Raw genomic sequence first — 144,179 nt, 5'->3', positions numbered from 1 at the left:
GAGAGTGAGAGTGTGCTGGACAAACCGTACGCAGCTGAATTAATTTGTAACTGTGCCAGTTGGCAGGGGAACCTGTTATATAGGAAAAGAGAAAGTGGTGGTTCTCACTTTGAGGAAGATAATTAACATAAAACCTTAATAGTTTTTCTCTTCTTCACTAAGAATCATTGTGTTTTTCTTAATTAATGTAGAAACTATAAATCGATCTCTCGTCCTGACTCACATGAGTACCTTTCTGGCTTAAGAGAACCCGACTGCCCTCTCTCTCTCTCTCTCTCTCTCTCTCTGCTCGTTCTGCTCAGATAAGTAATCACTGGCTTGGAGGGATCTGACAGCACATTAAAAAGATGCTGTGAAAACACGAGCCCACACATTCAGCCTTTGCAACCCTGCTCACCTACCCACTCCACTGTACAGCGGTTGACTTGACAAAGATTGAATCCCCACGGGGCCGTATGAACCCCATTTATTCGCTCTCTCACTTCCATGTACTGAGTCAAGAGGGTGGCTCGCCATTAGCCGGGACTGTTTACCCTACTTTCTCTGCAGTCGTGCCATCTGCATGAGCTCTGCAGGTTGCATAAGGCCTGGCAGATATGACACCTCCACAAAACCTGTTCGCTTTTATCCTTTGTTTCAGTCTGCTCCTTCCAAGATTGTGCATCCCTTCTCATTCCCTCTGCTGTCTGTTCGTGATTCCACATTCTTCACCAATTGCCTTCTCACAATGTCTTTCTCTTCACCTACGGTACATCTCTACTGTTATGTACGCTGCTCCTCTCCTTCTGTCATCCCTAACAGCTGACAAGCCAGACCATGCCTGGTGGTGACACTTCACCCACGCCGACCTGAGCCAGCTCACTCATCCATGTGGGAGCCAGGGCCAGGGCCAAGGCCAGGGCTTTGGTTGGGGTGGGATGAGGGGGTTGGGGGTGTCTGTTTTAGGCCAGCAAGATGGCCCTAGTCACCATAATCATTCATTGCCTGCTGGTCCTTCTGTCCTCAGCCTCCTTTCACTCCTCCTGCTTTTTTGTCCTCCTCATGTCAGGGCCACACGGCACGCGTATCAGCTGAGCCCAGGATGGTCAGAGTCAACAGGGTCAGGTGGCAGACGCCTGGTTAATTCTCCTGAGGCAGCAAAAAGCTCGCATCAGCTCATGCAAACGGACTCTGAAATGCACAGATAGAGGCAAATACAGTTGCTTTCACACAGATACACATGCACAAAAAAAAGAGTGCAGAGCATGATATTATCGGACAGGGCTAAATTGTTGGGAGGGGGTTGATGGGGGGTGGAGGGGGGTCTCTCAGACAAACTGATAGATCAGCATTAAGTAGGAGGAGGGGAAGATTATAAACACATGACCAGATGGAGGGAGAGATACCCTATTATTTACATCCTTCTTTCCCTCATCCCTGTCTCCTCTCCTGTGTTTGTGTCCCTCATGCATATATACCTTTACATTATTCAGTAGGTTATAATGAGAGCAACTGATGTGGGGGTTAAAAGAGTGGTAGCTGTGCGGTTTAGACAGCAGAAGGTGGGCCACAGGTGTACAAGCCGGAGACTTATTCTTCTGTTTGACCTCTCATTATCACCCCCAAGTCCTAATTTATTATTATTCTATGTCCTCGGGTGTTTAGGGAGCGATGTGGCATGTCTGTCTACCTCAGTCTGTTTGCTGCATATTTTCTGAATAAATTATTCTATATTTTTTATCTGTTATTGTCAGCTCATCTGTTTGCCTCTTTTGTGCTTTATTTATTTGTGTTCTGTCTTTTTCCCCTTTCCAAAATCTCATTTCTCCTTTCTGCAGCGTTTCTTTATGAATAACATGGCTTGTAGTTGCTCTGATGCATTAAAACTCCACAAACATCACTCATCTCTTCACCACTTTTGATTGAAGTCGTTTCAAAACCCCACGGTCACATCTGCATGTGTTTCCCTGTCTTCATCTCAATCTGTTTGTCTTTTCTTTTTCTTTTTTTTTTTTTTTGTCTACGATCAGTTCATCTATCTATTCACCAGCCTGCTCTGGACAGTGAGAGGTCTGGTCTGTTGTTACAGAGGAACAGGTGGGGCAGGCTAACAGTCAGCACAGACTTGACTCACACACACACACACATACACACACACAGACACACACACACACACACACATGCAAGCTGCAGGGAGGCAGGCAGTCAGCCACTCAGACAGTGGCCCATATGGTAGACCTCTGGAGCTGTTGCCCTTAGCAGAGTAGGGGAGGGATTGATGGAGGATGCAGGGACGACTGGAGGATGGCAGGAGTGGGAGCAAGCAGAGGGATGTGGGGGGAGGTTGAAATTAATCAGCAGGCCACCCCAACTGTCCACTGTCTTTGGGGAGTTGAGACATGCATTTATGTAGCTGATTGAACAAGGGGTGTGAGGACAGTGGGAGCTCTAGTGTTTGATTGTGTGTCCCAAACATCCTAAATACTGTATTTACACAAGCTAATGAAAATATTGTCTTAATACTAATTTGAGCAATTTTTTATCTTATACTTATTTTATGTTGTGATAGAGGAAAAAATCATACCTACCTGGCCATGTTTATAAAATGTACTTAATAAATTGTGCACTTACATCCTTTTGGAACATCAGAACTGTACTAAACTACACTACTTTATTAGGTGTTTACTTTCCACTAGTGCATTCTTGCAATTATTAATATTTACTCAGCACAACATAACTTCATGCCTTTATGTTTAGTGTCACCTAGCACTGTGCAGGACTTTATCATTTTCAATGTCGTAAAACAAACATCTGTAGCCTTTGGCTACACACTGCACAAGGGTCTGGCATGACACAATGCATATGAGGTTAACATCCTGATGTGAACCGTACTGCAGTTCACAATATCCATTTCCACATGGAGGCAGGCAGGACACAAGAGAAACGAAGGGTTATGAATCCCACAGCGTTTAACCAGGATAGATGTAAACACATTATAGTAGCCTCAAAACCAAACGTCATTATTTTTTCCTAGACGAATTCTACTTGAGCAGAGCAATAAACTAGAAGCAAAGAAGGAATTCACTTATAGACATTACTGTACATTTGTGTTCATACACCATTACTTGACTACATCAACTCCAAATATGCTTTTTTTTATGACGCCATCTTTTCTTTGTGTGAGAGATCTTTACAAATCCTGTTGTTCCCCTCAATGAAGCTTTGAAAATATATGAAGGCCTGGTACTGTGAGAGATTGGCCGGCCACCTGGCACTCACACGACAAAGGAAAAGACTGACAGATGTATAGACAGGAGGTCAGATGGTCTAACACTTTGTTATAATGCTAAACATCATTAGGTAGATGCACTGCTTAAGTCAAGCCCCTATTCATTGTTACGGAGCTATTTATATGTGTTATTCAATGCATGTGCTAAATAGTGCATGCGAGTGTTTGGTCTGGACAAAAAGCGGTACAACAGCGAGGATAGGTAAAAGATTAAAGGGACACATTCAGTTGTTGGTTTAATCAGCTGAATACATCAAGTGTTCAGCACAATTTCACAAAGTCTTGAATGTTTTTACCAAACGTTTTGTTTAAAACTCTACAACAAACAGACTTGGACCTGAAATCTATGTGCAGAACTGTTTACGCTCAATATTCAATGCCTTACTACTGAACATATGGTTGGATATGAACTTAATAACTCTGGTGCATTTAATCCTTTGTCATCATCTAGCAGCACGGATTGATGACACAGAAATTATATCTTTAATCTTATGCTCAAGAGATTGATTTTTTTTTTTCAATCGTCCTTGAAATTTATTTATTATAGTTACATTCATTTGTACCCCAACCATTGCTTTTATCCATGGGTGTGAGCTCCTTTTGCAGCAGCTAACTTCAACTACATCATCTTGAAGGGGTTTTAGTCCATTACTCCCTACAGAACAGTTTCAACTCTGGGACTGATTGGACTACCTGCTTCAGAGCAATGAGTCAGAGAGTTTGACTTGGTCATTACATTCTGCTTTAAATGGTTTAGTACAATAACCTTTATATTTAGAGGGGATAAGGTTTGTATATGCTGGACTGCAGTGTTTGGTCATTGACATATATATCAGACTTTCATAGTGAAGACCAACCCATTGACAGAGACACCAGACACTAATTTCCCCCGTCAATCAATTAATAATCCTCAAGGCCCATATATTTCACATAGCTCAAATATTTAAAAGTGGGTAAATTAATAAATAATCTGTGAAACAGTGTAACCCTTTATCTAGTTTTAGGACTTGATGAGATTTTATGTCATAGTTAAGCAGAAACATAAAAACACAACTGTTACAGGGCTTAAAAACGCTCAACTGTATATTGTTGTTGTTATAAATGTATTATTGTTCAGCCTCAAATTGATTTAATTTAATTAATTTATTTTTTGTGCACTTTTTTTATATATATATTGCAATAATCTAATAATGTTACTAAGTGTGTTTGAAACCAAGGTAGGAAATATATTTCTTAAAATATTCATACATTTAGCTTTGCACTAAACCATTTAAATGTATGTCTGTCTTGTAATTAATCCATTTCATCACTAGAGGGCGACAGGTGATTAGGAACCAAAGACGTTTGTGTTGAGCATAATAATCAGTTTCCTATTAGTAAATTATATTGAATGAAAGCACGACATTCAGTTTTGGGAAAATGAACTTAATAATCAGTATATACCAAAGTAAAACATGATCGAATCATAAATGAATGCAGCGCTTTAGATACAGGCAGTCTATGCTTAGCTGAGTTTATGTCACAAGGGTTTTATTAACAGATTATTGTCATCTGTAAACAAGAAGTTTGGGCTGAGAGCAATTTTCACTGAATGTGTCAAGCTTGTTTTCATTAAGGGAGCAATTGCCCCTCACCGGCCCACCCAGAAGAGAATGTTTTCTAAAATTGGGGTGCTGGAACTCCTTTGCTATTTCACCTGCTGTGAAGCAGATGCAACGCAGGCTGCCACACACACAGCTGAAGGGGCTGGCAGATTGCTTGCAGATGCAATAGAAACGTGGACTGCTTCATCAGCTTGTTTCAGTGACTCACGCATGTTCTTAATGTCTACTCTGCACAATTAAGTGCACCTCTGCTGAGTCACCAAGCCAGTGCTGTACTTATCCATGTTGAGTTGGAGTCGAGACCAAACGGCTTGGTCATTGCTTTATAGCGTTGAAATCATAGCACATTACAAAGTATCCGACAGCATTTTGATGGTTTCTATATTGTTTTAAACATAGGTTATGGAAAGGAACATGAAAAGGTACAATAGAGTTGGTTCAAAGGGGAAAATTTCAATTCTTTTTTAAATTTCTACCAGATTTATCTGGGTACCACAAGCGGGAACACAGATGAGAGCCAACAGCAAACCTCTTGGCATTTATTACACATGCTTTGTCTCTTTAAGTCTTTCTCATCACTTTTGGAAGTTGGTGGTTTGATCTCTGGGTACAGATTCAGCTTTATCAATACTCATTTAATGCCCACTGAAGGGGGAGTCTGTGTCTTATTGTCCTTTATAGTTTTCTTTTTACTAAAACATCTTGCCGCTTATTGATCACTGGGTTTATTTTCTACAAGCAGATTAGCTGCTACGGTCCAAACTTGTCTTAAAGATAAAATTAGCCTGGAAGTTTTTTTTTTTTTTTTTTTCTTTGATGGTGGAAACTAAATCTAGATTATACATTATACTTTTTTTAAGATGACAGATTTTAGAATAACATCAATAGACATCTTCAGAGTTCAAGCTGACTGCGGTTCATGGATTTCATGCTTGATGTGAGTAGTGTTTGTGAACTTGGTGGGAGCACTATGGGTGAATCTTCTTCATGACACAGGGTCTGTGTGTAGTCGCTGCGACTCTGGCTCAGTTGGGCACTTTGCAAATTAGATCTTTGCTGTAATCTGCTGCGTTCAATGCACTAGAAATAAATATGTAAATGAATCAAAAATCATGTGTGACTCAAGCGCACGTAGTCCATTAATGGACGGACTCCACATGAAGCTCTTTGAACTTTAAGAGTGTGTGTGTGTGTGTGTGTGTGTGTGTCAGCGCCACTGGCATCACACCACCCTCAATTAACTTTGCCTCTTACTAGTGGATAAACCTCTTTGGGGGCGGAAAAAGTCGAGAGAGAAGAGAAATGTGTGTGTGTGTGTGTGTGTGTGTGTGTGTGCCCCCTTCCCCAGCCCTCCGCCCCCCTATCTCTTTACAGGACTGCCAGCCCGTCTAGAGTTATTCCAGGAATGCGTTGAACATGGCTGCCGCGATGAAGGCGCAGAAAACGGGACTGCTGGAACTTCGAGTGACCGTGGATCGATGGATCCGGGTGTTGGCCACACTTACCGAGGACACGCTCACCGTGAATCCCGGGGAGAGTGCCGAAGAGCCCGCAAAGCCCAACCCGACCCCGGCTGGTGCTATAAACGGAGACCCCCCGAACCTCAGTTCGTCCCCGGTCCCGGAAACCATCACCAACGTGAAGCGCACCGTGCGAGTGACCAAGCAAGATGTTGGAGGACTCGGAATCAGCATCAAAGGTAAGATCTGTTTAAAGAAACGACAGAAACGATCATGACAGACAACTTTATAAACGACGGAGTCACTGAACACAAGTTTTCAGTGGGAGTTTCAGCAGCTTCAGGCGGCGACGCAGAGAAAACAGCCGTCGACTTGCGTCCTAACAAAAATCCCTCTAATGTGCCATGAATTCCACTTTCCCCCTGCGTGTTGTCAAAACACATTCTTCCTCGTATTGTAACACATTTAAGGCTGTTGTTAGCACAGGAAACAAAACTGACAGCTGTGATTATCTCCAAGCTGTGCGTCTCCTCGACATGTCCGAGCCCCACCGTCTCCAAGGTTGGCGATTAGTTAACATCGTGGAGGAGTTTGAGAGTTTGTCCTCACAGAAGCAGCCACACGTTTGATTTCGTTAAGGTCTAGGGATTTGTGGTTTGAAAAAGTTCTCCTGGATAAAATCAGTGCATGTTTCTTCACAGGAAACTTGAGTTTGATGTGTTTCTGGGTCAAATGGAGAAAACTTGCTTCTGACAGCTTCACAAAAACATATCAAGTGTTGTCAACTTTGTTTTCTTTGACTTATTTTTTTAAAAAGAATGTGATTGAAAGCTATGTCTGTGTGGACACAGGAGTAAATCCATAACTTTTTTCATACAATAGTTGTCTAAAAGATCTGAAAGTCTGCAATTGAATGAACAAACGCCTGAGATGTGCACAGACCCCCCGCTGCTGCACATCAAGGTAACACCAGTGTTACTCCACAAAAAAAAAAAAGGTTGTGGCCCCTCTTTATCTTTCAAGACAGGTTTACATACCTGAGCTGTGTACTGATAACCTTTACCTTGTCCTGTTTCCTCGACTTGCGGCAACAGGCTCCTATCTCAGCGGTGATCTCAGAGTGATGTAGACTGAGAGGGTTGAGCATTTGGAAACTATGTAAATACAGAACAGAAAACTACTGTGGTTTGATAGATTCAAACCCACATCATCGTCTCTACTTATAATTCTTGCTACTTTATGAGGCCCTTTGCATCTTTATATCACTTCATATTAATTTTCCTGTCGTCCACGCTACATGGTGAAGTTGGGATCTTTCTTTGTCACTCACTCTTGGTTGGGACTGATGCACAATCACTGGATCACCTGGATTCAGACGTGTGTGTGTGTGTGTGCAGCATGTGTGTGAGCACTGTGTTTGAACTTAATTGCATGTGAGTAAACTCACCTCCTGACTGCCTTCACTGACAACTTATCACCTGGCCACAGGGCTCATTTGATGGATAGCTGTGCCCTCGCATCATTGTCCTGTTGCGAAGACCGCTTGGCATTATAGCTGCTGGTGACATGTTCAACAACAAAGCCAGTGCTTAATGACATAAATGCAATGTCCATCTCAGTGGAAATGGACGCTTTGAAAATCCGACAGCATGTTATTAACAAAACAACATCGTAGTTGGCGCCCTGCTGGCTTGACATTGGCGTGATGATGGTTGTTCAACAACAGCAAAGGAGAGTGACAGGAAGACAGAAGGAGAGCGGCACAGAGAGCAAGCCATAGGTGAAACTGGGCGAAAGAGGTCAAGGATTAGAATAGTGTGTCAATGAAACAGTCTGGAGCAAATGAAAGATCAGGGAAAGGTTGTTGTGGGCTAGCTGACACCACATTGTGAACAGCTGAGAGGAGCAGCCCACAGTAGGCTGTTGTCATTGGCCAGGGATGAAAGCTATGTGGCTGGGAGTGGAGTACTCCACTAGTGTTAATTTTAGGGAGCCCACCCCAGCTTGCAGAGAAGCATGGATGCAGTCAACCTTTACTCTCACATGTCTAAATTTAAGATGAGAGACTTGGAGGCCAGGCTCCACGTCTGTAGACAGGAGGGCTGTGCTTCTGCAGTCGAGCAGCTACATGGGCGTGAGCTTGGTTGGCTTAGTGTGCCGCAGTGAAAGTGATGCTGATTTAGAGTTTGACATTAAGCAAATGATGAACAGTGTCACAGTGACATTGTCTTTTTTTGTCCCGATGTGTTCTAACCCACTTATATATACTGATAATGTCACATTTCTTTTGGGGGTGGGGGGGGTGTCATTGTCTTCAGTTATGTTGTCACAGACCCGCTCACATCCTCACATATTTTTGTCAGTCATCTAGGCTCAGATGCACTATTATGTAACAACTCTATTATTAAAATCTATTATTCTCTCCTTGTGTGGCTCTGCTCGTTCATCAGGAATATGTAGCTGCATTAATTAGAAGTCTTGTGCTAAATCTGCTTCCTGTTGTTTGTTTCGGCGCTCATTAGCATTGCATGCATCGCAGCAGATGAAGTATGATGAAGTGCTGATCGTGCTGAATTCTTTGAAAGCTGCATTATCACAGCAAACACATTGTTAGCACAAAATTACCTAATTAGGTACATGTCACTTTTGTATAAACCAATAACATTAATTTACCTGTCATGGGTAGCTCCCGGTGGCTCCACCCCACCTTCAGCGCTGCCACCCACCTGTCAGCTGAGTGACAGGCTGCCAGCTGGAGGGTGCTAAAGTGTGTTTGGCATGAAAAGTTGAAGGAAGGAAGGTGGGGAGGATTAAGGGTTAGAAAGGGGTGGGAGTGGCCGACATATTGACAGTAGCTTTTCCTACATGATGTCAAGAATGTTTATTCAGTAGTCTTCATGAAATGAATTTAAGACTGGAAATAAATAGTGTGAAGAAATATATAAAGATGGAAAATAGGTACTGCGTGTTGCCACTTGCCGACTGTCACTTCCTTGGTTCACAAAGGTCAGACTTAAGAGTGCAGTTGTTGAACGTAGAAGGTGAAAAAGACATTTCAACCACTCCTTACAGCAAAGTCATTTTGTCTTCTTATCAATTCAGATGACTACTTACTGCGCAAACGTGCCTACATCCTGTGGTGATGATGCCAAGTCGACACCGATGTCACCACCATCCTGTAGCAAACACTCTATTAGTTGGGTTTCCGTACTTGGAATAATAGCATGTCACGTTTAATGAGGCTGAAAGGTCACTGACCATATCGTGCCCTGGCTGTCATGTTGAAGTCCACAAGATCTTACATCCACTCTGCATCAGTGAGTTTTCAGTTCAGATTATTTTGTTCTTGGATCAACCATCCAGCAGCAGTGTGATATGTACGGCATTCTAGTTTTTGACGTTGTTTTCCAATTTTGAAAATGTTCAGTGTTCAATTTAGTGCAAATCAGAATGCATTTATTTACTTTAAAAAAAGGATAGTTAATGTTGCGTTCTGCCTCACAGACTCACTAGTCAGTAAGTGCAGGATGCCAAGTTTTAATGCTGTAAAACCTACATACAATACAGATAATACAAATTGAAAGTCAGCAGTCTGTATACTATTAGTAGTATTGTAGTGCAGAGAGTGGCGAGTATAGAGCGAAGTCATTTGCTAGAGCTTTTATGGTCGTGCACATTGAGGGAAAAGGTAACCTGAAGGTTAAAGAAGCAACTTGTGACTGGTGGGTATTCAAATGTAATCCTCAAACCAGCTGGGGGGCTGAGTAAGCATTACACTGATATACGCTACCCTAACATGTTTCTGTGTTAATTACTGATACTGATCAATGCCTTGCTAAAAAGTATAGAAACACTAGAACAAACTCAACACAGCATTGTACTTTACTTACCTACCACAGTAGCTTAAACTATAAGCAATGGTCCACAGATGATATTTTAGCTTTGGTCTGCTAGGAGTGGGGGTAGAATAGTTTAATAGGGTGGTTTTCAGTAACTTGGGTCCTGAGTGGAAACTGTTCTGTCCCAGTTGAGACATGAATTGAATCATATGGAGACACACCAAGGACATTTGTTCATAGTCTTGGCTTGCAGCGTTGTGGCCAACACCCTGGTCATAGTGTTTGGTTCTTGTGTGACTATGTCAACGCAAAACAGTCAAAAGAACTTGTGACTTCATCTTTTCAGAGTGTTGAGCACTGGCTAAACCTGCGTCTGTGAGGTAGAGTGGAACTGTGAGCTGTCTTCTGTTCAGGGTATATGTTGAATATGAATATATGAATTTCTGACTTTCTTGTAAACAAACAAAAAGTACATTTACATTCAGTGATACTCACAAGACCAAAACAGCAGGATAGTGTCGAGCCCGTATATTATGTCACCCGCGTGCACATTTGTGCATGTGCATCATCCTACGTGTGACAGCACAAGGACAAAGCAATAAAAAAAAAAAACAGCTCCATGGAACGATTAGAGGTCAGAACCCCATAGGTTACAGTTAACTCTTGGTCAACATGACTCTGATTATTCTTTTCTCTCTGACAGTCACAGTTACACTTTGCCTCACAGATGCATGCACACTTCTGATGTTAACATTACCATGTACTGTTTAATTGCACTGTACAGAACCTTACATGGTCTGTAGAATGGGGACTTCTGCAAGTCGTGCCTACTTCTGTATCATCTTTTAAAACAGTTCTTCATTATAGTAAAGGTTTAACACAAGTTGACAGTTTTCAGATTCTGACATACATCGATGAAGGCTCTTTCTCACCTAATCTCTACTGAAATTTCTGTCAACACTTCATGATTCAGAAAGTGAGTTAGTGCAGGGCATCGCCTCACTAATACTCAGTCATGCAGTAAACATCTATCTGATGCCACAGTGCGGTCAAGTAGCTGGTAAATCCCCCTTTCTTAAACTTGATTGGCATAGTGGTTGTCGTGCATAGTAAAAGCTGGTGCTTTTTATTAAGACCACTAGGATGTGGGAAGGAGGAGACGGTACATGAGATAAATCCCAAGAAATCACCCAAAGGAAACAACCTTTGAAAGATGTATTTAAAATTAATTAAATGTAATCCTCTTTCAGATAATTTCTCACTAGCCTAAAGGCCAGAGTCCAGCTGCCAGCTGACGTTAATGACGATATTTCTCATGAAGAGTGGAAGCCCATAGCAAGAGGCAGATCCATCAGCTTTTTAGCTGACCTTCATTTAACGAGTGCAAGAAAGGGAGGGAGTGCAAGAGATAGGAAAGTTAGAGCATGATGGCACTCAGTGCTGTCGGTCTCTGTCCTCATATGCTCTTTCACTTTAGTTCTGGCGACTGAAGTTAGCTTAAATGCTCAACTATGAGGAGTACAGTGGTTGAAATCAAAATGAGTGTCGCATGAAGGCCGTTACATGTGACACTTTGAAACAAAATGATCCTGAAGCAACATTTATAAAGATTTTTCCCTCTTGTCGTGCAGGTGGGAAGGAAAACAAAATGCCAATCCTCATCTCCAAAATCTTTAAGGGCCTCGCTGCTGACCAGACTGAGGCTCTTTATGTGGGTGATGCCATACTGTTCGTCAATGGTTATGACTTACGCGACGCCACGCACGATGAGGCTGTGCAAGCTCTGAAGAAAACTGGCAAAGAAGTCATCCTTGAAGGTAAGATGTTTTTCATTTCTGCTAGATGCAGTGTTTCCTTCATTCCCTTTATTTTGCAGTTCTGTAGAGTGACATGAGACTACAAGACACAGTTGCAAATTATGCCATAACTACTGAGTCTCCATTGCATGATAAAGAATCACTTCATACATATCAATATATTCAATATATTCAAAACAGTATAATCCTCCGAGCAGACAGAATACAATTCCAGCTCTACTACACAGCTGCAGTAAATATATACTGTAGATGGAAATGATGGGAAGTTTTGAGACCTTGATGTAGTTTGATTTTAGTTTCTCCTGCACTTTTTGTTATTTTTTCTTCAAAGAGCCACATATGATAAGCCGAGAGAGACGATTCGTTAAATCAAAACTTTGATCATTGTTCCACGGAAACATCCAAATAATGAGTTGAACTGAAAGAGCAAAAGAAAACCAAAGAAGAATATTGTTGTGTCTCACACCTCTGATCGTCCCAGCATGCTAATAAACTGTGTTCAAACACTTCTGACACTGATAGACTCTTAAAAGTTCATGTCAGAACGGAGAACTGTAGAGAGCTTATGGGGTAAGACCTGCTGTGCATAGGAATGCCTGCAGTGGAGTCAGCAGGTGTTTTTCTTCCCTCTAACTCATCCACATTACCTTTAAGAGCCAATATAATATATAATATATGTGTGTCTCTCTGTCCTTTCCTGTTTCATTCGAACAGTTGTTTGTTGGGTGCGTTTGTGCATGCATATCAATGTTACCATGAAGCATCGCTCCACTGGTAACTGCGAAATTTAGAATCTGAGATGTGATCTTCAGAACCAAGGAAACGTATTAAAAACAATCTTTCCTCTTGCTAACTGGTTGCATCACAGGAATTTTGCACAGACACACACACAAAAAAAAAAAATCTCCCACCAAGCTGACTTCAAGCAACTGGCTTGAACTGTGAATCTTATTTGGTACAAAAGCACGGAGCGTCAAAACACAATGGTTTTTGATGTTTCATACTGGGTGTGCTTTCATCAGAAATTGTGAAACTTGACACATTTTATGTTTTGCTTTTATTGTTGTTTTGTCCTGATCAGTATGGTCTCCAGATTATGTGTTTTGAGAGAGAATTCACCCAAAGAGGAACTAAGTTATGTTTATTGGTGTGATTTGAACAGACGCCTCAGACCCAGGTGCTTACGATGTTTGAATGATTCCAGGTAATAAGCTACAGGAAATAAGAGTTTGGTGCATGAAACATTACAAAAACCTTCTGTTAGAGGAACATGGAAGTCAGAGTTGCCAGTTCTTCATATGACAGCTTTTGACTGGGCTAACTTTCACAGTGCTCTAGCGTAAGAACGTTCAGTCAGTGGAGCAGATACAGCTGGAGCTACAGCCGAGGGAAATCATTGCAAATCCCGCTCCTGCCTTACTTGTCCATAGTCAGGCAGAAAAGTGTTGCTATCAGACATCTCAACCAGTGCCGCTCTGTGATCCGTCATCTCAGGAATCATTTCATGGGTTCCTCTCTACCCCCCACCCCCTTTCAACCCAGAGGACTTGATAAAAGAGTGAGGAGACGAAAGAGGCTTGAAGGCTCACTGAGGGGAGATGGGTGTGTGAGTGTGTGTATCTGAGTGACTGTGTAATTTTTGATGTGTTGCCATTCCTTCGCTTGTGTTTGTGTGTGTCTGTCTGACCTGGAGATGGCAGGACTGCGGGATGCATATCAGTAGCAAGAAGCTCTGGAGCATTTTGAGGGAATAGAGGAAATAAAGAATGAAGGTTTCTGTTCAACTATTGAGGGCGTTGAGTTCTCCAGCTGCAGTTTTTTGGATGCTGAATGTATTTCAAGACAATTTGTGCCTCATAAAAATACTTGTGAATACATATGACACGAAGTTCAAATACAATGTTTATTTCAGTTTTGGCATTTTATCAAGATACAGAGAAACACAGTCAGTCAGAAACGAACCCCTTCTTGGCACCACTGCAGTGTTAAAGGTCAGGGTAACAGCCTTTCTTAGATGTGCACAGTAACAAACAAGCCACCACTGTTCTGCTCAAGGCAGTTTTCATCACTCTGTGAAATTCATAACATAGACGGCCTTGACTGAGATCAAGGAGAAACTGCCTCCCATCACATTAAAATATCTGGAATATGTGAACAATAGCACTTGAATCTGTCAGATAAGTATTTTCTCAACATGTAAGGGAGCTACATTAGAAGCCTGGTTGGCATTAGGGACTTTTTTTTAACTCTATTAGAAATCAAGTAAGGAATAATTTGTAATAGTTTACTCAGATTAATTTTAAATGTAATTGTTGCTGCAGCACACACAAGGTATTAAAGCTGAGCTCTGCCTCATACCTGCAGCAGTATAATCACAGCAGTACTGCAGATTTCTATCAGTGTGTGTACTGACTAAAAGGTTGTCTTTAAAGTGTCTTGGTGCATGAGATTAGGACCAGAATTGTGTTTAATAAGGGTTGAGAGTCTTTAAATGCAAGTGGCAGAGCTAGAAATAGTTTTTCCATTGTTCAGTTTAGAGATTTTTAATAAAAATTATTTTAACATCCTATATAGTTCCTTAGCAGCCATCAACAAAGAGAGGGGTCAGGGCAGCTCCCAGGTGTAAGTGTGAATTTATATTTGCAAAAACTCACCATAAATAGGAATTTGTGTATAGTCAGTCTGTCAGTCTATCGGAAGACAGCCACAGCCTTCGCATGTGTCCCCAGAAGGATGCCCTCTGTTGCGCCTTAGATCAAACTGGTGATGGAATAATCAAAGTGTGTGTGAGAAAGGAACAGTAAACACACAAGAGGGTCAGATAAATATAATAAACCAGATGAAACCATAAAACCACAGCTGCCTTTATTTCCTCCCAGCGACATTTACAGCCTGACTATGTGCGTTTGCGTAGGGGTGTGCAAGCACATGTGCTGTGTCCATAAGTGTGTTTGTGTGTGTGTTTTAATAGAAAGCAATGTCCTGCATCTTAAAGTGTGTCTGTGTGTGTGTAAAAGTGAAAAGAGAAAGGAAGAGGATGGAGAAGAGCGGTGCATAGGTCAGCCTCGAATTTTCCAGTAACACCTGAATGTGCCTTTATAATGGCGTCTTTGAGTTTCTGTCACAATAAATGGGGTGATCTAAATGTCAGGTCTATGAAGGGTGTAGTGTGAACCCATCATGAAACAGTTGGGTGTAACTTTAAGGAGTGAAAATCAACAAATATGAAATAAGTAAGAAATTAGGATGCAAGATAAAGAGACTATATCCTGAAGGGACTGGATGAGCAGCAAAGCGCTGGTCTGTGAACTGCCCCACTGCCTTCGAGCCTATTTTAATTTGGATTCTATTTTCACCCAAAAAGCATCCATCATTGACACTTGCAAGGCATGAAAGGGTACATTCCACCACTGCATGAAGAAACCATGGAGCTAGGAAACCATGTGTGTCTGTGCAGGAAAGAAAGGGTTGGGAGTAAGGCTAGTTCGGTGGTAAAGCTGTTCCCCGGGCAACCGTGGTCTGACATAAAAGCACACACATGCACAAAGTAGGTATTCACCCGCATTCTGTGTGTGTGTAAAGTGGGGAAGAAGGATAAGTCGGCAGCAGAGGACAGGTCAGGCCACAGAGACAAGTGTGAATGTGGGGAGGCAGATAGTGTGTGTGTGTGAGTGTGTGTGCGCATGTACAGAGGACAGACGTTTGTCAGGGTGTGTGTAGTATGTAGAAAAAATCATCAAGTAATATTAGTCTTTACATCAGCAATATTTACTACTTCCACTAACCCAGTGAGCCAGGTCCAGGCTCCGTGTGATCCACAGTCAGTGAGCTACGGAGCATGTGAGGCCTATTCCGAAACCCATGACGTTAATGAGTGACTCTGTAAACGCTGTAGCACAACAACCCCATTAATGTACCAGTTAGGATTACTGGTGGCATACCTGACCTTGACGTTTTGAGCTTAAAGGTATGGTGTGTTTGTAGTAAACTGGTTTTGATTACACACTACATCTGAACGCTCAAAAAAAAAACCTGCCATTGTAGAGAGGGACAATATGTTCAGTCAAATGGGGACAGTGTTGCCCTCTCAGAATGTTATCGGTGGTATTGCACTAATTTGTGTGGAAGTAGTGGAACTAGTATGCAAAGAATAAAAGCATGTTAATTTGTTTATTAAATATTCTGAATCGGGCACTTGACATGTAAAGCTGATCAGGGGCTAAATGTCTTCAGAATGCAAAATATACTATGACTTTGTACATTAATGAAGGTATAGGCAATTGATCTGATTTGCACAGTGCAGTACTGATTGCTGATCTTACATTTCTGAAATATTAGAACAATATTGTACATATCATAATAATTTGATGTATTATTATAACGTATTGTGAACAGTCTTGGCTTGAAGGTCTTGTTCCTTGTATTCATGTCCGTTTTTATACTTGGCAATGGTGTGAGTTTGTCATCCTGAGTTTCAGCAGAATTTACTTGGCTGTCCAGAGGGACATCATTTTCTGAGTGTCCATGGGAATGTGTGCGTGTACAAGAGAGAATGAGGGGCAGAGTGAGGGAAGGACACTGTGCTCTGCCAAGACATTTCTGAACACTGCTGGTTCTGTCTTCCCTGTCCTTTTCATTAAAGTAGTTGTGCTCAGACCCAGTGTGCACACACATGGATTAAGTGGGCTTAGTTATGGAAGCTATATGGTTCCTGTCTTCCCTTGTCTAAAACTTTTTTTAAGCAGGGGGCATACGTGTTTTGGACATGTGCTGTCTGCTGTATCAAGTCTCGTGATTTCTGTCAGCTGGGCTGTTTGCCAATGTTTAAGCATCAGATAATGTTTGATTTTTTTTTTTCCAGTGTGAATGTCACAATCAAATTAAAGCCAAATTAAGATAAAAGCAGTGTTTACATGTGATTCTCTCAGGCAGATTAGTACTTTTAGCACTTTGCAAAACAGGGAAGTAAAATATTAAATGGGCTCACAAATGTGATCACTGTTATGTTCAGAATGTGCTGCTTGATATAAACCTTGTTTTAAAGTGTGTTCAAAGTTAATGCTTTAATTTTGAAGTTCCTCTTTTTACATTGACGTGCGACAGGTGATGCAAATCAAACAGGGTAAGTGGCACAGACACAGATGTAGATCACACAGAGAGGCCGTTCAGAAGCAGTTCAGCAAGCACACATCACTACAAGTCCTTCTTTAAACTGAATACTTTCACCCCCATAATGTTAATCTTACTGATTTTTAATTTGTGACTTGATACTGTGCCGCTGCCTATAATGTAGACATCACCGAAAGCTTTGTTGTGCAACGAATCGAGCCTCTCTATCTGATCTGCTTCTATTTTTAGTTGATTGCTCATTGATTTGAATCACCTGCTCTATCCACTATATAGGTCACCTAAAACACCTTGTCGGGTTTCTTTATCCTTAACAAAACAGTATGTGTTGAAACACAGACGTGCCTCATCAAAAGTAAAGATTTAATCAGTCATGGCTGTGCAGGCTTTTCCTTTATCTGATGGTTAGCTGTACATCAGCACCTTTTTACAATATGTGTGCAGTTTTTGTTTTTAGTCACTGTGGTTCCTCAATATCACATTCTAGGGACCAATAGATAACTATGAGAGGAAAACTCTGAGTCACCGTGTTGTCTGAGTACTGAGTGCTACTAATATGAGGTCCCAGTGAACACTGATTGCACTTTTCTATACATTAATAAATGTGACTACGAATAATTTCCTCTACATCTAAGTGCATTGATTCTCGCTTTTAAAACTGTCAGAATGGGAAACATTCAATATGCACAAGCAGGGCTGTGTTTCACAAGTGTAAAGTGTCTGGGATGGGCTTAGATTTGGAGAGCTTCATTTGTGCCTGTGGAGAGTGTTAGCTGTAGGATGCTTTGTCAGCAATCTCAACAAGAGCTAACCTCAAACCTAATCTCTCTGACACACACGCGCACCGCCTGTGTTTCTCCCTGAATCTAAACCTCTTTCTGACTGCATAGATACTCTTTTACTTTTGGTTATATACTATAGGTAGTCCATTAAAGATCATCATAATATTAAAACAAATATTGTTGGAATATTAATACAGGGACGAACAGCGCAGCCCTCCAGAAGGGTGAAGAGTGCAGACGTGCAACTTGAATTACACTTTGCTTTGAGGGCTAAAACTCATTTTCTATCTACAAATCAGCCTTTTCAAGGACGTATATGAATATAAGTTCTCCAAAGAAGATACATACCATACAGTCTTTTTATGCTAGGCCTGAAGCAATACATACCCCCGTCCTATATTTCGGCATCGATTAAAGTCTGGTTAACTGAGTGATTTATGAAATATGATGACTTTAGGCACTTCAGGGTTTAGAGCTCCTTACTGGCACACAGCATGCTGCTGGGTCAAACTGTGCACCATTCAGTCCGTTCAGTTTCTGTTACTGAAGCAATTTACTGTATGTCTCAGTCCGGTGTCTCAGTTCACTATTCATACACTTATAATTTTGCACACTTGCATGCTACTTTTACTTTTCCTGCTAGAACCAGAGGATGGCCCATGTCCCCAGCCAGGCAGGCAGTCGGGGATGCAAGTGAGATTTTCTTAATTTACAGTTTCCATCTGGAAATTCTCAGGTGGGTGCCCAGTCAGAAGTGAGAGTTAGTGTTCCTGTGTTTTTAATGTGTTCATCTGGTGGGCGGCAGTGGCCAAAGCAGCAGCAAACGGCAGCAGCACACAGCACGGCACCGTGGTTTAGAGTGTTCCTCCAAGTAGCTTTTTTTATTTGAAAGTATTCGGAAATATAAAGATGTGTTTTACTGGGAGAGAAAAGCGATTTTCACATGTACTATTATTCTTTGTCCTAATCTGTCAGTATTTCTTTTGTAAATTACTGTTCGGGATTAAGGATTTTTTCCAAAGATCGCTCAGACAGCTTGTTATGCTGGAGTGATGCTCACTGGTGTGTCTTTTACCACAGTGGATTAGCTTGTTGTCTTTGCCCCATTGCTTGCCTTGCTGAAATTGATTATAGTGAAAAGTCTTTTCAAACGTGCCTGGTCGTATCTCTTTCACAATGTTGCTGTGCTATCTGTGAGATTAAACAACTTCTGTAAGTGGAAGAGTCCAATATTCCAGTGTGGACCTTATCAGATCAGATAAGGAGGGTTTACTGATGAGCCTGTGCAAAATTAAGTTTCTCAAGTATATATTTTTTTAAAGTGATACTTTTTGTGATGTGTTAGGGAAGTTATTAATGCCTGGACTCAATCAGTGTTCATACCGGAGCTGTGTGGATGATTTGAGGAACATTTAAGCAAGCTGAATCACATCATAACTGCCTACACTTATCTACAGTTGTGCCAAAGACATGAATGTACTTCATCACCTAATTAAAACCTTCTGGCTCCTGCACATGTGACAGAATAATTATTACTTTAAAAATAAACCTTTCCCCTGTGGCGTGAATGAATCCCTCACCCTACATCTCTCTAGCTTCTTGCTACCTATTGGATCTTTGTTCTCAGTGCTTAATTTGCCTTATATTAGTTTTTAACACTTAAGAGGTACATTTGAGATGCACCGATGCACGCACAGTGCTATGATGTATAGTCCATGTAGCATGAGTTAATTGAGGGACAATATGAAATTCAGTTTAGTGGCTGTTCTTTCAGTTCAGTGATCCAGGGTAAAATCATTTAGAGAGAAAACATCTTTTTTCTTGTATTATTCTTTCGTGTGAGATGAGTGAAGTTGTTTGGGAAACCGAGGAACGAGTGAGCAGTCATGAATACTCATTCATTCCTGGAAAGTAATGTGGAAAGAAATGCTGTGATTTAGCTGCCTGTACATTTTCCAGTGTGCCGTGGCAGACAGAAAAATGGCTGGAAAGTCTTTCCTCTGCTTACATTTCCACCACTGCACGTTTGATGCCAACGCACATAAATGGACTTGGACATTCACATGTGAAAATTAAATGTAACTTCATATTAAAGAGGCTGCATTTCTTTCATTGTGGTTAGATATACTTTTTTTCACTAGAGAACTAGATAACATGATGTGGTTTCCTGTTTTTCCCTTAAAAAAAGAACCTTTAGGATCCATACCCAGAGTGTGTGTATGTATATACCCAGAATCAGAATCTGGGTCAAGTTGTTGTGTTGAAAATATTTTTTAGTTTTATTGTGGTTTACTTTGTTTAGGTTTGGGTCTTCTCAGGACATGAAGGTGCATGTTGTTATTGACAATGCTTCTGGCAATGATAAATACCCCCACCTTCCCATCTGGAGCTCCAGTTCTCTAAAGTAAACACTCAAGTGTAGCTATCTCTCAGAAAAGTCTCTAACATTTCTACTTTTCTTGCTGCAGACTTTCTGTGCTTTATTCTAAGCCAAGTTATTTAGAAAGTTATGGCACATTTACAGTATCTGTGGATATATGGCTAGTCTTGCTCTTCTGTAGCATCTGTCCATATGTGTGATAAACGTAACAGAATATGGCACATCAACATAGTCGCTGTGTGTGTGTGTGTGTTTTACTGTAGCTGTTTTTGTCCTGTGTCTCTCCTGTATCCCTGTGAAACCTCTAACTCTCTGCACACAAAGCTTGGTTACTTTTCCTTCAGAGCTACTGGTCTGTAAGGACATTGTGCTTAGACCGGTAGCGAGAATGGATTAACCCACAAAATAGCATAGCTTTATTAAAGCACAACTCTCCCTCAGGCCCTTTCTCCCTCTGTGAACCCCACAGCCCTGAGCTGGTGCCCCTGGAAAAAGGGGTGGCCCCATCTTTGTGCCAATCTCTCACTTTATTACAGGCTTCAGCTCCACTGAACCATCTCATAGTATTGTGCAGAATCTGCATGTTGAGGGATGGGGGTAGTAGACACTGGAGGGTCTGTGCAAAAATGAGTTAATACATATTTACATAAACACACAAATAAAAAGAATAAACGAGCTAATGAGCTTTTCAGCTTTTCTGGAAACTGCTGACCAACCAACCTTCTCTTACGTGTTTACTTGTACCAATGAATTTTTGAAATGGCTATTTTCATATGTACTAACACTTGCACACAATCTTATCACTACACCATCCAGATTTCCTTAAAAGGCCAATGCTATTTAAAACCATGAGGCATATAGTATGTTCAATGTCTGTTATCAATGGCAGTAAACTGTAAACTTACAGCGAGTGAGTCTTTTGAATCACCGAGCACATATACGTATACCGTTTTCTTCTATTTCAGGGAGGAAACTGATTTCCAAAAAAGGAAAGTAAAGTCAAAACGTCTGAAGTCTAACTTCTATTTCACCCTGTTCTTGTCCTCTGCCAGATCCTGTTCACGTTTCCTTCACATTCACTTTGTTGAATTAGGATAATTAACTCTCCTGACACACTATGCAAAGTAATCAAATCTGTGCTTTGGCACTCTGTGAATTAGTAAAGTAAAGTCTGATTCAGTGCGCTGTGCTCTGACCTCTCTCGCTCCCTCAGCCTCTCTCATACCTTACACCCCGAGGCTGGCATTTATCCATGGTTTTAATAAGTTGTACTGCGAGAATGTTGAATTTATCCAATCAGAACAGGGTTGATCTTCTTCAGCTGACTGATGCTGGTGGGAACAAACCACAAGCGACACTGGGGATGCATAAACCCAATATTGATTTATGGAGCATGAGCTGACAGAGATCACTAAATAGAAGAATGGCCGTACATATCATTGCATGTTGTATCCCACTTTATCTGCCAACACAACTCTGTTTGCATGAAATCTATAAACTAGAACTGGCACCTTCTAATATTCAGCACACAATCCACATGTCAGCTCTCGCAAAACAAGTTAAATTGGTCACAAGTGGTCTCAGTAACTTTTTTCCCCCCTCTTGACCTCATTGTACTGAATGGAAACAGCTAGCGTTCTTCGTATTTTGCACAGTTATTTATGCTGTTTGGTCCCAAGACATCTTTTATCGGTGGTGGTGTTACATTGGGACATTCTTTGCCTGACATGGTTCACAAAGCCAACAGCATGCTTCAGAGGTTGCTGACTGGCCAGTGACATTCCAGCTGCTCCCACAGTAACCAGTGGTGCGTGGAGGAGGGGCTGGCATTTAACTTTAGAGCACTGTGTAGTGTAAGTAGTGCAAGCAACCATTTTTTTTTTTTTTTTTTTTTGAGGAAGTTAATGACTGCCAAAGACAACAACCTGCTATTTTCTTATGTTGTGTATGGATAGAGACATAGACATGTGATCATGCATGATCAACATAATTGCAAGGATTGACTGAGCACAGTTTTAAACTTCAGATTTTCCGGGGAAACTGGAAAAGGAAGAGTTTTAACACAGTAAATGGTGTCAAAAGTGAATTGACTGAAAATGCCTGGTCAGGATTTGTGAGGTTCAATGTAAAGACTTGAGCAGGGGAAGCTTAGTGGATTCTGAAGAAGCAAAGAAACTCCTCATACACACGCATGCACACACTACAAAAGTAGTTTCACTAGCTGCCAGAGAAGCTAAAGTAATAACAGTGCCATCTCAGCTAATTTTAGCTCTGTATTGAATGTGCCGCCACTGGTGTTCATGGCAACACTTCTGAGTTTAGCTGTTTGTTGGGTTATTCTGTATTGCCCGTCTCACTTTTTCTCCTCTTCTCTTACTCTCAGTCTTCATTTTCTTCCTGTGTCTCTCTTTTTATGATGTTCGTATCTTTCCTCCTCCCTCTTCCATTCCCCGTCTCTCCCTTCCTCTTGCTCTCTCCCTCTTTCTCCTCTCCTTTTTATTCACCACTCAGTTTGAAAGCTATCTCATCCGATTTGTTGTACGGGGCCACAGCTAATGCCTGGCATTTCTAATCTGGGTAAGATGAATGCAGTCATTTCTACATAGCTTTTTGGAAAATTGTAAATCCTTTTTACAAAGTAAAATGTACTTATGCCTGTTAAAATTGGTGTTTTGTCACTGATTATAACTGTACTGTAGTTTGTGCGGCATGAAACAGACATAAACTCAGTCTTACATAATCACGAGTAATGATCACTAAGAATAGAACTCTTGTTTACGTTCCAGACCCATACTTATGCTCTTTCTACCAACTTTCTGTCAATCTAATCCACCCCCATCCTTAGCCTCAGTCCATAAACATACCCATCACTGTGATCGATCAGTATGGTAGCAGGTAGGGATATGTATGATTAATATATCGTAAATTAATTTACATTAATATTTAATTCAATAAAATAATTGACGTGTTGAAGGTTGGGGGTTGCTGGGTAATGCTAAGGTCTATGTCATGGCTTATCTGCCTAGAGTCAGTTGTGCAGCTGCTGCGAAAAACACTGACAGAAAGTTTAAAAACTGCAGTTTAATGCAGAGTGCAGGATCGGAGACCAGGGATTTGATTAAAGGACACCAACAGGAATGAAATTAACCGGGGCTGACTTCCTGAAGGCAATTAACCACAGAGGTGCCACAGGTATGTTGGAATAACTGAGACAAAACCAACTCACAAATTACCATCGAAGACATAACTGAGTGGCAGCACAGTCCTCAGTGTGGTTACATGTTAATGAAGTCTGCAGCATAAAGTCGTTAAGATGCCATGAAGTTATGGTCTGGCAGCTGTCCGATTAAACTAGCTCTGTGAGGCTTTATTAGCAGAGGCTGGGAGCTGAGTGTCAGTCAGCAGAGAGCATTTAGGACCTATATGTGACTGTGACATTATTGTGAGCATTTGAAGCGTCGCAGGACTTCCATATGAAACGGTAACATCAGTAGTCATTTTCAATATGTTTTTCATTCTCAGTCTTGTGGCCCTAACCTGCAATATTGAGATTGACCACATCAATTTTGAATAGCCTTGGTCCAGCAACAAGGAAGCAGTTGGTTACCCCAATGGTGCAAACATCAGTGGGTTGGCACAGGAACAAATGGGCAGAATCTCATTACCATGAAACATTACATGTGCAAGTTGATAACGGCTTCAAAGCCGTAGCTGGTGCATATTAGTTGATACATATTCCCAGTCTACATATTCCCAGTACATTTAGTTATGTCTACAGATACAGGACACTTTTTTTCTTGGTGCATTGTGCTGATTTAGAAACCCAACTAGCACTCCAGTTCTGTGTTAAAGACCTGAGCTTGGGTAAAAAAATGTAATTCCAGTACGAATAAGATACTTTTGATTTGAAACAAAAACAAGACAAATCTTTTCCTGTTATTATCCATCTTTTTTCATCTATGCCGTAGAAACACAAATAGCCTTAATATAATTTCTCTAAGTATTCGGCAAAACCAGGTCGAATCATAACATTTTGGACCCATTACTTTGTATGTTTATGTCAAACTGACACCAACACTTGTAAATGTGCATCCCAGGAAGCTGTCCCAATACACCCTATATGAAGAGGACACTGTTAAAGCAGCAAAGATGGAGGGATTGGGAGTGAGAGAGAGTGAGGCAGTATGTGAGGTTTGAAGTTATTGTCTTCATTGTTTCTTTATAGATTTCAGAAAATTTTCTGATGACAGAATTGTAGTTTTGAAATACTAAAACAATCCACTTCCTAAAACTGAAAAGGAATTGACCTCATTTCTGAAAAGAGGGAGAGAGTCATTTGAGACATAAGAATAAAGAGTTGAAAAGAGAGAGATGCTTGCAACTGAACTGAAGCCCCTCTATGCTTAGTAGTTTTCAGCATTTAGGTCATGTCCTTTTTCACAACATAACCCCTCATGTACTTTAATACCTAAAAACTCAGTCTGTTTTAAAATGTTGGCAACATGTTCAGAAAATATCCTGAGACATGTTTCTCCATAAAAGGTTTTTTCGCTGCAGTTTGCATGCTTGGACCACACAACAGAATTTTGCCGAACTCTTCCTGTGCTCTTGAAGCAACAGTTCACACTGAAAACATACTTGTATATTATTGTGAAGAAGGGCTGGTGGATGGTTTAATGCTGTCCCTCTGCACAAAGCATGAGATTATATAAGAACTGTCTCCACCCCTGCTCATCATGTGCAGTGCTTCTTCTCATGGGTTAGTAGCCAGTTGTGTGAATGCTGACGAAGTCAACGTGAAACCTTTTCCACAAAGACATCTATACATGTGTGGATGAAAAAATAAGTGGGGAAAATATCTGGCAGGATCTTTACAGTGAATGAGGAGTAGATGTGCTCGGTCTTCTCAAACACTCTCCAGACTGAGCCTTCTATAACTTCACACCTTTTGTTTTATCAGCAAGTCACTGAAGAATAAAAATCAGAATTGCAAGTGGGCTGTATTGAGATATAATAGAAAGGGACACCACACTGATTCATTGTTCAATGTTAACTAATTCACTGTATGACTGACTTGCTGACTGGGACTCTACAGTACTTTGGGAATAGTGGAAGCCCCCTCTATCACTCCTGTTGTCCTGCGCTGTGACCCCTCTACTTGCGCTCTGAGTACACACCTCTTGTACTGTGCAAGAAGAGCACTTCACACTCCCCCAGTGAAACCAGAGCTCTGCCTTCAGCCTTCAGCCTCATGCCTTGCCATGTCCTCTGGGCTATTTTTACTCCAGCAGTGGATAGCTCTGCCAAATCCATACCCCGGCCTACTGGACTGGAGCTGAGGCCATGTGTTTATGTGTGTGAAGTGTGGGTGGGTGTGTGTGTGTAGGTGTATGCGCTTACATAGGTGTGTGAGTGGTAAAATCGCTTTGGAAAAGAGTCACAGAGCACACAGAATAGGCTGTAATCACAATTAATTTAGCACCAGTTTGGACTCACTGGACCCCACTAAAGACATGAAATTATGGGGGCACCATGGCTTGAGGGTCACAACGCTTTTTTTGAGTCTTAGCATAGACCTTTGTTGCCTATTTCTCTTCTTCGTTTCCATCGTATCCAATGTTGTTGCACAGTATAACAAAGCCTGCAAACAGCCAGTTTTAGTTTATTTGAATTCAGGGCCACACGGATACTGGGTATGGTTTGGTTAGCAACAAAATAAAATAACAAAGGACAAAATGAGTCTCAAACTTAAGAGGTAGAATTTATATAAATATGAAGTACTAGATACAATACAATATACCAAATAGATTTGGTATATTTTTGTTGAGTGAGGATATAAACAAACCTTTTGAGAATTATTTTATAAATTACGATACAATACAGTGTGCTCATTGGAGGGGGAAAAAAATTTCAGTACAAAACATGGTGCAATTAGACAATTGAATAGTGCAATTTATAGGTTGACACAGCACATTACATGAATACACAGTAAAAAAAAATCAGTATACAAGCTAAAACAAAACTTATGCAGATTGTAAATCTAATATGAAATTTTTAAGGTGTTTAGAATTTGGGTCGTGAGTTCCCCAACTCCAGCTGTGCTTGTTCACCCATGCCACAGTGTCGGTACACAGCTGGAGAAAATCACATCCACTCTCTGCCTCCAGCTGGTGCTCATGATATGCAGCAAAAATAACAATAGCAACAATAATAAACTACAAGTGAGCTGTAGTTTTATCATTATTATTTTTAGTAAATCGTGTTGTCAGGACATTTTTGTAACGATAGAATATGTAATTCAAGTGGTTATGTTAGAAAAATGTTTTCTCTTCACAGAAGTGCATGATGGCATCTGTATAATAACTGAGGAATCAGCTAAGTGACAGAATTTACAGATGGATTCCTGCATCTTTTTGAAGCAGCTCTCAAGTGCTGTGACACTTTTCAACCCATAACCCCGAATCCACACGCTTCACATTTCACTTATCACTCGTCTCTTGCTGCTCTGTCCTCTTGTCTGCCGTTCGTTTTTTATCTGCACTAATTCTCTCGCGCTCTCTCCCTCTGCTTCAGTGAAGTACATCAAGGAGATGTCAGCCTTCTTCAAGAGCTCTGGGTCCCCTGGGGCCGCCCTCCCGTGGGATTCTCCCCCCTCGACACCTCAGAGGGCCACCGAGCTCTCCCCTGCTGAGGTAAAGGAGCCCCGCAGTATTCCGCTGAAGATGTGTCAGGTGTCACGAAAACAGTGCCCCCCGGACACAGAAAACAGGTACTGCACGTGACAGTTAATCTAGCTGACAGATCCCAGCATGAAAATAACAAAATGCTTTAGAGGGAATAGTGTAAGAGCCCATCTCGCTCACATATTCTCTTTGTTAATATCTGAAACTACCTCATCACCCTCCAGCTCTTCTTTTGTTGTGATGTGTCTTTTATTTCTCTAACTGCCCCGTTTTTTTTTCTCCCCACTTACTTGATGTCTTCCTGCTTTCTTCTCCTCTCATATCTTCTGCCAGATATTTCGAAGTGATTTCGTCCAATAGAAAGAACTCTGTTTTCCTGCGGGCAAAAGATCCAGCCATGGCCCAGTCCTGGTACAATGCCATACAGGCTGGGGCAGCCAGCCTTTTACCGCGGGTGAAGGAGGAGATGAAGAGCATGCAGCCTGGCATGGAGGTCAAACATCTGGGCTGGATTACAGAGCAGGTACATGAGAAAACAGGCACACTGTACATGGTGAATACAGAACAGACGGAGTTCAGTGTCTATGAAGATTCTTTGTCATCCAGGTGACGATATCTGGATGTTGAGTCACTGCAACTGGACCTTTTTAGTCATTATTGTGATTTGTTCTGTTTGCCATGGAGCTAAAAACAGTTTTCCCATACAGCATCATGTGATATACACTACATTTACAAATGTACCATGCATGATAATTGTGCATGTAAAGCCGTTTTTCACTCCTGTTATATAAATGTGCAGGTGACTCAGGGTCCAGAGAAGCCCGTACTGGCTGTATTGACTGACAGAGACCTGCTCTTGTATTCGTCCTTGCCCGAAAGCAAAGAGAGCCTCAGCAGTCCCATCAAGAGTCACCCACTCATCACTACCAGGTTCATATGAACTGAATTGTCTTTACGTGCCATCACTCTGTTTTCTTCCTTATTTACTAAAACACAGTTGTCTAATGTAACACATTAGCTTATTTTAGTCAAGTCAGTGTCCAAATCCTTCTTCCTATATCTGGACTATTGGACATTTTGCCGCACACCATCACTTTAACTTTAGTGAAACCAGAATTCTCTCATGTACACTTTCACCTCTTTGCAGTCGAAACGTGTATATTTTCCGACTCTTAATTACTTTTTTGCTCACTCGTATTCTTGTCATACTTCCCTTCGCCTTTAGACTGGTTCACTCTGGCCCAGGAAAAACTTCTCCTCTCCTTGATTCTGAGCTGTCATTTGGCCTGCGTTCAGGCACCAAGCAAGGCGTGGAGACCCATGTGTTCAGAGTGGATTCTGCCAAGGAGCTGTCCACCTGGACTCATCTGCTGGTGGAGGGATGCCACAGTGCCGCTGAGCTCGTCAAGGAGGTCACCACGGGTACAGATACAGAGATTCTATAACTTCCATTTCTCTTTTAATGCTTGCGGCGCACTTCCTCCACCTACAGTGGAAAAAATTCACATTTTATTTTAAGTATGTTGTTGTTGAAGATGGCACAACCAGTTCACTTCAAGGTTTTACTCCCACTAGGGTCACCCCATGAAAAAAAAAAAAGTATCTGTTGATGGTACTGCATGCTGCTTTTGATGAATTCAGTAAATGTTCTCTAATCACCATTGTGTTGTGTGTTTATAGTACACAAGAGGATTCTGGGATGCGAGCTATGCAAATCCATGTTGCAGTGGTTGCCTCTAATTGTAGTTCAGCATAACTTCCTCAGAGCTTATGTTGAAAATTATTAACTAAACAATAAATAATATTCTTGCACTAACATTTTAACTAGCTAACTTTCATGTAGGCACGTGGTTGTTTCCTTATATTACTTCTTTTATCACCCCAATTTAGTCTGTTAAGGGAGAAGCCATGATCTAATATGAATAGAGATTAGTGCCACAAAGAATTCAGTGCAGACCTTCTTCCACTCAAACTGACTGACAGGTCTTTTACACTGACAATTAATAGACAAGTAAATCATGGTTGTCTGTACTTTTGGACATCGTTGAAGGTTAGTTTTTTGTTTTCAAAAGTAATACAGTGCTTATATTATCTCTTTGGATAAGATCAAAAATGCAACATGGTGGTTCTTCTTCATGTGTGTCATCTCCTCAGATTGTTTGCATCTAACAATCATTGCTTTAGCATGTGGTTTCTATTCTGTAGACACATGCAAACATTCCAGGACATTATAGCAGCCTGTCTTGCAGCACAGGACGGCTCTTGATTTGATGATTTATTGTTCTTTAAACAATGATTTAGTGACTGTACTCTCCTGCAATATGTCCTTAATCTCTGCTGATTTATTCTGGCTCAAAGTTTATAAAAGTTTTTAATTAGGATTGTATAGTTTTGTGTACTTTTTTTTTTTTTTTTAAAGAAGTGCTTGAGAAGAGTAAAGTACAAAAAGTATACAACATCCCCAATAGTTTTACTTCAATGACTGTATTCAGTAAACAGTTCTGGAAACTTGGCAAGCTTGACTTGTGAGACAGTCACCAGTTTATAGATACTGCTTTGTGTTATTAAACGTATACAATGCCCTCTGCTGGTACTGTGAGGTAATGCAAAAACATTTTGTAGTACTGTAGTTTTAACTGGTTTAATCTTAGCACCACAATTAGGATGATTGCTCCAATAAATTAAGATTTAGCTCCGTTTATCTTTTCTTGTCAATAAGTATTAACAGAATTTTTTTTATTCCTTTTTTTTCCTCTCAGTGCATTAAGGTGTCACATTTATAGGATACAGCCAAGAATTCTGGGCTCTGTGTCAATGTTATAACACTAAGCTCACGCAGGAAATATGTAGTATAAATCTCTCTGTGTAACCCCTGTTTCTTTCTTTCAATCATGGCAGCCTGCAGTTGGAATGGGAAGGAGTGCACCCTGGGAGTGCACATCGATGACGGTTTCACGCTATTCACTGAAGAGATGGGCGTCAGGAAAAGTATTCTCCTCCAGCAACCCTTTGAGCGCCTAAGAATGTCTTCAGACGATGGAGTTCGCATGATGTTCCTTGACTTCGGGGGCCCAGAGGCTGAAATTGTAAGTTGCTTAGTCATCCTCGTTATGTTTATTTAATTTATTTGTTTATTTTTTATTACCATCACACATTTGAGCTGTTATATTGAATGTTCACTAGAATTGTTGCTATCAAACATGACATCTGGTGAAAGAGAGAAACGGCTTAAACTGATTTACACAGCAAAGGGAAACGTTGGTGTGGTACACCTTGCTGTTAAAGTCGCACTGTACAAGTAACAGAAAGCAACTGGTTAATGGGAAATGCAGTCAGCACCTTTTGTCTTGTATGTTTTAAATAAACAAATGAATCACAATTATCCTGACAAAATAACTTTAACACAAGGCCCCGGACACCACAGCTTTAAATATCATCCACTTAGAGACCTATAACTGAGTTCTACTTTGATTTTAATGGTTAAACAACAGACCAATATAAAGAAAAGACGTGCACCCACACTGTGATACAAAACTAATTTCCTTTCTTCTGGCTTTTCTTCTCTTTTTCTATTCCTTCTCTTCTGTTCTCTCTCTTTTCTTTCAGCAACTGGACCTCCACTGTTGCCCCAAGACCATAGTGTTCATCATCCACTCGTTCCTGTCTGCTAAAGTGAAGCGACTTGGCCTCCTGGCATGATAATGGTCGGCAATAGGAATATTCAATCACATAAACAGCCCAGATGACTCTGAAACACTAGAGGATGGAGGCCCAGGAAGATATGCTGACTAACCCCTTGTTTTCAGTCTTCCTAGGTCTCTAAAAAGATTACTTCTGGTCAGGCACCTGCTGGTTATTCTCGTGGAATAAACTGCAACACCGATGGACCTTTGTTGAACTTGTATTTGTAAAGAGAGGTTTTGACATATATGACATATGTCAAATCTCTCACAGTAGGACACTTCTAGATGTCAAACTGTGTGATTATGACAGCCTGCAGCATTACGTTTCTAAGCTTGAAGTCTCAACCATTATAGTTAGTTTTTTTTTTTCTCTCCCCATTGTTTTGTTTTGTTTCATGAGTCACAGCAAGCCTTTGTCACAAGCATCCTTTCATCCTTCAATCTTGGCTTTATGTGCTGTGAGCAATCATTATAGAAGTTATTTCATAAATGTCCTGATTGATGTTGGACAAACACCTCATTTATAAAGGCTTCTTCAGTGGAGTGACAGGATGACGTGACTGATCACTACATACTACATGATCAGTCGTCTGTACTCAACAAAGTACAGAACACAACTATAATGGCACAGTATGTTGCTTAAGCTGCTTTTATGCTGACTTGTTTTCATATAAGAAGCTTTTTTTTTTTTTTTTAAGATGACGTCCAAATGTTGAATCAAATATATTTTTCATTGGAGCTGACTTTATTTCTTCTCTAACTCACTGTGTTTATCAGTGAGCTCAAAATTAAGACATGACTAGCAGAGTTATGATATTACAAAAGATTTTGTTTATTGCATTTTGCTTAACTTCTAAATAAGATAAAAGCTTTCTAACAAATTTCCTAACAAAAAAGACACATACGCTGAATCTAGGCTCAGTCTGTCAGACTGTATGACTCTACAGTGAAATTTAATTTCAGTCCATGTTAAGTTTAAGAGAAATTATTGCCTCATAATTATTTCTTGATGGACAATAAACAGTTTGCTGGTCCAGCTAAGACGCTTCTCCTGTGTGGAGAAGCTGTTAAAGGAACATTTAGAGATTAGCTTCTAAATAAATCTATTTCACAGGCATATATTTTATATTATAGATATAGACGAACAGACTTCAGCAGAAGACTTTGACTGTTATTTTTTTCCCAGCATTTAATTGTGTTAATTACCAGATGGACAATGTTAAGTTGTTTAACATCACATTAAGTGTTTTTCTTTCACTTTGTGTAAACTGAACATCCACTTCTTGGGGACTTCACTCTATGTTCGACACTAAACAAACTAGTATTAATATATATTTAAACACTAAAACGTGTTTGCTTTCAAGAATAAAATGTATTGTATATTCTTATTTAAACAAAGGTGTGCCTTGAAGGGTTGGTTGTATATAAACCTGTAATAAACTTTGTTAACTTTTATTTTCTACTTTGAATGCGCTTTATTGACACATTATAACCATCTGTCTTAAGATTTCATTATTTCAATTTGCTTTACTAAAGACTAAATATGATCTTTACATTTAACTTGGGCTGCAAAATATCCAATTCCAAAATAGTTTTAGATACTCACAGTTTAATGGTTAAAACTGCATAAATATATATTTTATATGCTCTATAGGTCTATTAATTGCATATTTAGCTATTTAGCCTAGATGTTTCAAAACTACTTTTCAAACCAAGGTAGGCAGCTGGTTTATGTGAAAAGCACTGACAAACCCACTGTGCACTACCTGCTCAGCATCGGTCGACAAGCAAACAAGCAGGAGTTGGTGGTAGCCACTGCAACAAGTTTCTCTTGCAGGAGTTGGTAGAAAATAAATAAAACAAGTGCCAGTTCTGGATTTAAAATAATCTGAAATGAATCGGTGTTTCCTTTTTGCTGGATGTGTGAATAGGCTTGTTACCATCAACTTATCAGTGCTGTCATCAGTGTTGTGTTGTGCAGCTTGATCCACAGCCCCCGAATGAACAAGAACCACTCGTCCAGGTTTAAAGGTTTTGGTGTAAATCTACACACAGTAAAGAATCCCCAACAAAATAGTGTATTTTGAAGGATTGTTTGCCAGTATCTGTTCACCTGGAGTAAAGAAAATCAGTCAATTAGGTTAAAGGTTGTCCAGGTTAGGTGATATCTGTCTACATATATGAACTCTGTCACTGCTCATTTATTCTGCAAATGGAAACAAAGACATGCATTACATGGAGTGAAATGACTGTACCTGTAGTGACCCCAATTCCATGTGGAAAAAAGGATTTACAGCTGTGAATGAAAATGTATAGACATGCTTCTTATATATTTAACTGTCCAGGTCTTAAACTCTGACAGTCTTGTAAAGTCCTTTTTAAGTCAGCCCTAACACACTTCATATCCAGCTGCAAGTTTTAATATCACATTTCTTGGTCTTTAACAAGCTGTTCCACTGAGCTGTTTGACACAGCAGCTGTAGCCTTCAACCGGTCTTTATTTAACAGTCCCAGTTGGTGTTCTGACAGTTTTATGAAGTCTGGACAGATCTGTAAAATGGGGCCGAGCAAGGATGATGATGATGAGATGCTTAAATCAGCGGGGTCTGTGATGGAGACAGTTAGGCCTGCTGCTAGCCATTGTAAAAAGGAACAAGCAAACAGTTCCCTCTTATATGCTTTTACAGCCATAAGGCAGTGTTATCAGTGAGGCGCAGATGCTGCTTGTTACCAAGTGAAGTGTGAGTCTGTGTGTGTGTGTGTGTGCGTGCATGTGCATACGCTCGTTGCTTGTGTGTTCCTGCACAACAAATGGAAGCGGGAGAGTCTAGCAATAAACTAAGTTGTATATCAGCCTATCAAATCAGAATAGAGTGTTGACATTTGATCATATCACCCTTCCCACCCCCCCATCCCTCTTTCAACTCTAGGCCCCTCTTGTTGAGATGTTGCCATGGTAACGGCGGGGAACTCTCAGATTGGCCGCGTCCATCTCTTCCTCTGAACTATGGTTTTTGCTGCCGAAATTGCCAATCAGCCTCTCAGATCCGCTGGAGAGGAGGAGGAGATTGTGTGAATATATTTTGATTAACTAAAATGGAAGGGCACTTAGGAGGGAGAGGGTAGGGGAGAAAATTGTCAGAAAATATGATGTTAGTAAGGGAAAGGGCTGAGGGAAAAACGTTGCACTAGATAGAGCACGCTGCAATCCTATTGTTTGTGTCGAAGCCTGGAAAGCAAACATTACGGCAAACAAAGAGAAGGAACACTGACTCTAAATAAGACTGAATAAGCACTTTAACATTTTGCCGGTCATCACGGTCTTTGTTTGAATTTCTACAATAACAAGGTGTGTAAAAAGAATAAAAAAGGCCAGAGGCAAGAGTTAAGACTTCCCTCTTCCTCTACATGATGAGACTGTTCAGAGCAGACACACAAAATGTTCATTCATTAATTTCTATAAATGCATGTTTCATATCGATCTGCAGTTTACAACTTGTTATGACATAACCATAAGGTCAGAGTTTTCCAAATCAAAATAAAATCATAATAAACCAGATTATTATTTGAATCATCAAAACCCCTGCACTCCAACTGCTACATGTAGTCACTGCTGTGGCTTATTAAACTGCAACAGATTAAAATCCTATTTCCATATGTCCCTTTGGCATCATTTTTACACTCTATTACTCTATAAGAGCTTCATCAAATGAGAATCACTTTTGTAAAATGGCCAAGAACTACTGGTGGTGATGATCAAATCACTAGCACCTCTTCTTACAGTGCTCATTGTGTTTACTGTCTCATCACTTCCTGCATAAATCAATCAAAAATAATCTCTCTTATAATCATCATTAAGGTGTGAATCCTGTCCTGGGGTCTGATTAAATCATCACAGATCAGCAGGCGTACTTCAAAATGCTGTGCACCACCAAAAGATCAGGTGTGGTTGTGAATGCACATTATCTCATCAAACTGGAAAATCTACAAGACCATTTATTAAACTCCTGTGTGCACCGGAGATTTATGCTAGTTCTAGACTGAACTGAACCTTTATCTTGACTGTATAGAAACTAGCTACTTAACTATTTTAAATTCCTAAGTTTTAGTAAAATTAGGGCTAGACTCAATTCATCCACTTCTCACTCACCTATTTATCCACAATCACACATACTATAATATCAATATATAATATCAACAATCAGGTTACCTTGCAGATATGTTTTATAAATAGGATTTCACTGAATCTGTCTTGTCTTTAAAGCTACAATATGCAACTTTTGAGAATCAGCGTAGCATTAAACTCAAAATCAGTCCACTTTATCAGCCTATGCTATTCTTTAATACACTATGCCCAGCATCTCTCAGCAAATGAGTATATTTCTACTAAATAAAATGAGAAAAAAATGATATACTGCAGCTTTAATAACCTGTTTAGATTTATTGTGAGCTTTGTTTGTGAGCATGCACCATTAAATGCCTTGTCAAGGGCCTTCTTTGCACTATATGCTGCAGTGTGTGTCACAGCAGGCAGATGGCAGTGGAGTATTGAAAGGGAGAGACAATGAGGTCCTGCAGCTTTTTGTGTACTGTCAGAGACAGTAGGGGTCTCTGTCTCTCCATACAGAAAAATCATAAAAAGTACATGGTGTTCAGTGGGGGAGAGGCAGAGAGAGAGAGAGAGAGAGAGCACTTAAGCTTTGATTGGTCCTGACCTAATTCAGAACAGGACATCCCACAATATTCAATACTCTATTTCTTGTTTTCGCTCTCTCTCCCCTATCTTTTTCCCCCCTCTTAACACAAAAGGACTAGAGAGAGGAAAGAGGCCAAGAGATTAATACTAAGGCTTGAGCAGAGCAATTCATATTCCAATTGGAAGAGCATTTTATCTATTTTCTCACACTCATTCATTGTGCTCTTCTTCCTGAGAGGCATTCGAATCAAAGGGGACTCAACAGGAATCAAACAGGACTTTCGAGGAACTGTACAGTGCCGACAACAATTAGTCTAGGTAGAACGTTTCAACCTTGCACACAATCCAAGGGAAACAACCACGCAATCACTTTCACATCAACTCCTCAATAACCATGTCAAATATGTACAGAGGAATGGGGTGAGGCTAAAGCTGAAGCCTGTGTCATTGGAAAGTCATTCATCCACGCTTAATCAATCTAGGTTGTTTGATTCAATTCAGACTGCCTCCGAGGCAGAAGAAGAGAGGAGAGAAATGCAGAAAATGAGACTTGAACTGAGCTGACTCTTTCTAACTTCGACAAGGCTTCTCTCTGTCGCTTGTCTCCTTCATATTCCCCCATTTTTCTCTCTTTCGCTCCATCATTCTTGCATCCTCCTCCTAGAGGCAGGAATTATAGGTACTCATTTCATGCTAAGGCATAGCTTGGATGTCTTTTTTTCAGTCACCAGTATTTTTTTTAATATTGTTATTACTACAGTATGTCTTAAAGACCAGGTTAGGGTTATTAAATATGCCAAAGCGAATTGTATTTTCGCTCAAGTAAGCTCCTTGGAAATATTCCATCAGGGCACCCTTTTATTCTTTCCAAATGTAGTTATGAATTTTAAAGTAGACTTGTATTACTGGAGGAGAGAGGTGTGTGATCAGAATATTGAGCAAAGCCCAGATTGGAATTCCTTGTTCTTGGAGCATTGAAGGAGAGACTGTAGCTGTCAACGGGAGGGGTTAAAAAATAAACAAGTGACAATAAGGGTTAATGTTCTCTGCTGGTGATGACAAGCAAACTTTGTTTTTTTCTCTTTATCTGGGATAATGGGGATTAGCTGCATTGTTTTTAGCGGTGTTAAATCAAAACATTGCACAAAATTAGTGTATAATACAATTGTTAAGTAGTAAATTGTACTAAACACATTGGCTCTGTCAGATTAAAACCACACATTTTCATTGCTGCTCATGCTTTCCGGAGTAAAAACACCTTTTTTTTTCCATAACAACACAATCATATAGACTTTCTGATCCAACACCACCAAACCCCCCTGTCCTGTCTTCATTTTTGGTATTCATGAGCATATGCTCCAGCGTGAAGTCCCCTGTCAATAAATATGCACAGTCTTAATTGTTCCCATCATAATTAGACTACAGTTCTGTTCTTTTTGGCTCAGGTATATGTTAAAGCTCTTTCTTTTGTCTGCGGTTTGGCACCTCTGATGATTTCCATGACAATCATTTGAGTGAGCGAGGAAGCGAGAAAAGGGGAGAGAGGGAGAGAGAGAGAGAGAAAGGAGGTGAGAAACAGTTGCTGGAATAAAGCCCCATCTCAATCTGAATAGCTTATTAATAGAGCTGATCCCAGGCAAACAGATGGCAGCTGCCAAAAACAAACAGAAATCACAGAAATGAAAACCCTAATTCAATTAGGTGGGAAGCATTCCTCACTGCAGCAGTTATTGAGCAGTTTCCATTAATTTGATAATCAATTTTGTATTAAGTATTAAGAAATGTATTAAAAAGTGCTTTTTCCTGAATGTTCTCCTGGGTTTATTATCTGAGGCCGACAAGCAGAGAAAGAAGAGGCCGCGAGCTGCATGAATGTGGGTGTGAGAAGAAAACAGGATTTAAATCATTACTAGCTCACGGTTAACAAATGCAATGAAAGTTACTAATGAATGATTGAATTGCAGTGGTTACAATATGAATTTATGTCTCAATCTATTAGTGAGTTTGTTTATCATCTGTTCACAGTCTTGCAGCAACAAAAGGTTTTGCAAGAAAAGGAATAGAAAGATCAATGGTGCGAGTGTATCTTCACAGAGGGACTGTTTCGGGGCTGCCCAGTCTTGAGACGGGTGCAGACAGCAAATTCTCAGAAATGCTGCTTGCATTTTGCTAAACATTACATGCATTTTGCTAAACCCTACTTGCATTTTGCTAAACGCTACTTGCATTTTTAGCGTAGCAAGCAGCATGGCTCTGAACATGACAGTGTCTGTGGGTCCACCACTTTGATGCAGACTGAAATACATCAATTGGAAGGACTGCAATAAAATTATTTATGGACAATAAGAGTCCTCCGAAGACTGCTATAATTCACTGACGTCTCCCCTCCCTGACATTTTTTACTTTTCGTGAAACAAGTTGACAGCTGATGTATTTCCTAAAGGTTTTGTTCACACAGTCACGGTGTCTGGAGGTTGAATCCTAATTGTCATTGTGGTCTTGTTAACGTCTCAGCTCAGCCACTACAAGTAATGGTGTAGTGGCTGCAAATATTCAGTATTTCCTGTTTCTCGTGCATACTTAAAGACGTTGAAGTCTCTCAAAACTTTCCTTGCTTCGCACTGCACTTGAACTTCTGACCTTTCTCACTCTTAGGTACAGCACTGCAGTTTCAACAGCTGCTGCCCATCTCAATGGCAAGATAGCTCATCACTTCAGATCTTCACCTCAGTCGGAAAAAAGTAAAATGCTTTCATCTGGGAACAAATATTTATTTGTAAAACCCACACACTGTGGCCTTCATCATGGTTTGTGTAGCAGAACTTGGAACTCCCTGCGAATCGTGTAGCCGAGAATGATCCTTTGAATTGAATCCCAAGTTAGAATTCAATCCACATTTCTCCCCTGCTTCAAGCTTTTTAAGTCAATTTCTCTAAAACCAGGGAGGCTGATTGAAAACACTTTAGAGTGATAGAAAGTATTATTACTTAGAGGAGAGACAGAGAGGGAGAAAGCTCAAGAAAGAGAAAGAAAATATTCTGGTGTATTTGATTCTAATGAATGCAGATACAACTACAAAAATAAATGTCCCTTGGGAAGAATGAAAAAGTTTGTCACACAGACATAAATAGAGAGTGAGAGGGTTTAAAGATGGAGCGATATATTGAATGTGAAGTATGAAAATTGCAATCATGCACAAAGCATTCTGGATTCTGCAGGTACGTAAACACTGTAATTGATAAAGGAGGGAAAAAATGCTCTAGCATCGCATATCATGTGTCAGACACAATGGAGCTCACAGCGGCTGAACAAGACAATCTTGTCCTCACTCTAATGTCCTTTGAGTTAGTACAGAAAGAATTCACAGTTGTCATGTTTTACTTAAAAAAAAACACACACACACACACCAAAAATATGACAAATCTTCACATAGAAATAGGAACAGAACCACTGACATTTTCACGTGCTTCATTCCACCTACTAAACAAAGCCTCAGAAAATGACTTCTACCATATCAGCTTTATACAATACAACAAATTCTACAATTTATACAACATAGGAGTAAATTTACACATATTCACATTTACTTTGGCATATTGAATACAAGTGGAACTGTTTAAAGTGGAACAGAAAGGTCAGGGACAGATCAGGTTCGCACTCTTTCATTTGCACTGACCCCAGAAGGATACACACACACAGTCGTGTTCCCACTGAATAGTTTCCAACGTTTTGCGTTTGATGATTATGTGACTATGAGAGTGATGATAAAATAGGGAGTAAGCCGCTAAAATATACTGTGAAGTTACATTTACTGTATGTTGGCAACGCGTGTTCCACAGCTTGGTTGCTATGGTGCTGGTTTTAAGAACATGGACCTCTTTCACCAACCAAATGCTAGGACTGTCTATTATACAACATGCCAACATGTTGCACTATATTCAATTGAATCCTTTCCCAATCTCATCTTCAAGCCTATTTAAATAGTGTTACATGCCATGTGCATGACAGAGCCGAATACCAAACTGCCTGAGTAACTATATTGTATTTTCATAACAAGCCTTTAATCCCAAACATCTGGACTAGAACCTTATTACACTAACACAAGCATTTCTCTCAAACACTCTCTCCAACATGCAATTATTGGAGGATCCAAGGTGCAAAATGTGTGGGCGATATTGCTCAAATAGAGCAGCTGCGGTGTTTAACAAACATCTGATATGACTGTGTATGGCTGGTCCCATGTTTGTGGCTCAAGTGAGAAGATCTGGGCCATAAAGAGACCTGACTTTCACATACAACTGCATGGGGTGATGAGAAAATAGTTATGCTTATGGTTCTCAATCTGACTCATCCCCACCTCAAGTCAAGACTTCAGAAATGCTGAAATGGAGAAAATGTGAAGCACCATTATTTTACCTCTTAGTCATTGAGCACTGTGGGTTCTTCTACAGGGATGTGGTCTCCTGTCCTTTAAAGCCCACAGCCAAATGAGAGAGAGAGAAATGAAACAAGTCTCTCATTTCAGCCACCATTTGTCTAATGCTCTAAGCCACGATTTCCATGTATCAATTGATTGATCCAAGAACAAAGGATCAGTTCAAAATTTGAATATCATCCTATAATCAAATCACTTCCTGATGAGCAAAATAATTTGTTGCTGGATACGTCTGAAACATCAGGTTCATTTAACCCCATTTAATTTGCATCTTATAATACTCAGTATTCAATATCCACACTCTTTTACCTCTGTTTTGAGTCTCCACCAGTTTGTCTGAGTCTCCTTGCTGAATGCCCCTCTGTGTTCACCAGCTGCTAGCACATGTAGTATAATTTTATAGATTTTTCCACGTAGGTTTTACAGAAACCAGCTGCCTGCTGAACATAAAACCATGAAAGAGGTGAGTGTGAAACTAAACTATGAAGCCATAAACTGGAAATCAAAACAATGAGCTGCAAGAAGCTTTAGCTGGGAAGACCGGAGACTGGTATTCATTTTCTGTGATCTGTTTTGACTTGGGTTGGGAAAACATCATAGCGTTTGTTAAATAATAAAATGTATTTTCACTGAAGATTATAATGCTGCCTTTGTTTTTGTACCATTCACCCGATTGTTTAAATGTTTAACTGTGATCCAAGGCACCTTTTTAACAAAATAGCTGTGTTGCTATGGACACAAGGTGTCAGTGACAATATCACTTTTCTTGTGACCCTGTAGTATGAGAGACAAAGCTGCCAAATTGATACTGAGACATTCAAATTTGGTTTAATCTAGTCATAGAGAGAAATTCTTCATCACCTGATGTTTCATAATGAGTCTCGGGGGGAATTCTGATTTTGAACCCCACTTCTTTCAAAAAGAGTGAGTTTTTTTTTTTTTTTACAGAAAAACAAAAAACAAAACAAAACAAAAAGGAAAGAAGTTGATTAAATTCGGCTCCGCCCAACGGTCGTCACAGCTGACATGGCATGTATACAGGATTACGTAAATATCTACAGGTGTGAAACCACAAGCGTGTTTTGTGCCTTACCTGTTACATCCTATTTGTTACACTTTGCCACAATCTGTTTGTGTCAGTTGCAAAGTTATGAATGTGTAAGCTGTCAAATAATTGTAGTTGGTTCCTATTATCTATACAAAACGTAACTGTGATGAAATGGTCAATAACTTGTTTGTAAATGATGCTAAATAAGAAGTACTGGAGAGTACAAATTGTTTTTGTAACTATTTATAGTTGATGTATTGTTCACAGATTCTGCAGACAATATTGTGTTTTCTTTAGGTACTATTCTGTGCAGTACAGTCAGCATAAAAAAGAAACCTTAACTGATTCTGAACACAAAGCGAAACCCATTTCTTGTTAAAACCACCCACATTTCCTGCTGTTTGTTGCTCCACCGCAGCACCAGAGCTGCAACTGAAACGTTTTGCCTGAATGCTAGACCGGCTCGGCGTTTTTGGTGTTCAGCGTGTTCACGAGCCTGTAGTTGAAAGTTAGTGCTGACCTTCTCGCCTGCATCAGTTTAAACTCACAGGACGGAGAGGCACCAGCTAGCTAGATTTGTCATGTGGTCACATTAGCCATATTTATTTTCACACTGATGTAAAAACCAGCGAAGGTGTGCTGTTCCCCCGTAACAGTGAGCAAATTAGTTGCATTTTTAAGGAAATAAAAGGCGCTTTAGAAGGTAGATCTCACAAGCCTGTTGATGATCAATATTTTCCACCGTTGGCTGAACAAGTCCACAAACGAACAGCTCACACGCTGAGGTTGACCTCATATTCATCTACATCTACAAACATGCTCTACCTGTTCTACATGCATAGTTGTATTTTTAATAATCATTTGCACACGTAAATAAACAACAGACTACCTAAATAATAAATAACCTGGTAGCCATGCACTCAGTTTAAAACACTGAAAGCCTCTTAGCTGGCCTTTGCTTTGCTGTGTTATTGGGTCCAGTATTCTCTTAATTAAACCTCAATTAAATAATTTTGTTAAAACTCCAGAAAAAAAGAACATGTGTTTTACTTGTTAAATCTAACACCTATTCACCACATCCAAAATGAACAGGACTGAGATCAATTATTTAATGAGGTATGTTAGCTGAACTTACAAATTAAGTAAAAAAAATTAAAAAGAAACAGATGACCAACTTATTTTAATGAATTTTTCACACTGTGTGTTCAGGATTAAACAGTGAATTAGAGTGAATTTGTGTCTCTTGTATTTTGTTGTGCTCTAAATGGATACCATACCGACCTTGTCTTTCTCAACCTTTGCTATTATATCATCCATTTTGTTGCTGCAGTGGTCTTTTCACACCTATGGAAACCAACACGTCCACTGCATTCACCTCTTCTCAATGGCATCCTCCACTATAAATTGTAGCTTTTCATTCTCTATTGGCCTCATGACTTTGACATTGAGACGAGGAATGAGATTAAAGGCTCTGACAGAAGTGTCAAATTGATACTGTCTTCTCGCAGTATTTACTACAGTATTACTACAGACAATGACTGTCGGCACCGATGGGGACAGCAGAGAGAATATGTAGTAAAGAAAAAGCTTCTTTGTAAAGAATAATAAGGAAGAAATTGACTATTGTTTCCATCTATGCACAAATATACAGAGGCAACACTTAAAGACAGAAAAACACACAAACACACGGCTGTATGTGCACGAAAGGCAGGGCTGTGTGGCTGCACCCAAAACCTCTTTTATCTGGCATAATGCATTAAGAATGTATGACTGTGATTTTCACATAATGTGTGTCATATCACAAAGTGGCAGGTTTTCCAATTGTCCAATAATGATCTATTTGCCAATTCAATACTTTTGAATAAGAAACGGCACGTAGACGTAAAAATGAATAAAACATTGAAGGGAAAGATCGTGACAGTTCTGTTTCAATCTCTCCTTCCCTGTCTCAGAAAGTCTCTAAAAAGACTTATGTGCAATTGGGGTAAAATCAGCACTTGGACGGTTGCCTGAATTTGTGTGCACATTGCATTTCTCTGTTCTCTTTATCTCACACTAGACGCCTACGATGCACCACTTTCACAAGCAAAGCAAACGTCTTCTCGCATCTGCTCTCTTGTTTGTTAAGATAGTTTACTGGCAATATCCATGCTGGCTGGTGTACACTGTATCCATGGCTAATTAGCTAACGCCATTGGAGCCCTGAGCTAAATATAAATATAGGATACAAATGTGACCCTCTTAAGTGCAAATACACTGTAAGGTACAGTAAGTTGGGGGTGTTAGTGGATCTTTAAAACAACCATTATCATGTCTTTAAAAAAAAAAGTGTGATCATCTCATTAGAGAAATGGACAAAAATGAGACAAAAAGTCTGCAGGGAAATTAATAGACATCAGGCATTTTCACCTTTAAACTTTTTTTTATTATGCAGGTTTGAAATAAAAGAAGCATTGTGACACAAACAGATGCTGCTGGCAAGGAAAGAAAGGAGCAGCATCCCAAATGTAAAAAATAAGGAAATAATCACTGCTGTGGTCATAATCAATTTTATCAAACCAAAAGAAAAAAAAAGAAAACAAAACAAAAAACAAACATTAAAATAAGAATAAAAATACACCTTCATTTTAAGAAGCAAAAGTGATGTAATTTCTTTCATAAATAAGAAAACCTGTCAAATGGCTAATGGGCAACTAGCGAAAACAATATATTGATAACCATTTAAAATATTTATCATTACTGGCTTTACAAATAAAATAGGTACAATTGGCAGGTTGTTTTACACAACTTAAAATGCTATAGTTCTGTAACAACTAAAACTGAAATGATGCTACAGTAAAGAGATAAAAACAGATGTCTTTGTCAGCAAAATGCGTTTCTGTTAATCACACAAATGTTAAAAAGAGGAGATCAAAACAATCAAACACCAACTACAAACTTATAAAATTCACTGTAATGTGGATGTGATGGCTCCATTCACATAATTCATTACTTCACTTCTGCATGTCGAGGAGACAAAACTGACATTATGGTCAGACAAAATAAGAACAGGGAGGGGGGGGGGGGCATTTTGAGGCAATATCTTTTTTTTTTTTTTCTTGTTGTTTTTCATCTGCAACATTATATCTCATTTTATCTCGCAGCGTTTCTTTCTCTCTTTTCCATCTCTTTCCTCTCTATCTCTCGCCTGGCTCTTTCCATTTAATGATCTGCAGGACACATATTGTGTATTCAGTTTTGGATTGAACTTTATTGGAAAAAAACACACCAGTGAGCACAGATTTAATGCAAGAAAGAGAGTGTGAAATACTCCTCTAAAATCCAGCTGCACAAGGCTGTTAAAATTCACAAGAAAGACTCGACACTCTCAACACTGAAACACTCTTGCACATCAGTGTGTCTTCGTGCACATACACACGTCATGAATGGGGTACATTCTAACGTCCAGACATACACACATGCTTGCGCGCCCACACACACACACAAAATGACTTACATGTAATATTAAAGAAGAAACAAATCTATCTGGACTTCCAATTCCCAATTTGATCCCATAAAAGTGATATTTACAATCACACTGTGACAGCTCAGCAGACCTCAACAGGTCTTTAATATTAAAAAAAGATTCTTGTTGTTTTGTTTCTCTTCCCCACCCAAGCTTTTTGTATTAATTTGCAGGCCCTTAAGCAAAGCTACCATAACATCAAGGCCTGCTCTGAACCTACTAGAAGTTAATATTTCTCTACAGTACAGGGCCCAATGCTTATTGGCAAAAAAAACAGAGGAACACTTTTGCAAGCCAGAAATAAATAAAACAGGAACAACAATAACAAAAAAGGAGAACATACAAAAGGAAATCAAAATAATTAAAGAAGAGGAAGAGTATTTTTTTCTTCTCGTTCTAATTAAAGCTGGATGGGGTCCCTGAGGGGACTTTCATGGTGACATAGAAGAGGAGTGCTCAACAGCCTAGCCTGTCTCAAAGAGGGCACAGACATACAACTCAGAGTGAGTACGAGGGGGAGCAAGAGGGGGCTTTATAAGTGCTTGGCAAATTTAAACAGCAAGGGAACTGCTAATACATTAAGTGGTACAGACAGTAGTCATCTAGTCAAAAAACTCTGGTCACAAATTCTTCTAGGAACTGAGAGAAATAATAGTTACACTGACAGGGGAAGGTGGTGGTGTCTGGGGTGTGGAATGTGTTTATTTGTATGTACTAGCATGTAATCGTATGTTACATGTGCATTGTATGTATGTGTGTGCATCAGAAGAGGGTCGAGGGGATGCGGGTGGGGAAGGATAGGGAGGGGTGAAAGTAGACTCCTCGGTGTCATGTTTGTCGACAGAGTATGATCTTCAGTTTCAGGTGAGGTAGAGTGGCTTGTCCCTGCCTATCATGCTGCCACTGGAGAAAAAGAACAAAGACATAGGTTAGAAAAGCACAAAGGAAGTTACAAAGAAAAACACAGCTGTAAATATAACATGGACGAGGACAGAGGAACACAACAATAGGAAGCATACATACAGTGCATATCCTTAATTGCAAATTTTATAAATTTCCAAATTGCCACAATTTAAGGCAAATCACCTCTTTCCCTAGCTTATGCTTTAGCCTAAGCGAACCCTGTTAATAAATGAAACCTTTCATAGCGCTTTAGCATGATGAGTAAAGTAGACTGTCTCTTCCAGTGCTGCCGGGCTCCACAGCCTGCCAAACAGTTTAGTATAATAACAGTCAAAACTTATGTTAGGAACATCTGCTTTTTACTGCTGTCTGACAAACACATGACAAGCTCTATTATCTCACCATTACCTCCCCAGCTGTCTCCCATGTCTCACTGGAACAAAGCTGACAATTTTCAACATTTACACTGAAAAAAAAGCAGCAGAACGACAGTATTTGCTTTTTTCTAAGGGAGTTCTAGTCTAAGAGTTACATATGACTATATCTTTCTGATAAATCCAACCTGAACATATGTAGTAAAATTAAAAAGGATTATGGAGTCTTGACATTTTGAGTTTTCACTATACATTTTGACTTGTACTGAGGGTAAATCCAGTTAGCTCAGCTCAGTTAATTTATCTCCTTTCCTAATGACATTCTAGCCGATGTGATTTGATGGTTCAAATAGGTAAAGGTTAGTAAGGAAAAGAGACTGTGAGAAGCAAATCAAACAGTCTTGTCTGTTTCCACTGACCTGCAGTGGTTGCCACACTCCCGATTGCAGTATTCACTGTCCCAGTCATGGCTCTGAGCCACTCCAGGGCCTGGACCTGGGCCAGGGGCTCCTGGAGACTGGGATCCCCCAATGCTCTTCTGATACTCTGATGCAGTAGAGTGGAGGTGGGGAAAACCCTGCAATAAGAAAAAAGAAAATTCAGTTACAATCTTAAAGCATAAAAATTCCCAAGCAGAAAATGTTTCTCAGTTTGTTACTGTACCTGCTGCCCAGGAGGTGGGGAGTGAAGCGAGGCCTGGAGCCCCATCTGGTGAGAAATGATTGGCTGGGACTGGACCTGCTGCATGCGGATAGGCTGGTTGAGGAGCGAGCTCTGGTGCAGGGAGAGCTGCTGGTGGGGGTGAAGGGGTGGGCTGATCTGGAAGGAAGAAGGGGGAGAGGCACTAATGCTGGGCAGCATCTGCGATTGGCTGAGCGTCTGCGATAAGGTGTGGCGTGGGGCATGTCCTGCGTAGCTCTGCAGGTCAGCGAGAGGGAAGGCCCCAGGCCCCAGGTAGGGCGACGACGGCTGGGGGGGAGGTGGCACACTGTACAGGGGTGGGTTGGCTGGCATCATATGTGGGGAGGCCTGGCTCGTTTGGGCAGATTTTGTCTCCACTGGGTCATTATATGTCTACAGGGAAGAGAAAAGGAAAATGGAAACCAATACGTTCAACCTTAAAGCAACTTTGATCATGTGTTTCTTTAGGTACGATTATAGTGCACATTGTGCAGTGGTTTACCACTACATTGAGTGGTTTACATAATCTGCTTTAAATTTGCTGATTATTTTGTGGCACAAATTAGCTGCAACAGTTTTGCAATGCTATCCCCAGAATCAGTGTGACCAGTTTCACTATGAGTATGCATGCAGCAGATGATGGAGCTGATGGTCTCTAAATGACAAAACTGCCCCATAATTCTTTGCGCCTCCTCATTCCCACTGAGACAACCCTGTCACGGGAAGTTTTCAAAACAATATGCCAATGAAGCAAAAGAGAGGCAGCAGCTGTCAGTGACAAATTCAAAGACAATTATATAAATAACTTGATGAAATAAATTGAAAAGTGACACAGCTCATCCAATGAGCTTTATTTGATGTGGAAAATATGTTTGTAAATGATAATATATAATTTATTCTACATGTTAAGCTGAGTGTTACTACTACGAACTATTCATTATCTATTAACTTATAGTATGTTTATCTGCTGTTACATTCTTTTCTTCTTTATCTGGGAGACTCAACACAGATGCAACGCACATTTATTCTGCGATTTTTCCCTCTCGCCTTCTTTCAAGGAGTGATGTGTGTATGAAATACATCCAGTGTTTCTCATTAGCTGTCAGACTAGCTGGAGTGATGTGTGGTCGTCTGCTATTTAGTAATGGCTCACATTCATCCCACTGAACCCCTGAACTAATCAATGGACCGGCATGTAGAGATGGATAAAGCAAACTGACAGACACATTTGCAGGGTCAAGTGAAAAATGAAAAAGTGAAGAAATGGAGTGAAGGGGGAGCGAAAGAGAGCGATTATGGATGTGATTTGTTGCACCTAATTTATTTTAAGGGGAAATATAAGTATAATATATGAAATGTATGGATGGATTCATCAGGGGAAATTTATGATCAGTATATATGTTAAAAGATTGAAGCATTTATGAAATCGGCGAAACTTACAACATAGTACGGCTTTTTAAATTCACGTTCTTTACTTGGAGGCTTTCAATTGGAATGAATCCAACAGAAGTGCCATTACGTACAGTGGGTAGCAATCTAACTCCAGTTTTTTCTTCTTCACCAAACAAACCAACTTGCAACACAAAACAAAAAGGCAACAGGTGCACGGTGAAGATGTGAATCCTTCAAATGATCCTCCAATTAGCTCCAATTCCACCCGCCCCAATTCGCTTTCAAAAGACTCCTTCATTGGTAATTAAAAAAAAAGAGAGTCATGTTGAATCATGAGTTTCAGCCCTGCATTCAGATTGGCTGGTCCTGAATGAGTGGAGGGGGGTGGAGGGCGGGGGTGTCGCAGGTTTATTTTTGTTAGTCAGTTTTTTGACTGGCAATCTACCAACATATAGTATCAATCAAGCCTCTGTATAGGAGCTCTGACATGAATGTCTAATTGCACCAAAGACAAGAGATGAGAATAGTCTTTTTAGTTGAAAGTATGCCACAGTGAAGAGGCTGATGAATTAACCATTCATGCTTTAATCAAGGTGCTTGTTTTCGGCCCATGAGCATGAGAGGAAGTGTGGTGCTGCGCGGAGGGGAGGAAGGAGGTCGGGAGGAGGAGGGGGGAAGAGGAGGAGCTCGGTATATGCTAATGCGTTCGGGGTTGTGTTTGAAAAAAACAATGCAGAAACAGAGAAATGAAATGCGATGCAGTAAAACAGCCCTCTGCAAGGAGAAGTTGGAGCTTTTGAAAAAACTGGATTGTACCGTGGGATTTTTACTTAATGTTCTGGGCTAAACCTGGACTAACCCGTAACAAAGGCAGAGCACTAGGTGTGAGTAAACATCAGCCAACACATTAGTGGCCCATCAGGGTGGACAGAAAGACCAAGAACATAACATATTAGAAGTAACGTCCACTTCTGCTCTTATACGTGCACTCTCTTACTTTTCAATTCTCCCCAGGTTGCAAATCGGGCATGTTTGAGTCCTGATTTTCACTGTTCTCCTCTGAGCACACACACACACACACACACACACACACACACACATACGAAGGCATACACACATATGCACAAACATACTAACCCCTCAGTGCAGCAAGTGGACCCTTTCCTTGGAATACGAGTGAGAGGAATTCTCTGTCTAATTTATCATCCTTTATATCGTAGCTGACCCATGTATATCAAAGATGTGACCCCTGTGGTTACCTTGGAAACCAGACTGGCTCTGTAGGCGGCCAGGGCTTTCAGGTAGTCCTTCTTAGCAGCCTCTGTTTTCCTCTTGTAGCTCTGCAGGAGCAAGCACAACAACAACAACGATTGATTACAAGGTGATGCCAAAGGCTAAAATGACCCTGTAGTCCACACTGACTGATGTGGATGAGATTTTGGAAGTCATGGTGTGATTGTGTGACCCGGCAGTGTGCTCTGTGATGAAAAACATATCAAATGCATTCATTGCACAGCTATCAAGTCAAGGAGATTTGCCCACCTTACTCGATGTTGCTGTGTTCGAATCATTTCTTCAAAATACCCAAAAGGAAATGCTTGAAACCTCGTTCGCAATAATGCAGCTCGAAATATGATAGAGCTAAATGAGGAGTGAGAAGCTGTTTGTCATTTTTGTGTACTGCGTTTTAGTCTCCTCCTTTATTGAGACTGTTGCTCATCTCTTAATCAGAGCTGATGTCCCAGCAAATCATTCAGACGTGGAAGAAAAAATAAATAAATAAAAAATCAAAACAGCATTAGCAAAGAGGCAATCTCAAGCCTTCTGAATGAACCTCAAATGATGCGTTAAGACAGGGAATTCAAGTTAATGTCATCACATGTCACTCACAGGCTCTTTATAGCTGCCACAACCTTTTTGATGCAAGAAAAACAAGTCGCAAAAAGTCCACCCTTAAATCGATGAGGAAAACTCAGATCTCAGCTTCTCTCTGGAGCATTTTAATATGAAGGAGTGTGTGTGTGTGTGTGTGTTTGTGTGTGTGTGTGTGTGTGTGTTTGTGCGTGTGTAAATGCGGCGGGTAATTACTGATCCTTAGTAAGAGACTGTCTGTGGCTCTGTGGACGGGGTCATTTCTTTCAAAGAGGTGAGGTAGAATAACCATTAAGCATTCATGTGGTGCCAAATGCACATAGGCAGGCAGCCGCTAACACATACAGTCAATAAACAAACAGACATACACAGAGAACTGCAAACAACCCGGGATGAAGACGGATACAATCTCTTGCTCAAACAGCTGATGTTTATCCTCTCACTCACCCCTATTTACATTATTATTATTATTTCCCTTTCATGATACACACTCAGATATTTCGGGAGCACGGCTGGATTGAATTAGTGGTGGTAAACTCCTAAATACAAGAATAAACTAAAACTAAAAATACAAACAATCATTCCTATTATGAAATGTGAAAATAGTGACAACCTTATCCCTCACCCCTTAAATATTGATGGAGCCATGGCTGCTCTTTAATGAACCCTAAACTCCCAGCAGCTTTAATTTCAAATTAATTTAACACAGCTAATGATTCGCGCAACGACAGATACTTTTAAATAAATTACCATGCCTAAGGATGTCTAATTATTCCAAAGTGAGTGGATTCATTAGCAATTGAAGCCGTCAGAGGCTGCAGGTCAGTATGAATTAAAAATAACAAAGCTGGAAGGGGAGAGCATATGCCTCCATCGTAATCTTGACACAGAGGTGTCCCGCCTGAATTAGCCCCTAATTGTACCTTAATGAAATGTTCTTGTTTGATAACCAGTTAATTACAGGAGACAATAACTCCGCACCCTGCTGACACTGAAGGGAGTGATTACCCCTATGACCGAAAGACTAAGGGGCCAGTGAGAGGAGAAGAGGAAGCAAATGAGGAAATATATGGAGATGATAATGATGAGAGAAGTTAAACGGAAGGTAGTAGAGTTCAGAGGAGGAGGAGGGGAGAGGAGGATATTGTTGGACAGCTACTAAAATATAGCTTATATGAGGAGTGTAATGTCAAAACATGCTGTTTAAATAAAACGTGTTTGTTTCCTTCTATCTCTGACCCTTCACCGTCACACAGCTCCAATACAGCCCTCAATTAGATAAAGTCTTTCCTCCCTCCTCCCCCACTGTTGTAAAAGCTTAAAATTGATCTTAATCTTAAATAACAAAAACAAGAAACATTTTTTTTTTGTGTGTGTGTGTGTTTCTGGGGCAGCTTTAACAAGCAGTCACCTTGAGGAATAACACAGCACAAATAATGCATTGATCTCACACTATAAAGCACAGGCCTTTGGGAATTAAAAAAAAAGAAAAGAAAAAAGAAAAACTGTATAGTGTGCACGCTACGAAAACATCTTAATAAAAAAGAAAATATGAACATAAACATGAATTTAAAAAAAGGGGGGACTTTGTTCTGCCAAGCTCAAGGACAGCACTGGAGAATACACAACAAGACGAGCAAAGTGGGGAAAAATGCACACTGAGGCTCAACAAAAAGAATCGCTAAAAGAACACAAATGACAACAATGAAACTTCTGATTGTTTCTTCAATAAAGTACAGTAATAAAAGACGCCGCCTTTACCGCATCTATGTGAATTCAGCTGCATGGCGTGTTTGAGGAGTGCCATAGGTAATTGGAAACAGGGGCCACGTTCTAGTTAAAACAAAGCTGTGTGTAGGGGAAAGGTTGTGTTTACATTCTGGTGCTCCTGCATGGCTCCAGAGGGTCTGACTGTGACATTATAGAACACACCTCATTGGTCCTATAGACATGATATGACAGCTAGTGTTGGGGGGAAAAAGAAAAGGAATGGCAACAGTATATACATCAATATAACAAGAAGAGAAGTAGAAATTGAGGCTATATATTCAGCATTTTTTCAGCCTTTAAGCTCTTGCATGTATTTTAAATGCATTTTCCTGAGACTGTATAGTTTAGCAGTGTTGGATACAGTATATGATGTTACATTAAACCAAAGACCGAGCTGTTAATGTCTTTAGACTTAAATAACTAAGAACACAAAAGAGCTGAATTGACTGCATTCTGTAAATACACGGTTATCAAGTTTATCCATTTGTTGTGCTGGAATAAGTGACAGTGCTAGTCACACAGAATAATTAGAGCAATCACAGTGTTATTGCCCAGACAGGGTACTACATTTCATTCCATAATGACACCATTACCTCAAGTTAATTATGTGTCTTGCGAGGTGACACGTTTGATTAAACACATGAATGCACAAACAAATCAAAAAATTAGCAGTGGAATGGCATAATAAGTGGGTACATTTTAATGGAGGAATTGCCCTTTTGTTAGTCTGTCTCGTTTCCCAGGTAAAAACTGTGGAGGAGAAATTAATTTACACAAAGAGAGAGCTAGAGAGAGACTAAGAGAGAGAGAAATCTAAGGTGAAAAAGAAGCCAGGACACGAAAGGGTTAAGAAGCACAAACAATAACATTTCAGGAGCAGATGTCCTTGAGGCAAAACCAAGGACAAGGCAATTGCTAATCTTGTATTCCCAGCATGATCAAATCACCAGGCAACAGATATAAATAAAAGGACAGGAAATGAGGAATTCACATTCAAGGGTGTCAGCAGCGAAATGAAGATTCATGGTGAAGAACCCCGGTGAAGGCGGCAAAAATTAACTGCAAATAAAAGGGACAGACGGCCTCCAAAGTCCAGCGTATAAAGTAGGTTTGGTGGAAGAAAAACACACACATGCTAGACAGGGTCTAGTCGACATTGGCTGGGCCTGAGCAGAATGGGCTGCACTTTGTCATGGAGACAGGTGCTTTTATTTGACACCCAATAGGCTGCGCCCTGACTGGATATTCTAAAAATATGAGTCTGCACATGATCATCAGACTGTCTCGTTTTCCATTCATTTCACACCGTCATTTGTTACCACAAACACACAGAAACCTTTCTGACTTCGTCTGTTGGTCTTGAATGTTAAAGTGAAATAGAAAATGTGTGTGGTGGAAATGTACTTAAAACTCCAGTCAAATGTCGCTGCTCTTTGACGTGCACAGGTCAGAATAATGAAAATCAAATGACTCCTGAAACTATTCTGCTAAACATACAGTGTCTCCGTTTACAGTTGATGGAACCAAACTTTTCACCTCTTTCAGTTTGATATGATTTTTACTACATTAACACAACTTCTGCAAGTTAATGTTGTACTGTTAGTGTACATCTGTTTTTTTTTTAAATGAAACAGATCTAAAATGATTGTTATGGATACAGAAAAAGTAATAGATTTTTTTTAACTCTAGAAAAATATAGTAGATATTTATGACAGCTATCTGACATTTTATCGATCAGATTAAGATGAGATGGGGTTGGATGAGATAAAAGATAAGATATCGAGTAATCAAGATATGCACATACAGTGAACAAATCATGTTTGTTCTATCGTACCTATATTTCTTGCTAAGCTTCTATCCTGTACAACACAATACAAGGTGTGTGTTTACGTTCAGTTAACATGTTCTAATAGGGGCCTGCCAGGTATCTATATTAATTAGTTAGGAGAATATAATATTATGACAAACAATTCTAGAGCTGTGAGATTTTTTGTTAAATCACAATGAGAGTCTCAGTTTTCCCACAGTGTGTTACAACAGAGAGCCTCGTTAACTGGAAAGGCTCTAGAGATGTACAGTGTGTGTGGTAATCCTATACATTTGCATAAGCACCATTTAACAATTCAAACATGGTTGCTAGAGTGGCTTTATACTCATTTCATGTTAGTAATTAAAATTTTATTACATGTACAGTATATACCACATAACTTGCCAGCTACTGCAGTCATAACACTGTGCACTAGCTGGTTAGCACCAAATACACTGAAAGCTAAAGTTAAGACCTTGCTGTGCACATTGTAAAGCATTTAGAAGCTAGAGAGACAAATATTTCCATCAACAGCTGGTGCAGACCAAATACAGAGCTAAAAGGAGAGTGAACCCAGATCCCACACAGACAGAAACACGACTTCAAATGAAAGTTTCATATTATATGTTATATGTGTAGATAACAAAGTATTTGGTAACACATTCTACTGGTAATGCTATTTATCTTTTTCTGAAAGAGTGGTCACAAGTAGCAATTACAGGATAATGTAGAACACCAAAAACATGAATGTACCTGCTTCTGCTCCTCTCCCAGTCCATCCCACATCGAGGCCACTATCTTGGATACATCTCCAAAGGTGGCATTGGGATTCTGTCCCTTAATGGCTGCCTGGGTGTCTCTGAAGAACAAGGCATAAGCTGAAACGGGTTTTGTGGGCTCATTGGGATCCTTCTTCTTCTTCTTTTTTTGGGGTTTGGGCTTGGGCTTTATCATCTCAGAAGACGGCCGCTTCTCGCCTGTGATCTGAAACACCATCAGAGAAACAAAGTACAAAACAGCTTATTGACACGGCAGAAACAAGGCTTTCCAGTTTGAGTCTGTGATAGATGCTTATAACAGTGTTATATCTCTCTTAATACCCATGTAGTCACCATTTAAATATTATAGCAGTATTTCATTGAGAGTAACACTTTTCCACAAACACTGGTTGACAGCAGTTTTTGTCATAAATAACATCTGTTAGTTGAATTTATCAAACCTTTACAAATCTTTATGTTTCAGTTGTTCAGCAAGTCATAAGTTCTGACTTTTCATGACAAGGCTGAAAAGAATTTTAAATTGCCTGCTGTATCTGCTTTGGCTTTGATGGGGTCTCAGAATGAATTGAAGAGACCAAATGGAATTACTTACTGATAGGATAGATGGTAATCATTTTTTTCACACACACACAGTGAGAAGCACACCAGAGATGTACTGTATAGGCTGGGAAATATATATTTTTTTAAACCGAAGGATCCCCTGCTTGTTATACTGTATCACCGTGAGCTAGCATTTAAATACATCGATGAATCTGAAACACTGTGGACGTGGCAGATTCAATTATACACTCATGCACATTCCCTTGACAGAAACGAAGCAAATCCACAGAGACACTGGTTGGTGGGCAATTTATGAAAGCCTTTTTACCAATTTACATAAACCAAATGAATGTAAGCAAGTATCCTTCTCTTCTCATTTAAATGAATGAGTGTTACATATGAAGGAGTGGTACCAGGCTGTATATAACAAAATAAGATAAGACAGCAAAAACCTTGTATCTGTGTTGAAGATCGGCCCGTTAAAATATATTGTGTCTTCACCTTAGAACAAAACTGTACAATATTTCAACAACTGCATCATGGAAAAAGATTTCGTGTCATGACAGGAGTTTGCCAACAAATGCACAAACACGCCACAGTGGTAATGGATTGTGGCCCATTTGCATATGTGTGACTGGAAAAGAGATTTGTCTGAGGGTGCAATTATCATGCACAACGGGAAAATTGTGTCGCTTTTAAGTGTAGACCAGATTTTTTACTCATTCGAAATGTTGCTGATTTAAATGTGCCACTCGGAATAAAAAGGAATGATTTAAAAAAATAAAATAAAATTAACTTAAATTCTATCACGAACAAAATCTCCCAAAGTAATTTTCTTTTCAAATGTGACACCACACTGCACCACACAATTACATACACAAAAGAAACCCTAGCTCAAACTCCAGCGAAACTGTTCAACCATGTCTGACTTTTCAGACAGCCAAATGGAAAGAAGCACAAGCATGTCTAGCCCATCTCAAATCATCTCAAAGAAGCACCACCAACCCCTCACCTCCTACTCCACTACTACAAGCTGTGCTGTAGAAGTGGTGCCGCATCAGTACCTTAGAATGAGGATCAGTCTCCTCTTCCTGATTGGAGCTTGAGGGGGAGGGTGTGGCCGATTTACTTCCGGGAGGTGAGGGGGAACCATGAGGCAGTGTGCTCCGGCTGACCTGAGGGTTTAGCTGGGACAGTGCACTCATGGGGTTGGGCAGTATCGGAGGTGAGCTGTTTATCAGGGGGTGGTTACAGGCGGGGTCATAATGAGCGCCGTCTGGGTGCTGGTGATGGTGTTGCTGTTGGTGGTGGTGCAAAGCCATCTCCTGCATCTGGGGTGAGAGAAGAACACCAGCTTTACTATCACCTTCCCTACTCAAAGTAAGAAAAGCTTGCCAATTAGCCAAATATGCAATTACTCTGAATCGAGATGACACTTTTAAATCTTTCGAGAATAACGTGTATGTTTGTGTGCGTGTCGGTCAAAAGCTTAAAAAGTTAAACTTGAAAATTTGAGATGCATTGTAGTGTAGGGAAATGCATCTTTTGGAAATTGGGAAATCTTCCCTATAGGTCTCGCTGTTGTAACTTAAGCTGGTGATTAGAAGTTTTCTCTTTCCTTTTGTTCACTGTCTTTCTGTACAGCAGACTTTAAGGCTAAGTTCATCTACTGCTTGTTTATAACTTGACCCTAGCACTGACCCTCACATTAGGACATTTTCTTTAAGCTTCAAGGATTAATTTGAACAAGATTATGATTAAGTTCAGCATTTTACTATCTTAGCCCAAACCAACAATGACAACGTTGCTTCAGACACAGGAGGCCTGCACTATTTGCTGCCAAAAGTCAACCATCCACTAATTGTAAACATAACATATCAAATTTGCCATATCCCCCCCAGTTTTAAGTCTCATATTAAAGGATAGAAACATTTGTGCTAGTTGCCCTTTACAATCCCTTTCAGTTACATCTTCTGCTGTGAGTCACCAAATGTGTGTCTTAATCTTTAGTACGGACCAAAAACTGAGATAAAGTGAGAGGGAGTGAGAGACTTTAACTCTGATGCCCAGAGTCATGACAAAAAAATTACCAGAAAGGTAATAATTCTACTATATGTTCATTACAAAGGTCAAAGTGGATGGTGGTCTTACTGGAGTGCATTACAATAAGGTGTGACTCAACCCCATTTACATTAATGATGGTACACAAATTATGTTAATTTAATTCAATCTAGGTTTTCCACACCTGTGAGCCACTAGAAAACTACTGTATATCTCAAGCCATTTTTACTTTATTTCATTCAGTCTAATAAAATACTGTTATATATTAATGGATCAATGCCTTGCCAACTGCTCCCTGCCAACCTAAACACATGCCCATCATCGTAAAATGATATAGTTTTTCAAAGCTCTTGATTACAGTTAAAGGTACAGGTATTTTCTATTGAGTTGTAATGACTACTACCGTAGGGAGAACAAGTGCAACACCTCCAGGGTCCTTGAGGTACAATGGCCTGGTTGGTGGTTTTAGTTCTAGACTTTAGTTCCTACTATAAAAAAATCTTCAGCACCTGGTAGAGCAATAGTTGAGTTGAGTTGTATTGATCACCAATGCTATCAATGCCCTGCACATATATGAAAAAACAACATCTTCTGCAGCACTTGGACCTCCAAATAGAAACAAAACTGACGTTCACAGTTGGATATTGATCCTCATACATAGAAAATGCTTCAGAGATGTTACAGAAAGTCCTGCTCTTACTAAAAGATCTACAATAATAACCACATCAAAAGCTTTTCTTCGGGATTCATCAGGACAGAACATGAGCATGAAGCAAAGGATGCTTTTAATGCAAGCATAAATGGGAATGTTTGGCAATTTACAGATCAGAAAGTGATGAACTAGCATTTGTTAGCTCCTTTAAACATTTATGAGTTAAATAATACATTACACATTAGTGCAGTGCTAAAAAGATCAAATTGAAAGGGCCCAAGCATATGAGGTCTTGATAAACACAAGCAGAGGTTCAGAGATGAAGGCTCAGCTCTCTAATCATAATTGCTCCCAGTAGATTGCCAGAATAAAAATGCACAACAAAGTAATGTTGTATGAGGCTTTGGCCTGCTTTGAAAACTCATAATATTCGCATGACATTAGAGTCTGTGTTTGCAGCTGCTTACAAAAGCCAGCCATGAACAAAGGCATTCCTTTTGCATTTCAAATAATAACGCTCCACACTCCCCCCCCATCCATGGCAATCTCCAACTTCCAATCATAATGCATAACACCATCACTACACTTCATAAAACATGAGGAATTAGGTTGAGCAAAATAAGTAGCAAGACAGAAAAATGAGGCCGAAAGAAAGAGAGGAGGAGGAGAGAGAAAGAAGCAGAAATTCATTAATTTTCCATTTTCCATGGACTTGCTCTTTAAGGGTCCTCACAAACCAAAAAGCATTGAAAAACCAATTAATCAAACATGAATGGCCTATCATAGCTATAGCAGACGCATTTCCATAGCAACAGCCTCCAGGCAAAATTGTCACCCTTTAATCTGAGCCACACCATGTTTAATATAAACAAGAGGGAGACATGCAGAGAAGCAGAGTTCACCAGGGGAAGGCACCATGGCATCGTGGGTACTTCTTGTAAAGGCACAAAAAGCAAGAAAAAAAACAACAGAAGAAGCTTCAAATGATGACGATTCAAATTCTTATTATAAGTAGTTAGAGACATTTTATCCATCTAATTTGAAGTGAATCATGAAAAAAAGAGAAACCCATTTGTTGATTTCTTTTAAATCGACATTTAATCTGTGTTGTTTTTTTTTTTTTTATGGTATCATTTCACAGCATTAAGTCAGTTTTTATTAGAGTTGACTTCTGTTGTGGTTTCTGCAGCAGGTAGAGATCAGACAATACAGTTACATATCAACGCTTGCATTCTATTCTAAGTGTAAAGCGGATACTGCAAGTTTTATTGTACGACTGCTTTAAAAGCAAAGACGTATCATACAAGCTCACACTGACACCATGAACGTGCGCATTAGCTTATTTCAGTAATGAAAGTATACATTACTGCAGCTACATATAGCCATATACTGCATAACCCCTAAAGTACTAGGGCTCATTACTCAAAACACTCCCACTGTGATAATTTACTTGTAATAATCATTCCGATGTTTTCATTTTTTTTTTTTTTTTAAATGTCTCTGAGTGCTTTTAGTTGGCGCTTTCACCTGTGCGAGACAGAACAAGAAGTTATCACATACCGCCATCAAGCTAGAGCTAAATAAAGCAAGCAGCAGACGGCTGTACAAATATTATGAAAGAATCTGACAAAGGTTGCCGGTTGCCATAGGTACTGTATGCTAATTTCTAATGGTATCATCCAAATGGCTGGCCGAAAGAGGGGGGAGAGCACAGTGAGTAACAGGATTTAGTTGGTCACTGCTTTCTGCCTTTAGCATGTAACACATACTGACTTTTCATGGACTCTCGACATAGATGGAACCGTAGAACCATAAATCCACTGCAAAACTACCTACTTGTGGTCCGCAGTAAATTTATATAATTCGATTGTTTATAAAGTTAGATTCTGTTTTCTCTTGGGTATTGTCATAGCTGTGCTTAACCTGAAGCAGTTTAGATGTTTGTTGTAATGCCCCAGGAGACCGGAGACCCTCATAAAGAGGCAACATAACAAATAAAAAGAAAAGAGGACACAGAGGAAGAAGTAAGTAAACTACAAGAGAAACTGATACAAAACCACATGACCTAATTATTAAAATCCATCTCAAATTTGCAAGGGGACAGTTAGGTATTGCGTTTTGGTGGTAGGCAGCCATGCAGACCTAAACTGTGATGTAAAGCCAGGAAACTCAGTGTGAGCATGTTCCTCTTCCGTCGTTACGCCTGTCGTGTTTGTATTCACATCTTGTACATCATAGTCAAATGGGAGTCAAATAACAAAGGCTTTCCAATTATGTGTAGCACATTGTGTGCGAGATGGAATATCACAAAGCCATTGTTCCCCTGCTCCTGCTGACCTTACCTTTGAAATGGTTTCACGGCCGCTCCAATTGCCTGCACCATTTGATTTAGCTAAGGGGATTTGACCACCAGCTCAGAGATGAGAGAAGGGGAGAAGAGAGCCTTACACAGCTACAAGGAGAAAGAGGAGAGATTCACACCGTAAGAAAGTAAAAGGGCCAACCCTGCGCCGTCCTTGTGATGATTATACCAGAGTGGCATCTGTTTCATCATTTAAATAAGCATGTTGATTGCCATGCAAGGTTTTATCGCGCAGGCATCTTATTCAAGTCTCCCGATGCTACAGAATCAATAAATGTTGTGTTCATGTCTCATCTTCTCAGCTCCGGCTATAATAAATCTCCCATGTTTGTCAGCTTTTAATAAAGCATCTTCTCTAGAGCTGGAATCAATTAGCTTTTTATTTACTTACTTCAAAATGTAAATGGAAACTGAAATGTAGTGGCTAATGATAAACCGTTTCCACACAATGCTACATATCGTTCTATACTTAGAAGAAAGGAAAACAAACATCACCCGCTGCTTCACTTTAATCACACATTCACACCTTTTCTCTATGCCGTCTTGCCCTATTTGAACGTACACTGATCAGCGCTCCTGTGCGTCCTGAGACTTTTTCCCTTCCCCACTCCCTGCTTGACTGGAGCCATCTTGTTTAGAGTGATGGCTCACTCACACAGGTTCACGGCTGCTATTGTAAAATCACCCAGCGTTTAATTGAAACAAATGACTATAATAATAGAACATTATCCCTGCAGGCACCCAGCCATGACAGCTTTAATTAGAGGCGCGTTCAAGACTGATCCTTCAAAAGCACAGCCGCCGCACAACAGGGTGGTAAACACGCCTTTAGGTGGGGAGCCAACCCTGGGTCTCACAAGCCCTCAAAGCTACTTCTCATTCACCCTGAGGGCAAAGCACTAACAACTATGTTCCTCAAAGAGCCTTCGAGCCTCTACCCCCCAGCCCCTGCTCCCCTTCTCACTTTCTCTCTCTCTGTCTCTCTCTCTCTCCCTTCATCCATGTCTTTGGTTTATCTGGCATATATATACCCAGGAGGGTCATTTACACAAGCTAAGCAGAATTAATAAGAGAGTGGATTTATGAATCATACGCTACTTAAGTATGAAAGCAAAGGCAAAGCGCTGCTTCTGCCTTCTTGTGACATCAGACAGATGCTAAGTAAGGAGACGCGATGGGCAGCAGATGTTGGGATGTTTAAGAAAGAGAAATACAGACATTTTAAGAATTTGTTCAAGCTTAATTGGACATATTTATAAAGTAGTAGATACGTCTTTATTTAATATCATTCAGTTGGACAAGAATACTTTGATTCAAATGTAACATGATGCTGTGATCCAGGTGTCCTACCAGCCAACTGCATTTAGCAACGCACTATTAAAACCTTATTTTATTTATTAGCTTGGCAGTTGCTCCATGTTGCCAAAACAACACGCTTTAAGGTCACTTTCAGTCGTTCCAATTGCACGCTAGTCAAAAAGGAAAAACACGAATTACTTGCTCTTGCACCTCCTGCGCTGTAGTCTGATCAAGTAATTAATCTGGCAGAAAAACAGCAATACCTCGCGAAAGTAGCAGCATGAGGAAATAATGAGTTTCAACGCAAACTTTAAAAAGACAGTAAAAGCAATTTATTCCAAGAATGTCTTAAGTAGCCACACTGTTGAAATGGACTTTGCCACTACATCTCTCAAAGCCAAACCGAGTGTGTGCCAACACATTTGATATTTTCATAAAATCTAGGAATGACTTTAAAATAGTGCCACGCTGATAAAGTTTGGAACAAACACACATACACAAAACAGTAATGAAATCAAAACGACAAATAAATGACGAAAAAAGTCCCATTTTATGTTCTTGTTATTGTTATTATGAGACCTTTTGTTTTTACTTTGTGTGCACAGTACTCTAGGCCTGTGGTGTGATGTGTATTATTGTCATTATCACTGTCATTATTTCATCTAATAATATAGCTCGAAGCAGTCGCACAAAGGAGCTGATGTTCTTGGTTGTGAGTGACTGTTGGTTTGAAATGTACTGTACCACCCTGAACACCTCTCAGAGTGAATCTGTGGCAGCAACAAGGCAGTGGTTGATTTGCAGATAGTAATGTCATGATGTCCCCCTCGGCATCATCTTCCATGTTCCTCATTACTGCTAATGTCAGAACCTCCTTTGCTTTTATTTTCTCTCTCTCTCTTCCTTTCTGTTTCTCTCTCCTCCTCTCTAGTTCTCTCTCTCTCTCTCTTTTGTTCCCTCACACTGTCTCTTTCTCCCCCCCACCCCTCTCTCTCTCACTCCCTCTCAGCCCGGGCGTGTCTCTGAGCTCACCTCACAAAGCACAGCATCAGAGAATCAGAGCCTTGCCTGACATGACATGTAGGAGATGGTTGTGAGGAGCGGCAGGGACACACACACTTGACAGCAGAAGGCAAAGCTCCTCTGCTCTCGCTAATGAGACTCCTGACTGCCATGTCAAATACACTTTGTGTGTATGTATGTGTGTGTGTGTGTGTGTGTGGGCATGCCCGCTCTCACACAACAACAAAAAAAAAAAAAATGTAGATGCAGAAATAATGACACAAAAAGAAGAAAGAGCACAGAGATGGAAAAAAAAACTACACATGTGCCATGCAAATGGAGGTCACAGCAAGGTGATTTACATGTGTGTAAAACTACTGTCACAGCAAAAAATTCACACATTTCTACCCGAACCCATCTTTACCTTCTTCCCAAGTCCTGAATTATAACAGATTACCAGACAAATGAACTCCCTGCTACTCAAATAAACAGGTATTCTACTACCTTGCTCTGCATACTCAAAAAAAAAAGTCTCTGATAATTTTCAGATAGTGTCTGTAAACGTTTTATTGTACTGAGCAGGATTGGGGGTGAATGCTGGCCATGAACGCTGCCTACATCTTACGTCTCTTGTTTCTGGATGAAGCCAGCATTATGTGAACACACAAAGTGCTTTAATCACCCTGGCTCAAGCGACTCTTGTGCACATTAGCGGACAGAGTGGCAGCGTTGTGTTGAACTGGTGGCTGGTGGCACAGCAGGGGAGATGTCCCTGAGCGAGATGACATGGGACGGTTCTCCACCGCCACCACCAGGGCCGAATATTCCTGGTGGTAAAAGCAGAATGAGCTGATGGATGGTTGAGATAGGGCACAGTGCAATATGGACACGATTTCATGGCATGATAAATCTCAGCAGGGGCCCGTGGCTAAGTGTAATATGAAATCCCTTATCTATGTATCTGCTTCATAACACCAGCTATCTGCTGCAGCTGAATCTGCCTTTGTCTCTTTAGTCTCTGTACTTTGCTTGAATGCCACTGTTGATCACATCTACAGTATGGAGAGGAAGATGACAACAACATGTGCGCGATAGCACATCCTTTACTTAGTTGTTTTTGAAACATGATGTGATGAATTAGCTAAATTGAAAATTGTCACTGTGGAGATCCTCTTGTATTACCTGTGATCACGACGATAAGCAGCATTATTAGAGGGGGTTTTGCATAGCACTCCCAACAGTAGCTGTAGCTGCCCCATGTTTGTCCAAAACAAGTTTAAATTACACCTGCAATATAAATGAAATGCAATTTGTGTCAAAGAACGGGTCTCTGTAAAGGTGGTGCGTGTGTTATTTAACACCATCTCTTAAGAATATCTGATTAAAAACAAAGAAATTAAGTCAGCAACTTAGCTTAACCCAATATCTTAATTAACTTTATCAAGGTGGGGAGAAAAGATGAGCTGTCTTTCCAGCATGCAATAAAAATCCCTCCCAAAATAATGAAATTGGAAAATAACCTATATTTCTTTTAAGATATTTCTTAATATACAACTACAGTTTCATATCACGTTGCCAGAGAAATAAGGCACTTTCTCCCAGGAGATGAGAAAAGAATTGAATTTTTCCTTATCGGTCATCTATTTTTCCACAGAATGCTATTACTTGCTGCCTGCCGTTGCTAAGCAACAGGAAATATTAATAGGACCTTTTATTAGCTAGGCTTTACCAGTGGAGTACTAAAATGAGGAAGTGGAAAACATGAATGTGTTACATAAATCTCTGAACCTTTCAGGGTTTGCACAAGTCTCTGTTTGTCCAGTGATTTATGGCTGTGATGGTTCATTTATGGGAAAGGGAGGTGTGAAATGCCAAAATGGCACATTAGCCTAAGGGACAATTTGAAAATAAATAATCACAAAAAAAAAAGAAGGTGAAAAACGGGAAGCAGTTAAAAGAACAGCCCTTCCTTTTCTCGCAGATTTCAAGAGGCCATCAAACAAGTAAGTGATTGTTGTTCTGCTGGAGGCATTGATCCTTCAAAATCTTCAATGCCTGAATCAACATTGGAATAACTAATACAAGTCCCATTTTATCACTGGGCTTGTTGAACTGTGTTAAAAACGACCAGACATTCCATCATTTTCTGCAGACGCTCTAATCCCTTTCAAAAAATGACGGAAAATGAAGGTCTTTCAAAGGAGAAATAGGTTTTCTTCATCTGAATGAAAAGTTTAAATAAGTCAAAGCCTCAAAGAGCAGAAAGTCTCTAAAGGCAAAGGTAAGACACATTTAAAGTCCATATTGGAAAAGTCTAAACACGTTTAATTACAATATTTCAGAAAAGAAAAATCATTATTTAGACTTTAAATTAGAGCAAAGATTTTCTCTCCTAATCCACCATTCTGTCCCGTGTTTATACAAAACCCAGCAGGTTTATAGTATGAGATAATACATTTGCAGAGACCTTCCATCAGAAAGAGGACACATTAAAACACACCTCTGCTCTGTTATCATTAATTCAACCCAGCTTGTCTGTGACAAGTTCAGTTGACATTGCAGCTCATATTTCATTCACACAGGCTTAAAGAGGGAGCACCTGCCAGGAGCACTTAATACCTAGCAAGGAAAAATAAAGCAGGCATCCACACAACTTAATATGACAATCAGGGTGGGATTAATACCGGATAATTAACCTCAACAACTGAAGATAAGGAGCTCGTGAGAAAATTTGTACATTCAAATGTTGTAACAAAAGAAATTAGAGTGAATTTGAATTTGAATATGAATACGGATCTTTAAGGTGCCACAACACTCACTGCAAATGAACTGACCCTCATTCAGTCTCATTCTCCTCTTGAATTCTGCAAAATTACAGCCGTGATAATACCTGGAAGTTTGAAGGCGGTAAGACTGTATCTGCCTATAGCTCTTCAGCTAATACATAGCTGTTATGCATAGCACTCACTTGCTGATGATACATTCATCATCTCTTACATATTCAAAACATCACACTCGAGCCAGTTTGATGATGGCTAATATGGCAGGCTCCATTGAGGAGCAGGAAAAAAAAAAACTTAATCAAAGATAATTTATTCCATTTGCAGGCACAGGTCATATAAATTTGAGAAGCATTTTAAATATACCATGAGTTAGTTGTTCTGTCGAAACAGGTTACAGATGTACCACAAGCATGTGAATCCTGTAAATATATCTGCCCAGCCAATAACAAAATAGTTTAGTGTAAATAAAGATGCAACAGACAACAACTAGGCCACTTTGTATGTGAGTACAGAAATTATTCAGTGGTAGCAGCAGAGATGTGCATCTTTCTGGGCTGTATTGATAATATCAATGCAACCTGAGCACGGCTATTAAATGTCTAATGTGTTTTGGAACTTGTGGATGCAATGACAGTGGGGGCATTAACAGAGACAGGCGGAGAGAGAGAGGGAGAGGTCCTGCCAAGTGCATCAGAGCATCAGAGAAAAGAGCTCTCTGAAAGATATCAGGTTAGTCCAGGAGGGGCTTCAGACCGCAACACAATAAGCATCAGCAAAGAAAGGAAAAAAAAAAAGGAAGAATTGAAAATAGCCTCTTTACAAAATTAGAAGTGTACATTCAATTACATCTTTTAAGAGTCAGCAGAGGAGAGAAAAACCTAAAAAAAAAAAAAAAAAGTCACCACGTGGTTGAACAGTTTATAATCTTAGATTAGAGTTAGATTGATGATGTTAATTTTGTTTGCTTTGTCCAACCCTCAGCCCAAAACCAAAACATAGTCCATTCACTAACCTAGTACCAAGAAAACGAATGTTCACACTGTTTAAATGTAAACGGATAATCTGAATAGTTGCAGATACATTTTCTGTTGATGGATTTATCGATTCCAGCTCCAACAAGTAGTACATCAGAACTGTACAATGGTACTGCTTGCTTACTTACTTTCCACCAAACTCTGCATACTATTTTAAGTAGGAGTGACCCAGATGGGTTTGAGCAGGGTAGTCAAGTCAGAAACATGTTGTGTTTGGTGTTTTCATTGTATTTGTTAGTACAATAAAAAGTAATTTAATAAAAGACCAGTGTCGTTCTTGATCGTTTTTATTGATCTGGACAATCCACCCACAACTCAGTGTCAAATCCACCTGCAGATCTGAATCAAGATAACATTTAGTCCTTTGTTTCACTTTACCACCACAACCTAAACAGTGTGTCTCTTCTAACTGATTATGATCAACCATTACCGTAACACTGTTCCTCACCATCACCTTGGTTATTTTTATGTTTATACTATAGCACTTTCAAACGTCCTCAGATTTGAATCACGTAGGCACACTTTTAAAAACCAGAGGTTCTCAGCCTTTTTGTGGAGGCAGAATAGCCTTATTACACTCAACTGAATTACCTCTAAAATATCTAATAATGAAAGGAGAAGAAGATACAGAAAACTGGAGGTATATGCTCATTTTGAATAAGAGTTACTTGCCTCTTTGCAATTTCTTCTAGCTTTGCTTCCCACAGTGCCCTCCTCTCTCTCTCTCCCTCTCTCTCTCTCTCTCGCCCCTCCTCTCTTCATCCAACTCTATTGTACTCTTTTCATTGCCCAGCTCACGTATTGAATCTGCCTGATGAAAACAGATCTCACTGCAGCACCACAATAGAATGGCTGATGCAGGAAAGATGAACCCTAATGGATTTTTTTTCAATGTGCTCAAGATTGAATATAAGGCCTGACCTCCAGATGTAGTGGATCCATTTCAACAGCAGAGATATTGTTTATAGTGAAGACACAGAAACACACAGACACACTTGGACACACATTCAGTACAATGTCAACAGCGGCCACAGCAAAAAAAACCAAAAAACAAAAAACACTTTCTATCTGCATATAGCAGTCGAGTAGTTTTTTTTAAGCTACTGAAACAGTCTAAAATTAAAACGAACCGTTAATATTTATCTATCCATATCAAGTGAAGTATTCATAATGACAGCATCTCATGTTTGAACTGCAGAGTTTGCTTAATTACTCTGCTCAATAGACTGTGTCAAGGTGAGGCACCAGTTTAATAGACACTCGGCTGTCAGCAGAAATGAACCTCTGCTACAGTTTGGTAGTTTTGCCAGGCTGTGAAGTTGCAGCAGAGCACTGTAAAATATTTGGTACATGTCCAAGGAGATTCATTCAGAGCCTGTTAGAAATATCAGGATTTGCAAAACATATTTTTTCCCAATTGCCTGGCATTCTTAATTCAGCAGTAAAACTTGTACCATTCTACCTTTAAACTACCACAACCTGGTTATCAGACTCGCAGTCATCAGGCGTTACCAGCATTTGTGGCATATCTGTAAACATATGTTCATTGTGTGCCAGCTGAACAGTTCAAATCTCATGCATGTGCATCACCCAGGCTGCAGTATTCAGTCCATTAAAACCACAGTGTGGCCGAGTGTAGTAACAAATATCCTGACTGAAAGAGTGGACAATCAACCACTGTCTCCACAGTAAAGGTCATGACCAAAATGTGAAATGAATATGAAGATAAATGACACATGACTCTGATACATAGGTGGGCTATTTCAATTACATAGTATGTTTAAACTTCAAATCGTTATCAAGCTGTATTTTGGCTTACGTATCCTTACTATGTCTCTTCTGTTTTCATGATATCTCAGTCAATAAAAGCTAAATTATAAGGTTAAGAACTTCTGACATTCAAATCGTATGCGCTTTTTTCTTTAACCACGCCATTTTCACTGTTGCTATCAATAAGGAGTATTTACATGTGTCCATATTTCAAATGGACAAATTAAATATCTGACTATTAATTAAATTATTAATAAAAATGTTTATTATTTAGTGCACCGCTGCTACAGTGTTTACATTTTGCTTGCTGGATATCATACAAAAAAAGGCAATAAATTACACTCAGCCTCAGCTTCAATGCTAAATGACACTTAGAGCTATATGTACATTATACATGCTATAAGACCGACCGCTAACTAGAGAGCTCATTGTAGCCTATACATTACGTTCCAAGCTTTGAATGAATCATTTGTTGCGATAGAAACCTGCTCTATATCCTGCAGTTTTCATGAATGCAATTATGGTTTGGAAATGCTAATTTGTGGAGGAGCAGTTCTTTGTGAAGCTGAGGGAGTAATCAGTGCGTATTCATGTTTGAAAGCTTGACAGATTGACCGATGCATGCTGTCGAGGCAGATATGATGCTGATGGATTTTACCCACAATCCTTTTCTCCATGCATCACAGCTGACATGGCAACCACTGAACAATCATTCAGTTCCCCCACTTAGCCCCTATCTTCATGTATTGAAAATTACATTTAGCCTAAAGAGCTGCAATCTGTTGCCATAGGCACCTGTAAATGGTTGTTTTGCAATATCCAAAAAGCTTTGTAAATAATAATAAAATTGATCCAATATTGTTTATGTCCACCTGACTATCACAAACACAAAAGCCCAACCCTCTTTCTTGTGAAGCATCAAATCAATTTGTGAATATAACTTTCTGGTGTTATGGGCCTCAATCCACGTAGTGCTACTCACCGAGGGCATTTGGCTGGAAACGAGGTGGCTGTCCTGTGCCAGCATGTTAGACATCATGAGTGGGGGCAGCTCAGGGTAGGAATAAGGGTTGATGAGTCCATTGTGTGGCAGAGAGTGGCAGAGGTAGCCTGTAGAGTCAGTGCTCCATCAGGTGAAGAAGAGGAGGCTCAGGGTGGTTGGGTGGAGTGATGGGGGGGATCTCGTAGTCTTCATCCCCAGCTCCATTTCCACTGGTGGTTCCGCCACCTCCGCCTCCTCCCCCTCCACCACCGGTCTGGCCTGTGTAGCTCTGAGTGGGGGGAGAAAACGACAAAGTGCAAGAAAAATTAGGTTTGATGAAGCACCGTGTAAGTGATTTGTATACGACGATTCCATATGGGTTGCAGATGTAGACAAAGTGGAAATAGATATTTCAGGCACCCAGAGTTCCAGGAATATGTAAAAAGTTCTGTAAGCTATAGCTATCGCACTCAAACAGCAGGGAGGTGTACTCAGCCACACAGGATGTCTTTATAAACTTAAACAACAGGCAAGAGAAGAAGTTGCAAAGAAACAGGAGCACAGTGACGACTCAGCAGAGCAGACATTATTCCAAACGCTGATGTTCCAGCATTAACGTGCCTTCCTCAGAGTCCCTGCTTCTTTGCAAGTACTTCTCCTGCCTGTTGTTTATGTTAAGACCCCTGTTTATTTCCTGCTTTTGAAATATTAGGTGACTGGAGCACTTCCAAGACATCGATGTTTGTAAAACTCTTCTACAAAAGACGATTAATTGTTTTTCAAAATCTCTAGTTCTCTGATAAAAAAGGAACACGACTGTTTACATAAAGCAAAACTCAACCATTCCAGTGAGAAATGCCAAACCGTCAAACTTCAAATTCTGTTGCAGTTCTGTCTTCTAATAGTGAGCAACCGGTGAAGCAGAAGCCCAAAAATTCATTCACCACTTTTAAGTCTGTTGCTTTTTGGATTCTGGGTCAATTTTGTATGGATCCAGCAACTTTGGCAGAGTGTCTCCATACAACTTCAAAGAATTCAACACTGTATTCAGAGCCATTCCCATTACAAGGCTAGTGGAAAAGCTGTTTCTTTTAAACTAACATCAAGATACACCTATGGTGTTACATTATGTTGTGGAACATGGAGGCTATATGTGTGTTTACATGTAATATTTGATTTTGATGACAGGTTGGTATTTGTGCAAAACCTCTAAAGCTTCAGCATCTTATCACTGATACTTGCTAACAAGTCAAACATGAAACAGATCAAGGTAAGAAAATTTTGTCGACGACCTCATTAACAATTCTTATTGTTTGAAACAAAAAAGGTGGTGATATAATGCAAACTTTGAGTTTTATTTTCTTTATAAGGACTGGACACTAAATATTCACATGTAGCCCTGACTGACACAAACTAACAATAGGTTGTTAGTTCAAAAGAAAATCCAGTTTTCTTTAAGTATAACGACTTCTACACTCATGTCAGCGTAACCATACAAATCTCTACTGTACATGGTAACTATTTTGAAGGATTGCACACAGGATTTAATGAATTGTGTTAACATCTTGTCTTTTGGTTTCCTGCAATTCCACAAAAAGCTTTGTAATGTGTTTAAATTCTGATCTGTCATTTTGCTAGAATAGGCGTAATTTTGTTTCAAATGTTGTACATCTCATTTTGGAACAAAAGCCCAATGCTCAGCGATCGGTAATAAAGAAGACCAACAGTTTCTGTATTTGTGTGCTGTCACACTAACACAGTAAGTCCAATCAGATCAGAGTTCTGCACAGAGAGAGAAGAAAAGAAAAATAGCAGGGAAATTCAACGGGGAACCAAAAGCAATTTTGTCTGAGACGATCCAACTTGACTCCCATTGTAATGACTGAGTCAAATTAATCATCACAAATAATATTCTGGTGTCAGCCATTCAAGGGTTTTTTAATAGATTTTTTATGATTCATGTCTAGCAGTATACATCAAACAGTCAGTTCTGCAACATTTCTGAAATCAATTCAATATCATCTTTGTGTAGGCTGTCATCCTCGGCAGCAGAGTGGTCATTTATCTCTCAAACAGATACTTTTAGAAAATAAGGAGCATGGGGAGATAGAGGAAAGGAAAGAAGGATATAGAGCTTTTTACTTTTTTTTTTTTGTACTTTGCGCAACCTCGTTTTAGTTTATAGGTGAGTGTAAAGGCCAATTCTGTAGTTTTTTGGACCGTATAAAATAAGGATTTGTTGCGATAAATAACAATGGTTGACTTCGACAGGGCAGATTCTGCTTTGGAAATAAAAGCGAAACTCGATTAGCGTCACAACCTGTTCAAGTCAAATTAGTTCTAATTTTGTGTCACCTTTAAAGTGTTAACAGCCTCAAATTCTTTCTGCGACTAAGCTGCGCTTGTTTTCATCTGGATCCCCTGATTCTTGCCTTTAAGCGAGTAAAGGACAAACTCCTTTTTCTTCCACAACAGCTTTCAGCGTGATTAAAATGTATCTAATGTCTTTTAAATGAATACCAATCCGAGGCAGTAAGCACAAAACCAGATGAGAGGAATTTCATTAAGTTACAATACCTAGAACACTAACGCATCCATCTTTAATTTGACCCCCCACCCCTCCCAAAAAAAGGACATTTTATTGTGCAGAGACACACTCAGCATTAAAAGCACACTTTCATCTTCCTGTATGTTACATCAAATGAACAAAGAAGAGAAAAAGAAGTGTGATTGCCTCAATTTGATTTACTTTGTCCTGACAAAGCCTACAAGCCAGTTGATATTCATTTTCTGGACTATCCTTTGAAGACAGATGTTTTTGTAAACCTTTGGGGATAGTGTTATTGTTTGGTCTAATGGACAAGAAAACGAACATTTCCTGAGATTCAATTTCCCTCATAATTGTTGGAAGGAAACTAAATTGTCTGCTGTAAACATCGGAGCCTTTGTGTGGAGTGAGTCCCCGTGCATGTCCCCCGGAGCCTTTGCAGTCATCTTTCACTGTGCTTCACCAGCGACTGTGTGGCTGAGCGCGGCGTAACGTGCAGACCGCCGTGCTTAGTCATCATCGAGCGCGCTCATCAACCATTTGTTTCCTCTGCGTGTATATATATCTACGCTACAGAAGCAGCTCTCTCCCGATCCATCCGTTGCTTTTGACTGTGCGAAAGGGACGAGAGCTCGGGATGTGTCACGTGTTAGATTGTTCTGAAGGCTCATCCAATGCCCTTGATGATAAAATGTAAATACCAAGGGCATTCCCAGTTGGATTGTGGCAAGATAAATAATTCATATGCCTCTATTCAAAATGAGATTGCATGTAGAGAACCACATGTACACTGAGGCTAATGTATACTCTTTTCTCCTTTAAAAGTAAAATCCAAACAAGGCAGTGTGTTTGATGGATTGTACCGACCAGACAAACAAAAAGCCCTTTTTTTATTTTTGGCCCTGTGAGACACTTGACATAAGTTTACTTGCAATAGTCAGGGCCACATTTCTACCACCAGCTGTATTACATGGGTTCTATTTTCTTGCTAAAACATCCTTTATTTTCCTCCTCTGATCGATAGCGCACACTATGGGGAACATGATTTCCGATACACAGTATGCTCAGTCTGCACAGTGACCGAAACACAATCTGTAACATTTTAATTACGAGACAGATCTCTCGACTGTAAGTGTTACATACCAGCACACCTTTCATTTGAAAGAAACAGATGAATAGACAGTTGGTCTGGGACTGAAAGAGAAAATAACATTGATTGGGGAGCTTTCCAGCTTGTCTTTTATTTGGCACAGATCTCTCCCTCTCTCTGTAACACTGCCTGAGTATTCAAGTCCTTCTGGAGATGATATTGACTGTAGCTAATAGCTCATTATCTGTACATTCTACTTATTAGATTATTGTTGTGATGCTTGTAGAAATCTGGATCAGGGTATAACCCAATCACTATTATCTTGTATATTCATCCTATATGATGCCTTGCTGTCAAAAACATTTCATGATTCTGTCTTAATCTTGTATTTAAAGCTGACAGACATCAGTCAATGTATTGACAGAAAATGAATTAATAAATATTCTGATAATGTATTAGCTGTCATTGAGCAACAAAAACCCCCAAACATGCTCTGCTTCCATCTTCTGAAACGATCTGATGCTTTTCTATATCACTCTAAGTGAATTGTTTTTGAAGGGGGTTTGGATTGTTGGCCGGATGAAATAAGCAATATGGGCTCTGGGAAACAAGCATTTTCTCAGAATATTTGACATTTCACAGGCTAAATTATTAATTCTTTCCATACTGTTATTAATCATTAGCTGCAGCTGTATTATTTGCTCTGTTCTTAATGGCTAGAAAGAAACGCCATTTTTATAAACAGCATTCTGACAGGTGGACCACACACTGTGAACATTTCCCCTTTCTCAAGTAATCATAAGTCACACAATTAGAGCATAAGTCTAAGTATACCCAGGCCGGTTGTGTGTGCCACACAGACGCAGAGTTTGGACTCCTCCCAAGTCAACGTTTGTTTCAGGGAGAGGGCGGGACAGCTCGGAGACAGACGATGACAGATCTGCCTTACCACTAATGTGCACTTATCTGCCTATTGGAGAGCTTTGTCACACTGGTGATTTATGCTTAAAATCCTCCACATACACTACCACTTCCATCACCTTCCGACATTTTCGCTCCAACACCTTCCCATATGCGCCGCGCAGCACTCTGCACGCAGAGAGACAAAGTCGAGCCCTGTTATCGCCCCTTTCCACGCAGCCTGGTTTGCAAAGAAAACAGTGGATTTATCTTTGGGAAGAATTGGAGAGCATCATCTATTTTCATTCACTCTGCCATCGCTCTCCCGGAGGAAGATTATACTGTATATTTATGAATGATCCTGTTTGTGCACACAGACGTGTTTTCATATAACACAGAAGTAGCAAATAGTGCTTGTTAGACCACATACATTAAATACTTCCAAAAACATCTGAATGACACACACTGCTCTGTTATCTCTGTTTATTGGGGTGTTTGTCCTCTTGCTCTTTTTTTTTCTGCTTCTTCTTTCTCTTGAGCCATCTATCTCTTTCTGTCAACTCGGGCTTAATTAAAGCCATAGCTGTTCTTCTGCTACAATATCATGTCAGGGGGTATCAACACACCACAAAGCCCTCTCTCTAGCAGAACCCAAAGAGAGGGAGGATCCAGTTACAGCCATCCTACACCTCTACTCTCTTCTTCTTCCCCTGGCTGGCCCAACCACAGCCCGGCCTGCCCCTCGCAGACGCCAAACAATTTCGCTTCTTGCTACTCGTTGCCCAGACCCACATGACCCCACCTCTCCCACATCATGCTCCTGTCATCTCATCTCTCCCTAAATTAGCCCAGCTGCATTATTTATCCATCACTATGTGATTGTTTAGAAATCATGAAAGGGGCAGTGGAAGAGGGGGAATGCTAAACAGCTCTGTACTCAGTTTCTGTCCAGTCACTGAATGGGACGGGTGGGTGGAGAAAAAAAAGGAGATGGAGAGCAGCAAGGGGATGAGACAAGGAAAAAAAAATTATGTAAAAGACAACGTCTTTCTAGGAAATACAATCCAGCTGCTACTGCCTCAGCAAGCTGTGCTGCTGCTCTGTAACAAAAATGCTTTTTATTCATCAATGTAAGAGGGAAATTAGGGAGGGAATGGAGATACTAATTAAGGCCAGCACCAACTGTCCAAAGTCCAAACATGCGGATGACCCCCTTCAACCCAGATATTGAGTTGATTACTGACTAACTTCCCATTGACTAAAACCAGCCTTTATAATTGCATATATTTCCCCCCTTTCTTTTTAAGTTTCTTTGCCTCCTTCTCCCTCGTGTATCCTGTTCCCAGTGCTCGTCTCACTTGTCAGTCAAGGTCAGGAGGTCATCCTCATCTGATCGCGTGTCAGAGCAGATTAGAATCAGAGCTTTTGTGCCATGTCATATTTCATTATGCATTTGACTCATCTTGCAGGTCAATGGGTCACTGTGATTTGATTGGATGACAGAAATGATATAATTTGTGTTTAACCCTAGGCTGTATGAGGCTCTGAGTGGCGTACTAATGCATTTTGCAAAGACAGGGGCTGGCCCTCTCCACAAGCGACTAATTTGAAGTGGCACACCGCAGAGTTGAAGGAGAGCCAGAGCTATTGCACAACATGCTGGGGTTATAAGAGAGGCTTTATCAAATAATAAAAACAGCCTCCATTGTACTTCTGTTTCTTTCTGTCTCTCACAAGCATTCATTTTTCTTTACAAACCGGTGCATTTGTGTCCGTGTCTGCGTCTTATAAACTCCTTGTACACTCCTTTTTTGCTTTCTTTATCAATTTGATTCACTGAAAATGTGTCACTGACCCTCTTCTCTCTTGTTTTTCTATCTCTCTCTCTGTCTCTGTTTCTCCCTCACTGTCTAATAACATTTGATTTTGGCAAGAGAGCAGACTAATGGAGAAGTGCTGTCAGCAACAACAACCACATCATTATTGCTGAACATTCGACTGGAACACAAACAACATTTAAATAGCTCCCGAATGACTATAGAATAGAATAGATGTGTAACAGTGGTAAAAAAAAATCAACAGTTATTATTTTGAAGAGGAATCGCTACAGGTTTTGTTGTTCATTAAATAAACATGTATTTATATGTATCTTCTTCAGCTGGTTTGCGTCATGTGCACAAAAAGAGTTCAAGACCTTTTGGTAGTAATGATATGCAGATGCTGCACAGTGTCGGTGAATACAAGACTGTGATCTCCACTAATGTGGTCGGAAAACAAACCATGGGTGCACAAGATAGCTCGGGTTTCCCAATAGTCATCTAGAGTGATTGTGATGCCGATGTTGATACTGCTGTGGGTGACAAGGGAAGAGGAGAGAGAGAGAGTGGAGACGTGGGGAGGGAGGAGGGGGGTGGATGGAGTAGAAAACGAAGAGAAAGAAGCGGAAGAGAAGGGGGGAGGGGAACGAGCTGAATCCAACATTTCAAATGAGGACCATAATCAAACTTATTGCCTGACAGCGAGAATCTAAGATTATAAAGTTACATTGGCAGACATATTGTATTATCGCCAGACTCCCCTGTGTCACTTCCTGTTCAGAGCAGTCATGTCTCCAGGAGAGGAAAGCCTTTTTAACTTTGCTTATTGTTACACCCATGTCTGTGCTGTGATGCTTAACAACGGCCATTGCTATTGCTGAGTTATGACCCCACAGTAGTCGCCCAGAGACTTGACAAGGACGCAGACAGCAGCCGGTCAAATGTTTTTAACATCTGAATGACTCTTCAGTTTCCTACTTTTTTGCACTCACTGTCAACATCATTATTAGTGTGTAGACAATGGTGATACTGTATCTGAATGACAAAACTAATTATTGTTAGGAGAACAAATAAATGGACAAAAAAAACAAAACAAAACAAAAACAAACACAGCACAATGAAAGGTTGGTGGATCTGTACCGACTTTAACAATGTTGAAAATAACAAAGGGAGTGCTGATGGCGCAGTCATCCAAACAAACATGTATTATTCTGAGAATTGTTAGGATCCTGTCACCCACAAATAACTGCTTTACATCAAGAGAAAGGGGTATAAAGTGCACGTGGCTGGTGAGAGTGCATGTGCATTTTCGTGCTGGTGTGTATGTGTCATTTACTCTGGGTGACAAATGCGTCACATGTCTGCCTGAAACTAATAGCTCTTGTGTTTGTGCACATTTTCGAGGTATCACCGAGTTTTAAAAACAAAAACCTACTGTAAAAAAAACAGCCTGCTCTATGTCAGCGTGTGTGTGTGTGTGTGTGTGGTGTCAGTGTGTTCTTAAACGTCTCCCTCCATAGTTCAGAGTCAATGAGGCTGTGTATTGGAGGCTGGCACAGCTGGTGGGAGCAGGAGACTAACATCTGGACCGTCGTACTCTTGGTGCCATTGTTAATAAGAGGCTGCTAGTGAGTGGAGGGGAGTGGAGGAGACAGCTCTCCAGTGTCAATGAACCTCCCTGTCTCCCACAGAAGCTCAGCACTGCAACTTACAGTTATTGCATCTCAAAAGTGACTATAATACATTATTATAACACATTATATTCAATGCTAATACATCAGTGTTAAACCTTTACAAGTTCAACACATTATAAAAATACAGTGTAAAAATCTAGGAGCCATTTCCCATAACCTGGGCCAATACACCGGCTGCTTAACCACTTTAATACCAAAATGTATATTACCTTATTTCATCTTTCTTTAAGCAGAGGAAGTAAGTTTACATGGATCGATGTCCGCTCAGGCTTTTTTCATACCTTGAAGACACTCCATCAATAATTAACCAAGTATTTTTGCTAATGAGGGGTTGGTTCAATGCAACATCGTCCTCTCTAATAACCCATAGTTTTATTTTCAGAGGCATTAGAGAAAACCAGTTCAAGGCAACCGTAGGAAGTTTGATTTCTGTGGTTATGAAAAGGCTTAACAGACACTGGCCATTTTATGTATTTCATAATACTCTGGCATGCGATCTAGCACAAGGAGGAGTGTTTGGTCTGTCATCGTTCTATCCAACGGGGTGAAGGAACTACTCAAACACATTAAGGTTGCCATTAGTTTCATCTGATTACCTGGGGCAACAGAGGGATGGACAGCTTGGCAGAGCAAGGCCTTACACAAATATACAGCTGTGCATTTATATGTGGTGCCATGTTAGATGAGTATTTCAAACACTGGGCTTTTACACAGGGCAAGAGAGAGTGAGGAGAGTGAGGTGGGAAGGGGTTCTAAATGACTGTAAAAAGGCCACAGGGAGAGAGCTTTCCATCTTTCTGCTGCCACGACAAATATGCCTGCACATCTTTTTGCTTTGTCTCCGCTGCCTGCTTCGTCAGCGAACAGCTATAGAAATATTTTGGCAGGCAGCTCTTTGTTTTCATTTTCACAAAAGATGTAGTGAGGGAATGAGACAGAGAAAAAGAGAGAGGGGTGAGGGCCTGTTGGAGAGGTAGTGGCTAGAGAGGTGAGGTTTGAGGGGAGGGCATGTGAGAAAATGAGGATAAGAAGAAGACTGAGTGGGGAGAATAGTTGTAGGAAGGTGGAAGGAAGGTTAAAGAGATTTTAGGGGGTATGTGGGCTTGGAGAAGAAGCACTGGCGGGATCTAAGAAGTAATGGGGACGTGTAAATAAAGTACACCAGGTGAAAAAAGAAAAGTATCTGGGAAGATTGGCATGACAAGTAGAAGGTGAGGCACAAAGTGGGGGCAGGTGGAAAAGTAGGGAAGGAGGAGCCTGCCACAGTGGTCCCCAGCACCAGTCTAAACAGCGGGAGGAAGCTGTAAATCAGACTAATGCGACCGAGCTGTAATTCAGACCAGCAGGGCCAGGGCGCTGGTGCAGGGACCCCGAACAGTGGGAGTTTACAAAACGCCGGTGAGAGGCTTTAATCAGCGCAACTATCCAAAGATACTGTCTCCTCCAATCAGCGGGCCTCCTGTCAGTCACAAACGACTGCACCTCACCAATCAGGTTCCACCGAGGTTCCAGACATGCTGGCTGGGTTTTGGGCGGCTGCCAAACAAGAGAATCACTCATCTAAACTGGAAAGGTGGAATGGGCCTTTAATTCAGAGCATAGAGGGATGAGGTGATAGATTTGTCAAAGGTTGGACATAAAAGACTATGGGATCATGTTCTACAATGGATCATCAGAAACATATGGGAGAAAGATGAGAGACACAGGGGAGCAGTAGAGAACGACTTAATCGCATTTATCAGGCTGGAGTTTCTGGAAGTTTGTGCACTCAAACTGTGTGACAGTCATCACATCGTTTCAAACTTGTTAACAAGAGCGCTTTTAAATCCCTCTTTAAAACCATTAAGAAAAATAAATGTCACCAAGGCCTCGTTACGAGATCAATCTGTCAGTTTGTTTTATAACATAATCATAATCACATCTGTTTGCTGCCATATTAAAAAACAAAAAGACAAAAAAAAAGAAAACTTTCGATTGAACTGTAATCTATCCCTGCTGCTCTGTGTTTTACGAATCTGCTGTTGGCACTCCCTAATTAAAATTACAACACCCATGGGGCCAGCCTGATCCTTGCCAGCAATGCCTTACAACATAATAAGTGAAACGGGAAATAGCATCAAACTTACTGTTAAAACATCATTTGAACTCCCAACATGTAAAACAGGCAGACAAACTTTCAAATCACTCATTACCAGAAGCTGCTCTTTCATACCTGCATTTTATCAAAGGGGAAGGAGGGCAACGCATTAACTTAAAAGTGAGCGGAAAATGCAAATGTAGTCCACTTTATCATCAGGCATTCAAACAGCCCCTTTCAACTCAGCAATCCATAATATTTCGGCTTTGATGCTCGCGAAATAGCCACAGCTTCATGGTAAAGCCGAGCTGGATCCTGCTCTAGTAGTAGTAGGACTAGTGTGACTGGCTGGGCTACACACACACACTGTGCATGTTAAAACCACATGCAGCGTCTTGGCAGCAAAGACGCTACAGCGGCAGCCAATCAATAAAACCTTGTTACGCTAATTGCAAGATCATAATCTCCGTTCCTACTTCTGCTGAATATCCAAGCAGTCACTCCATTAGCCGAATTATTCCCCTGTGCAGTTTCTCCATCTCTCTTTCTCCCCAACCCCCCCACCCCCTTCCATTTCCTCATCATGTTCGTTTTTTTTCCTGTGACATATTTCTCTCAAACAGCAGTTCTGCTAAATGAATTCATAAGTCAGGGAGAAAGACATCAAAGCAAAGTATTGTCAAGGTAAAGTGCTGATGAAGTATACTGTTTCTTTCACTTTGCTGAGGAGCTATGAGAAGGCATCTCCACAGTGCATTATGTTTGATCACATCGCTCGACACTTTTCTGTTTTATATCATCAAGAGAAATCCCACATCAGGTGAAGGTCTAGTGAAAGCTTTATCATAAAAAAAGGGCGCTCCTCCACCTTCCACAGTTGAGATTTCCATGTTAGCGTGTCTCTTTCAGTGCTTGAGGGTTAGATCAAACCTCTGTGAAGCCACCGGAACAAGCTCCTCGACGTTGGTTACTCTTTTCTACATTGGTCTCATGACAATGGTCAGTGGCTACAGGGGCAGACAAAGAGCTTGTTGATGCCAAGACCAGGGTCCGTGACCTTGTCATGGAATCACTAACACTTTGTCACTCTGCTGGGGGGGAAAGAGAGGGACTGGAGGAAACACTGCGGAGAAGTAAGCAGGGTCGGACTACAATGCTCATGGGAACATTGATATGACAATGGCACTGACCCCGTTTCCTTGTGACTCATCACGAGAACATACCCATATACATATCACACAATTTAATGCTGTTTCTGGGTCAGATTTGGGCTGCGCTCACGTCCTATATGAATGTACCTTGTGTTAGTGAAAAAAAAAAATGTTTTTAAAGATGTGAGCTAGATAAAATAGAGTGATTACATCGAGAAACTGAAATGAGAGGCAGTCGAGCACTGAAACATTCTTTCACACAGTTTGGAGGCGGAACTGTTGACCCAAATGCATTTAAATGCAATGGGGGGTAAGAGAGAAAAAGAGTGAGAGAATGAGCAAAGTAGAGGGAGTCGGAGAGAATGGGAGAGAAAAGTGAAATAATAACGCAGCGAGCAGAGAAAAGTGAGCTTTAGGCAGTATGATTTGTTGTTCTTCGAGATGGAATATACAGAGAATAATGCTGCTACTGTATATACTGTACAACATATTTCTTGAAGAATAAAAATAGTTAATAAAAAATTATCCCAGCAGCTATCATATCCCTCTGTTCTTTTCACCAACTTCGTTCTTTTCCCCTTTCTTATCTCGACACCTGCATAAACAAGCGAAAACATGCATAGTTTTCTGATAGATTTTTAGCTTTAAGCTCTCTCTCAGTCAAATATCAAACCTAATGAAACAGGCTTACTTGCATACAATATGTATGTTATTATTATAGTACTGGAAATTATGGGACATGTGCACTGACAGGTGACAAACTGCAGCTGTGTCTGAAATCTATGCTACAATCCTAATTTTGTCGCCGTTCTGCTGGAGCTACTAACATGTGAATGACATTTTAAACTGGTGGGACACTTTACCCATGCCAATTAAAATTCACAACACAGACAGCTACTTGCCTGTTGTCTGAGATCTTCCTCGAGCAGTTTCACAACCATCGAGAGCACCCTCAAAAATCAAGATTTGTAGCTTGTGTACTGATTTTTTCAATTACGCTTTACAGTATAAAAACTGTTTACTGAAAATCTGATTATAATTAGTAAAGAATGCAGAATTAGGACCGAGCTGAGGAGGTACATACAGCATCAGGGATTTTTTTTTTCCCATGTCTGTGTTTCTTTGTCAGAGTGTATGTCCACCCCTACAGCCCTCTCTGATTCTAGCTGTCAGAGGGAAAGAGAGGCTAAACTTGGTGAAGCGGAGAATAGAGCAAGGCACATGTCAAATATGAAGGAATCTTGAGTAAACAAAGTATAACACAGAGCAAAGCAAAATCATCTCTCATCCCATCACCGTCTTTCATGCTGTTTCCCTCTCTCTGTGTCTTTCCCTCTTGCTTCCCTGATCCCTACCTTTCTCCACCCTCCCTCCCTCTCTCTCTCTTTATTTCTTCTATGCCACATTTGCAATGTTTTATCTGTCCCTTTCAAATTCAGAAAAACAAAACATTCTGCACATCTGCACAACTGTAATCAGCCAATCAGTACTACTGTGGAAGTACACGCACTGAATCGAAATGGGTGAAGAGTAACGCTTGTTTCCTTTTTAAATATCAGTAAGTATCTGCATTGGATATTTGTCAGATGAAAGCATTATCCTGCTGTTGTCAGACATATCTAAGTCAACTTTAAGAATCATGTGCAAGAAGCAGCATTAGCAGCATTCTGGGCTTTGGGCCATACTTTAACAAACCAGAGCATTAAGAAATTAAGCAAAACAGCAAATGCAACAGAAACGCAGAACTACTGAACCTGTGGGTCGGTTCTAATAATTGCAATTGACAGGGACAAATTCCCTGTTCTCCTGTGTATGTCAGATGGCCTTATTCCCAAACTCCACAAATCCCCCTGTCCAAACACAACCATATGGTCTCCCAGTTGTTCATGACCAGCTGTGCTACAGTGTATCTGGCATGTTTGCTATGTACTGTGGAAGAGCACTGACTCTCCCTCTATTCTAACTTAATAAATCCTTTGCAATGAGGCCAAAATTCACTCTGAGGGAAGCAGGGTTTTCTGTTTGGCTTTTATCAAAGTCAAATTTGTTTGCACAGAGAACTACAGCATAATCTGAATATGATAAATTAGACTTTTATGACAGCAGACTTAGCTTAATGGCTGGCACTGTCATCCCGAAGACAGAAAGAGTCCAAAGTTGTTTTGGTTTGAATTTATATATTTGTTGCTGGTTTAGGTTCTGTGGTTTTCCTGCTTTTCTAAAACAAAGACAGAAAACTGCAACACAAACGGTCCACAGTCTCGTGTCTCGGTGCAAAATAATGGAGCTGCATGTTGCTGGTGATTAATTGAAACCTCACACCAAAAATAAAACAAAACAAAAACTGAGTTATGAACTGAAACATGGATTTAGGAAGTCATTACACACCTGGTTCCTTTCATATGCAGACATACTATAGACTCCAGTTTTAGTGAAGACAATATTTTTAAAGATAAATCAATTTAAAAAAAGTGAAAAATATAAATAGAAATCATCATTTTTATCAGCATACATCAAAATTTGCAAAACAACTGAGATTTATTGTATGTTTTTATATGTTGTTTATATATATATATGGCTAAGACTGAATTTTATTGGGTGGGGTATAATACTGATACTGTAACTGCTTCACAGTATTTGCAGTATGTAAATATTTGATGATTATATGTATATTAGGCATGCAGGAAGAGAGTTGTTGCCAAGGTAACACCTAATGGGGATCCAAATGATCAATAGAAGAACTTACATGAATAAGAATTTGCAAAACATACATCTAAAGAAGTGTGTTTCTCCATGACATAGCTACTGCTACAGTATACTGTGGGTATTATTTCAGCAGCATTAAAGACTGTTCTACGTTTAAATAATCTCTCATGATTTCAGTACCTGTGGTTCTATTCATAACAACAGTTTGTCATCCATCCTAACAAGCTTAAACAATTGTGGAAGGAATAATAGCTCTGCGGCAAGTTACTCAACAATCACTGGAGACAGAGGCAAAAAAAGAGGAATAGGGGCAATTTTAACTTACCTGGTTTGGCGGGAGGAACTCATGGTTGTTTTCATTCATGTACATGTTGTCACCATCAAACTGTAGCAGAGAGAGAGAGGGGGAGAACACAGTTAGGCAGAGATTGACACATCACAACCGGGACAGAAAACTGAGATTTTCAGTCATTGAGTAGATACAGAAACAGTGTAACACAGCAGCCTAATGACTGCAAGTCCTCGGCTTATAGACCTTGATGCTCTGGTGGATGTCAGTAATTACAGTTCATTAGAGACACGTATAATTAGTCCCTGTCAAAGCTTGTGTAACTCACACTCTTCGTCTCAGCGTGTCTACAGCTTGAGATTGTGTGTGTGCGTGCGTGCGTGCGTGCGTGTAAGTGCATGCACATCTAACTACTGCGAGTCTACAGGTGTCACAAGGCACAAAGTGGTAATCACAACACAGAGGGAGCGCAACCCTCGCATCAATGGGAATCTATTTAGTCAGCCTGCAAGATATCCAGTCACTTCCTAACACAGCTCAGCCATTCCCATTGATGAAAAATTTAGAGTGTATTCTTCTCTCATGTCTTCAGCCATGCTGGTGACATGGCTGTAGGGACGGCAAAATACTGGTTTTAGTATTTAGCTCAGTGCTGTGCCTCTGCTGTGTGCCTCACAAGGCTGCTAGCACACCACAGTCCAGTCACCAGGCATCACATGCGTCATATTCTTTTGTTTGCTCGTAACTCACTTATGTGGACAGAGGCAACTTTTACATTATCAGACAGCACATGGCAGGTAAACAAGCTGACCTAGATATCGATTTGCTGTGCCATGCTGTTTGCCAAAACAGCTACAGGAATTTCCAGAGACCTATTTTCCATGTTTACTTTCCGTCAGACTCTAAGTGTTCAAGATTTCTGTTAAAGCAAAAATTTCAGTAAGGCTGTGGGAGGTTTATGCTCCTTGGCCTGATTGACATAACTTATGCAGAACTGTTCTTTTCCCAAAACTCTAGTATGGAGGTGGCGACTTAAATCATACTATGATAAACTGTCAATATACTGTGTACTGTGCTATACTGTCAATACAAATAATTATAATACAAAATAGTATTATAATATAATAAGGCCCAGGTTGAGAAATGCTGAAGTTTCAGGCAGCCAGGACTGCCATGAGCAAATGATGCTCCCTCTACACTAACCCTAACCTGCCAGTAACACGGCTGACCAATCGCCAATTAACACTGTTACTGACTCTGTCAACCAGCCGCCCAGCTAGTGATCAAGAGACCACATAGACTCCAAGAGGTGAGAACAGCCTTTAGCGCTTTTGCACTCTGCCAGAGAATCGAGGACAGGACAACCGTGCTAATTCAGAGCACAGAAACACAGACCTCAAGAAGCCCGAAGGGGAGGCTTAGGCCAGAGGAAAGGTGACAGTTTAAGGTTATGTGGGGAGGATGAGAAAGATGAGAAAGGCAGTGCCCCTGAGCTAATGGTAAAGCAGTGGGTAGAGATCATGTAAGTAGGAGATAGAGTAGGGAAGACATTGTAGGTACGTGAGAGAAATAAAAACACAGCGAGCACAGAGAGCATGAATGAGAAAGAAACGGAGACAGAAAGGAGGAGGGTTGTAGTCGCAGTAGTGGCAATAGAGCCTGTGGTTGTTCTGGCTGTAGTGTGATTAACACCAGGGTCACAGCCAGAGGCCGCAGCTTGAAACACACAGGCACACAACACACAAACACGTAAACACACCGACACACACAGACACACTCTCCCAGAGGCCCTCTCTGGCTCTCCCTCTGACACTATTTGGCACCAGCCATTTATGAGGAAACAAAACACACCTCGAGACAGCTTGTACTGGAAGAGATGAATTACTGCAGCTACTGTAAAGTCAAGTCATGGGATGGATACGTGCCTACAGTAACCTACCTTCAAGGGGTGTTTCTCAAGCCGTGGGCAGGGGGCTAAAAATGGGTCGCATCTTTTTTATAGCCATATTTTGTTTAATGAGCCATAAGTTCCTGAGATAATTTTTATGTTTTATACTCTTCAACATGAACTAATTTTAGGATTTTTTAAAGCATCTGAATATTTTCCACTTAAAATTTGGTAACTTTCAACTCATATAGGGTTGAATTGCATTTTTTTTTTTTGTGTCTTTGCACGTCACAAAACAAACTACAGTACAAAGGCAATTCTTTGCAACATTATTCAATTTCAAGTCGCAATTCCATTTCCACGTTATCATTCAGCCTCTGATGGAACTGTTACTTCTAGTGCAATGATTTCTGTCTGATAGCTTTATTAGTTTGCTGGAGGAACAATCATTGTATTCTGCAATGAAGATGAAATCGCTTTCTTTATTGCTCTTAGAAAATGATTTTACATGCTGCCCTAATCACATCGTGCTAGATGTGATGGTGTCCTGGGATAGGTTATTTTCACACCTGCAAGCCAGATCTCTATGAGCAACACAGGGTAAGTAGAAAACAATTATGAAGAATGTCAGGTGAAATTTGCAGTGGTGCTTCTGCTGCGTAATGAAAAGGAGTCACTGAGAGCAGAGTTGTTAGAACAACAAATAAAATCTAAATAGAGGGAAAAGGTAAAAATTAACATTTTGTGGTTATCAACTGGTCAGTTAAGCTCAGTGCACACTAATCAGAAATAGAAGTTTTAAGCTCAGCTAACCAGTTGCTGCCTCCAGCATTATACTTTGCTTTCAGACATCTGTTTATATTCTAGGCTGAAGAAGTTTTCCAGTATTAGTTTAAAAATACTAACAGGTCACAGTCGATTAATGGTTACAGTTTATGTTTCTTTCTTTCTCCTGGCCACATGTTGCAGTGTCCTTGGATAAGACACTGAAACGCCATGGTAGCACCAGCAGATATGTGCTGCTGTCCAACGAACAAATCTTCAAGGACAATAATAAAATATGTTTTTATCAAATCTGTTGAAAGCAACCTTATTCCAGCATCCACAAGCTTAAAGTGTTTTAAATGCCTGTATCCATGTGTACGCATTTTATTTATGGTCCCTGCTCTGATGGTCATTAAATATTTTAGATGACAGAAGACGATAAAAGTTCTCAAATGTTGGGAAATAAAGTAAAATGCAGTGTTTTAATACAGATTCCCAACCATCCATTTTCTAAACCGCTCGTCACGGTTAAGGGTCATGGGAGTGTTGTTCCAGCTGTCATTGGGGGCGAGGCAGGGTACACCCCTGGACCCTGGACAGGTCACCAGTCCATCACAGACCTATGGGTATTTTAGAGTCATTTAACCTTTCTTTCAAGGTGGGAGAAAGCCGGAGTACACGGAGAGAACCGACCCAGACACAGGGAAAACATGCAAACTGCACACAGACAGGCACCCTGCCGACCCGTGGATTCAAACCACAAGGCCACAGCGCTAACCACTACACCACTGTGCCACCTTTTAGAGATTCCCAATAAATGTAATGTAGAGCTCTTTCTGAAATTCATAACGTGCTCTGTGTGAACATACAAGAAGTTGACATATGAGAAAAAGGGGAGGTTTGTAAGAGAAGGGCGAGCTCTGTTTGCTTTCCTGAGGCTTTGAGGTCATTAATCATAGTGGTCAAATCTACAGCAAAACAATTGGGCAAAGGAAAACACAGACGGGGGGGGCGGTGGTGGGGGTAGGGTGAAGGTGAGAGGGAGATGGAAAGCTACAGTACAGTGAGATAGAGGAGAGGGGAGTCGTGCAGAGAGAGGGAACGAAGGGGTGAAATTTTAAGCTAGATTGAAGCTTGAGAAAGAAAAGTGATGAGGCCTGTACAACTGAAGCACTTGACACCAGGCTCCTGTTTGCATACTGTAGCAGAAATGCAAATACAAGAGAGAGAGATGAGAGAGAGGGAGAGAGAGAGAGAGAGAGAGAGAGAGAGAGAGAAAATAAAGTGGGAGAGATGCTATAAATAGTTGTGTGTTTGTGTAGAGCCAAACCAATGTCAGTTTGATGCAGGAAGTGCACCACTGTCATAGAGGTTAGAGAACAACTGTTGAGTTGAGCACAGCACATCAGAAATGCAGCTTTCTTTTTTAACCATCCATTTTAGCCTTTCCATAAAAAATAAGCTCCCCTAACAAAATTAAATCATAAAACTTTTTTTTTTTAACTGGAAAAAAATTGGACCAAAATACATTTCTGATCTGCTGCGTCACGAACTGTAGGTTTTCTACTTTGTTTGTCTATTCATCTAACTATGTCTTTGTATGTTAAAGTGTTCTAAATATCTGGGGTTTTTGGGTTTAGTGTGTACTTTTGCAAGGGCATTTGTAGTATTTGTAGTTGGGAAGATAGATTTGAAAGCTGCTTCTGTCTATGTAGTATAGTACTGTTAAATCTTTAAACATAACAGATCAGTGTTAAATATCAGCTTAAGTCTTAGTTAAGGTGCCTGAAGATGTTGGAACATGATCACATTAATTAATTTAGCTAATGTGCTGAACGAACCATAGTGCATACAGCTTGTACCCAGCACTTTCACTTCATCACTTGCTACCTTGTATTTTTGAGAAGAGGCTGTGGATCAGTTAGTAGAATGATCTCCCATCGACTCTAGTGGCTGCGGGTTAAGGCACAACTCCTTCGGGCCATATGTCAAAGTGTCCCTGGATATCAAAGACTCTGAACCCAAGCTGTTCAAAGGCCAGAGCACTCTGAGTGCCGGTCTCAAGACCGGTGAAAATTGTAGAAGGCTGCGCAAAAAACTTAGCAGCTGGTGTAAAATCCTGAGCCAAATATGAGGACCATGATTTGCTGTGGAGACCCTCATGGGATAAGTCGAAGTAAAAGAACCTTGTCTTTTTATTGTAGTTCCATATTGAAATTATCATTATTGTCTTGCTTGGTCCACTAACAGTACCTAAACTTGGCTAGTACTGAATATTGACTGGATATCAATGCTGTCATTTTTCCAAATTTAAATTCTGTATAATATCTGGTCAAAACACAACTCACTCACTAAGGTTATTGGTAAGGAAGTGCACCCCTTCTTCTGAAAAAAGGATTTTCAGATCAGTTCTGTAACAATTCTACATTTCTGCCATGACAGTTATTTTGCATTACCTGCTGCTTCCAACCTGTACTGATTTACACGGGAAGCTTTCCTCATAAGGGCTCTGTGAGCCCAGCTGTGCTTTACTGTGCGTATTGAATACCAAATCACACCACTGGTAACTGCAGCCAGGAATGTTTTAGAAGAAAGATCAGGCAGGACAGACAGAGAGAAGAGGACTTAACCCTCCTCCTAGTCTCTTTTCATGGTTACAACATGCGCCTCCCTATTTCTACCCCAGCGTAACTAATCACATGTCAGTCAATGTGCCGATGGAAAGAGGCAGCAGTCAAAATACCTGTGTCAGGACTGTGTTCATTAGAGCATTCAGTGACTCACTGGCAGGCGGACACACACACACACACAGACGAACACACACATGAATGCACACGCACATACATACAGGCATAAAGCACAGACAGCATGGGGGATGGTGTGCTGTAAGGCAGCTATGGATTGCCTGTTTGTGTGAATATCCTTGCTGCTCCATGTGTATTTCAACTTTATGTGTTCCTTATGTGCATGCGTCTTTGCGTACTATATATATATATATATATATATATATATATATACAGTGTGCATGCATTATGTTCCTGCCTCTGAATGTGTGCACGATGCACGCATGCCTATGTGTTTGTGTAATGTATCCTGTCCAACAATGCGCACATTGATCCCAGCGAGATAAAGATAACAAAGTTAGACCATCCATAATATTTATTTTCCCATAACAGACCTGCTTAGCCACGCCCAGTCATATAACTCCATGCAGATGAAATATGGTCTTCATTACTTTTAAACCTCAACACACAGAAACTAGTGAGGAGAAACAGAATTGCCCTTCTTTCTCGATTGAAAGAGCACGAAATGAATTGGAGCAGCTGAGATTTTTTACATTACCATGACAAATAGAGAGAAACAGGGAGGAGAGATACAGAGAGCAGGGAAGGGAACACACAACGACAGACAGAAAAGGGCAGATCAGACAGAAAGACCAAATTTATGAAAAAAAAAAAAAAACACATCAGTTCAATTTGTGCTCGACTGTAAGCTGTGAGCTGAGAGGAGAAATAAAATAAGGCATTTAGCTGGGGATCATGTTAAACGATGCAAGTGAATGAGTCCCCAGACAAGAGTGTTCCCTCTCTCGCTTATGATGGACTTAATTGCCTCTATCAGCGTTAAGATGTAACATTCATCTCAGGTTTATTGCTCGGCTTTATGGTCTTGTCCATCACACTGAGGGGTTTCAAGAGGAAGGCCACTCCTCATATGACACCTGCAAATAATGACACAGATTACAAAGCAAAAAATGGGAAGGGAAAAATAAAAAAGAGTATATCTATATAGATATATATGTTGCTTTGTTTTTTTAATTTGAATATTTTGAGAGAACTCCGGATGAGCAGATGTGCTATCTGAATAAGTTGGTGAAGCAGAATGGTTTTGATGGTATGCTGGATGGATTACTCGAGGTTTTCTGGCTCTTTCAAAATGCATGGTTCATCAGGCTAAAGGCGCACACATCTCCCCCACCTCTGACCCGCGAAAGCTCTGGGTAGGTGTAGGGTTTCAGATGGCCACACAATCGTACCATTGTGCCCCTGTTAACACAATGAAAACAAAGCTAACACATTGCTGACATTCAACTCCCCCCCCACTCTGTCTAACATTGATGTTCAGCACAACTCAGGTGGAACATAGAAATCAAGCAATATCTGAAAAGAAACCAACACACACTGTGATGCAAAGACAAATGCAGTGGGTTTCATCTCCATATTGCCCAAATCAAAAAGATGTAACATACTGCATACAAAGCTTTATGCTTCTGGAGGAACGCGACATTGACATATGATTTCATTTCTTTAAGATGCGGTTCTAACCTCCTAAAACAGGCTGCTTCTCATCACATGAGGGCTTGAGAACCATGTCTGTGTGTTCCATTAAATCTATTAAATCCACTTGCGTTATATCATAGTGCTTACCACACAATAGAAGTCTTTCAAGGGCAGACCCAGAGAAAGCCAACAAAGGGCCCTCTCTTTCAGGGACTAGTCAAGTAATTCAGAAAGAGCCAAACACGACTTTTGTGTGTGTGAATCTTCCTCTCCACTAGACCCACAAGTAGCAATTTCACCAAGTCAAGAAAAAGACTGTCAGCAAAGAAGACGAGAGCAGGAAAAAAGAGCAGCAGGATACCTGTTTTTTATGCCTTATTTTAAAAGACATCGGGCAAGATAAGTGTTCGTTCCTAAAACAGTGAAAGTCTGGGACAGAAATACACAGTTGTGTTTGTCTGTCTGTCAAACTTAAACCCCCATAAAAAACACTGATATCAAACATAATGGCAAAACCCATGATGGAATTATTGTCAATTGTAATTTTATGAGGAAAAAGCACTAGTTTATTCTAGGTAATTTAGGTTAAATGCAAAGATTGTGAGGACATTACTTCAAAAATATAAGCCACAGTTTGGCATTTATGATGAATTAATGAAAATAATCATTTGCTGCCTACAGCCCTAATTTTACCTGTAGACGGTGCAAAACCAGCATTAAAACATAAAGTTCCTGTAGAAAATCCGTTCCTTCCTTATTTTTAAACATGTTGAAGGCTTTCGATCGCACAGCCTTGAGAGAGGCATAAGCTCCCTGAATACTTTTCTCTACTCGTTCTTTTATGCGTTTGCAGACAATGACACGTATGACCTGCAGATCACACTGCTGCAGGAAAGTACTGTACAGTACAGTAACTTCATCTGTTTAAAAACTGTTTTCCCAGGAAACCATCTTGGTGTGCATAAGTACAGTAATTTAAAAACACACTACCAGGAAAAAAAAAATCTTTCTGTATTTGGGACCTCACCATGTATTTAAATCTAAATGCAGCATCCAGCACAGTCTACTTTTGTCAATAGGGCTCAAAAAAAATTCCCTGTTCTTTCATTTAGTGCCATGCTGATTCCACATCCAGCCTCTGCCACTAGCATCCAGGCTGAATTTTCTATTACCAATCTAATTGCACATTCCACCCTGACAAGAGCTCATTAAACCTTAATTATACACATGTTGTTTTCTACAAACATCTCCATTTGGGTCTCTCTGCCTTGTAATTGTTCAGCAGGGACAACCAGTTGAGATTTTGCAGACTGAGAGTGAATGAGAGAGAACAGGAAAGAGAGAGGGGGAGAAAGAGAGGTAAAGGGAAAGAGGGTGGTGTAGAGGGGGGGTGGGGTAGGGTGGGGTGGGGTGGGGGTAGGGATACCAGAGAGAGAAAAAGAGAGAGAGAGGAGTGTCTGGAAGTAGGTCATGTCTCTCCATAAACAAGGCATGGTTTCTAAAATAATATACCCATCCAGTGGAAGTAATGCCAAACAACTGAGCGAATGTGGAGCTCATGTAATATTTACAGAGCACTAATACATAGATGGCAGGTCTTTTTCTCAGCACCCCACCCCCCTTTCCTCCCTTCCACCCTCCTTTCTCTTTTTCATCTGTATTTTTTTTTTTATTATTTTCTTGCCATTTGAATTTCAGAGAAAGCCAACTACATTGATATATATGGCAGGGTGGGGGGATCGTGTGGTGTTAAGATGTTAAGTTTCTCTTACTTTCTCCCTTCTTTTCTGCTTCTGCTATCTGTTTTCTAGCCCCCTCTCTCTTTCTCCTCTTCCTCTCTCCATCTTTCTCTCCACATTTGCTTTGGCTGTGATGTTTTTTCACACATTTGTTACATTTTAGCGAGCGAAAGTGGGCCTTAATCCAGACTCTTTGAGGCATGGGTGATGATATTACTGTGGAGAATCGGCCTTTTAAAGACTTCTTTAAACTCCAGCTGGTGCTGTAAGGTCACCGAGCACTTGTTCGACGTCGGTCCCAGCGTGATGCTTCTGGGCTTCAGGACTAACTGGCTGTGTCGACTCCAGTCCAGGCTTTCTGGGCTTTGGCAGAGCCTGGCAATGATGCAAGAGGGAAAAGACTGTAAAGGAGAACCCCTTCAGCATGCTTGAAAGTCCTGTGAGAAAAATGGTGTCTGCTGATGCATGTTTGCTGCTCTTCAGAAGCGGACCGGCTTAGTCAACTTAAAGCAGATGACCGAGTACAGATGCTTACTGTGCACATGATTTAGTTTAAACGTTGAAGCTGAAACATATACAGAAAGTGTGGTGTCTGGTGTAATGCATATCAGTAAAGCCCAGATAATGCATGCGTACATCCATCTCACACCGGTATCGAAAATCACCCTTCTTCATTAATCTCATATCGCTTTCCGCCATGTGGCCCAACCCTGCAACAATTATTAGTTGAGGCTGTTAACAAATTTCAAGTGTTAATGTGTATTTATACTGTATTAGTGTGGGATATGTTCGTGACACCTTATCAGATGCTGACAATCTGTTATGGCATGAAATGAAATGTCTGTCACAGTCACCGCAACCCAAAATGCATTAAGTGTCCATGCTGAACCTCTCAGTCATTGCTGGGGACTTCAGCAGCCTGTCACTTACTGTATGCATCACTGATATTCAGCCAGCAGCAGGAAATAAACAGCCTGCAAACACATCACTCCCATCACTTTGCTATATTACAATTATCCTGGCAATGTTTTTGTTTTACAGCAGACATTTGTTTTGTGCCTCTGTTTTGTTTGATTATTCAATTGGTTAGTTAAATATTCCAGTCTTAGCACAATTACAGTGGAACATCATTCAATCCTCGCCAACATCAAACGCTCTCGCCGTACAGTGTGATGTGAGCCATGTCAAGATAAACAAACATGACATATTAAACAGGAAAATGAGTCACTCTTATTATCCCACCAAAATAAATCTGGAAAGCACTAATTATAACAACCTGTGCCTGATCCTGACTGATTCACCCCTGCTCTGTGGCTGTGTGTATGTACAGTGTATGTGTGTGTGTTTGTGTATGCGTGTCTGTCACATTCTTCTCCTGCTGCTGCCTTAATAGGCAGTCTCTTAGATATTCGCTACAGAATAGCGCTCATGCAATATTAATATCACACCAAAATATGGAAGCTGGAGCCCCCACTCCATCTCTCACTCTCTACATAATTGACTATGCAAGGCTCCAAATCAGCTTGGAAAAAAGTAGAGAGAGCGAGCGAGCGAGAGAGAGACAAAGCAGGAGAAAGAGAAAGAGAGAGAAACATGGAGAAACCAAGGAAAAGAGGCAGAGAGAGACAGAGGAGTCCTGAAATGATCCTGTCATCTCGGCGCTATAGCAGATTCTGAACCTTCACCCTATGTATCACTGTCAAGGCACTGGAGCTAAAACAACAACAACAATAACAACAACTACAATGTTAGCTCGGTTTGACTCCCTGCAACGAATACACTGATGCTTATCCAACCTGAGCTAAAACAAACCTCTGAGGATCATTGTGCATCACCTACAGTCATTATTTTCCATGTCATTGTATAGATTTCTGTAGTTCCATTACAAATAAAACAGATTGATGACAAAACTGAATTCACGCACTGAACCTCGCTGACCCACCAGCGAGCCAGCCATGGCAAACCTATTCTGTTCAGCTTGAAAGGAGGCCGACTTTTGGGGAAATGTCTATAAAATGGTGTGCACAACATCTGGTAGAGTTTCATTTTATGGAACGGTGCAGCCGTGTGGGGAGGTGGGGTTGATTATTTCAACCGGTGTAAACACAAACACACAAAAGCACAAGCACAGTCTGTCCACTCGTCATTACTGTTTTGAAAACAATACCAGCATGCTTTGTACTTCTACTATCGGGATGCCGGCGAACACAGGCACAGTTTTCTGCCGACTTTATGCCCCTACCGTAAAAAAAGGACCACCACTCCTATGTTTCCGTGCCAGGGGCGAATAGCTTAGCTTAGCATAAAGACACAGAGCCAATAGCTACTCTGGTTCTCCCAAAAGTTTGTCATCTGACACATTTAAATATTAGTAATTTTAACCTTTGCTAACCTTTGGCAGACTAACTCCAGACTGCAGCTTCTGAGTGAATGATTACTTTTAATTGCCTATTTAAACCATCTCATTGCCCAGCCATCTGGTATATATTGACTCTGAATGTTGACACTTTATACGTCCACGCCTAATGGACAATATGCAGTGTGTTTTTGTCAGTTTGAGGAAAAACTAACATAAACCACCAAGATAAAGAATACATTATTTTTCTCCTCAAAGCCACTCACCCCTCCATCCATGTACAAGCGAGGAGGGCAAGATCACAGCAGAGTGCTGAGGGTCACGCCCTCTGCAGTAAGCATTTTAAAAAATGAACTGCAGGCATTTAGAGTCATAATAGATGTTGAAAGATAGAAAAGGAAAAGGTTGCGGGGGCAGAGCCGGTGGTTGGGAGGAGGGGGGAGAGGGGAAGGTGGGCAGTGCACCTTGACAGGAAACATAGAGGTGAAGAGCAGGAGTTGGAGGTTAGTTTGACAGAGAAGAAGAAAAGAAGTGGTGTGTGTGTGTGTGTGTGTGTGTGTGTGTGTGTGTGTGTGTGTGTGTGCATGTGCGGAAGTCCCAAGCCCACTTTTAACTGAACCGAGGGTGGTGAGTGGTGGTGGGGGTGAGGGAGGTGAGGACAGAGATAGAGATCAGGGGAAAATAAAAGGGGTGCGCTGGGGAAGGAAGAGAGGAGGAAGGAGAGGATGGGTGAGAGGAGCAGGAGGCGGGTGGGAGGGAACGGGGGGCAGAGACCTACTGCACCTTGACACTTGCTCTCACCGCAGCACCTGATAAGTGCAATGGAAAAACGTCTGGTTTCCTCCTGCATGTTAAGTGGTTTATATTCTCCTCCTCTCCATGCAGCCTGTAGCTACAGGCTGCTACTGTACTGATGCTACACCCAGGTAATAACAGACAAAAGGAAATGACAAAAAACAAACAAAACAAAAAAAAAAGGCAGAAAATTAAAAGTATTTTCTCATCTGCGTTGTGTTTTTTGATCATTTATAACCTACGTGAGCAATAAAATCTTAAGTTTATCCATCACTTTTAACACGAGCCTCTTCATTTTATAAACAACATCTACATAGAGATTTAGATGCAGAGTTTAATTGGCAAAACAGAGGATCAGATGCAAGTGGATATACATCTTTACTACCTCACGCATGTCCTGACAAGGAACTCATTCCCATGATTTGTAAGTGGGTCTGTCCACAGAACACCATTAACAATATTCACTTTAGATAACATATGATTCCAGGCCCTGGGAGAGGATGGGTTTCTTAGAAATGCTTTGTTAGCACTCTCCCCCCTTGATAAATGATTTAGGACATGTGGCCTGAGACATCAATACAATCTCTGTTGTAATTAAAAAAGGTGCGCACCAACAATATTACACAGCTTTTGCTTTGTCTGTCTTCTGTCTCTCCCTCTCTCCCTCACTCACCCACTCTTCCTCTCATTGAGCCCTGGAGCAGTGAAGAGATAATTCAAAAAGCACTTGCATGGAGTGAAACATGAAAAAGAGAGACATATGAAATTAAATTCTCTTTTTGCCCTATTGTTCTTTCATTTTCTCTCCTTTGTTACATAAATGCATAAATGCATAAAAGCAAGGCAAGCTAGATTCTAATTATGATTTTCACAATACTAAAAGATTTCTTTTTTTTTTTTTTTTTTAATGAAAGAAAGGTTTCACAAACAGAGTTGACTTACTGTTCCAGCACTTTGTCAAAGTCAAAGTACAGCAAGTGCTGCATCACGAAACTTCAATAAACGTAATCTTTCTTGTCCTCAATTATATTAATAAATCATTGAAAACTCCGTGAAAATTGAAACTTTGATGTCCCAGTATAGCTGTTTCACAATAAAACCTTCAGAAAAAAAACTGAACATAACCGAAAATGTTTCCTTTTTTTTTTTTTTTTTTACCTAAAACAAGTCACAAGCAGAAAAATGATATCCAGAAACCCACTGCATGCCTTTGTTCTCTGTGAACACAAATACAGTAGGAGGCAGTTGGTTGCCCTATCAGCTGCAGCAACATGCTTATGAGAGAAGCTACCAGGCACATACCACACAAACCACCAAGTCAGATGGGTGCTTTATTGAGAGCTTTGTGGTGACCAGCGAGGTTTTGGGAATGGGGCACTGAGCAGCTCTATTAGAGTGAGCATGGGGAGATGACATGGGCTGAGCAGTAAAATGGTGGCAGACAGCGGGATGTGGGTTTGAGGAATAAAGAAAGAAGTAGTTGAGAGAAGTCTAACTGGATCTAGTTTAGAATTGCTTTGAGTTACGTTATCTCCTGGCCGTGAAGTTCTATCTTTATCAGTTGTTCCTATGCATACACATTCAGTCGCATGAATTCCCAGCTATTACATAATGCAGGTGAGTAGGAGAAACGTACCCAGTAAGAAAGAACTGACCCACAAAATACAAAAACAAAAAAAAAAAGAAGAAGTCTGCACTGCTTCTGATGTGCCACTCTCAGAGTCCAGTGTCTGGACTGTGCTGTTGTGAAAACGGCATAAGAGCTTCTTTTGTTGACATGTGAGTATGAAAGAAACAAAGGGGTGAGGGAGCAAGGGTGAGTGGGGCGGCGGGGGGGTGGAGAAAGGATGGAAGAGATGAGTCTTACCCCAGTAGAGGGCAGTCTCTTGCCGTCAGGGTTTGGGCGCATGGGCAGGGAACTGTAGAGTCTCACACCTCGATCTGCAGCGCTGTATCTGCTCTGGAAGAGGGGAGAGAGAGACAAAGAGAGATTTTAAGTATGTTTTTTTAAACACAAAACAAAAACTTCATTACATTAAAATAAATATTCCGATGTGCAGTTATTTAAAATCAGTTCAGCCTCAGAGTTACAGTGCTTGAGTTTTAGTTTCCTATGCCAAGTGCAGGGATCATGCATAACATGTTTGTTTTTATGGTTCCCATTTTGTTTTGGTTGTTAGCTTTATGAATTTCTGCCAAGTGACAAAGGCTGCGCACGAGCTGCCGTGTTGAATCACCTCACCTTATCCATTTATTACGTGATGTCCCGCACATTATAATAACTGGATAAGGATGGCTCACCAGAGGCACTAATGGAACTAAGCTGTTGTGTTTGGTAGCCACGGTTTGTGCACGCCATTATACTCTGACTCTTTCTATACATTACACAGATAGTAATTAGAGTGTAGTGGGTTCCAAGCCTGCCAGCTCCTCCCTGTTGTTCCCAACGTGAGATTCAGCTGTATAACACAACCTGAAGGAAAAGCACATAGTAGCTGGGAAGCTAATGAGTCGCAACAAGTCGCCCTTGCCAGTGAAAGATAGTGCAGCTCAGTGGGGTTCACACTGTGGCCCGCAGCCACAGCGGGGGTAACTCCTAGAATTCACTTCAAATCTCACTTTCTCCATCTCACTCCTTATCTCTTTCTCCCTCCTCACTTCACTCGCAAGTTTACACATTTCACTTCACTGCTTCACCTCCGTGATTCCTCGATATTGTGCTGTTGTCACGTTGACATCGCTCTTAATTAACATTTGGTCACGTGATTTGTACAACTCTACTAACCTTTCTCTCTCTCTGTGGTATCTGCTGTTAAAATAAACACTGAACCTGGTGAAGCAGAAACTGAATTGAATGAATTTATATTTGAAAATGACTAAGACTCCTGCCTGCAATGCATATTACTTAATGAGTATGACACACTTGATCCACGCAGTCTGCTAATGAGGATGCGTTGTAGATTATTGAAGGACGAAAAAGCACAGCACAGCAATCTATCATAACTATCACATTATCTTTCTCTCACTCTTAATCTTTTACTGGTTTTCCTCTGTCTCTCTTTCTTCTTTGTGGCATTCAATCAGTCGCTTCACCAAACGTACAAACACTCACACAGAATACACCCAGACACAGAAGCAATCACACAGACACAAATGCATTCAAGGGCAGGGCTTGAAAAGCAGTCAGACATGCAGTATTTGACTATATTTAACAACTAAGAGCTAGAATACATCCCTGAACCTCCTAAATCTGACCTCGGTTCATCACAAGAGCAGATGAACATGAACAGTGCACATGGAGATAGCAGGGCTCAGCTTTTAGAGTGAAAATGCAATAAACACACCTTTGCAGATTGTGTTTATGAGCCTAAATGCATAGTGACTGCACGTAGTGAAACCCACAAAGCGATGTATGCAGAGGCTTACATAACATATCATGCATGAAACATATTCAAGAAATATCAGGCTCAAAGAGCAGGATTTATACCCTGTAAGCAGTGTGCTGAGCGTCATACTGTATGTATTAACACTACGCCGATCTATTGGTGTAGGCCTATCGCAGACTGTATACAGTGCAGGCTATCCCCTGAGGCCAAGAGAGACTACTTGCTGTGTAAGGTTTTGATTTCCTGTGCTCATTATGAAAGGTGAAAACAGATGAGTAGACAGCAGTGGCCATCTTGTCGATATGGTTCGCATAATGATGACACAGCGTTATTAAAAAGAACTCTCATCCACAACGTTCTTCAGCACCACACAACCAGCGCTTTAAAAAGCAGTAAAGCAGCCAATTTAGTGTTTTGAAACATACTAAAATGCACAAACAGAATATCTTTCCCATATTCAAAATACACTTTCTTAAAAAAATTTATAGATTAATATAGAACTCTTGTAGGTAACACAATCCAGTATGTTGGGTCACACATGTCTTTTTCTTTCTACCTGGCAGAGGAGCTACTGTACTGCATCTCTCAATGCAGACTTTTTTTTTTTCCATGGCTTGTTAGGCTGCTTGCCAGCATTGCAGCTAAATAAATGCCTCACAGAATAGATGCTTTAAGCCAGCAAAGGAGCTACAGTAAGTGAATGTTTGATATTTCTCCAGTGTGCCAGGCTAATCTGGCCCTGTGGCATGCCATTACGGGGCTAATAACAGCTGTCTGTGGCCTGGAGGGGACACAAGCAGGCCTGGCTCTGCTAACTGGCCCTGACAGACTCATTAGGAGTGCTGGCACCCCAAACAGCAACAGCCAAACTCCTCACATTTCCTTGCTGGCTCACTACCGTTTGAAAGTGCAACAAGCATTGTTCTCTACACTTGTTCTCTGACACCTTTCTTTAGTTTTTTAGTCCTCACTTCAGACACTCTCACCCTTTTCACCCCTCTTTCACTTTCTGGCTGACTTCAGGTTTCTGTGATATTTCTACCAACACACATTCTGCCAGCCGTTTACCATTTCTGCTTGACACCATGTTGAGCCTCTTTTTTCTTTTCTTCATACGCACTCACACTTTCATTCAGATCGAAATACTGCTCACAGCACAGTTTCTTTGTTTTTGCCGTGTTACTGTACCCCTCTCCGTGAACAGTAAAGTTAGAATAGGTATGTACATAAATGTATTAACACATAAATAACTCACTCAGTCAAAGTTTCTAACAAACTTTGGTGTGCAGCCACAGGAAGATGCTGCACCACACCAGGAAGAGGCTGGCATCCTCTGAACTTTGTATCAGTAACTGTAGCTGGGCCCGTTTGAGGACAAGAGGGACTTCCCCAGGCAGACAGCAAAAGCAAACATTGTCCTGTCGCTTGGTTGGATCGAGCCAATCAGTACAAGCAGAGCAGGCAGACAATAAACACAAAGAGCCAGTGATGCTTGTGTGGATGTTGAACCATTAACAATAGGGGGAGGGATAAAGGTTGGGCTGTGATATGTTCTCTTGCTCAACTCCAGCCATGTGTCTATTTTTCGTACAGATTTACATGATACTGATGATGCATGTCACAGTTTCACATTGTGTCTGACAGGTCCTGTTAAAAATGCTTGCTAAGTGAGATGATGCAAAGTAAAATGTCTGCCAACACATTATTTCATTGAGGCCAATAGATACGACATCAGCAGGGAGGTATCATCAGAGCAAATCAACTTAACATAATATTGGTATCAACAGAGATTAAAAAAATCAATTCATGCCTGTCTGCAGCTTTTTTACAGTGTATACATATATATATATATATATATATATATACAACACAATTTTTTTTGGTCAATTCAAACATATCTTTAAATATAAAGAGTGTGGAAAGTGTGGAAATCATTATATGTTTTTTATTCAAAGATTTGCTTCAAACCAGCAGTCTCCTAAACTAGCCATTAGATATGAGCGTTGGCGTTGCCTTTTTATAGAGCGGGCTGGCGGGGCACTGTAAAGCCAAAGGCACAGCTGTGGGGGTATAGTTACCTGTAACGTAAGCTGTTGTATGTTATATTATTTACACAGATCTGGACTTAATGGAACACATGTGTGTCTGTAGCCGACATTCTTCCCAGATTAACTGAGAGGCCTGCACACATCAGACTCCACCAACGAGAAGAATGCAAGGCCTAGACCGGCTTATGAGGAAACCCAATCAGTCATCTATGCTATAAAGTACTGCACACAGACAATAATCTATGTACACATACACTGTGTTACTGCGTTATGGAGACAGTGCTCTGCACTGTATGTGCAGTATGCACTCAACAATGCGCACACACCGACAACCGAGAACAATAATACAAAACATTACCCTCATTCCAAAAAGCTGTTTAGTCCTTATGCAGTTAAATTCTCCCTTAAGTGCTTTTGTTCCTGATCTTTCAACTGATAAAAACATTATCCTGTTAATTATGTTGCCTAAACATATTACATAATATCATTCTGATTTCTAGCTGTGATGTTCTAATAACAGTCTAACAGTCAACAGCAGAGCATGAATCACTTTTTCGGTGGTTTTTAGAGACTTAAGTCTGAGACAAAACTAGCTGCATCATGCAACATTGGTTTGCACATTGCATTGTGATGAATCATTTTCCTTCAAAACTATTTTCATACAACCGTGTATTCAATTTGACAACAGAACATGTTAAACAGGCCTCACTGTGGCCGTTTTGATAAGCATCTGCAATGTCACAAATTTTTTTCCCCGTCCAGACTTGCATTAATTATTTGCAAGTTCTTGTATTGATGATGGGAGAGTCGGACCACTGTGTAAAGTCTTTTCCAGCACATCCCAAAGATTCTCAGTGGGGTTAAGGTCTGGACTCTGGACTGAAAAAGAAGTGTCATGCTCCATGAAGCACTCTAAATGAATGAATCCTAGCATTATCATAACTTAGTCATTCAGTATGTTCAGGTAGTCAGTTGACTTCATTCTTTGGACACATAACGTTGCTGAATCTAGACCTGACCAACTGCAGCAACCCCAGATCATAGCACTGCCCCCCCAGGCTTGTACAGTAGACACGAGGTATGATGGGTGCATCACTTCACCCGCCTCTTTCTTCTTTCTTAGGGTTACACAGCTTTTTAGTCCCAATTCGTTGATTTCCAAATACATTGTGCACGGGGAAATTCTCTAATTTTCACTAGTAAACACGGCCACAGTTCTACTGTTTTACTGTCTAATTTTTTTATGATTTGATTTGATTTCATTAATCCTAGTGATTATTCAAGTTTTTCGAGTTTTTCCGACCACATTTCTTCCTCGAAGATGATAGTTCCCCACTATCCTTCCACTTTTTAATATTATCTCCTTAGATGTTTTCTTTGCTTGATTCATGCCAATAATTTGACTCTTCTGAAAAAGAATAACTTGTTTTCAACGACCACAGGATGTGTCTTCAGACATGGTTGATTATGAAATGAGAAGTCACAGACTGCATTAGTTAGAGCTAAATAACGTGTTACCAGCTGAAACATAATCATCCATGTAGTAATTATCAAATGAGAGACTCTCACCTATTTACTTAGTTAAGTCCAGGTGATGATTTTTTAAATTTTTTTTGGATGGTCAGTGTATTTAAACTGTGTTAAACATCTCTGATTTCCATACATGTTGAATTTAGAGTTTAGTTTGGAAAATTGTTTGTATTCCAAAGTCCAAAATCTATTATATGATAATTAATTAATTTGATTTTAAGGCATGTCAACTTTATTAAAGTTAACTTTACTTTGCATGATCCTGGAAAAGATTCAGTGACATATTTAGATAATTAGTTAATTTATCTGTCTGTATCCCTGACACCATCTGTGAGTTCCAGCCTATGGACCTTAAAGACCCTGACAAGAGATGTTTATTTTTAAAGGAGGGACATAAATTATATATCAGAAGCTATAATATATGAAGAGAAACATGCACAAATATTTGACTTAAAAGCCTTTATGAGCCGTTGTGAACCAAATAATAGTACATGTAATATAATGCATCAATCCAATGCATTGATTACTACAGGCTGGAATCTGCAGACTTTAAACGTAAAAACATGTTTAAGCATCTTACACATATTCTGCTTTGATTTTAATAATTGTTTAGTTATTTCTATTTAGTCGAGCATAGATTTTAAATCAGTTTGGTACGCATGTCCTTTAGTTCAGAGTCACACAGATAAGCTGTGTACTTTTATATAACAACATGTGTGTGTGAGAGAGGCAGAAAGAGAGAGAGAGTCAGAGAGAACGAGATGTCAACTAACACATAAGCAGCTCAACCATAACCAGGACACAAACCCAGGGGCTACCTGCCTCAGGCCACTACTGACACTAAACCACTGATCACACCATTGGGAATATCCTGCTAACACCAGTGTTTGAGCAGAGGGTATTTATAGCTGACCGCAGCCTTTCGAGTGACTGTCCACTCAGTCCTACAGTAAACATAGGCCTTTCTCTCCCTCGCTGACATGCTGCCTTTCATTCTGTATATATTTATCTATAATTTGTTCTGCATCAGACCTCATATTTGAATTTGGCAATATTGTGCCTGAATGTCATCTACTGTTGGTGACAGGAAACCTACTTCTAATCATAATTATATCGCCACAGTTCACTTTGACCTTAACCTAAACTTTGGTCTTAACCAGAATGACTTTTACAGTATTGTTTCATGTAAAGAACTGCAGAAGGTGTTGTGCTATTTTTAAGAAACACAGTTAATAGTGAAACTGGGGGTTATGCATCTGCAGCACAGCTTGGGTTTACAACTTTGAGCTAATTTTCGCAAACTTTCATGACACTGTGTTGCACTCTCGTCTCCTCTCTGACTCTCTTTTTCTTTCTAACTTGACTTTGCATGTCAGCCTGCACATACAGAAGTATGTCACTGAAAGCTGATTGTGTATCCACTGGAACAACAATGTAGAGCTTGGCTACACATTTTCAGGTGGGATAGGAAACGCTACAGCACCATTTAAATTGTGCCAAAGCTTATACCAAGAACAACCAGCCGAGTAGATTATTGAGTGGATTAAATGCACTATTTTTAACTCTCCACACAAGAAAGTGGAATCAAAGTTATAGATGTAATTAAAGATTTTTGCTCTGCTCAGTGGAGTACAGTTTGTTGTAGGATTCATCAAAATGCAAAATTAAAAACTAAATTGCCTCGGCTGAAATGAAAGAAAAAGTAATCAAGCTTCGTCTACAGAAAAACTAAATGTAAGAGACAAGCAATCAGTCAATGAATTATGTCTCTTATTTACATCAAAGGCAATTTTAAAGACGCCACAAAGACCTCTACAACACCACACCTCTTGCCAAGGATAACATGCGCTGGAATAACTCCTGGTGATAGAAATTTGCTCGCTCTCTTTTCTGTCACTTTCTCTATCACACACAGCCACACACCTGCCCTTTGTATTACATCTGACACAAAAGCAGGGGAGATGGAGCACATTAATAAAGTGCAGTCTGTGCCCTTGCTCTCTCTGTTACAGAGGGGAGAAAAGAAACTTTTCATTTTCATTTATCAGTTGTTGTTTTTTTTTTCAGAAGCTCTCATCTTTTTTTCTTTATTTGGTGGTTTCCTGAAGGCAAAACAACATAGTGTTACAACAATAAAACTTACAGGCAAAAACTGACAAGCAGAGCCAACACCTCTGCTGTGTGCTGGCCACAACGAGCGTGTTAAATGCAGAAAACAGACGGTTGAAGGATAATTTAGTTAAGACAAAAACAAGGATTTTCTTGTCTTTTCTGCTCTATTTATTTATTTGTTAGAGATGTGCATGCAAAAGGCTAGATTATTTTAATAGAGCCACAAGCTGGGGTGAATTAATTCCTTAACAAAGTGGGATTGCTGAGGAGAGCAGACACTCCCGGATGTCAGGTTGCAATTGTCATCTGATATAATGAGAAATTCTGTTAGTGTAATGAAGAAATACAATGTTCTCACGCTTCCTCTGACAGAGCAGTACACAGATTATAAGTAGAGTATTATCACTGATGAAAAGACAGGAACAATTCTTCTAATCACTGATAATTTGGTAACTGCTTTTTAATAAAAATCCAGCTTGTCAAATGTGCTAATTTGCAGTTTTGTCTGTCTTATATGCCTGTAAATTTACAGTTACAGTTTTTTTTTTTTTTTTGTAATTTAAAAACTATATATTATAGTGTGCATCACAGAACAGTACTACATTTAAACATTTAAAATATCCCAGTGCCCAATAAATACAGTTATCACAACCCAGCATGTCTGAATGTTTTGGTAATTTTTAGTTTAGATGCATATACTTCAAATAACTGTATTGCTTTTCTAAGATCTAAGCTGCAGAAGAAGTTGCTTTCCATATTCAGCAATCATGTACAGTAAGTCAGTTTTAGTAACATATTTAGAAGTTCAATCAGACATCAGAGAAACAGACAGACAGAGAGAGAGGAAAAGACATGGCAGCAAAGACGGAGTGAGCACGACAGAGGAGGCAAAAAGAAAGAGAGGGAGATGGAGATAGAGAGATAGAGGGAAAGATTTAGTTGAGAGCTGATATGCTGACTACAGGCAGTTGATTTGGTTTCAGAGCGCATTGTTATGGTGCTTTGAATTAATGCCTCCTAAAGAGTCCAATTGTGATTCTTGGGCTGTGCTGACAGAATATTTGACAGCCTAGGGTGAGCTGCTGATCTCAGCCGAATCCTCTGTTCTGTGTGTGAGCATGTGTGTGTGTGTGTGTGTGTGTGTGTGTGTGTGTGTGTGTGTGTGTGTGTGTGTGTGAGAATATATGGTTCATACCCAACACATTCATACACCTACACATGTTCGAATACTGTATGTGTGCAAAAACAGTCAAGACGCCCACGCAAATATGTCTCCTTCACATGGACACACAAAGACAGCATGGACAGTTCATAGTACAAACTAAAATGAACAAAGACATAAATCAAATCACGCATAACTGTTGGCTTAGCACTAAAACACAGACATATACTACCTGAATATGCAAACAACCCTCATACGCAAGTAAATTGAGCGTATTCACTTAATCAGGATGAAACTGTTTGACCAACTGTTTTTTTTTTTCTCCCTGCAGGAAACATGTTGTCCCTGTGGGCTGCTGAATAAATAAAAAACACAGACAAGCCCAGTGCTTTATTACAGCAATGGGAAGGAGGAAAAAAGGCGCTCCATCAAAATAAACCTGCTCCACAGTACTGGTCCAGTTTGACAGCAGCATGGCATAATGAAAAATTAGTTGTGTAAATGTAATGCATAAACTTGCAGACACTGCAGATATATTAATTGTATTCATTATGTTAAGTCTCGTGATGCTTTTAGGGGTGGGTTTGCCATAAAGTCACTGTAAGGAGATGGACTGAAAAAGTAAAACAGACAAATACAGAAAAAATGTGCTTATTTAAAATGTCATTACCAATATAGATAACGTGGGAATATTTTTTAATTGATTCATTTCTTTTCTGAATCCTTGACAATGAATGAAAATCAACAGCAAACTCTTAAAGTTTACTTACTGTATATTAAACTCTTCACTACTTGTGTTCACTCTAAGCCCATGTACTCTGCAGAGCTCAGTAATGGCACCTTGTAATGCAAATTTCAGATAAGTAGCTGTATAATATTTTTCAACAGCCATATTCAGCGTCTTTTAAAGGTCTAATCGAGTTGTGCACCTGTTTTCATTTGTGTCCAGATGCACTGTAATGTTACGTATAAAGTGAACCTGAACCCAGGACTCACAAAAAAGAGATCTCTAGATTTGACTTTTACTAATTCTGACTCCCTAAAGACTTGGATGCAAAATGTCGTGCTAAAAAACCTTGACTATTTCATTAAGAGAACTGCTGTATAAACTAAAACGACTTTTTTCTAGCCAAAAACAAAATTTAACTATTAAAAATCTTTTTAAATGAAAATGTTTTTATTTTGACAACACAGAGGATCCCTGTTATTTCAATATATTTGTTGGACAAAACAAACCACCTTAAAAATATCATCCTGAGACGTAGGAAGCTGCAAACTGTGTTTTTCACCATTTTCTGACATTGTATAAACAATTATTCATAAATAGTGAATGTAATTATCAGTTGACATCCAAGTTCAAATATAGTGTGATCTCAATGATTAATCTACCTGGAAATTACTTTAATTTGGACCCTGAGGCATCTTATTTGACACTTTAGAAGTGTTCCTCACCACTAGACTTGAATTCTCATAATACATCAAGCAATGTAAAAAGCATCTAGATTTAGACTGGACACATAAAACCCCCACTAATACTCTGCATGACTAGCCACAAGTTATGAGATAGCTGTAATGATAAACTGTAGGTAGCAGATGAGTCAACGGTACAGTAAATATTTGTAGTTTACAATAAGCACACTTTCTTTCTCACCATGTGAAATTTTGCTCATTTGAGAACTTCTGCCACCACAGTATCATGAAGGTTTAGTATCAGCTTGATTACACAGTTATTCTGTCTTGAATTTTGAGTCTACAGTGTTTGTCAAAGGTTCCCACAGTCAAAACAAAAAAAATGTTTTCATAAATCTGGCCTTGAGCATGAAAACCTGTTTTCTAGAAAAGCTCAGAACTAACCCTTGATTAAAATTAACTGGATAAGGTCGAAGAAAAACAATGGGAGGAACAGGAGGCAGGAGAATCTCACCGACGAGTATAATTGCAATGCAGGTGTTGATTTTGTGGATGAATACTTTTTTTTCCCACCCTTCTCTCTCTAGCCTCTAGCCTTCCTCTTGTTCCTCTCTCTCTCTTTACCTCTTCTATTTCCAGCACCTTTCTGCCTCCCCATCTCTCTCTCTCTCTGCCTTTACATCTTTCTCTCCATCTTGAGTGCTGTGCCTCACCCTAATTAGAAATTCCCCCTCCGACCAACTGAAATTGAATTGCCCATCATTTGCATAATGATAGCTCAACGGGCTGACGGACGATTTACCATGAGATGAAATGTAGCAATCACTTAAGTGAGTGACCATGAGGGAGCGTGGGTACGGGTAGCAGAGAGAGAGAGAGAGAGAGAGAAGGAGTGAGAATGCGAGGACGAAATGGGATCACAAAGAGAGAGTGAGGTATGGACTAGGGGAGAGAGAGAAACAGAAAAATCTGACAGGTATTTAGGTTATTGTCTCACACAGCAATATTGCTGGAAGGAAGGCTGTGTCCTCAATATGACCGCAACTGGACTCGACAAGGACACAGAAGGACACTTATGTAACTCCACTCCTCTCGTCAATGTGCTAATTAAAATACAGTATATTTCACGCCGAGTTTCTGTCTGGGTTCTGCAGAAATTCTGCAGTTTTCATTCCCAAAACCTTCAATAGTGAGAAGATCTTAACCTTCCCACTTGCGTGCTATTATAAGTTTCTTTTTACCTTTTCTCTAGGGCAATTAAATTCTTTTATATATATATATATATATATATATATATATATATATATATATATATATATATATATATATATATACACATTTGAAATGGCAGTCTTATTAAAAAAGCAACTAAACCAAAACAGGAATGACATGTCTTTTTCTAGAGTCCAGGGTTTACTCATTTCTTTCACAGTACAATGTTATGTACAGAATTTACATTTACATTTAGCAGATGCTTTTATCCAAATCAACTTACAAGGCAAAGGCAGGGTAAGCGTAAGGAGGTCTTGCCTAAGGACCCCTACCCTACTGGAGGTAGGCCACAGCATGGCTTTGACAATTATACCATATATAATCTATATATGTATAATTCCTCCATTACTAGTAAACAAGAGCTTAAAAGCTCATCATTGCTATCTAGATTTATGTGGTTTACTCTCAGACCAGGAATAAAATGCTTGATAACAATTAACAAATGTCATTGTCGCTGTATTGTTAAGCTGTCGTGCACTATTTTTAGTTTCTAAAGTAGATTCTTAGCAGGTTCAGACTTTTCTTCCTGCATGAGATCAACAGTGGGAACTCCTGAACCACCCACAGTTTATAAGAAGTGGTCAAACTGTCAGCTGTGTGTTTGTCAGTCAACGCCCTATCAGCTCAACCACTGCCACACCAACAACTACAAATTACTATAATCAAAGTTGCGCTAATTATCTTGTTGTGTCGCCTCCTCATGTCCATCGATCTCACATTCCACCGGAGCCAGAACATTTTTTTTTTATACTCCTGATAAATGTTGTGATGTCACATAACTATTACAGGCAAATTATAAAGTAACACAGAGTAAAATGACGCTAAAGATTAAGGCGAATGCACATTTTGCCTTAGAGACACTTGCTTTCTATCAAAACTGCTTATTCATGTGAGAGTGACTGGGCTGGGGCAAGTGGTGTAGAGGTCATATTTGTTTCTAATATTCACAGTGATGTGTTGGGCTATCAGGTTGGAAGCTCTGCTCAGACTCTGATAAGGCCACTGTTTATTGTCTAACTTCCACTCTCTAACCTGAGGAGCCCTAAACTCTCACACACGGTACTTTCCACTCTTTAACCATTACCTCAGTGTGTGTGTGTGTGTGTGTGTGTGTGTGTGTGTGTGTGTGTGTGTGTGTGTGTGTGTGTGGTTTATACAATGTGTGTGTATGGGTGTGTGCTTGTTTGAGCAAGCTCTTGTGTTCACAAGAGCTTGTGTGTGTGTGCATGTGTATGTATGTGTGCATGTGTGTGTGTATGTGTGTGTATGTGTGCGTGATCTGTGGTTTCACGAGTCTTGACCTAATTAAAAAGTCCTGTCGATGCTCAATAACTGACAAGTCATCAAAAAGCACATAAATGCACACACACACACACACACACACACACACACACACACACATCCCTTAGTGCTAAAATCATTTACTCATTTCTTCAATCTCTTCTTCCTCTGTCCATCTCAACATAAGTGATCAGCGATCACATGTCGCATGTTAAAGTCAGTCGACCCAGACAGGAGGGAGTTAAGTCCCTTATCTCTCCTCCCCAGAAGAAATTCCTAGTAGAGGCCTCGCTCTGCTGGTTTCCTGCCTTCTTGCCCAATGCCCTATTTTTACTCATCGGGGCTCTAGAATACCAGGGGCAGCTTTTTCCTTGTCACTAACATATTTCCTGCCATTCTCACTCTGACATTTCTCCCCTCTGCACGCTTCACTCAAATCGTTCCCTCTCTTTATGGGTCATAACCTTTCAGTCAGGGTAGTTCATATTCAAATGTACCTGCCGATGCAGGAGCTGCTGTGATCTCTCACCATCATTTTAGTTGGTCTTTTTTTTTTTTTCTGGTGTTCATCTGTTTTCACTATTTAGTTTTTCATTTGAGATCTTTCACAGTGCTGCCCTGAAACAATCAGGTTGACTGACTCCAGTGTAGGATGGTTGATCCCAAAATCATGAGCAGTTTGGTGCTGCCAATATAGTATAGTGTAATTGATGATAAACCAACAGAGGACCTCATTCTGTGATTATCACTCAAACTGATCTCACCTGAAAATAAAATGCAACTGAATTACGACTGAAATTCAAGCGATGTCTAGATCTTCATTTATTATTTAATTTATTAACAATCGTACATGAACAAATATGCAAGCAATGTATTTTGTGCAGCAGCTTCTTCAGACTTGCTTGAGCCTGGAACTTTTTATTGAATTTTTCCTGCTCCAGTTCAGCACCCTGGTAGATGGATAAGAACAAAGCTGTGCATGGCATTATTGATTCGTTAAATCTAAACTATTATCATACTGAAGCTATTGTATGATTTTCCATTTTACAAAATTAAACTAGTTTTTATTTCACTCAGACAATTAAAGTTAGTGGAAGCTAGCTGCACTAGTCTCCATTATACCAGCAAGCTAAGAGTGATGTGCGTCTGCTCTTTTTCTCTCTGAGTCAGTGTGAACTGACACTGATTCAGACATTGATAAAAATGCATCTAAAAACTGAATTGGCCTTTAGACACAACTCTAGTAATGTCAGTCCCCACATGGTTAACCACCACTATGGCTGGAACTGATTTACAATTTACTTTTAGTATAGAGACTGTACCAACTCAATGACCATTATGACTACTAATAAAAGAAAACAAAAGCCCCACCAAGAGAATGCAATGCTACGTGTGAGGTGCTGTAAATGCAAAAGAATTAACGAGATTTAAATGATCATTGAAATAAAATACTAAAATACTTCAAATGAGGCCTGCCAAAGTTCGACTGGTTCTATACTTTACTGAAGCGTTTTATAACCAGCCTGAGTTACAGCACAAGGTGAACTTGAGTGTACTACTTCACTTACAAGGCTCGGGAGTCCCTGGTACAAAATTCAGTTAGAGGATTCAAAGTTAAGAGGCCTGAGGAGAAGAATGAATGGACGTTTAATGAATGTCTGGGGGTACATCATATCAGTCACTGGCTTTTTCAATGCAGCCTTCATCCTATTCATTCACCAACATGGTCTAAAATGCTGTTAGATTGACACTGGTTAAAAACACTAATGGCACATAAAGGGAGCACACTTCACTACGGTGTTTCTTTCTTGCCAAGGTCTGATCACTCCAAGACTATTAATGGAATGCAGCTCTCAGAAGAAAATATCCAGACAGCTACAGGTGAAAAAGGATCCATTGTCTAAATTTCCAAGGTTACTGTTCTTACAAAATGGTGGCGTTGACACTGTACATGAAACAAGTTTGTCTTCTCGTTCCTATTTGCAGTAATAAATGTGCTGATGTTCATTCTGATGAGTGGGACATCATGAAGTCAAGAAAGTGGGCACCTGTGCTCGAATCGCACTGTCTATTGTATTGCTTTTCTTTTCTTTTTTTTTTCCTTTGCTGGATACATTTATGAATATCAATATTATTTCCCACTAGGAGGTAAATGGTATTGAATGGTTGCCAAGGCTGCTGGTGGAGAGACTGCTCAGCTGACTAAAAGAGCTATTCACCATTTTATCTCTCAATCAGTGTGTATTTGTGCGTGAGTGCCTGAATGCCATCCTACCGGTGTGTGCGTGTGTGTGTGTGTGTGTGTGTGTGTGCATTTATGTGCAAATGCGTGTTTCATTTTGATGAGGAGCAGAGCGAGCCGGAGCTTGCTGCACCACTAGGCCATGTGAGAAAAAGTTCACGTGATGCAGGCAACTACAGCCACTCTTCAGCAGGATGGAAATACTGTAATCAAACCATAAATCAGAAATCACTGAACTGCCATCCACCCACCCCTTCTCCTCCCCTCCCTCTCTCTCAGTCTCTTTTTTTGTTACTACCCTCCTACTCCTCTCTGCAGATCTCCCTGTATAGCATGTTGTTACATACACCCATGCTTATACTGCTCTGGAAGAAGTGAATAGCAGCTCAATGAAGAATGTATTTTCCCCATATCACAGGTTTCAATCATCAACTACCTGAACTAAAAGTGAAAGAAAAAATCTAAAAGAAATCTTGTTTTGAATTTTGTCTTTACCGTGAGCTCTTACAGAAAGCTGCTCTTTGCTGAATTTGAGCTGTGCTGTGTATTAAAACATCCGCTTTGAGTAATAAAACCATTTCCATGCCTTAAACAAACAACTCTGCAGTCGCCAGTCATATTCCTGTGTGTTTTTCTGACTTCTTATAAACACATGCTGTCCATATTTGTCTAGCCATGACTTTCATAGTGAGCCACCTGGTGTGCTGTAATATCAGAAGAACAGTGGGGTCATTGTGAAGGAGCTGTGTGATATTAAGGAGTGACCCATTTAGAGCACAGCCACAGAGTTGACAAGCCTCTGTTATGTCTAGGACATCTGGAAGGCCACAGTCGCTCACTTCGCTGTCCTCCACACACAAGTCTCTCCAAAAAAGAAAAAGACATCTGACATGGTCATGGATATTTCACACACTCACCTATAAGTCCTATTGAGAGGGTAGTGTTGTAAAGTGACGTGGATATTGGTGAGGATCTGTTACAGTACACAGAGAAATCTGGAAGGCATCCAAACGGTATGCGAAGCTGTTCTGGTTATCTCGCAGTCATTTTAGAGGGTTAAAGTAACAGTGCAGCATGGCGCTATCTGCTGCTCAGCAGAAGTGCTCTGCAAAGATCAAGTGATCAAGGGAAAAAAGTTCTGTCTCATTATTTAAATGAGAATTACTTTTTAAGAAGCTGATTCAATCCAGTGATATTCGCAGGGCCTTGCATACACTGCAAAACAGCTGCAGCACAAGAAACTGACTGCGTTAAGCAAAAATAAAGGAAGGAAAAACCAAAGTATGTTACCATTCGTGTATCATACACAATGTTTTCCAAAATGCCTGAGATTTGTCCAATGAAGCTGCACTGTTGTGCACTATATAAATGAATACATAAATGTATAACAAGAGGCCAAAATGAGCCAAGAAAAGCACGCTGAACGAATTCCCCAGAGGAAAGGAAATTATTCAGAATAGGCAAGGACAGTATTCACAATAATACTGGGACAGGAAACTTTTTTTTCTCCATTTGTTTAAAATCCATGCTTTAAATGTAAAAACAGAACTACCCCACATTCGTTGAGTGGCTTACTTCAGCAGCAAGATAAGGATTTAGGGAATCAATTTTTTACACTCAGTTCAAAGCTTTGCTTTCAGATTATGGCCCGAGGTAAGATTGCTGAGACGGTATATGAAAAAAATAGGCCTAATTTACTGTATGTAATGGTTCAGAAATAAGCATATGTGCACAATGCAGCTGACACAGTGCAACAGCAAACCCCTCTGATTAATCAATCTTAAAGAATCACACTGTCATTTCATTTCTGTAGCCCAGACAATAATTCTGTATCATGAGAAAAATCTTTTTTTGTGTGAAGAGGCAATTGGCTGCAAAGATTGAATCACCGGCCCTTGTTTCATTTTCCATGTAATTAAATCAGCTTCTGAAAAAAACTATGTAAGCTGGCATACGATTTAGGAAAATTAGCATTTTTAATCACAGTACATTACTTTAATAACTCAATAAATCTGTGGCAGCTGGAGCATCTGAGAATGTTGTCACAGCCACTTAGTTCTGCATTTGCAACTAATACAGGCTGATGAGGATCAGCCCGAGAGAGAGAGGGAGAGAGAGAGAGAATCAAAAGAGGGTTAGAAAAAGGAGAGCAAAAATATCCAACGGAGTGAGGCAGGGGAATGAGAATCCAGGGAAACAGAAACAAAAGCATGGCAGGTGAGAAGCAGGGCTAAGCGGAATTGCGAAAATACAAATATCACTGCAGACTTTGGCACAGAGAGGGGCTCAGCACTTGTCTCACCTCATTCAGTTATTAAGTGTTAATCCTCAATTAGCTCATCCGTCAACTCAGCGTCACACATGACACCTGCTTACCCCTTCGTGTTGCTTTGTTGCTTGTGTTTGCTTGCGCAGCTTAGCCATGGTAGATGCAAAAATGCACTAAACAAGCTTGGACGACCAAAGAAAATCTCCTTTAATTGTAAACGAGATGTTGAGGAATGCACAGGCAAGCTGCGAGAGTTAATACAAATTAAAGCTGATGTGCTGAGTCCTGACCCAACAGCAGTGAGAACGTGGTCTTATCAAAAAGAAGAGAAGTTTCTATAATGTGTGAAAACCTGCAAACTCAAGAATTACCTCTCCCTCACTGTATTTTTGCATATCTTTTCCAACACTGCTTTATTCTCCAGGAGACACCTTTTTGGACCAAACCACTATCCTTTTACAGACATTAACCTACAACACTGTCTTCTCCAGACACTGGACAGCACTTGTAACACCTTAAAGTACGAGCTTACATTTAATCCTAATGATTATGGTGTTTTTTGGTGTTTTTCTTTGCACTCTTTCACTCACCATAATGTATTAACTCGCTTCATAATACCTCGACCATACACAGAGACAGGAAATCACACAACACATACTGTATAAAGCTCACATTGGACTGCAATGACAAACAACCTGCTGTGTTGCTTATCTGTGGAAACTTGTTGAAAACTACTGTGTGATCACACTGTGGTAAGAACAATGATGTTTAATGTACTAAAACATTCATGCTGCTATAAGGAAATTAACCGTGAGCGCGAGCAGGTGCATGAGCACAAATGAAAGTGAGAGCTGGAGTCATGTCAGCACGTGCAAGCTTGGGACTCGAACTTGGTTTGTGCACCTCGGTGTATGTACTGTGTACGTGCTCATGTGTAGTATGAACCAATCTGATCTCTTTGTAATTTTTCTCTTTTTTATTTGGAAGCTTTCACGTGCGTCTTTCTCTCTGTGTGCCAGAATGAGCTTTATCTCTACATCTCCTCTTCCTCTCTGTCAGTTGTTGTCTAGTTCCTTGCACAAGTACAGAACTGCATTGGTGGAAACATCATTTTACAGCTTAACTGTGTATCCTTAAGTCTGGTTTCACACATGTTTCCTCGCGTGTTTTCATATCAATGTACAGTATCTGGTGAGGCATACACAGGAAGCGAAGTAAAGAAAAAATCCTAAAGCTCATTGAGATGTGAGTATACATTCAACATAGAGCAGGAAAGGCTTGTGAAAGCTTTATGGGCACACAATCAATGCCCTGAAGGTGTGTTGGCACACGTTTGTGCCCGTTTTCTCTATCTTCCCAGTCCCATTGAGGAGACTGAGGAGCCTTGTTGCCACTGATACGCGGCTTTTTGAATCACTTAGCAGGCTTTGTCATGTGCACGTTGGATAGAGCCTCAGACTAAAAGGCAACCATGCAGCCTGAGCATGCACAGGAGCACACTAAAGCAACCACATGAATGCTGCAGCATCGTCCGACCCACAAGCAGCTATTAGCGCAGCCGTGGTAGACCCCCTTAATTAGCTCATCAGCTCAGCTCTTCTCCACCTTGCCTGATGGATGCCTCACTTCAAAGTACACTTTCCAACAGTGTCACCGTTCAGTGACGGCGCTTTAGACACACAAATATATTTCCATGCGCTCTCTGGAGACAAACGACGACACATAAGACTTGTAGTTTCCTGTATCGACTATGTGACTAACACTGAAATAGCACCCAAAGAGGCTAAGTTGATTTGACAGGACACGTACAAGGAAAAGCTATTATAACGCCATGCCAGGCTGGTTTTGTAAGAACAGCTTGGCTGGGCAGCTCGATCCATTTGCAGATCAGGCAAGGGCGGATCAGAGGATGTTGGATTTTTATAATACTCCACAACAAACACACACAACAACCTAACAGCTCCCATTTATGGTTCTGAATTTATCGGCTGCTTCCTCTTTCTCTCTCCCTCTCTCTCTCTCCCTCTCTCTCTTTCTCCCATTCTCTAATGATGCAGTTATTAGAGCGTTTTCATGCTGTCGTATCTGGGCATAATAAGTGCTCAAAGAGAAAGAATTACATTTTTCCTCTACGTTAGCCATGTTGTTGTGAAAATTCTAAAGAGAAATCTGAGAATATATGTTTTCTTTTTTGTGGTTCATACTGCGCTGAGGTCACGCAAAGAAGAGGAAGATCACTTTGTACTTTGTGAGCTCCAAAACAACCTCAGATGTCAATTAGTGTTGGTCTTCACACAACGCAAAGGAAGGAAATGATAACACATTAGGTGTTTTATGCTCTATTTATGGATTATGATCTTATATTTGTTAAAATGCGTTTGCCTCAGCGCTTTAGCAGTTACAATCCAAGCACAGACGTCTAGTGTAAACCGGGCCTGTAATTTCAGTGCTGTATACTGTCTTCTCCGTGTTTATGTGAGAACATTTGGAGGCTTTGAGTTAGCCCTACACGTCCATAGCTTGGCCACACACTGCAATTCCTTAGTGTTTATACTTTCTGTAGCAGCCTGTGCACATTCACCTACTTTTTTTTTTGTCTTACATGTGACACAATTCAGTTGTTCTTAATTTTCAAATGAGACTAGTTCCATGTTTAAGTTTGGCTTGGTTTTTTTTTTTTTTTTTTTAAATGGAGGGAGTGAGTCAGTGAGCAATTCACACACTCTATATGGTAAACAGAGGTCTTGGTGGTTTCATATGTAGACTGGAACCAACAAATGGGGTTTACACGTGACTATGTATAAACATTATTACAAAGTCTGTTTCTGCACCGTGGCCTCATGGTTTGTGATATGGCACAGCCAGTGAAATGGCAGAGAAGCCAATTTACAGTTTATAACTCAACCACACATCAATAATAGAAAAAAAAATAGATTACAGTAAGTCCATGGTTCAAAAGCTGCATACCTTTTGAAATGTCAAAGGGGAAACCACAACGGATAACTCATCTCAAAACTCATTTCAACTGCACAATGCAAGATGTATTACAAATATTCAACAGCCAACTGTTCCCTCCAGGTATTTTTCAGCAAAACACTCTATACATTTTCATTTGAGATGAGAAGAAAGGAATGTATTTTTTTTTTTCCTCTGGCAGGCAGCCAAACCAATTTAATTACATTCCAAATGGGCGCAATCTCCACATAGCAACCAGCCCGTGTTGTATTTCTCAAACTTCAACAACCTCCTTGACTTTCTCTGAGTAATTGAAATCTTCCACTCTTCCACCCTCGTCATTATGCGCAGCAACAGAAAGCACAACAAACCAAACCAAAAGGAACAAGGAGATCTGGCTCTGAGAATGAGCCGCTTTAGCCAATTTGTAACTTCATCAGCACGTCTTGTTACAGTATCTCTGAAGTCAATTAAAAGAATATTAGGTGGTGTACGCCCAGAGAGAAGTACGGTACTGTAAGAACTTTCTCGCAGGTGACTTCCCATGACTTTTCTGTCAGTGTCTGTTGTGAGGTCACTACTTTTCCATTTCATTTTTTCCTTTAATTCAAATCCAAAAACCACTAAAAACAATTCCTTCTTTGATGGTAAAATATTATTTTAATACTTATCAGAATGCAATGCATCTGAAATATACACTTTGCAAACAACACTCAGCTGTGCCAAGAGGAAACATTTGATTAGAAACAAACAAAATTGCAGTAATTAACAACACCACTCCACATAACACAATTTTGAGGTGAAAAATATATAAATAAGATGTTTTTCATTTTGGAAATGTTTCTAATAAATTGCTTAAATCATTTTCATGATTACATAAACAGAAGATATTTCTAATTAATGTTTCAGTCCTTGATAAAACATCAAAAGACACTTTTAAAGAGCTTACTGGCAAATCATTAAAAAGTCTCTCAGGTTTTTTTTTTTTTTTTTTACTGCAAAGACAAACTATAATCTCAGAGAGTTCCTCCCATCTACCCAGTGGGTAATTATAGGATGGAAGGCAAATAAATTACCCTTTTTGACTGGCAGGCGTGTGGACGCCTGTGTACACTACGACCCAGAATAAGGCCCAGAGGTGAACAAAGTATCAAGCATGTTATCAGGCACACGATACTGTGTTTGTTTCAGGAAGTTCTAATAACTGATGGTGATGTTAGAGACAAAATCCCAAGTAATCTAACATTATAGACAGAATAAACAGGAAACGCTCAATGCATTTGAACACTTTATAACGTCAGTGTGTTTTTAAGCAGAACTATTCACTCACTATTTATGTTCACATGCCCAGCTGCCTCCCTCTCTCTCTCCCTCTCTCTCTCTCTTTCTCTCCCTGTAAATGAATCTGTCTGAGAGCCCAGCCACATGCCAGTGCCTTTGTGTCAAAGATTAAGTAAAACCAGGAGTGCTAGCAACGCTGTGTTTGCAAAGTGAAAACCTCTGTTTCAGCTAAACTAACATATCACATACCAATCACCAGAACTAAAGTAGCTACTGTGGGTTCGCAATTAACAGCTCCTGCATGCATTACTGGAGTATGTTCATTCTAAAAACAAGAGTGTAAAAGCAATCAGAGTCAGCGGTGATATGCACAGAAGAAAAAATAAATCTCCTCTACATTTAAGCACAGGTGCAGCTCTTCTATAAGATTAAATGTTCTTATTTGATGCTGCTTTACCACGGAGTCATTGAATATAACCGGGTAACAAAGACTGACTGTCAACGCGCCGAGAGATTGTAATTCCTGGAAAGTACGACAAAACTACAATGAAAATATTATGAACAAAGCCCATAAGTGCCAGAGGTGGTTTACTAGACTGAGGCAAAAGGGGCCTGGGGGGACTGTGGGTTTGTAGAGATAGGGAGGGGAGTCACAGAGACACTTGGCTCTGAGAAGCACAAAAACAAACGGCACATGGCAGCGGACCAATCATCGGTGGCCTGAGAAGCTAACAAACTTGTTGTGCTCTCCGAAAGCAACTCAAGACGTGATCTATTGACAAAAACACCGAACAGATCCCAGGTGGCGCCTGATTTCAAAACATTACGTTCGAAGTACGTGTGATGTGGAGGATTTCATTTAGGACGTCCCCCTGAAATTATGCTGCTCCCATCATACTGTGCTGCATGTGCAAGATGTTTTTTATTTGTATTGGCTTGTGAAGGAACAGTAACAATCAAAGGAGGAAGCAATTAGATGTGTGAAAACAATACAGTAAAACAAATAAAGCATCCTTGTCTTTCTAGTCAATCTGGCTAACATCTCAACTATAAATCCAAAATAGTATAGTAACTGTGATCATACTCTTTGTTCCCTGAATGTGATGACTATAACCTTTGGGGTAACTGCTCCTATTAATGCATTTATACTATAAAATAATAAAATGCAATGCAATCACTACAGGGGAGGATTCAGGGTGCACACGCACATCAACATGACAGCATTTATGTGGTCTATATGTTCACACGTGTGCTTGTGTTTATTTATGCTGCACAGGTGCGAACGTGCTTGCATCTGCATGTACCAAAGTGTGCATCTGCGTACGAGAGAGCGTTCGTCTCCGAGTGTGTGTACTCAGTGGGCCCACTGTCTGTGAGTGGTGGACCAGACCTGAACCAGTCATCTCCAGTTCTGTTTGCACAGGACATGCCTCAGGAAGCTAAGACAACTGTTCGTGTTTGCCCAGGCTTGCGAACCTCTCTTAATACACCCGACAGCTGCATTCTTCGAGAGTGCAGACACTGTGTTCAGTGTTTTTATACATTTATCCTATGGAATCTGTTGGATCATGTCATCCTCGTCAACCTTTTTCTTTAAAAACACCTATGACTGGAGCCAGGGGAATGTAATGCCAACAAACACATCGCACACCATGTTGCAACTCTGACAGGCAAATCCCCCGTGCTTCGTATTTAATCTAAAACATTACCGTTAAACATTACGACCTGTGCATGACTCAGCTGTTAGTCCACCATTTAATGTATAAACCGTCCACACAACAAAGACCGAGTCAACAGTGAAAGTGACAAACGCTGTCGACTACTGCGAAAGCTGATAATGTATTTCCAGTCCTTTGTTTTGATGGGTGATTTGGTGCCTTCACAGACTTGCTCAAGGTTAAACACCGTCTCTCCCAATCTTGTGATATCCAAAGCAGATCTGATATTTAAAGTCAACCTGTCAAAACATCCATACTCTAACGTCTTAAGATGCCCCAAAATCTCCCTGCCCTCCCTTCTCCCTCACTCCTTTCTCTCCTTAGTGTTTCATTTCCTGCTTATAGACTAAACGGCAGTCTCACACCATTTCACACAGAACCTTTACCGAAGAAAAAAAAAATCACGATAGTATCAAAACATAGGCTGTAATATACCATTCCCAGAGAGATGAAATGAAAAACAAATTGTTGGATGAACTGTGAGATCTTTGCAGAGTGGCAAGTGTGAAACTGAGAGATGATGAGCGCCGTCTGTGCTTATTTGAAATGTTGATATGGTTTTCTCATACAATGATTACGCTAATTTATGGACCAAAGCCTGCTTTACACAAATCTGCCAAGGCCAATAACTGCACTTTTAATCTCCAGCATCTAGAATAATCACTTTGTGGTCTATTTGTTTATGAATGAAATGAAGCAATTATCCTAATGAAGATCAGCTTTCTTGCTCTTGCTGGGGGAATTGTAGCATTTCAGCATAATGAAAATGTTTTCTCTTTGTTGCATCCACGTTGGCGTGCTGATACCTTAATTGTAAAACAACAGGAACAACAAAAATGTTACTGTATTATAATTAAGGACACACAGTTCACAGCAGGGATGCTTGAAACTGTTGCAAAAAAAGACTGTTGAGCTACGCACTTCCTGACCTACAGTCTAAACCACATGCATGTGGATGATGCTAAATGTCAGCAACAACAATAAGTTTGGTTGTTGCCCTTGGTGAGCCAAAGATATAAAGTTGCATAACGGAAGGTCACAGCATAATGTTAATATTGACTTAGTGTTACAATAAAAACAGAGCCTACTATGCAACAACTTAGTGATATATTGTCCTGCTGCTAAGTATGTTTATCTCCACTCAAGCACGCTATACAGTTCTGTTTTTTGGTCTTTAAAGTTTATAGGAACATCAAGGCCCCATTGTGTAGATATCAAAGGGAGAGATTACTGGAAGGGTTGTATTTTCATTATAGTGCGGTGATAGAATGAAAATGTATCTGCTTTGCTTTGAAATGCTACCGTGGCACAGTAAAATACAGTTTTCACTTCTCATCAGCAGGCAGAGCATAGAACAGAGCACAGAAATGGTTAAATAAATCACACGAAGCAGATGCCTCCCTCTCTCTCTCTAATTCTCTCTCTCTCTCTCTCTCTCTCTGTCTCACACACACACACACACACACACATACTGTATACACACACACATTCTTTAGTGAAATCCATCAATCAGCATTTCATGCAGTTTGAGTTTGAACCACACCAAATGCACTAAAACAATAAACGTCTGTCTTTCAAGTCACTATCTGGACTGGAACACATCTGGTGGCAAGGCTCATTTTGGTTTCCACATCGTTGAATGACATTACAGACTCAATGGCGAGCTGAAAAATAAAGTACCCCTAAAAATCTCTCTCCATTTTCCCCCCATCTACAGCCCCTTCTCCCTCTCTCTCTTTACACACACCCCAGGTCTGCTACCCCCTCCCTGCTCTAACTAGCTACCCCTCAAATGCTATTCCGCCACCCCATCCCCCAACCAATCAAGAACTGAATATAAAACATCACAAGAAAACTGGGCTGCGAGGAGGGAGGCGGTGGAGAGGGTGGGCAGACAGACAGGGAGTGAGGCAGCGACACAAGCTTGGCTATTGCTACAGAGGAGCCAATGTCTTCCTGAGGTGAATACGGTTTAAAATCCTTTCGACTCCTTTACACATGTCAAGGGGATGAAACACACACCCAGCATCCAGCCGAGGAGCCAAGAGTGAAGCCCCGACTGTAGTACTTGGGCTTCAAGGGGCAGTGACGATAATTAGGGTTAATGTGACTTAATGAGTGGCACGAGGCCGGGCTGCTTCGATTTGCAATCAACGTCAAACACGGAATTACTCTGACGTCTTGTGATGTGGCTGTGTTGCAGCGTGCCATGCATCCCACCCAGCTTGGAAACCTGCTATCAGTCTCATCCTAAAAGCAGTCAGGTGATTTCTTATAATAAACCAACTTACTGGCTGATAGATTACAGTGTGACAGCAGCACAGAAATGATCTGGAAAGCAGCAGTATATCACAAAAGTACATTGGGATGAGTTTTAAAAAATGCACTGTCATGACTGAATTCTTGGCAGTTAATGCAATCAGTCATCGACATAAATAGCCTATGTTCCTATGGACCTAGGTGATTAAGTAGCTAACCAGGCAGGATAAACTATACTATCTATTTTCAGCCATACATGACTTATGACCCTCTTAACACCTCTAGTAGCTCTGAGTCATGTCTGGTCTAGATTATAAAGTGCAGAGGAGAGCAATGGGAGCGCTGCAGAGTCTGGTTGAAGCTTTGTCACCTATGCTATCCCGCAGGTTAAGGTGGTAAATCCCTGTTATGGACAGCGCTGGATCCCTTCATCTGTTCTCTAACATCCGATCGCTGTCCTTAAAATACCTCATGAAATCTCATGTGCGTTGAGTTGCAGAACAGAAACTAGAGTTTCACTGATGTGGTGGTGTTGATATGGGGATTTTTTTTTTTTCTGTGTTGTAACTATATTCTAATATAGGTGAATAAACAAAAACAGATAAGAAAGGTGGAGTTGTGTATCCATGTAATTCTGTTGAAAGATACACGTAAACCTTCCTTTAGTTTTTTAAACCAGTCATCAAAATACAAAATCTTAACACAGTGCTTTTTTTTTTTCTATTGTAACCATCTATGCATAGAACACAATCTAAGCCCCACCGCTGCAGAGAATCAGACTGTAGCTACTTATCATTAACTCAAAGACACAATCAGCCCCTGGCGATCCGGCTTCCCTCCATAACCTTTTGACATTGCTGCTGGGAAGGTAAATGAGAGAAGAAGTTAGACACAGAGAGGGGGAGAGTTGGGGAGACAGAAAAACTTGATTATGACTAGTGCCAGGAAATGAGTAGAGCAAAAAATAATTCAACAAATAAACCGTTGTAATGTTTTTATATATATATATATATATATATATATATATATATATATAGATACAGAAAATAATGTTCATTCCGTGACTCCATGTTATCTATTATTTGCTCTGAGTTAACCGACTGGAACAGCATTAGAACAATAAACTCACCACTCACTATTGCCAGTTCGAGCAGCTTTAGACTGTGTTTTTCCCCTCGGGTGTACAATTGAGCCATGCATGGGTTAACATTTTCCCAGTGAGAACGGTTGGGATATTGCAACTCGGACAGGCCAGTCAGCAGAATGTTATGAATGGGCACAATGAAAAACCCCAAGTCCACGCTGTCGACCCAAGAATGCTTGCCTCCATGTAATTAACTTCTCTCTGTGTACAGAATGAGGTACTGCTGGAATAACTCTCTTCTTTTTCAGTTTCTTTTTTACGGTCATGTTTTGAAGTAAAAAAAAAAAAAAAAAACACATTCTGAGAATTTAACATGGAAAATATTTTCACGTCTTGTACTTTGAAGTATCCCATGACTAATACAGTGATTTGGACAGTGGTGGAACTGGAACAGACTACTTGAAAAAAGGGTGGTACGTGGCTCTGCAAAACCTGGCCTCACTGCTCTTTGGGTGAATACATTTGAAGTGCTCCTTACTCGTTTATAGATGTGCAATGAGCTATTACATGTGGGACAATGAAGCTCAATGTATAAATAAGGGTTATCCCATTATAACATATTTTCTACATATCACCTTGGGGTATATTGGCATTTGCACACAACACATGTACACATAACCTCAGACACAGTAATGGTTTGACTGAGTTGTCACTTCTGTAATTACTTCCATCACAAAAAAGTCTATCAATAAAAGGTTTGCTCCACACTGTGGTGAAAGCGGCCTCAGCATATTTAAATAACATACAGTAAGTTGGCACGGCCTTCAACTATGTAAAGAATAACATCTGCAAACCATTCGATTAAAAACCTACAATATAACTACAGTATAATTACATGAGAGCCTCTCTCTTGGGCACCGTGCTGTTAGAGGGAAGAGGGATGAGGAGAAAGTGGAACAGCTACAGTAATCTATCCAACTTCATTTCACAGGAGTGATTCTGCTTGGGGGTATGCACAAGTCATAATGCATTTGACAAATACTCTCCCGCTAAAACAGGCATTTGCGAAGAAGTGGCCTTCAGCACTGGTATACACAGCTGAGTGTACGCTGAACAAACAAGCCTCCCACTCAGCCAGGGAAGATACAGAGAGGCTTCAAAAAGATTAGGAGAAATCTTGGGCGAAAAGATGACTCACAGTGATTGTGCAAGTGTAGGACAATGCAAGTTGGATAGAGTTGAGAAGAGCAAGAGAGCCGTGGGGTTCATAGCAAAATACAAATCGATGACTTTCTCATGTGTTGTTCTTTGCATTGTTCTGGAATGTGGATGCACGGCTTGTTTTATCAAGGAATTCACAAAAACAATGTAGAAAAGCACAATGACTTTTTTTCATCTTGCACAATCTTTGCATTCAATCGGCTTTTAATCATAGGTCGCGTCTTTATTTTGGAAACACAGAGCACCTTATTTCCCCATCACCTTTTGATTAAGACATTTATGATTGTCACAGCAGCATTTTGTTGACGTCTAATTGCAGGAAAACCACAGCCTAAACGCAAAGGTCAAGTGCACTCACAGATTTGTGCTATTGACTTATTCTGTCAGTGAGATCCGTACTCCTAGCATGCATCAATCATTCAATCATTTGTCTAAAAAGTGGCAGAGTATCTCAAGCCAGTTTCAACTTACACATTCTTTACATTCCTCAATTATTAACCCTAGAGATAAGATAAGAAAAGGTAATGAACACAACTCCATTTATACTCAAGCACATATACACACATATATTTATAAAGTCATTTCCACGCAGCCTAACAGTCACTCTCAGAAATAGATGTGTTTTGAGTTTACACCACTTGAACAGGAAGTGATGGACTTAGTATTATGCTCACTTCCTTGTTGGTGTATTTAGTACTGTACAGTAATGCATAATAACACTAGTGAGTTTCATATAGCTTTATTCTGTTTCATTTAAGTGTAAATGAAGACGATTCAACGCCTTCCAGGAGGCCTCACGCAGGGTGGAGTTGATACTTTTGTGTCTGTTCATAACCTATATGTGTGCAGCTCTTGCAACAGGAATGATTTATTATTGCAAATTGCAGTACATCCAAGCCACACTGTTTATGAAACCACTCACTGAAAAAAAAAAACAACTGTCTTTCCAATTTCCTGCAAAATCTTCTACCAAGAAGGAGTGCACAAAAATGCATGCTATGGCTTTAGCTAACTACATAACGTCTGTGAAATAAAGAGGTTGCTTTTTTTTTGTATCATCGTCACAAGTGAACACCAGCAGGTGAGGTAGCATGAGACCAGTGCAGCACTGCTAACACAGGCGGATCAACTTTATCCCACTCCCGAAATGAGACTGTAATAAAGATGAACTATTGCCAACATGTCATATAAAGCACCTGCATCATTATTCAAGAGTTCAATGCTTAGCAGCACCAGCACAGTGCAGATAAAGTGTCACTTTACATCTTAGTCACAGCTGTTACTTTAGTAATGACAATGTTATATGATTCTGTCCTTGAAACCCAAACCTTCTTATCAAGCCAAACACCTCTACAGTACACTCACTGAATTATTATAACTTACATATTGCTAACACTAGTTCATTGTGTTAACGCTACAAGACCTGAAACATGGCCTCCAACAGACCAACAAGTCCCACAGAGATCTTAAATATACGTCTGCAACCACTGTGCGTGCTCGTGTGTGCGCGTGTCTGGTAGAAGACAGACTCACATGTGATATATTGCCAGTTCTCTCTTTAATGCCGAGCTATTTCTGTTTAACATGTGTTTAGTTAGAGTTTAGGGATTGACGTTTGCGTTACAGTAAGGTTGGGGGTGAAGGAGAGCCTGCTGTGCATGTAAAGAAATCACACTTTGTAATTAAAACCACTCTGCAACTATGTGTGAATGTGTAGTGTGGGGCTGTGCGTGTGTTGTGTTACATGCAGGTGACTGTGTGCATGAATGTGGAGATAACCAATTCAAATAGTGCACTGTGCTATAATGTTTCACTTTGTCATCAGCAAATGTTCACTGCCTGCTGGTTCCCTTCCAGGTGCTAAGGCAAGCAGACCTATTTAAATGCCTGTGGATAAAATGCCTTCTTCTTCTTGCTCTGCCCAGTTGTTAGTGACAAATGTTTAGAGAGGTTTTACACTGACCACACTCACAGAAATTACCACTGTGGTTTTGATGCAATCTTGAACTATTAGGTAGGTGTGTGTGTGTGTTTGTTATCTGTATAAAACCTGAACCAGTAAAACAAAGACGCAGCAGCGTTGTTTGGCGTGGGGAGAGTGTAACAGCCAGCAGTGATCTCTTTACAGTAGGTCCCATGACATTTGAGAGAAATATCAATAATTCAGTTAACTTCACGATAATTAACTATGCAAAACAAAACAAACCACTGGCAACTTTCCTCCTAACAGAAGCTGGTCAGTTATAATCCAGTCATGACACATATTCCCCCCACAGTTTATCAACAAAGTCCTGAGGTTATATTAATATGGCCAATGATTTGTGCTATTCCTGACTCTGTGCCTGTATTGATATGAACAAACAAGATTAGGAGAAATTGCAAAATGACACTTCTTTTATCATTATTATTTAAACTCACACGGTTAAGTTGCTCATGAATAATTCATGACTTCAAAGTTATATATGCATGGGTGAGATTGGATGTATGCGAAATGGCTGGCTCCCTCTGGTTTGTTTTATGGAATCACTGTTGTCGAGAGATTAAACAGAATAAGATAAATGGATATGCAACTAAAATAATTACTACATGATATATAGATTATACTGTCATACAAATCAATAAAAAGCACCATCACACTGAGAGGTCATCTTTAGAGCTGTTTCTTGCACTAACTGTGCTTTGACCCATGTGGGAACCTGTGTGAAGGAGATACGAGCTTTGTGTTTCCGCAGTTAAGTTGGAGAGGTTTGCATTACACAGTGAGCCATTTGTAGGTATACGTATCATCTGATTTTAAAGGGCTATGATAAATAAGCACTCATTCGTTGTGCGTCCAGTTTGCTCAGACGCAGCACTCGCCAGTGTTTCCAGTGCGCTGGAGCGAGGCGCGCTCCAACTCCGCTCACCGGACAGCTACGGGACAACGCACCCCCACTTCAACCAGGTGAACAAACAGGAATGTAAGGCAAAAAACGGAACATGTGCCGTGTGCTGCCTTCTGCACACTTTCTGACTATCAGCACACCGCAGGGGCAACAAAGTTAAGCGATAATGCAAACTACAATCGGTCTCTCTCCATCTATCCCGAGGCTGAAAGTGTGGCACTTGTCACTCAGTGTCCCGACACACTGCGTCTGCTCCACGCGTATCTATGGAGCCACCGTAAGCTGTGTAGTTGTGTGCGCAAGCATCAGCACCACGGTGAGGGCTGCACATCTGACCGGCTATACGCTGGGAAACTAGAGATAATTGTTTACCTTGTTCGAGTGGTAATAGTCCAAACCGGAGTCAGTCGGTAACGTACATGAACCCACGCTTGAAGGGGGAGCTGGATAAAATCTGACGTCCATCTCAGAGTCCGCAAGACTGACGGCATGAAAGCGTAGCTCCAAAAACCTGTGAGACTTCTCTCTCTCTCCTCTCTCTCTCTCTCTCTCTCTCCCTCCTGTACACACTCTCTCTCTCCTTTTCTCTGGTGTATTAAACCGTACAAAAGTAGTAGTAGAACAAGAGTTTCCCCACTCGTGGACTCTTCTCTTAGTTCTGCACTGTCTGGTTATTGAGCACGATGATGCTCAGACACAACATCCCTATAAAGTTCACTTGGAGAGAGCGACAAGGGGGAAAAAGAGGGGGGAATCGGTCCGGCGCGTAAAAACCACAAGATAAAAAAAGCAAACCGGTCAGGGAAGTAGTTTGTCAGCGAGCCGAGCAGGTCGTGTCGCAGGTGAAGCTGCACAAACGATCTTGTCGACAGTTTCTCCCAAAACGCCCGAGCTCCAAGCTCCCGGTTTCCAGACGCGCTACAGCTTTGTCATGAGGGAGCGCTCACATCCCTCCATGCGTCCGCGTCCACACGCAGAGACTGCTAAGCTGCGACCTCTACCGGCCACAGGAGGGGCCTGCGAGTCTGTGGGGCTGGGTAGACTGCACTTGGGAGGGGGGTGCAGTGGAGATTGAGTCCACTTTAACTTGGATCGTGTTATCTGATACCACAGATACTCTACTTCATTCAGATCACCATCCCAACCCTTTACTGTGTTGTGTTGTGTAATCTATTACAATGATGACATTTATCAACTAAATCTGGGTTCTGTACATAAAACCTCATTTGCAAAGACACCTTTGCTGTCGGATTCATGTTGTGGAGTAAAAAAGTGTGTATGCCTTTGGAGTTGCAGAGATGTTTTGATATAAAATTGTCTGAAATGGAAATAAAAAAGTAAAACTACCTCAAGGTTGTAATCCAGTACTTGAGAGAACATCCACCATAGGTCCTATTTATAAGATAACATTATGTCAGAATGTGTCTTTAGAAATAACATATACTGCTGTGACATTTATAAAAAGGTGGAAAAATATCTGCATGACACAACTTTAGTGCTGTAAAAATGAAACATTAAAGAGGGAAATCACCGTCTAAGCTCAATCATCTCAGTACGATTGGGAAAATTTAACCCAGAGAACGTACAAACCTTAAGAGCTTCCCATCGTCATATTTTATAATGGCACTGACCGGAATTAAATATCCGTTAACACAGACGCATTGGGCTGAACATTAGAGTGACATGGCTGGCAGCCACCTTTACAGTTTGTACACATACATGTCATTAAGGTTGTGAAGCAGCATGCAGGGGATAAGAGCTGCAACAGAAATATTGATTACATTTTCATGAATGCATGATTATTCTTCTCAAGAACCTGTTATGATGTTTATTACTGGCAAAGTTTAGATCATCGCATTCACGCTAAACTATCATGTTTGACAAACACTGTTTCATCTCACTCCTGCCCACGGCTATCTCAGAAATGTACTTTTTTTCCACTGTATTTCATTTTGATGTATGTCTGCAGTCAGTAGGCAGTGGAATACACACTGACAATAGACATGTTAACTGAGATAATATACTGTATAACGCTGCTGTGCTCCATTTGTGACCCTTGAAGAAACACACAAACACAAAAAAAAACAACACAAATCACACACACCTGGACTAACGCAAAACATGCTCGCTCAGCGGTCGGCACAACAGGATGTAAACACAGAACAATGTCCAACCGCAGCTTCAAATAGGTGCAGAGAGGAAAAATATCGCTCACAGCCAAATGTGTATCGCACTGCTTTCAAGAATAGGGTGGAGCAGTCATTAATGTGTTTTTGAAAAGCAGAGCAACATGTAAGTGAAGTATTCCTGCCAATGTGAGCTTCTCTTCTTTCTGTGCTTTGTCGAATGTGTGAGATGATTCTTTTGTTTGTTTGTTTTTTACAACTTTAAGAGTGTGTTTGTGTTAACCAAGCTGCCATTGTCATCCCAGTGGGTGACTTGTTGGCCCCCTCAGGACTGTGCCTATGTCCGTGTAGCTATCACACAGCGTGGCGGCTCAGGCCCTGGGTTGTGAGCTTGCTTTAATACCAGGCACAGATGGGTCGCACCGTGGGCTTGCTGTGGCGATCTGCCATCGGCTGCCAACTCAGGCTGTCCTGACTCCAAGCTTGTAAGGTTAACTGTCACAAGGGTACTGATTCCTTTCATCCTGTACCTCTGCGTCACTGTCTGCCTGATTTCTTCTGTCTTTCACGTGTACCGTCACTCTTTTACTCAGCCTCTTAGTCACTGTCACCGAGGAGTATGTAGTACTAGGAGCTTTATGGCAAAATGTGTGCAGTTTATGTGTCATTGTGGTGCTGCAAACCACCAAATATTAGCCAGACAGAGAGGGAATTAGGTGCTAAAGAAAAAAAGAGGGGGTGGAAGTTATTGGGTAAATGGAAATTAAGAAAGGGGTGGATGTGAGAGAAGGATTCATAAAGACTGAGACAGAGGGTGGAATTAGTTGCAGGTCATAGGGTGAACAAAGTAGGGACTCATACTGGTGTAACATGTAAATAAAAGGGAAAATGACACAGGGAGAGAGGCAAAGGCACGCGAAATTAAAAATTCAAGAAGAATTATTTTCCGACGTAGGATGAGAATCAAATCGTCGAACATACCACCTTGAAATACATTCATTCACCCAAAGCAATCGTGGAACAAATGCTATTTATGGCCTTGCTCTGAGCTCCTGCTAACACCAGGAAATGAGTGGAAAATCTAAAATAATATTTTCCATTAAGGGTTACAGCCCTGATGCTGATGATGTCAGCAGCACTCATGCCTTTTAAAAAAAACTAATACTTTTATTTTTAATGTTGCAAATGCCAGGCGAGCAGCTTTGGTGAGAAAATGTCAGTTTTGTAGAATGATGTGCAATTTCACATTAAAACACAACGTTTCCAGACAAGTGGCATAAGACAGAGGCAGTAACATTTTCTACTCTGTCCTTTAGATCTCTGTTTTCTCCTCTTGAATTTAAGTGGGCTTTTAAATCTTCTTCCACGTGGAAATGTCCACTGATTAGCACCAACGGGCGAGAAACAACATCAAAGAAACAATTCTTCCTTCGCAAGTTTTTTGCTCGTTCTCGGCTGCTCCTTTTTTTGCTTCGCATCACTGCGAGTGATTAACAAGTGAACAACTGTCTTTATCACATTCGCACTTGTTATTTGGATATTATTTTTATACTATATGACAAGCGTAGTACAAGAGTGGAGAAAAACTATCTTATGCTGTAAATGCTCAAAGTTGATTGCAACTGATAAAGTGATTATCACAGAAACGGTGGCTCAACATTTTACCTTTAATGTACGATGAAAGCATGAGTAGGAAATAGGTCACTCCAGACTTGTTCTGCTCTTGCACTGGAAAAATAATAACATATATAAAAACAAATATACAATACAATATGTAAAAACAAAAGAAAGACCATATTATAATTAGCAAATGTTGATATGTGTGTAACACTTAAATGTTCCCAGTAGCAGTTCACTTGTAGTGACTAAACTCATGACTCATTGTAAGAGTCACTCTGCAGTCTGGAGTTGTTGTTTTTTTTTTTTATTATTATTACATTTTAGACATTTTATTATACACACACATATATATATAGAGACATATATATATATATATATATATAGCACCAACGTGAGGTTGACGGTTCTGAAGTTTTCCACAGGTATTGGCCACAATATGTGGTACTGACGTTTCTGTCCCCCTCAGGATGAACTGAAAGCAGCCACCAAACTTGACGCCACAGTTTTCATTTCTCTAATACTTTGGTACCAGTTTCCTGTAATGCTAATGACATACCCACCATCCACTGTTGTAGGGTGTTGTTAGCCTGGTAGCCTTTATCTCAAAGCATCACTGAGTGCAGCTTAAGTACAGCATCACAGAGCCTATACAAAGACTGTAGCCACTTACTGTTGGTATCAAATGATAAGAAGAATAAAAATGAGCCCACAAAAGAACTATAACTTGACAAACAAACAAGGTTCGGACAAAAGTCAGCTGGAAACATGATGAAAGGAGCAGTTGTGAATGACAGTACTGTAGATGGGAGATTGATGAGTCTGGTGTAAAAATATCTTTATAACTGTCTATATAAAAGAACAGGATGTGTCCTGTGCAAAAATAAAAATAAAAACCCTTTAGCTGCTGTGTATTTCAGTGGTCCTAAGTGGTCCTCCTCCTCCTCCTCCACATGAGAGAATGCACATTAGCCTACTCTCTCATCTGTAACAAATAAGCTAGTTAGAGTTATGCAAGTGTTATTTAATGTCACTATAATAAGACCTCCGTTCCCCCCCACTAGTTATGGGAAGTGAAGCTGTCAAGGTGCAGATTCATCAGACACTGCACGACTTACGTGGTTGGTCATTTCGTGTAAAATATTAATGTTTATTCTTTTGTAAAAACAGGTCAAAGCTTTCAGTTTTGGAAATTCTCACCAGGAGGATAAGCTCTTTGTGTTAAAATATCTGAGCAATGCCAAGTTATTTTTCACATGGAAGTTTTTGCTTTTTATGCTCCTTAACCCAAATTTGAAATCCTTTCTCTGTGATCTAATTTAGCACAAATATAAATGTTGTAACTTTACTACCTTGGATGACTGGTAACAAATCCAAATAAGGTTTTCCCGAGTACAGCAAATAGCAAAGCGATGGTAAACAGGAAATAGCTCAATAGGTCCATTAAGCAGAGAGATGAGTCATGATTGGTCATAATTTACACTGAAGACACAGTGTTTTAAAGTATTACAGAGCAGCAGCTGAGAAAAAAATCAAACCTACGGAAATTATTAATGGAAAAGCCTCACCTCTGTTTTGTTTTCTGTGAATCACTGTGATAGAGCAGCTTATAAAAGTGGTTAGTAAATACCCTGAATAAAGTGACTTTGGTTTCCATATATCATTTTGATGCTCCAGTTCTTAATTTTTCACCTACTACTTACTGTAAATGTGTTGAACGAAAAAACTGTTCAGTTCAGTAACTCTGGCTGTTTCACCTCAAACAGGCACATCGACTGACTGTGTTTATTTCGTGCAAAACATCTATAACCATAAGTGGAGGCCTAGAAAAATGTATTTAAACGGGGCTGTAGGAAAGTATCATGAAGATAAACAGTGGAAATGAAGACATGACAGGTTTTGGTGCAATACAACTTTGGTCCATTTGAAACATTCAGACTTTGTAGACACAGCAAGTACAGTGGGTTCATATTGCAGAAATCTGACACACATCTCAAACTGTTACAAGGACACCATTGTTTTCAGCAGATATTTTAATGAGTCCTTCTAACCTCTAGTAAATTTTATTTGCTTCACCATAAGATCACGTTTGAGCATGTTTCCTGGGAACAGGCCTCTCTATGGTAAGTAAAGATGATATTAAGTAAACTTGCAGGACTAAGAAACATTTCCTGACACAAGATCAACTGAACTAAAATGGGCAAATAAACTAAAACGACTGACAGTTCCAGAATAACAACAATTATGTGCCAAAGACTGTTTCGCAGAATTTGCACTTCTCTTTACCAACGCACAGTTGAGTTTTGTATCAAAGCTTGTGTGAATAAATTCTGTGTGAGGCTGTGGCAGGCGCACCACAAAGGGCTGTTCAATGCTGAACCTTTGCTAACCTTTTCTAGCCACTGACCTTCAATAATGAGACTATGTTGTCTCTTGTTCCTTTGGACAATCGGCCATTGAAACAACTGCCATTCATGGAGTCCACTCCACCCTCTGCCTGACCCTTTTCCATACTAATAATTAGCTGCTGTTGCAGTTTCACCAGATGCAAACCAACCACCTAAAATATTTGCTATTTATTTACACAAATATGACCTCTTCTTAGATTACATTATTATTCATCAAGTAATTTTAATGTTAAATATATATGAAAACTGGTGTGTTAAGACATGTCTGTGCATAAGAAATTATATAAATCAAAACAAATTGACTTAATTTTTAACTTTTACACATAATTGTTAGATTTGTTTTCTAAAGATATGTTATTCCTACCCATGTGTTCACAGCCTCATCATCCTCTCATCCTCCCATTTCACTCCTGAATAAACCCTCCTCTTCATCATCCTCTCATTCCCCCGACCTTCTACTTGTGTTGCACATGAGAAATGAGAGGGGGGATGGGAGGGAAGATGAATGAAACAGGGAGTGGGGAATGAAAGGGAGGGGAAAAAGAAGAGAGCGCGATTGGGAAAAATGCCCTTTGACTGGATTTAAAAGTCTGTGGCATTTCATTTTCAGAGAGAGGAGAGCTTCATCTCCTTCAGATCCTTTAAGGGCCAACCTAATTGATTAATGTTTCCATCTCATTGGAAAGGGAGGAGGGCCATTTGAAGCTTAACTAGAGCCTTTCACATTCCTGAGTCTTAAAACCGAACTACCACAGAGGGAGATGATGACAGAATGAAAGACAGAGTGATGAAACAAAAGTCCAAAATTCTGGTAAATGTGTAAAATATGTTGAAGGTCAAACTTGTTTCAACAACACACTGAGCACAGAACAGTGGAAACGTGTCTCACCATCTGCTATAAGAGCTGCCTGTAATAAAATAATGCACATCGTTTCAGCAATGAGGTATTCAATTTTCAAAGAGGCTGTTTAAGTTTCTACACCTGTCACGCGGAGCCAGCAGCAGGCACTTTATATGATTGGGGAATCTAATGTAAGAAAATACATTGCTGTAGCATTGAAAGTAACATCTTAGAATAAAAGGGAAAATATATAATATGCTTAGATTATATAGTGCTCTGAACAGGTGATGCGCTCCATGATAACAGAATAAAGTATTTTATTTTTCAATTCGTGACATGTGATACATTCGTTCTCACACTAATTTCAAGCTTTGCACGTCTAAGGCTTCAAGTCATGAGAAAACAAGGCTGGGCATGGCCGGAAAGAAGTAATGGAAATTAATGAGAGGGTGAAACTCAAAACACTATAGCACTACATGCTTGTGAGCTAATCAGCCTGACATGATTGGAAAGCTCAAAAATCACGTCTTGAAAACGCACCATGATCACTTGCCCTTTGCATGTCTTTGACAGCAACATGGAAATATTTATATATCGAGGATTCTGTGGGCATTTCCAATCACACAACAAAACCAGTGGAGAGAAGCCAAAACAGTAGTGACCTTTACCCAACATGCTATGTTAAATATGAAAGGTCAGCTCGCATGGTGGAGGGGTGACACCGAAGTCTAGCACACAGCAGACATGGACAAAATACTGTAATAGCTACCAGGCAGATCCCCGTACTGCATTCAGAGGACATTTGAATGTGAAAGGTTTTAAAGTAACAGGAAAGAGAAGATACATTAGTGTGTTTCTGCTGATCTGCTCTGAGGTCAATCGTCCATTTTTATGAACCTTTTTAATATTGCAGCCCTTAAAGCTGGTGTTAACATCTGTTCCACTTGTTAAAACAAACGTTTTGTTTTTAAAAGATGCAAAACACCTCAGTAACAGTCATGCAACATGATTTCTTTTCACTGTAATTAAAGTTTGTTTTATAATTCCAGTGCCTGCTGAAATAAGAGATGACCTTTCAGATGTCATGCTGAAAACATGCAGTAGTAAAACAATATGTTATTATTATTTTCATTTAGTATTTGTTGCATTGAATAACAGCTTTATAACTTTGATCAGTAAATTGCTGTTGTCTTAAAATGTGGCATTAATGTATATATTTATGTGAAAACCGACCTCTGTGACTGTACTCTCTGCTTTTTCTAAAGCGCACAAAGGGGAGATTTGTATTTCTATCTTTGGATAAAAGAATATCTCAGCCTGAATTGAGCTGAACATTGGTATTTATTGATTAGATTGCTTTCAAATTAAGTTTGATGTTAAAAATGACATGGTCTTTAATTTGATTTGGGTTTGCTTTTATCTGTAAAAACACTGCTTTCAAACCCATGTCCCAGACCACGAATCGAATCCAAATCCATTATGTTTATTAAAATATTTACATGTTTGAAAAGAGAGAAATCATTTTGAGAGATGACATGTTTGAATAGATACAGACAAACAGCATCAAAGTCCTACCATCAAGATTTTTACATGTCTTCCTGCACCACACTATAAAATACAACTTTTTACAATATGACTTTTATTCACATTACTATTAATTTCACATTGATAAACCTATAATGTTACCAATTACTGACAATGATACAACTGTAGTGTTAAAATACCCAGTGTCTAACATGGATTTCACTTCAAGGTAATAGCCTATTGTCAAAAGTCATTTCAATATACTGAAAACTGGTGAATAACATCCTTTGTGTCACTTATAAACCGTACAGTTACACTTGTCTGTGTGGCAAGTATGAAGTATTTTGACTTGAGGTGTAGACACAAGGAAGCTGATATCACAAAGAACCACTACATGGCTCTAAATGCCTACAACTAAAGCTACAACTCCTAACCAGACCAGAAGAGTCTCCACCCAGTCACAGCTGAGCTGTGTACCACTCTGGGATCTGGGGCTGTGACTTCAGGTTAGACCTGCTTCTTATTTGTTGTTTACCTCTGAAGGATAGAGCCTGACAAATACAACCTGGTGTGGTTGTCTATAACAACATGTATCTCAAAGTCCACTGTTGTATGTTTGGAGGAAGTCATGCTCATCACACAAGAGCCAGAGTTACTACTTTGTGGTGGCTAAGGTTCAACACTAACATTGGTTGTTATGTATAAAATTCATTTGTACCCAGCACAGTCATACATAGAAAGTGACAGAAAACTTGGAAGTGTACTGTAAATATGTGATTTGCATGTGTCTGTACGGCATGTTTGTAGTGTGGATTATATTGTATGTTTTATGTTGCAAAATTTAGATTTGATGGTCGTGTGAGACCACCTAGACTCACTGCATTAATGTTGTTGACAACTGAAATAAGTCTTGGACTTGAATGTCGTGTTGTCCTTCACATGTTGCAGATATTAGGGACAAGAGGTCCTCTCTCTCATTGTGTCAACTAAACTAAAAACTTTGCCGGTGATTGTTTCATAGTTTCCACCACAGCAACTGGCAACCTACAGGAAGCAAAGAACTCAGTAACTTCCTGCCTTTGCTGTATCTCCTGCCAAAATTTGCAATAATATGTAGGACTATGCAGAAAACATGATTTTACAAAGATTTTGTGTCAATGGACAGTTGTAGAAGGAAGACCAGTTGTTGCTGACTGTATGAAGCTATTTTAAAAAGGTCAGTTAACCTGATATTAAACCTCTGTGATTACTGAACTACTTCTGGCTGCACAGATTTGATGTATGAATATTACTGAATACTAAACAACTTAAATAAAATTAGTAATTTAGCATGCACTGATGTTCGCAGGAGCTCGGTTATGTGCTTTCACAAATTGACTGGCCATCTGGCAAGCCTGGAGTTTTCCCAGTGACTTGTCAACCTGTCGGGCAGGCTGTGAGCCAAATAAGGGTGATACAGAGAGATCTTAAAAACATCCCTGACCGTTCGGACAGCTACAGGGGCAGAGTTGGGGGCTTCAGAATGAGGACAACAATGACACATACAGTTTAAGAGAGAGATCCACTTAAATGCTCTGAAATGGCTTCGTGAATTGGTGGCCAAGCTCAAGATCAGCCATCAGTGCAACAAGTGTTGTTCCTGCTAAACATCAACTTCACACATAAGGACAGCTGCTGCATATCACAGAGTTGATCATGAGCAAACTGGTAAATATGTCATCAAATCATTTTTAATTAAGGCAATAAAGTAATGACAAAAAGACATTTAACCTGAAAATGTAAAAATATTACATTTAAACGTGCATTTAAAGATTATGTGAAGACATTATTACTATTAACATTTGAAATATTACATACTGGGGTGGCCTGTTTGTATGTATATTTGTGGTGTCAACATATAGATGTGTCATTGTTTTTTTGGCCACTTGGGGCAGAGTGACTTATAACTTATATGTTGTCACTTCCTACAGTTGTTATCTTTCACTAATTGCATATAATATATTCATATGCAACAACAAGTAGTGAGACATGTTTTCACCTCAAACAGGAAGCAGATGTAAACACTATGGTTTTCTGATACAGTTCAGCTCATAATTATCATTGAAGACGTGAGATGTGACAGGACCTTTTATTTATTCATATATTTTTCCTTCTTCTATTAAACCATATGAATTTATAGGAATAACCTACATCCTACTAATTTACATGCTCTTTGAAAGTCCAGGTGTACCTGTTCCCCACCATCACCAAAGTTGATCTAGAATCAGTTGTCAAGGGAACACGATGCTATGTTCATAGTCTCCAAACTCAGCAAATATCCAATCTGTCTTTCATAACCTAACGTTTTATAATCAGCCTGCTATGACTGTAACTAGTCCTAACCTTTAGAAATGATTTTAGTCTATAAAGCACAATGGAGAGGTACATAAAAGGAAAGCGTCATTATTTGTGTTATGTAATGCCAGGGCAGCATTCCAACCACTCATCCAGAAACATTCACACTGACAGGTTTATCTTGACTGTATCATAGTTTACTCCCAGGGGAAAGGGGTGTTTTTAGAAAACTACATTCTTACAAATGATTATGCCAAATTCTACAGTCATTTAATGTCTCCCTGTAATCCTGTGAATGACAAATGAACAAACAGCCATCAATCTCTGCTGTCATGAAAGGATTTTTCATTCCTTTTGTGGAGACTTGGAAATCATCAATTATGAATGTGCTGAATAAAAGAAAAATGTTCATCTCTTTTCTTCCTCCATCTCACTTGTGACAGGCACCATTTGCAGCAACAGTGGTACAAGATTTTGCAGATTTTGTGGTAAAAGATTTTGCAGACACCATCCTCTTTAGAGAAACTAATCTCATCAAGGATACTTTCTCTGAAAGTCATTTCCATCAGCGCAAAAGATGTATAGTGGATTTTAGATAAGTGAAAATAGGAGAGGATCTACAGATTTATATCATCTTGTAAAGTTACATAAGCCACTCTAGGCTCATGACATACTTAAATAAGCAAAGGTTATGTAACAGCTCTATAAATGCACTTTACCATTGGGTCGCAAAGCAAATTAAGTAGGTGCACAGGAATTTACAAGTGAAGCAAAACATTGTACCAGATTCCTGCTTTTGTTCTCCGTGTGCATTAAACCGTGTTTTCGCATAAAAATAAAGGTACAGCTGTAAAGTATTTCCTCCACCGCTGGTAACTCACAGGAAGTTAAAGGGAAAAGTGAAAAATAAGCCGCACGAACACTGAGCATGCACAGGCGCACGCACACACAGGGTTATGCGTTCAGTGAGATAGATGCAACTGCCTGTGTTGTGTACCCATCTATTGAAAGAGAAAGGGGTGTGGCTGTGAGAACTGCAGAAGTTATTTATCACTGTTCTGTGTAACTGTGCCCTCTTTATAAATTCAGTATAGCTGCTGTGATGGTAAAGCCTTTCACAGAGTTATTAATATTTGACAGAAAACACGGCTTTTTTATCAGACGAACATTTTTTACCATTTCTTTTCTCTGCTCTTGATGTGAGCCTTGTGTCACAGTGCATTACAGGGTTTTGCTTTTATCTTGCTTGGTTCTTTTACTGAATCAGCCACACATCTCCTCGCATCCCATTCTCCCCATCTGAGATCACAAATTAAAATTTCTGCTTGTGTTAAAAGACACAACATTTAGTCCTTTTTCTTTTTTCTTTCTTTTGCCCATTTTCTTTGATCTTAAATCCCATTTGCCGCAGTCACCCTCCTCCTCCTCAATCATAGAAGTATTATTACAAACTTTACTAGCACACCTCATTTATTTGAAACATCTTCATCGTTATCATTAATTTACCATCTCAGTGTTTGTATTCTGGTATAGACAAGGAAGCATCTATTGAAAACACATGTGATCAAGTGAAGAGCAGCTGCAGCAGAGCCAGTTGCTGCATTACTGTAACGTTTCCTTGTGTTGCTAGAAGATGTAAACAACCTGTTTTGTTTACTGTGGTGTGTTCATGGTGCCACAATGAAAAATAAATCACAGACATATTATCTGGACAACATAGGACCTGTATCAAGGGATGAGTCTGACTTTACAGACCTTATCTTGGTCTCTGGAAAGTTGTGGTACTTTTTTTAATCTATGTATTAAATGTATAGGGGAGGCTCCAAAAGTCCCGTCTGCATTCTGTAGGCTATCAGTCATGAAATTACTGAACTCAGATTGTAATCCGATCTGTATGGGAAATGATCATATTCACTGTGAGTAATGACTCCATAAAGATTTGATTATAGATTTAATTATAGCTAGGATATGAAATTACCCAGTTGAAGACGTTAGTACAGAAATAGTAAGCTAGTTTCATTTTTAATGTTATAATGTGCTTACTTTTTGATGACAAAGTATTCATGAGTCACCAACAGCTGGTGTCACTTGAACATTTAGTTGCTGCTATGGAAACACTGCTGTCATGTTTCCATAGCAGCTAAAGTTGAACTGACATCGTTGTGTACATGCACCTTTTTGTCACATCTGGGTCCAGGCAAATATTGATAAGTACCAATTTTTATCTCTGCTTTTTTTTTTTTTTTTTTTTTGTCATATCATTTGTTATTTGTTAATTTAGTTGTGCTGCAATTAGCTTTGTGCTAACAACACTGAGCAGCAGCTGTCAGAGACTAATGTGCAGCTATTACAACATTCCAGCTGTTGTCGGCTAACTGTTTAGTATTTTAATCTCTTTGTTTGTGTTCTTGTGGACCGTGTGTGAGTTTAATAGCTTAATTATTGCTCGTGTTGTACCTCCTATGCAAGCTTAATGCTACATTTATAATCTTTCACTAGTGAAACCCTACTTGAAATTCTGTGAGTGGTGGAAGAAGTTACCAGCTACAGCTACTATTTGTTGATTTTTCCATTTTGCTCAACTTCTTTTTAAAAAAGGAAAAGTTATTTGCCAGACACTTCGAGTGTACAATATGTTACCTTGTGTTGCTGCACGTTTTGTGGTACTTAAGTGAAACATGTCACATCTCCATCTGTATCACCTGCAAAACGTTCAGCTACAGTAGGAACGCCAAAGTTTCTCTTTCTAGTTTTTACAACACAATAAAGTTGTAATAAAGTAGATTAACTTACATTTGTAATCACCATCAGTGTAAAATGTGCCGTCAAATATTGTTCTCACAGTACTTCCAGTAAAAACGTCACCTGGTCATGATACCACATCACATCGAGTTGTCTGCCGCCATGACTCATTACAGGAGAATTTTGTTTTGATTTTTTTGTTGCATAAGGTGCCTGATGCAATGATTGCTTAATTGAACGTCTCAACTTTAATAGGAAAAGAGATCACAGTAAGTCGAATTTGATGTTTACTATCACTTCTCTATTTAACGTTGATAAAAAAATTTCTCCTCTGTCTTCTGTGCCCTTATTTTATAAAACCAACTTGGTGCATAACATCAAATATTTATTACAAATAGCTGTATTAACCATAAATATTCATTGGCACAGGACTGTTACGCTCCGAGAAATTGTATTGACAAAGCTGGCACGACATTCTTCAATTATTCGACAGAGCAGGCAGTGTACCAGAAAGAAGTCTCTTCTTACTGTACCACTTCTTAAGTGTTACTACGGGTTCTGATCTAAAATTCACTGTATGCATCTCGGCTCTACCCCCCTCTCCAAAAATCCAGTGTTTAGTTTTTATCACGGTGGTAAACAAAATGGAAAAAGTTCACAACCAGGCTGTTTTTTTTTCCCATTTGCATCATATAGCCAATAGAGTTTGTGCATATGCAGTTTTACGTGCAGGTTTAACGATTTTTGTGTGTGTGTGTGTGTGTGTGTGATAGCTCTCTTTAGCTTTTTTTTGTTTGTACAAGAGCAACAAATGACGCGTTTAAATGTAAAAGCAAGAACATTTAGTCATTTTCAACAGCATACTTTAAATTCATACCACACAAAACAAACATTTGTTATCTAACTACCACGTTTACTTATTAGCTGACTAATCTCACACTGATGTACCGTAATGCATCATTTCAAACATCAGCCCTATGCAAAACAGCACGTATTCATACTCATGCTCATAACTAGTCAGCAACAGAATCACTGTAACAGTTGCTTTCACTCTATTATTACCATTCATAATGCACACAGGTGCAGCTTAATTCAATTGGAAGATGTTGTATACACAAATTTGTTGCCACGTTACCAGTAAAGCTGTTGTCATGGAGATGATGAGCCTTATATAAGCTCAAATGTATTTTTGTTCAAACCGGGGTATTGTCTTCACTGTGCTCATTTCATTATGATTTGTTTGTACCCACACATAAAACTGTAGTTGATTCAACTGTCTCTCTGTCTTTTTCAGGCAGCCAGAGTATAAAGCAACACACTTAAACATGCTTGTTTTTTTGTTTTTTTGTTGTTGTTGGGTTTGTTTGTTTTTTATGGCTTTTAAGGCGTGAAGGATGTGCTCTAAGGCACACGCATTTTATGCCATCTGCAGAAGTTGATAACAGGCATTTCACATTTCTCTCTTAGTATCAGTTTCATCAGTATCACTGTCACAAGCAGAGCTATAGTCCTGATGTTTTAAAAAAAATCAGATGTCGGGTTTTAAAATAAGAAACAATGAGATGATTGGAGTCCTTACCTTTCAGCCAAATGCGTACCAGTGAGGGAAAAATGCTCCTGCGGTGGGGGGATTGTCATTCGCCTCACCTTTAACCTCCTGTCTGCCTCTTGATCCAGCACCTACCAGCTTTCAGCAGAAGATTAAACAACTATTGACAGAGGAGTGACGTGATTGACAGGTTAGGGTTTTCCTTCCTTGTCAGAAGGGCCTCTGTGTCTGTCGAGCCCATGTCTTTCCAGAACTCGCACTTTCACATTCCAGCGTGACTTGAACAACTTTTCAGTTTCTCTGCTGTGAAATACGAGGGAATTTTCTGGAGTGCCACTTTTCACACTGTATGTCTAAAATGGCTCCTGCACATCAACAGGGGAGATAAAACTCTTGAATAAACTAGCATTTAAGTGTTATGTAAAGTTCTTGCTGTGCTGTTTGTGTGCCTTAAACAGGGTTCTCTTATGGTGCCTATGTCCAGTTTTCATCAGTGCAGTACACCTACAGTCTGCAACAGACACTCGTCTCAGATGAGGGAATTTTCAGCCTCAGCGGAACATGTGGGAGTAGTTAGTTACTGTATATTCATTTTATGCCTTTGACTGTATTTCAACTGAAAGAAGGGCAGTTGGCTGTGGGTATTACTGATTGTGCTAAAACATACTTCAAACAAAAAGTTCTGAATAACCCCTGTTTGGTTATGATTTTGTCTGGAGAGCCCCAGCATTCACACATGCACAGTTCAAACGTCTTGGGTGTGCTGATACAACGCTGCTACAAGATGATAAGAACTGTGTTTCTTAACATTTTGACAGAAGGGAAACAGAATGCTGATGGTGGTAGGTCAATCATGAGCTAACATTCGTCCTAATGTTCCTGTCAGACGATATAATATGTATGGCAGGTAAGTCAGCTCTATATCAATAGAACGGGACAGAGAATAATAGCATAAAGCATAAAACTGGAAGGACTTGTCTGTCTGTCTCTCTCAGTCATCTGGACCCACCTGTCCCCATTCAGAGCCTCTCAAAAGATTTGCTGCCGGTTGGGGAATTCGAAGCTGAGCGATGCGTCAGGGGTTGTCATATAAAATGTGAGTGCTTTCCCCTGAGTAATTTAATCATAGACTTTTATGGAGGCATCAGCCAGCACACTAAGAGACAGAGTAAAAGGATTGTAATTGGCATTCTTTCATTCAAAGTAATATATGGAATATGTGGTATAATTACAGCACTGGGTAATGGTCTGTGGACGACAGAAATGCTAATGCGCGGTGATTGGTTTAATGTGTGTTCATCAGGGGGGAATTTGCACCATATTGACTTTTCTTTGGTGCTATTTCGTTTGGGCTAGTCAGACATTATCACATGGCTTTCATAACCTCCCAACTACTCATTGCCACCATCCAAGATGATGGAATGATTGAAAACTTTGTCTTCTCAATAAATGAAACTTAGCAGAAATGGTCTATTATGAACTAAATGAGTAATTGTGTGGGCAATGAGTAAGGTCAACTATACCATTATTAAAAAGCTCTTGAATAGTCTGGAAACCCTCCTATGCAGGGGTAGAAATTGCGGTCTACTTTTTAGCTTGTTTGCTGCCTTCTACTTCGCCATCTGCTTGACGAGAAATCTTGGTGACACTAAATTGTTTTCTGCATATTGTAGAGCTGCCAAGTAGGAGGATTTAATAATTTAAATAAAGGAGGTACCAATAATGTGTCATTAATGGGTTCTTCTTTTTTATTTATTTATTTGTTGCTCCATGGTGTGAGCATTTGCAAATTGCAAATAAATAAAAACTTATAATAAAAGATTATTACCCCACAATATGAGTAAAATACAGTACATACTCATACTTAGAAACATAGAAATGTAGAAATCTATTTACACAGATAATAATCAGATAGCAAACAATGTAGGTTTGCTGATCATTATCCATATGTGGACTAACCCATTACCACGGGTAACTCCACCTTTGTGAACAACCACACATGAAACACTAACTGTGAAAATAATTCTTTACTGGAAACCAGGCAGTTCCTGGGTGACTTGGGAGTTGTCATGCTGTATGCTACATGTTTACGGTACCTTGGGCTTTTCCATTCACATCAGCCAACTCATTTTTCTGTTTCTCAGCAAAACCAATCAGGTGAATCTGCAGTTCCACACAGCCTCAGTGTGGCGTGTGTGTGTGTGGGGTGTGTGTGTGTAGGTGTGTGTGTGTATGTGTATGTGTGTGTGTGCTACTAACAGCATCACTTTAAGCATAAAGTTCACATGTGTGTATTGTATGTAAAATTGTGGCAGAACACTCAGTGTGGTGTTTTTTTGTATTTTCCACCATCACAACGTGCATAAGAAATTTTTATTTGTCGTTCACCCTCAGCTAGTCGAGGTCCAGACCTCTGCTCCATACATACAAGTAAGACG

The 144,179-nt window shown here is 40.1% G+C and overlaps 1 protein-coding gene and 1 pseudogene across 1 annotated transcript; one reads left to right on the top strand and one right to left on the bottom strand.

Annotated features, from left to right (window-relative positions):
- The first annotated feature begins 6,213 nt into the window (after positions 1–6,213).
- snta1 (syntrophin, alpha 1) lies at positions 6,214–32,070 on the top strand. Its single transcript, XM_026346598.1, has 8 exons — positions 6,214–6,571; positions 11,803–11,988; positions 26,851–27,046; positions 27,294–27,483; positions 27,760–27,890; positions 28,186–28,382; positions 29,859–30,046; positions 30,567–32,070. The coding sequence occupies exons 1-8, from the start codon at positions 6,289–6,291 to the stop codon at positions 30,657–30,659; spliced, it is 1,464 nt and encodes a 487-aa protein (XP_026202383.1). The 5' UTR covers positions 6,214–6,288; the 3' UTR covers positions 30,660–32,070.
- Positions 32,071–43,224: 11,154 nt separating this feature from the next.
- On the bottom strand, positions 43,225–127,548 carry LOC113155478 (annotated as a pseudogene).
- Between the last annotated feature and the right edge of the window lie 16,631 nt (positions 127,549–144,179).

This window comes from Anabas testudineus, chromosome 5, assembly GCF_900324465.2.
Source record: "Anabas testudineus chromosome 5, fAnaTes1.2, whole genome shotgun sequence".
Lineage (NCBI taxonomy): Eukaryota > Metazoa > Chordata > Actinopteri > Anabantiformes > Anabantidae > Anabas > Anabas testudineus.
This window is presented reverse-complemented; position numbering and strand designations above follow the sequence as displayed.

Bases quoted from the DNA above. Each gene is read 5' to 3' on its own strand.
- snta1 (XM_026346598.1), top strand. From the start codon at position 6,289: ATGGCTGCCGCGATGAAGGCGCAGAAAACGGGACTGCTGGAACTTCGA. The intron at 27,047-27,293 runs GTACTGCACGTG...ATCTTCTGCCAG, and splicing joins CCCCCGGACACAGAAAACAG to ATATTTCGAAGTGATTTCGT. The intron at 27,891-28,185 runs GTTCATATGAAC...CTTCGCCTTTAG, and splicing joins CACCCACTCATCACTACCAG to ACTGGTTCACTCTGGCCCAG.